The following is a 136,257-nucleotide window of genomic DNA, read 5'->3' on the forward strand; positions in this document are numbered from 1 at the left end:
TACCAGCTATAATTTCTTTATCACAACTACGCCTGGTTGAATACCGTAATGGTTAGTTTTACATGTCAACCTGACTGGGCCACAGGTTGCCAGATATCTGGCCAAACATTTTTCTGGGTGAGGGTGTCTCAGGTTGGGGTTAACATTTCCATTGGTAGACTAAGTAAAGAAAGTTGCCCTCCCTTATGTGGGTGGGCCTCATCCAATCAGCTGAAGGCCTGAACAGAACAAAATGCTGACCTGCACGCAAGTAAGGGAGAATTCCTTGTGCCTGACTGCCTTTGAACTGGGACATCAGCTTCTTCCGGCATTTAGACTCAAACTGAAACAATGGCTTTTCCTGGGTCTTGAGCCTGCCATCCCTCGGAATGGAACTATGCCACTGGCCCTTCTGATTCTCCAGCTGCCCACTTGCCCTGAAGACTTGTCAGCCACTGTAATCAAGTGAGCCAATTCCTTAAAATAAATCTCTCTCTTTATATATATATATCTATAGCAATATCAATATGTATCTATCATATATCTAATATATATATGTATATATAAAATGGAATTTTGGGGTCTGTTTTCTGGAGAACTCTGAGGAATACAAATACCTGGATATCTTCCCCACCAACTTCCCTCTCATTGCCAGGCCAGCAGAGAGCGGACATGAGGAGCGAAGAGTGGGATATTATTGTACCTCTCTTTGGTCTCCTGTTGTTTCTCCCTACTTTGTGGCTCTTTGATGTTAACATGAGGTGGAGGCTGGTGTGAGGTGGAGATATATGTTGGCCAAAAGGTATTGGATAGAGAAATTTAGCAGGGGGAGATGTCTCAAGTTTATCAGTGCCTGTATAGAAAGTTGATTGTCAGATTATCTTTGTGTTTCATTTGTTAATTTCTCAGGTTAAAAAGTTTAACTTGAAGGCTTTGTATAGTTGCTATAAGATTGTTTCATTATTACTTACCATACTTTTTTTATACCAAAATTTAGATGATAGATAAAAATAAAGCCAACACTGTCTTCTGTCTGCCTTTAGGACTTATTTCTTATTAACACTTATTACCCCCTTTTTTTTTTTTTGCAGTACGCGGGCCTCTCACTGTTGTGGCCTCTGCCATTGTGGAGCACAGACTCCGGACGTGCAGGCTCAGTGGCCATGGCTCACGGGCCCAGCTGCTCCACGGCATGTGGGATCTTCCCGGACAAGGGCACGAACCCATGTCCCCTGCATCGGCAGGCAGACTCTCAACCACTGCGCCACCAGGGAAGCCCCTTATTACCCCTTTTTACTGGGAGTGAAGTATTCCTGAGAGAATCCCAGGCAGAGGACAGCCAGCTCTAGCTCTGCTGACCCCGAAACTTGTCTTCTTTCTCCCTCCAAAAGATGACTCAGTCACTCTGACTGGTCCTTGGTCTTCATCCTCTCAGTTTTGTTCAGCTAAATAAATATTTGTGGGGCATCTGCTATTCATTAGGCACAGAGCTAGCTTTTAGAAGTTCACCTCCTAGTGGGGGAGACAAACTCGTGAGCAAGAACAGTTGAGTAAATGTTGGTCAGCACTCTGATAGATGCGTGCACGGACAGGTCTACCCGTGACACTTGTGGGGCCCAGGGCAAGAATGAGACCATGTTCCACATGTCTAAAGATTGGAAATTTGTAAATCTAACTACCAGAGCATTGCCAAATAAGGTATGTGCTATCCTCCTCCCTTGATAAATATACCTATATGACCAGATTTGAATCTAGAAATATGGCTTCTTGGAGTTCTACACAGAAACATGGCATTGAAGGAAAGCCAGTCCCTGACCTATAACCCAACCCCTTCCCTTCCCAGTCCTGGTTACCACTCGCTGTGGGGGGCCTTGCAAACATGCATATGGACACCTTAGCCTAAATGTGCAGAGTGCATCCATGTGGACATTAACAGCTGGCCTTTGGCTACCTCTCAGCCTAAGGGTGCACACCCCAAGGGCTTGGAAGTCGGCTCTGGACCATTTGTACAGAGAATTCTGTGCCCAGGGAACCTAAAGCAAAATCTGAAAGGGATGGGTGGGGCTCTGGGTAAGCATCTCCACTTGACCCTGAAGAGTCCTCAGAGGATCAGAGCCCTGGGAAGCTTGGACCTGTGGTGGGGGGTTCTTGGCATAGAACACAGGTGAGCACAGATACTGTCACAAGGTACAATAGGAGTGTCGAGGAGGACACTTAGCAGAAGAAAAAGAGTCAGGGAAGACTTCTGAGAGGAAATAATATCTGAGCTAAAATATTGAAGGGGAAGGTAGCCAGATAAACAAAGGTGGACAGGCCATGATAAGCTGAGCAATCAGCAGGGGCTCATTTGTAGAGACGTGACAGGGCACAATGTCTCCATGTGAGGAACTAGGAGGGCAGCACATTCGTCTTTGCCAGTGGGAGTCTGTAGGAGCCAACACCTAGCAATCGTGTGGTATTTGAATTTATAAATTTGAAGTCTTTAGACATGGGCTTCATTCTTGCCCCCAAACTCACCTAGAGCTTGAGTTTAATCTGCAGGTTGTAGGGACCCTGACAAGTCTTCACTTCTAGACCTGCCTGTGGTTTATACTGTGATCTCTTCAGCAACTTTGGGCCCCAAAGCATCATCCACTCAGGGTTTCTGCTCTAGGCCACTGTTCTGGCTCCAGAGCACTCGGGAGCTCTCTTGCAGTCAGAGCTCTGGCAGCGAACTTCTGTTGCCAGTCTTGGCAGTAGCCATAGTTTCACTCTTTGGTTCTACCTGAACCTTTTTGCAACATGTTGTGCTATTGTTATATTTCCTCCTCTCTTCTTTCTTTCCAAGACATTTCTGGCACAATCTATCCATCCATCACCTATCCTATCAGGTGTTTAACAGCGATCATATGCTCACATTGCCTTTACCGAAACACCACCAGCATGTAAATTCAAGAATTGTAGGCAAGGGTTTCCCTGGTGGCACAGTGGTTAAGAAACCACCTGCTATTTCAGGGGACATGGGTTCGAGCTCTAGTCTGGGAAGATCCCACATGCCGTGGAGCAGCTAAGCCCGTGCGCCACAACTACTGAGCCTGCACTCTAGAGCCCGCGTGCCACAATTACTGAGCCTGAGTGCCACAACTACTGAAGCCCACATGCCTACAACCTGTGCTCTTCAACAAGAGAAGCCACCGCAATGAGAAGCCCATGCGCACCGCAACGAAGAGTAGCCCCTGCTCGCTGCAATTAGAGAAAACCCTGCGCAGCAATGAAGACCCAATGCAGCCAAAAATAAACAAAACAAAACAAACAAACAAATAAAAGAAGTGTATGCATTTGGATTTTTATCAGTTTTGGTCACTGATATATTCCAAGCCATTAGAGCAAAGCTTTGCACTTGGATGAAGAACAAATGATGAAATGCCCTTTCTTCTTCTTTGCCTGACTTGACAGTTTTTAATTAGGCTTTAAAACCTGTGTGTGGACTTCACATCCAGAAGACTCCCATTCTGCTTTGGCCCAGAACTTTGCACACACCTCAGTCCTTAGCATTTGTCTGCAGGTTGACTTTTTGAATCTTCTGCTGTGTTTTAGGCCCCTAAACTCTGAGTTTTTTTGCTTATCTCTGTACCTTCAGTTCTTATTATCACAGCTCTCAGAACATACTGAGTAAATAACAAATGTTTGTGAATGGATGTCTTACCATGATATCTCCTCTGAACTTCAAGCCAAATACCCAAGTAAAATCAACTATGGGTGTTTCAAAGACATCCCAGTGTCATGTTCTTTCCCTAAATTTTCATGTGGCTCACTCTACCCAATGTCATGTCCTATCACCCTGTCAAAATATAGCACCTCTTCTAATTACTTTCTCTGTTTTATTGCAGTTAGCCTGACATAAAAATTTATTGAATTCTGAGAGTCTAAAAATGACCCTGGCATATAATTGACATTCAGTAAGTATTGGTAAATCAATGAATACAAATCACAGCTCTCTGCAAACCTGGTTATTGCTTCCACTGTTTCCCATCAGAGTGAATGTCACCAGCCTTCACCAAGTTACTCAAATCAGAAAGCCCGCAGTCATTCTCTCTTATGGTTTATTTTTAAAATTTAAGATATAACTAACATTTTATAGAATACACAGCCATTATATGTTCAGTTTTATGAGTTTTGGCAGTTATTTACCCATATAACAATTACCCAAAACAAGATAGAGGACATTTCCATCACTTAGAAATGTCTGTTGTGCTCTTTTCCGGTCAACCCATTCCCCAGAACCGATGAGTTTCTGACTTCTGACACCATAGATTCACTCTGCCTGCGTTTTTTAACTTCATTTACATGAAATCGTAGAGTATATGCACTCTTTTCTGTCTGGATTCTTTTGCTTAACAACACATTGTAGTGAGTGTTACTATATTCGTCAGCAATTTGTTCATTTTTATTGTTGAGCAGTATTCCATTCCATGAATATATCATAATTTGTTTATCCATTCCCTATGACTGGTACTGAGATTGTCTCCAGTTTGGGGTTATTATGAGTAAGACTTCTGTGAACATTCTTGTGCAGTCTTTTGGGAGGGACATGTTTTTATTTCTTTTGGGTACATACCTAAGAATGTGCAGGTTTGGGGGTCCCCGAGACCACCCTCAGGTTCAATAATTCACTAGAAGGACACACAGATCTCAGCAAACTATTATGCACATGGTTATGGTTTATTGTGGTTTAAATATTAAAATTAGCAATGGGAAAAGACTGAGAGAGCAGAGTCCAGGAGAGACCAGGTGTGAGCGTCCAGTTGTTTTTTCCCAGTGGAATCAAATGACAGTGCTTAGGCATTGATGTGTGATAATATGTACAAGGTATTTCCAACCTGGGAAGCTCACCTGATCCTTGGTGTCAGGTTTTTTATTAGTGGTTGGCCATGTAGACACAGATGACTGTTCACATGGTGACTTTGGTTTCCAGCCCCTCCAGAGGGCAAGCTGTGTAACCCCCATAAATCACACTGCCCCACACATAAATCACTATCTGGCATGGTTCAAGGCAAACAAAGACACTCCTACTAGACAGGATATTTCAAAGGCTAAAAGATTACCACCCAGAGTTGGGGGCAAAGAGCCAAACCTGTCTTTGGGCAAGATTAATCCCTTACTGCACAGAGTATAACTGCTAGGTCATAGTAGGTTTGTGTTCAACTTTATAAGAAACTAGAAAATAGTTCTCCCAGTGGCTGTACCTTTTTACATTCCCACCAGTAGTCCAGTTGTTTCACATCTGTACCAACATTCGGTATTGTTGGTCTTTTTTATTTTAGACATTGTTAGTGGTTGTGAATAGACTTTCATTGTGGTTTTCATTTTCATTTTCCCTGATGATTAATAATGCGGGTACCTTTTAATGTTCTTTTAGTACAAATCATTGGACATTTTTGTATATCTTCTCAGAAGTCATTCTTGACACTTCTCTTGCCTTTACAGTCTGTATCCAATCCTTTATCAAGCCTTCTTGATTTTATCTCCTAAATAGCTCTCAAAACTCTGCTTTTTTCCATCTCTACCATCACCACCCTAAACTGAGCCCCTTGGATCTCTATCCTGGGCTCCTGTGGTGGCTCTTTAGTGCTTTACCTACATCCACGGTGACCATCCTCTGATCCATTCTCTATTACAGCTGGAATGATCCATTGAAAAGTTAATTCCTTTTATTTTATAATCCTTCCTAAACACACCAAAATAAGCAAAAACAAACAAACAATACAAACTTCATTGCCTACCCATTTCTCTTAGGACATATCATTTCCTAGCATGATGGATAAAACCTTGCAATCTCAAGCCCTCTTATACTCTCCAGCCTTCTTTTCCACCCTTCTCACCGTTGCTTTCTATACTGCAGTCATATTGGCATTCTTTCTATCCCTTGTTTTAAGCTCTGGCTCTCCCTTACCATAGAGTTTATATTTTTACTGTTACTTAATGCCTGGAGATTCTCCTTCCCTCTCTTTTACAGTAAGTTAACTTCTTCTCATCTCATAGTTCAACTGAAGTCTCACTCACTCAGAGAAGCCTTCCACAACCTCCATGACTAGGTCGAATTTCTCAGTGATAGGTACTCCTGGCTCTCTATGTAGCTCTTCTGAGGAAGATTTATCACAGCTACAATTTTAAATTTATTTGTATGATTTTTTATTAGTCTCTCTCTCTCTCTGAAGTAGAGAAGGACTCTCAGTGGTGTGCTGGAACCAACTCTAAGAACCTGTTATGGGCATCTTTTCCCAACTCCACTATCAGAGGCGGCACATTGATAGCTTGAAGTTAACCAGCGTGCATGTATTTACACCATAGAAATTGGCAAGTGCTATAGACTAAGGTTTTCTTCCCCTTCCTGGAGAGTGGGTAGTTTAAATGTTTACCAGCACACTACTGGAAGAATCAAGTACTTTTTTTCTCCACCACTGTATCCTCACCAGAAGAAAGTCTTTGGCCACAATGATTTATCAATCAATATTTGTTAAATAAGTGAATAATTCAGTACCCTGGGCTCTCCAACCCCCTTGGGATTGCTTTTTTGCTCTTTCTCATCTAACTCTCCTAAATATTTTGAAAGGTGGGGCATTGGACAGTGGTCTGTTTACTATTGAATATTTTTGACTGGGTTGCAGCAATAAAAATATTAATTTTATATTTATAATTGTTAGTTTTTTTCCGGATGGCCTATGGAATACGTTTTCTCTTTTCTCCCATGCCCCAAATTTGCTGGCTCTTCAAAGGCCATCTCGTTTATTCAGGCAGACTAAAAGACCCAGCATGAGACAAATGGGACCTAACAGGAGACAGTGCATATACACCAATAGAGAGAATACATAAAAATTTACATGGAGTGTACCATGTAATAGAAACCACTTAAAATTCCATTTCTGCTCTTCTGATTCAAGCCCTTCTGGAGTATTTTCTTTGGCATGTGTAGAGAACATGGAGAACATTTCAGGGAGAACAGTTCAGGGCTCAGTTTAAGCTGTTAACCAAGTTAATTGCTGCCTGTGGGGATGCAACATGATATCGCGCTAGTTTTTTCACGTTTTAGTCATTCCATTCTACTGTTTTAATTTTTGCCATGACATCATGTGGTAACGAGCCAATTGTATTATTGTTTGTAATATTTCATATTTTTCTTTAAATTGAGCAACTTTTAAACACATAAATTTATTTATTTATTTATTGCGGTACGCGGGCCTCTCACTGTTGTGGCCTCTCCCATTGCAGAGCACAGGCTCCGGACCGCAGGCTCAGAGGCCATGGCTCACGGGCCTAGCCGCTCCACAGCATGTGGGATCTTCCCGGACCGGGGCATGAACCCGTGCCCCCTGAATTGGCAGGTAGACTCTCAACCACTGTGCCACCAGGGAAGCCCCATAAATTTATTTTTAAAGGCATTTTGTATCATGTTTTTAAATGTTTTATTCCCCCCAAGTTCACATTAAACTAACACATAGAAGATGTACACCAAAAAGTCATCTTATATACTGCCAGTAGTATCCCTAGCACACTTTGGTAAAAAAATAGTAACATAGAACATGGATTTTGGAGTTATCTACATTTGTTTTGGTATCTTAGATCTCCCAGAAGGTCAAATTACCTCTCTGGGACTTAGATTATTTATCTGTAAATGCAGCCCCCTGACTTCCAGGGGAGGATAGTAAGTAAGGTGATGTACAGAACCGGATGACCAAGGGGTGGAGCTCATAGGAGATGCTCCATAGATTAATTTATTTTTCCATTTACTACTCGACTTTATTACTGGTTCAATCATCTCTTTCTGGCTCTTACTAAAGCATACTTTTACTGGGATGCAATTTTTACATAATAAAATGCATAAATCTTAGGTGTATACATATCAGCATTTGTTCATTATTGGTTCTAGATTTACTGTTTGAACTGAATGTCTGAACATCTGACCTCTGGTATCAGGTCTGGTATTTACGAAATGTTTGATTTTAGAAGCATCATGAGTTCCTTATTCATACAAAGAATGCTGTATGAATCTGACTTAAGAGTGCTGAATATTTACAATTATGAAGTACAGCTCAAGCATTCTTGTTAGTAATATTCTTTCCGTTATTCTTTTTTTAAAATTTGTAAATTAAATTAAATTTATTTTTTTTATACAGCAGGTCCTTATTAGTCATCAATTTTATACATGTCAGTGTATACATGTCAATCCCAATCGCCCAATTCATCACACCACCCCACCCATCCCCCGCTGCTTCCCCCCTTGGGGTCCATAAGTTTGTTCTCTACATCTGTGTCTCAATTTTGCCCTGCAAACCAGTTCATCTGTACCATTTTTCTAGGTTCCACATATATACGTTAATATACGGTATTTGTTCTTCTCTTTCTGACTTACTTCACTCTGTATGACAGTCTCTAGATCCATCCACATCTCTACAAATGACCCAATTTCGTTCTTTTCTATGGCTGAATAATATTCCATTGTATATATGTAGCACATCTTCTTTATTCATTCCTCTATCGATGGGCATTAAGGTTGCTTCCATAACGTTGCTTCCATAAGGTTGCTTCCACTATTGTAAATAGTGCTGCAATTAACATTGGGGTGCATGTGTCTTTTTGAATTATGGTTTTCTCAGGGTATATGCCCAGTAGTGGGATTGCTGGGTCATATGGTAATTCTATTTTTAGTTCTTTAAGGAACGTCTATACTGTTCTCCATAATGGCTGTATCAATTTACATTCCCACAAAGAGTGCAAGAGTGTTCCCTTTTCTCCACACCCTATCCAGCATTTGTTGTTTGTAGATTTTCTGATGATGCCCATTCTAACTGGTGTGAGATGATACCTCATTGTAGTTTTGATTTGCATTCCTCTAACAATTAGTGATCTTGAGCAGGTTTTCATGTGCTTCTTGGCCATCTGTATGTCTTCGTTGGAGAAATGTCTATTTAGGTCTTCTGCCCATTTTTAGATTAGGTTGTTTGTTTGTTTTTTAATATTGAGCTACATGAGCTGTTTATATATTTTGGAGATTAATCCTTTTTCCATTGACTCATTTGCAAATATTTTCTCCCATACTGAAGGTTGTCTTTTCACCTTGTTTATGGTTTCCTTCGCTGTGCAAAAGCTTTGAAGTTTCATTAGGTCCCATTTGTTTATTTTTGTTTTTATTTCCATTTCTCAAGGAGGTGGGTCAAAAAAGATCTTGCTGTGATTTATGTCAAAGAGTGTTCTTCCTATATTTTCCTCTAGGAGTTTTATAGTGCCTGGTCTTACATTTAGGTCTCTAATCCATTTTCAATTTATTTTTGTGTATGGTGTTAGGGAGTGTTCTAATTTCATTCTTTTACATGGAGCTGTCCAGGTTTCCCAGCACCACTTATTGAAGAGACTGTCTTTCTCCATCATATATCCTTGCCTCCTTTGTCATGGATTAGTTGACCATAGGTGTGTGAGTTTATCTCTGGGCTTTCTATTTTGTTCCATTGATCTATGTTTCTGTTTTTGTGCCAGTACCATATTGTCTTGATTACTGTAGCTTTGTAGTATAGTCTGAAGTCAAGGAGTCTGATTTCTCCAGCTCCGTTTTTATCCCTCAAGAATGCCTTGGCTATTTGGGGTCTTTTGTGTCTACATACAAATTTTAAGATTTTTTGTGTTAGTTCTGTAAAAAATGCCATTGGTAATTTGATAGGGATTGCATTGAATCTGTAGATTGCTTTGGGTAGTATAGTCATTTTTACAATATTGATTCTTCCAATCCAAGAACATGGTATAGCTCTCCACCTGTTGGTATCATCTTTAATTTCTTTCATCAGTGTCTTATAATTTTCTGCATACAGGTCTTTCTCTCCCTAGGTAGGTTTATTCCTAGGTATTTTATTCTCTTTGTTGCAATGGTAAATGGGAGTGTTTCCTTAATTTCTCTTTCAGATTATTCATCGTTAGTGTATAGGAATGCAAGAGATTTCTGTGCATTAATTTTGTATCCTGCAACTTTACCAAATTCATTCATTAGCTCTAGTAGTTTTCTGGTGACATCTTTAGGATTCTCTATGTATGGTATCATGTCATCTGCAAACAGTGACAGTTTTACGTCTTCTTTTCCCATTTGTATTCCTTTTATTTCTTTTTCTTCTCTGATTGCTGTGGCTAGGACTTCCAAAACTATGTGGAATAATAGTGGTGAGACTGGACATCCTTGTCTTGCTGCTGATCTTAGAGGAAATGGTTTCAGTTTTTCACTATTGAGAATGATGTTTGCTGTGGGTTTGTTGTATATGGCCTTTATTATGTTGAGGTAGTTTCCCTGTTTGCCCACCTTCTGGAGAGTTTTATCGTGAATGGCTGTTGAATTTTGTCAAAACTTTTTCTGCATCTATTGAGATGATCATATGGTTTTTATTCTTCAATTTGTTAATATGGTTTATCGTATTGACTGATTTATGTATATTGAAGAATCCTTGCATCACTTGGATAAATCCCACTTGATCATGGTGTATGATGCTTTTAATGTGTTCTTGGATTCTGTTTGCTAGTATTTTGCTGAGGATTTTTGCATCTATGTTCATCAGTGATATTGGTCTGTAATTTTCTTTTTTTTTTGTAGTATCTTTGTCTGGTTTAGGTATCAGGGTGATGGTGGCCTCGTAGAATGAGTTTGGGGGTGTTCTTTCCTCTGCTATTTTTTGGAAGAGTTTGAGAAGGATGGGTGTTAACTCTTTTCTAAATGTTTGATAGAATTCACCTGTGAAGCCATCTGGTCCTGGACTTTTGTTTCTTGGAAGATTTTTCATCACAGTTTCAATTTCATTACTTGTGATGGGTCTCTTCATATTTTCTGTTTCTTCATGGTTCAGTCTAGGAAGGTTATACCTTGCTAAGAATTTCTTCCAGGTTGTCCATTTTATTGGCATAGAGTTGCTTGTAGTAGTCTCTTAGGATGCTTTGTATTTCTGCGGTGTCTGTTGTAACTTCTCTTTTTTCATTTCTAATTTTATTGACTTGAGTCCTCTCTCTATTTTTCTTGATGAGTATGACTAATGGTTTATCAATTTTGTTTATCTTCTCAAAGAACCAGCTTTTAGTTTTATTGATGTTTGCTATTGTTTTCTTTGTTTCTATTTCATTTATTTCTGCTCTGATATTTATGATCTTTCCTTCTACTAATTTTGGGTTTTGTTTCTTCTTCTTTCTCTAGTTCCTTAGGTGTAAGGTTAGATTGTTTATTTGAGATTTTTCTTTTTTCTTGAGGTAGGCTTGTATAGCTATAAACTTCCCTCTTAGAACTGCTTTTCTGCATCCCATAGGATTTGGATCATCATGTTTTCATTGTAATTTGTCTTTAGGTATTTTATTTTTCCTCTTTGATTTCTTCAGTGATATCTTGGTTATTTAGTAACATATTGTTTAGCCTCCACGTGTTTGTGGTTTTTACGTTTTTTTCCCTGTAATTCATTTCTAATCTCATAGTGTTGTGGTTAGAAAAGATGCTTGATTTGATTTCAATTTTCTTAATTTTACTGAGGCTTGATTTGTGACCCAAGATGTGATCTATCCTGGAGAATGTTCCATGTGCACTTGAGAAGAAAGTGTAATCTGCTGTTTTTGGTAGGAATGTCCTATAAATACCAATTAAATCTATCTGGTCTATTGTGTCATTTAAAGCTTCTGTTTCCTTATTTATTTTCATTTTGGATGATCTGTCATTTGGTGTAAGTGAGGTTTTAAAGTCCCACACTATTATTGTGTTACTGTCAATTTCCTCTTTTATAGCTGTTAGCAGGTGCCTTATGTATGGAGGTGCTCCTATGTTGGGTGCATATATATTTATAATTGTTATATCTTCTTCTTGGATTGATCCCTTGATCATTATGTAGTGTCCTTCCTTGTCTCTTGTAACATTCTTTATTTTAAAGTCTGTTTTATCTGATATGAGTATTGCTACTCCAGCTTTTTTAAAATTTCCTTTTGCATGGAATATCTTTTTCCATTCCCTCACTTTCAATCTGTATGTGTCCTTAGGTCTGAAGTGGGTCTCTTGTAGACAGCATATAGATGGGTCTTGTTTTTGTATCCATTCAGTGAGCCTGTGTCTTTTGGTTGGAACATTTAATCCATTCACGTTTAAGATAATTATCGATATGTATGTTATTACCATTTTCTTAATTGTTTTGGGTTTGGTTTTGTACGTCCTTTTCTCCTCTTGTGTTTCCCACTTAGAGAAGTTCCTTTACCATTTGTTGTAGAGCTGGTTTGGTGGTGCTGAATCTTCCTAGCTTTTGATTGTCTGTAAAGCTTTTGATTTCTGCATCAAATCTGAATGAGATCATTGCAAGGTAGAGTAATCTTGGTTGTAGGTTCTTTCCTTTCATCACTTTAAGTATATCATGCCACTCCCTTCTGGCTTGTACAGTTTCTGCTGAGAAATCAGCTGTTAACCTTATGGGAGTTCCCTTGTATGTTATTTATCATTTTTCCCTTGCTGCTTTCAATAATTTTTTTTGTCTTTAATTTTTGCCAGTTCGATTACTATGTGTCTCTGCATGTTTCTCCTTGGGTTTGTCCTCTATGGGACTCTCTGCACTTCCTGGACTTGGGTGGCTATTTCCTTCCCCATGTTAGGGAAGTTTTTGAGTATAATCTCTTCAAATATTTTCTCGGGTCCTTTCTCTCTCTCTTCTCCTTCTGGAACCCCTATAATGCAGATGTTGTTGCATTTAATGTTCTCCCAGAGGTCTCTTAGGCTATCTTCATTTGTTTTCATTCATTTTTCTTTATTCTGTTCCACAGCAGTGAATTCCACCATTTTGTCTTCCCAGTCACTTATCCATTCTTCTGCCTCAGTTATTCTGCTATTGATTCCTTCTAGTGTAGTTTTCATTTCAGTTATTGTATTGTTCATCTCTGTTTGTTTGTTCTTTAATTCTTCTAGGTCTTTGTTAAACATTTCTTGCATCTTCTCCATCTTTGCCTGCATTGTTTTCCCGATGTCCTGGATCATCTTCAGTATCATTCTGAATTCTTTTTCTGAAAGATTGCCTATCTCCACTTCATTTAGTTGTTTTTCTGGGGTTTTATCTTGTTCCTTCATCTGGTATATGGCCCTCTGCCTTTTCATCTTGTCTATCTTTCTGTGAATGTGGTTTTTGTTCCACAGGCTGCAGGATTGTAGTTCTTCTTGCTTCTGCTGTCTGCCCTCTGGTGGATGAAGCTATCTAAGAGGCTTGTGCAAGTTTCCTGATGGGAGGGACTGGTGGTGAGTAGAGCTGACTGTTGCTCTGGTGGGTAGAGCTCAGTAAAACTTTAATCCACTTGACTGCTGATGGGTGGGGCTGTGTTCCCTCCCTGTTTGTTGTTTGGCTTGAGGCAACCTAACACTGGAGCCTACCTGGGCCCTTTGGTGGGGCTAATTTCTGTCTCTGGGAGGGCTCAAGCCAAGCAGTACTTCCCAGAACTTCTGCTGTCAGTGTCTTTGTCCCCACGGTGAGCCACAGCCACCACCCGCCTCTGCAGGATACCCTCCAACACTAGCAGGTAGGTCTGGTTCAGTTTCCCCTGGGGTCACTGCTCCTTCCCCTGGGTCCCAATACACAAACTACTTTGTGTGTGCCCTCCAAGAGTGTAGCCTCTGTTTCCCCCAGTCCTGTCTAAGTCCTGCAATCAAATCCCACTCCCATTAGCCTTCAAAGTCTGATTCTCTAGGAGTTCCTCCTCCCATTGCTGGACCCCCAGGTTGGGAACCTGATGTGGGGCTCAGAACCTTTACTCCAGTGGGTGGACTACTGGGGTATAAGTGGTCTCCAGTCTGTGAGTCACTCACCCAGCAATTATGGGATTTGATTTTACTGTGATTGCGCCCCTCCTACCATCTCACTGTGGCTTGTCCTTTGTCTTTGGATGTGGGGTATCTTTTTGGTGAGTTCCAGTGTCTTCCTTTCAATGATTGTCCAGCAGCTAGTTGTGATTCTGGTGTTCTCACAACAGGGAGTTAGAGCACGTCCTTCTACTCCACCATATTGGTTCCTAATCCTCTTTCTGTTATTCTTATCATCAACATGAAGGCTGGGGCTTTCTAATGTGGACAAATCTGTAAGTTGTTATCCATACTTTGCTCAGAATGCATAGCAGCCTTGCTCCATGTGAAACACTTAACCATCAGCAACTTGCAATTCAGAATCAGCAGCTCTCTGGAGGCAGATTCAGACGTGTAAAATAATCATGCAAGGGTTGTTGATTTGTGTTTCTGCCTCAAACTGCAAGAAATTAGCAATTAGCTGCCTTTGGGATACTTCCACAGCTGCATCTTGATTCATGATCAGTCAAAAGCAGAAATCAAGAATTATGATAAAAGGAGCCATGCTTAGATACCAGGTTGCCTAAAACCAGCTCAATCCATCCATCAACAAAATGCATTGTTTGCCTACTGTGAACTTGGTCATTCTGGTACCGCCTCTGCCAAAACCCTCCCTGACCACACCAGTCCTCACAGACCTCTCTCCTCTTAGTCCTACATTCGTGGACTTGCTTGTCTGTTAACCCCACCACAACGAACTCTTCTCATGGGACCACGTCCTTCATGAGGGCAGTGTGTAACCTTGGGAAACACCGTATCTTTGGTACTATTTTGTGAGGGGGCATGTCTTGTTTTCGTAAGTTTTACCCCTTAATGGCCACAAAGAATCATGATCAATTCAGTGGAAGTTTGGGGGGAAAATATCCTGCTTAACAAAAGGAGAACTTTCTTACAGGCAGAAAAATCTACCAGTTAGATGGCTGCCTCCAAGAGGGTGAGTATCCTCCAAATGGGTATTGTTCAAGCAAATACTACACAATCATCTGACAGTGAGGATGTAGACAGAGAATTGAAAAGTTTGGAAGGGCAGTTAGACTGGTTGAGCTCCAATTCCCTTTGTATATAGATTCTATAATTCTATGCATTCCAAAGTACACTGAATGCTTACCAGCACAAGGGATAAACAGTAGAGCTGGAGAAACAAGATCTACAAACCTAAATAATTAATAAGTACGTTCTTGTAAAAAAACAACATTCTTCACTGACATACTGATAAAGCATAAAGTTAACTATTGTATTAGCTATTCACTTAAAAATACTTCAATATAGAGAGTGGGACATTATGGCTGTCATTATTAGTCAGGTTAAGCCACAACACAAGTCGTCCTGGTATATTCACTGGATCAGCTAGCATTTCCAATCAGGAAGCCCATATTCCAGAGGTAACATCTATAAATGCTTCTTTTATCCAGAGGGGCAGAGGATTTGTGGAGACTGTGAATCCTGGAATCAGACTGCCTCCATTGGAATCCTGGCTCTTTTATTTACTAGTTATAAAATCTCAGGAATTTAACTTACCTGCACTTCAGTTTCTGAATCTGTAAAATGGGAATAATACTAGTGGCTGCCTTATAGGCTGCTAAGAGGATTAAATGAATTAATATGGATATCATTTTTAGAGTAGTATATGCCACGTAGTAAATGCTGTATAAGTGTTAAACAAATAAAATCAGTTGACATCAGATATCTTGCTTAATAACATGCTAAATGTCAGAAATGGGTTCTCACTGGTGAAATTAAAGGTATTCAAATTGTGTAGATTGGTTAGCATAACCTAAAGACACGCTCTGTCCTTCTACCCTTGCATGAACAGGATATAAGAGCAAGGCTAGCAGGCATGACATCCAAGATTTAATCCTTAATTATTCTGGGTCCAGCAATTAAGTTAAAGGATTCTGGTTTCCTGATGCCAACTGTAAAGGAAACAGAATTCTGCCTTGAAATATTATCATTTTGCCTTGATTAGACATTTAATGTATGAAGGTAATTAGAACAGTAAAAACATAAAGAACTGGAATTCATGGAGCTTCCAACAGATTATATGAACATTTGTTTGCCTACGTGCTAATGAATATTTGTGTAATAATTATATTTATATGAGAGAATGTGTTCTGAGACTTGCTTTTATTATAGCCCAGTGGAGAGGTTGTGGGGGAGAAGCTAACTCTCCATATCAAATAAAACTTTGTAGGATTACCTACAGACATGGTCTATCCTAAGAAGTGCATATGGCCAAACTAAATTAGGTTCACGTCACAAGAAAAGGATAATAGACTAGGGTATATGAAGGTGCAGTGGTTCAGTATGATCCACTGAACCCAGTAATTCAGGAGGATCTGAGACACTAGCAGAGAGGGTGAAACTTGAGCCTCTGTAAATGGATGAAACATAGGTAACAGTAGTAATAAAGATAGGAAGGAAAGTGTGAGAGTGACTGAGATTCTGAGTTAATGAGGAGTAGGAATATACAGGTTGGATAAAAGGGGTAATGTCAAAATATGGAGAGATTACAGGTTAGGCAAGTGGTTTTTGGTTGGGTGGTCAATACATAGCTTCCTAATATGGCTTCTCTCAGTGCTTTACAGAAATGCTCTCCTGCACATCATCAATGATCTCCTAGATCCCAAAGTGTTATCTCAGTTCTTCCCTTTGTCCACCTTTCTGCAGTGTTTGACCTGTGACGTACCTTCCCTTCTGGAAGATGACAAGCACAAAGTTGGAAATGCTGGCCTTGGGCCCTTGAGAGAGTTGGGGCTGGAGATCCAGATTTGCAAAAGTGGAAGTGTTGATGCTGTGGCAAGGGGTAAGGGGACGCTGTGCTGGGGTGCCCAGATGCCAAGAACTGTGATGGAACCTTGTAGGGTGATGGCATTGAGAGGGCAGGGAGAGAGATGGGCAGGGGAGCAGCGATCAGAAAACAGGAAGGGTATCAGGGAGCTCAGAGAGAGAAGCCAAAGGATGATGTGGGTGCTCAGTGATGCATTCCTGTTGTGGGTGGCTCTGGGAGTTGCTAGGGCTGAGGGTGTGTCTCCGTGTTTGCAGAGAGGATAGGGAGGACAGTGAATACATCAGAACTGCCTACCAGTTTATTAACTCCATGGATGCATCCACCTAGAAAATATCGATGATTCACTGAGATAATGATTTTCCTTTTTATCTCTTCCTGTAGTTCCTCTTCCCTGCTTCATCGGTAAATTAAATCACAAAATGAGGGAACCTGTGTGTCTCTTCTTGACAAAGCATAGGCCCTGTTGCCATGGGACTCCCTGCAGTTTTCCACTATGAGAATTATTATAAAGATATGTGCACAAGAAGAACAGGTGAAAGGACTCATCAAAATGAATGTGTAATTACATTTTTTACAACACTGTCTTCCAATCAATGGGGAAGTTTGCATTTAAAGCATTTGGAATTAAAAGTAATTGGTTTAATCTATGCTGTGTTTCTTTCTGCAGGCTCTGGACACCCCATATCAATAAACTTCCTTCAATTTTTTTAATAGAATATAAAGGACAATACTCTAGTGAACAGAGTCGTTCATCCATCCAACAGATATTTACCGAAAGCCTCTCATGTGCTGGCGAGTGTCCCAGGCACTAGAGATACAGAAATGAACATAGTAAAAAATTCTCCTGCCCTCAGGGAGCTTGCATTCTGGATATTCTGAAAAGGTCACACAGACAACAAATTTTGTCAGCTGTTTTTTTTTTTTTTTAATTATTAATTAACTTATTTATTTTGGCTGCGTTGGGTCTTCGTTTCTGTGCGAGGGCTTCCTCTAGTTGCGGTGAGCAGAAGCCACTCTTCATCACGGTGCGCGGGCCTCTCACTATCGCAGCCTCTCGTGTTGCGGAGCACAGGCTCCAGACACGCAGGCTCAGTAGTTGTGGCTCACGGGCCTAGTTGCTCCACGGCATGTGGGATCTTCCCAGACCAGGGCTTGAACCTGTGTCCCCTGCATTAGCAGGAGGACTCTCAACCACTGCGCCACCAGGGAAGCCCTTGTCAGCTGTTTTGCTTAAATAAGTTTTTAAATCTGTCTGCTTCACTTTTCTTATCTACTAAAAAAAAACTTAGAACACAAATACTCAACAAATGTGTTAAATTCAGGGGATGATGTATGCAGAAAACTAGAAAGCAACATACCTAATTAATTCAGAAATCATCATGGGTTGGACCTCCTTGGAGGTCAATTGGCCTGTGACTTTTACAGTGCTGCTTGCTCTTGGAGGAGGGACAATCATGTTTGATGGACAAACTCCTCTCTGTTTCTGGTGCCACTGCTGGGTATTCATTGGCATTACAAATCCCACCTCCAGGAGCCTCACCCATTGGGAGCTTATTTGGTTTACTTGGTTTATACTGAGCATAAAGTGTCTGAGTGAACTTGTAAACTCTTGACTGTGCCCTATATAATGCTTATGAAAAGTTAAAATTCCTTTTTAACATTAGTAAAAAGCTTTTGTTATCATTATGTTTCATTCTCTCTGATAGAACAAAATCAATGGAGATTTTCTGCCACCTTGCTCTGCAAAGCTAACCAGGTCCTGGTTAACTTACGACCACTGGAATGTGCATGCTTAGCTGAGGTCCTCAAGATCTATAGAACAATAAGAGGGAGGTCATCATTACATTGTTCTGTTACGAGCTTAGTAAGGGGTAGGAGAGGTAGATATCAAGCCTGCTTTTGGCAGAATGATCACTTAGGGGCAGCAAGGTCTGGGAAAACATTTACATGATTCTTTCCAGTCTCTGTGAATAACATTCACATAAGCTCGAATGAATATGTTGGTTTCTATAGCGAAATTTAGTCCAAACAAATGATAAGGTGAAGCTTGAGTAAGATGTGCAGAAGGTAGTGTAACATTGTAGTCACATGGCCAGTGGAAAACCAGCATCAACATTAGTATCATTGGCCCACATCTTCCTATGGGAAGAAAATATGGGAAGCATATATATCCAAAAGGTATATATTTGAAAAACATAAAAACACTAATTAGGAAAGATACATGTACCCCAATATTCATAGCAGTATTATTTACAATTGCCAAAATATGGTCGCAAACTAAGTGTCCATCAACAGATAAATGGATAAAAAAGATGTGGTACATATATACACAATGGAATATTACTCAGCCATAAAGAAAGAATGAAATTTTGCCATTTGCAGCAACATGGATGGGCTTGGAGGGCATTATGCTAAATGAAATAAGTCAGAGAGAGAAAGACAAATACTGTATGATATCACTTATATGTGGAATTTTAAAAATACAACTAACTAGTGAATACAACAGAAAAGAAGCAGACGCACAGATATAGAGAACAAACTAGTGGTTACCAGTGGGGAGAGGGAAGAGGGGAGGGGCAATATAGGGGTGGGGGGTTAAGAAGTATAAACTGTTAGGTATAAAATGAGGTATAAATATATATTGTACAACACGGGGAATATAGCCAATATTTTATAATAACTGTAAATGGAGTATAACCTTTAAAAATTATTAATTACTATAATGTACACCTGTAACTTATATAATATTGTAAATCAACTATACTTCAATAAAAATAATAGAAAAATAAAATGTGGAAAGCAGCCCAGTATTCAGGACTTTTTTTTTATGAGTCTAGTGTGAGGAATCTGTGGCCTGGTGATTTACTATAAAATTACAAAAAAATTTTTTTGTAATATTAACAGATTTTTAATACTGTAAAGTTGAAAAAAATTCACAGTGTAAGGAAGAAAATGAAAGCCATGTAAATTAAAGTTCCACCACCCTGAGATAACTACCATTAACATTTTATACCTACACAACACATAGCTTAAATTTTTACTTAAATGATATATGAAACATGCTGTTTTTGAATGTGACATCTTAGATCTTTTATTTTTTATGTCCTCTCTCCACCTTGTCATTTTTAACTGCCAAGTGTGCATCTCCCCATACCTTTCCCAGGGCATATAATCATATATAAACACACATTATAGGGAAGTTTTTAAGTCATTGTTTTACAAAAGTAGAATTCATTATATATACATCTCTCCCTATTGCTTTTGTAAGTCAACAATAAGTTGTAGAAGTTCCTTCAGGTTCATTGGTATGGATTGAAATCATTCTTTAAAAAAGCTGCATACTTTTTCATGTCATAGATAAACCACAATATATTCATTCATTCTCCCACTGATGAATATTCCTTTTGTTTACAGGTTTTGCCCCTATAAAAAAGGCTGCAATCCATTTTTCTTGTTCATATATCTTTACATTTGGTGCTTTTCTGTCCAGGGAAAGATTCCCAGAGGTGAGATTGGCTGTGCCACTAAGAATTTGGATGGAGAGGTAACTCAGCAAAATGGAATTTGCTTTCTGGAAGAGGGGTACGACGGATAAAACTAGAGACAAAAAAGGTCAAGCAAATATTAGATGGTCGCTGTCATGCTCTGAATATCAGATGTGCTCTAAAAATGCATGTTGATTAAAGGAATGAATGAGTGAAGGAATAATTGCAGAATTCCTTCTGTCCCCTTATTGTTGTAAATCCTTCAGTGAAGTGATAAAAACAGATTGCTCTTGTTCTTCTGTTGTATAAACCCCATTCCATTTGCCTCTGGAATTTAGTGATCTGGGGATGACCAGCCTGTTACTTCATGGCTATTTCTTGTTACACTGTATGTACCTAAGGTTTATTCATGTTGTGATAACCTACCTGAATTCCTTAGGAGGCCAAGATGTCCAAGTCCCCCCAGACACTGCATCCTCAAGGCATTAGCCTTCTCTCAGTCACTTCTACTCAGGACACCTATCATACCGTGTTAGTGCTGTTTAGTGATACATTTTCCCAAAGGTTCTTTTCCTTTTGCTTCTCTCATGTTCTAGTCCAGTTTTGATTGTAAATTTTCCAGACAGCTATCAGATGTCAGCACATTGAAGGCTTTAGTTATCTGATGGCCACTTTCCACATTTTCACTTCAACTATTTGCATTTTTATATCAATACATAAATCTCTCCCTGGGTATTTATATACCAAATCCAGATTTGGATTAATTAATTTGGATGTATTACTCATACAATGAAAGGACATTCTAGTTCTAGAATGAAACACTTACATTTAGATTATTACAGTTGAGAAAGTCAAGGCTCATTATTTTACTCACTTGCTAATTTCTAATGGCCCCTTGGTGTGTAAACTAGAAAACTTGAACAACTTAATCACCCATGAATTAGTTGACACAAAAGCAGCAGAATTTCATTTCAAAAAATACATCAATATTAGGATACATTTTCCATAATATTTTAAAATATTCATGAATTACATTTTTTAACTGTGACCAAATTTGGTAAATTTGTCTATGCGTTCCGTGAGTGTATGAATAACAGTGTACCAAGATTACAGTGAAAACATTTTTAAGTTTTTCCTGAGGTGTTTTTTAGGGTTTTTTTTTTTTTTTTTGTGCTTCAGGAAATGAGACCACTACCTCTGCATAACCCAAGAGGAGGCCCCTCTTTTGCTCTGTCTTCAGTTAACCCTCAAGCACCCCTCAGAGTCTGTAAGTCACGGATCTCCTGTCTAAAGCTGGAACTGAGAGCCCTTAGGGACATGAAGGAAATAAGGTTTAAACGGCAAAACAGGGGAAGCTTCCTTTTAAATGCTAGAGAGTGCAAAGGAGAAGATGAAAAAGAAAACAGGAGAGCAACTACAATAATGAGAACCACTAATATCTATTGAGTGCTTACTAATTGGTAGCAATTTACATGCCTATTGCATGTATCTGTATAGGAAGTTTACAAAATTTGTTTACGAGTATTACCATTTCCAGGAGGAAACGGAGACTCTGACACATAAATTTCCCAGGTTACTCAATTGGTGAATTAAAGCCGTGGACTGGAACCCGGGTGTGTCTGCCCCAAAAGTCCTTTATACAGTCAGACCTCCACTTGCCGCGGTTCCGCCCAGTCTCGGTTCCGCCTCCCAGGTAGGAAGGCCGACTGTGTTATTCCATTTTATACAACAGACTCGAGAGGGCGCCTGCTCTGGTGTGGACCGGGATCTTGGAACCAGTCCTCAATGGATACTGTATCACCATTTCCCTCTGTGGAAGTACTCCTCAGGGCCTGTGACCTTTGGGAAACTTGAGTGCTGCAGCAGGTAGAAGCCCTCTGTTTCTGTGGCCCATCATCTGCCCTTACTTCTTGCCCGCCACCCCCCCCCTCATTTCTAGTATCCAGATACCTAGCAGGGCTGCCTGCTGGAGCGGCCTCGGTTGGCTCTGGCCAATTCTTATGCTGTTTTTACCCTTGTCATGCCCTGCCTGGCCTCACTTTGCTCCAGTCCTCCCCACACCCTGCCCAGGAGTCACGCCCCTCACCATATCCTCATCTCAAAGACTCATTTGATGGCGGGGTTCCTTAAAGCTTGTTGGCCAGCTTGTGGGATAGAGGAAGTCACAGGGGAAGTGTCAATCAGTGCAGGAGACCCAACCCCTGCAACACTTGGCCCGCCGGTCCAGGTACCTCGGCGGCCTTGCTTCATGCACACAGGGAAGCACTTAACCTGCGGGTATAAGTCAGGACCACAGGCTGGCCTCCCAGCTCCAGAACTGAATATTTATCTTCCTAATCTAATTTAAATATGGGACATAAATACAAGGTTTGATGATTCCTGACTCCTGTATTGTCTGCTGCTTATTTGAAAGTATTGAGGACAAATATCACAGCCTGCCTACTGTTTCAATAAACAAAGGATACTGCCACTGTAAAGCCATCAGCCACTGCAGGCACTGCTGATGGTGCACCCTGAGGGGATTCAGGATGGAGAAAAACTGGATACTGGCCCTAGATAGTTAAGATGTATATGCAAGGAATGATTCAGTAAGCCCAGGCTCTTGCATCTTCCCATGCAGAGAAAAGCACTAAAATAGTTAACTTGAAATGACTGTTTTTTGTGATTAGCAGTAATCTCTTGACTACATTTTTTTTCCCCAGCAAATCTCCTAAGTATCCCAGTTCCTCCCTTCGGTCTTCAGAACAGTCCCTCAGAGCTCTCTGGGGGGCTGCTATCCCGGGCTACAGCTGAGAGCTGTCAGTTAACTGCATTCTGAACTTTCTGCAAATGAGCAAGGAGGTAAGACCAGATTCTGGTGTTACTCTGACAGCATTTTATTTCCCTCCCAGAAGGCCTGTTTTGGAAGCACCAAACCTAAAGACAAATAAACACTACTTTTTTGGGACAATGACCTATAGCTCCTATTCCCTTTACAATTACAGTTTTCAAGTTAAGCTTTGTTCATTGAGTGGCTGTCCTGTTGCTGCCGTTTGCCTATGACTGTGCACTGGACCATCTGCTCCATGTCCTGGTGATGCTCCCTAGTGGCAAACACGGTGAAGGTGCTTCAAGGACTTGTGAATGAGAAACCTTGCCTGCCATATCGGTAAACAAAGGATGTTGCAGCCGTCAAGCCGTCATCCCCGCTGGTGAGCCCTGAGGAAACTCAGGATGGAAACAGGATATCTGCCATCAAGCAGTTAAACACTGCGGCCATCCCCAATGGTGCATTCTGAGGAGACTCAGGATGAAAGAGCACAGGGTACTGGCTTTAGCTAGCTGAACTGCATATCAAAGGAATGATTTTAATGAGCCCAGACTTTTGCATCTTCCCATACACAGAAAAGCACTGAATTCATTAATTGAGATATCTGGTTTTCTTTAATTAACAATAATATTTTTGGCGTTCTGACTTTCCTGGTCTTTGTTGCAAAAACTACATATCCTGGCTCCTCCCCTCCCTCTTGGGAACCATCACTCAGAGTGATCCCCGAGCCTGCCTCCCGGGCTTGAAGTCCTCAGAAAGCCTGCTAAATAAAACGTAATTCTCAACTTTTACATTGTGCTAGATTGAGTTTCTAAATTCAGTCCTAGATTGATTTTCTAAATTATGTGAAATATATTTTATAACTGAAAATAATAAATTTATTTTTTAAATTGAAAAACATGGGTAGGATTTTTTTAATGTTTATTCTAATATTTACTACTTGATGAAAATTATTTTACAGAGGTTTGTCTAAACATGGGAAAATTCACTCACTATAATTTCTAATTATGACCAAACTTGAAAGGCAATGGCCTTTCAACATCCACATCTTCTTATTGTTCAATATTCTTGAAAATAGAAGGCCCCACTAGTCCTTGTGGGCACAGTGCTATCAGCTAACCAACATCTTAATGGCACAGGGAACAAAACGCTTCACCATTACAGAACTCAAAGGATACAAACCAGAGTTGGTTCAAAACGTCTCTTCACTGTTCCAGCTCTATCCCAGCTTGGAGGGTGGGAAATCACAATTTGTGAACCCAGGTTAGTGAAGGACACATTTCCCCATGGACCAAATGTTTGATATTTTGCTTAGGAAGGGTAATGAATACACAAGGGAAAATGGAGAGTTTCATTGTAAAATGCCATACAACTGCTTTCGTTTAGATAATTACTTTTACCTTGTCTTTTCTTAGTAAATGGCTTTCAGAGTTGGTTGTTTCAGAACATCACATCAGAACAAAGTGTTTTTTCTGTTTCTGTTTTATTTTTATTGAATTTAAAATATCTTTGTTGTCAACCATTAGGCTGTCAATTTTTGTTCATCTGTTTTTAAAAATTGTCCAGAGTTCAGTGGGCAGGACCCCCTTTCCAGGAATGGGTGTGCCCTAAGCAAGGACTTGTGACACTCAGTTCCATGTGGCTGGCTTCCTCTCCACCAGGGGCCTCATCTGATGGGTCATTCCTGGTTCTTACATATTTGGAACAGCTCCCCTTCCCTAAATCAGCCCTCAACCTCTCTGGTCCCTGAGGCAGACTGCTCCTTGTTATGGAGATGATGTATCAATTTCTCACAGACAGATGTGCTTAAATATATTTATTAATAATATATTTTGCTATTTTAAGTGTCTGCATTTGGTTCTGACACCTAAGCTTGCATTTTCTCAGAGTTGACAGAAGAAAACAAAGATGACGTTTTCTTAGCTTTCAGGTGTTAAAAGTTGCAGCCTCAGCATAGGACAAACATAATTAGAAAAAGAATTTACTGACTGAGCATAATCCTCCTTCCAGGCATGAATCAAGAAGAGCCTCTGATGGGAAAGGCAGAATTGGCGAGGGAACAAGAGTCAGACCTTTGTAAGGGCTGCTAGACTCGGGCTTGACTGGGTGGGTAGGCGAGGGAGTGGAGGCAGTGTTTGATAGAACTCTCTAGGTGAACTTTGGGAAACCCAGGAGTAGAATAACTTGTGTACTGCTTTCTGCCTGGAGATCTGAGAGATGGTCAGTCCCACCCTGAGCTCCTGTGCCACTAGGACCCCAGAAAGAGAGTGGAGGTGTGTATACGGGGCTGCCAGGAGTAGCAGACCAGGCTGAGGCATCCTCAGAGAGAACCCTGCCCCACAGCAAGCACCCTCCTGTGTGGCTGAGAGAGGGCCCACCGGCCTCCCCTGACAGAGGCCCGCAAGCATGAGCGGGCCTTGCCTGTGTCAGAGAGAGGGATGGATTCAGGGATTTCAGGTTCAGAACAAGAAAGAGTTCTATGACAGACACCCATGGAGATGTGGTCAACCAGCATGCACCAAGGAAGAGAAGTGACACCATCCAGGGACTGAAAGGGACCACATCTCAGCAGATGTCAAGGACCAACCATTTGCCCTGGAGTTAAGTCCACCCTGTGTAATCGAGAGAGGGAAAATACTGAATTTCACTGAGACTATTCCTAAAAACAAGTTTGTACTTAAGACTGGCAATTCCAAATCAACTTAGCTATTTTAGGACTCATACTGGAAAAATACGGTACCAAACAGAGGTTCAGGGAAGCTGTAGGAGTGTAAAGTTATATTTTGCACACCCAAGTTTGTGACCTGAGTACGTCTACTAGTCATTGGATTACAAATTGACTTCCAGGGATGTTTCCCTAAATGTGCCGGCCGGTTGAAGTGTCTGCTTTCTTTGACAGCCATATTTATTGGCATAGCTAAATCCATGGCTGTTTTAGCTTGTCTGACTTTTAATGAGCTTTATTTGTCTAAGTCCAAGCTGGAGAGATGCACCCACTCTCAGGGTACTGGCAACCATGAAAGGCTGAATCTGCAGAGCTGAGGACAGAATCTGACATGGTGACATGTCTCAGATGAGGCTCTCCTGGGGTCACATTAATGTGAGCACTTGGATGGAAGCCCTGAAACCGAGAGCATAGAGGCTCCGTCTTACTTACATTTTCATCAAGTATCCAGATTGGTTCATGAGGACATAAGTTCTCAATAAATGTTGCAAAAACTGAGCCAAACTCAATGTATTTTCCCTCTTTTTGATTCCTAATGTCTTTCCCAACGTTGCTAACTTAGCCCTTTCCTCCCAGACAGCACTTTCCTCTCTGGAGAGGGTGGCACCCCCAAGAGGGCTTGCTGTGCTGCTGCTTCGAGAAGTACAGCATCAGGCACCCAAGTTCTCAAGCCCACTCCCGCCCAGGCCAGAGACTGAGGACACAGGAGGCGAACACTGGAGGAGGGGAGAGTCAGGAAAGACCAAATGGGACCACACAGCCCAACTGCAGAGCAAGTCATTTGGCAGGGGCTTATTTTAAACTTCACATCTCAGTGACTCTCTGTGGAAGAGAAAAAATTCATCTATCTTGCATATAGTTCTCCACAAAGAGGAGTCTGTGTCTCAGTGGCAGAATGCAGGAGGATGTTCTCATTGGATCATCTCAAACCCATCTGCTGTCCCTGAGCATGTGGGCATCAGAGGCTGACTCAGTGGTTCTTAACAGTGGACAAGTTGGCCCTAGGGGACATCTGGCCATGTCTGGAGACATTTTGGCTGTCACAGCTGTGGGGAAAAACGCTACTGGCCTCTAGTGTGTAGAGACAGAGGATACTGCTAAACATGTTTGACCCCAGCAAAGAATAATCTGGTCCAACATGTCAATAGTGTTGCTGTTAAGAAACCCTGGGTTAGCATTTTAATTCAAATTGTATTAAAAATGTAAATATTCAAAAAACAATTTACTGGTATGTGTTAGTTACACCTCAGGCACGACAGCCCTAGCAAGATTACCACACTGAATGGACAATATTTAAAACATCCCTTGATAAGTAATTGACAAAATATGACCCTTGCCTTTGTCAGAAGTTTGTGGAAGTGGTAATAGAGAGGATAAGCAGTGATCTTGGCACCCACCAAGTGCAAACGCCCTGCATATTGCGACTGGCTGCTTTGCTGGTGAAGCCTGTAGAGTCTGTTGCACTGCAAGGGATGCCTTGGTGCATGGGCCACACCTCCTCCTTGGGGAGTGAAACACTCTGAGAGACTGCGCTGAACACTCTCAGCTGAGCCCCTCCCTAAACACTGCCCTCGGCTGGGGTGAGCAGCCTTGCGCAAAGTCACCTCAGGCACCTCCTCAGTCAGCTTGAGGCTAATGACTTGTCTGAGAAGGAATGTAATGGATTCGAGGCTCTGCCGAGGGGCCCTCCTAGCCCCTGAGCTCCCAGTGGAATCACCTGAGGCTTTTGTGTGTGCAGTGCGGTTGCTCCTCCCTCAGCCCAGTCCTCAGCCCTCCCTCCCCCTCACCACCCCTTGGTGCTGAGGGTCCTCCCCAGTGAACCTTCTCAGAGTTTGTTTCCCAGGGAACCCACATTGGGACATGCACAGATATAATAATTTTGGGCAAAGTTAACAGTGCCATGTAAAGATCTCTTTAGGACACATTAAGGTTTCAGAACAGTACAGAACAAACCAGGTGATAATTCATATGAGAACATTTTGTGTTCCTGTAGCTCAAGAGGGTTGGAGGGATAGTGAAAGAGAAAGTACTTTCAATGGATACAAAGCTACTCCTTGAAATGATGTATGATGACTGACTGGAAGTAGAATGTGGGTAAACAATGTGATGTCACTGGGCCAGTCCCTTTCTTATTTAAAAGTTTCAGTTTCTGGGTTTTTTTGCTTGTTTGTTTGTTTGTTTTCCTACAAATATCCACATGCCATTTATTGAAACTGACTAGGTGGGCTATGACATGGGAAGGACTCTGTAGTAAGTACAGCCTGCCCACTCACCTTACAATTCTGTGTTCAAAGAAGCCCGTCGCTTCCCCTTCATTTGATTTATCATCTTTAGTAGCAATATATGCTTAGGGGAAAATAGAGAACATTTTTTTCTGCTTCAATATGTATTTCTAATGGGGGGAAAGAGTTTAGCAAAGGGCTTTCAGCTTTTCCACATAGGAATCTGCATTTTTATGTAAATTATATTTATATAATGGGATCTGTTCTCCAAATTCTCTTATGGTCTGTATGGTCTCTTATGATTCATTTCATTTGCAGACACTACAGAAGATATGAAAACTGTTGCTATGCAAGACTAAGGGCACTGACTTTTTTCTGTTATTGATTATAATAATGATGTAGATGCATATCAATAACATATGCAGAGCAGACAATAGGTGTGTGGGTTGAAAGGGGAATTGGAAATAAAAGTGGAGATTGAATTATATCCCAGTGAGGCTGCTCATCTTTGTAGTGCTTATTCTTTAAGCATTTTAAACCCTTAGGGACTTATTTCATGTTGGCATTCGGTCAGAAGGCATTGCATTACACACCTGTCTCTATTTAAATCTAATTGAAGGTTATTTTATTCCTGATGAGTGCCCATATTGTTATAATGTATGAAATATGATTTATGTTGGAATAACACAGGACTAATTTTTTTTTGCTACCAGTTATCACACTCTTGTATTTATGTCACACTCCTTCCTCCTTTGATAAGGCAAAGTGCTTTCATAAAATCTCATTTATTTTCATAAAATTTCTGAGGGATAGATTGGGCAGGTTTAAACTTCTTTTTCACTATGGATTAGGAAGTTGGGACTTAGAAAGTGTTGCCCTTATACCACATATTGATTTGGGGCACAGTAAGTTGCCATCATACTTGGTGGCAACCAGAAGATTAGGAGAAAAAAACCAAAAGTTTAATTTCTGTGAAGGTCGGAATATACAGCAGAACTCCATCAAAGCCAGCTTTATCAATTGTCTATTTGTCATTATTTGACTTGAGGCTGATTTGAAACTTTTATTTTCATTCTTTGTGGATATTGTTCTTTGGGGTTGTTTTTTTGGTCACGCTGAGTGGCTTGTGGGATCTTAATTCCCCAAACAGGGATCGAACTCACACCCACAGCAATGAAACCACAGAGTCTTAACCACTGGACCAGCAGGGAAGTCCCTGGATATTGTTACATAAACCCTTTCTTGGGGAACGCATTGAACTTGCCAGAGAAGAACAATTGAAATGAATCTTGATAATTGCAAATGAACCTGATCTGTTGCTTAAAAAGGGTCCAACACAAACTCTACTTGAAACTAAATATGAGCAGTGAGTCCTACTATCTGGAGGTTTAGAATACACATGAGCAGGGCTTTAATATTTGTAGTACAAAACATGGTTTTAGCTAAAGGAAAATAAAACGAACAAAAACCAAATTTATCTCTGGGGTCTGTGAATATTTTTAACTCCAATTTCATCTTCCTGTTCTGAGTGGGAGGGAAGGAGTAAGTGTCCAGAGTAATAAAGAACTTCTGGAAAAGTATCAAGAGTTTTGAGACCCTGAAAAGACTATTGTGAAAGGACCAAAGACTCAAATTTTAAATGAAGTCTCCATCCTTTGTTGCTGATGGCATGTATGCAGCAGGCAGATAATAAGGTCAACTTACTGGTCTTGGTGGTGAACCACTCAGTTCACTATGCTTAGGTTCTTCAATTCATGAATGTTCTTTTATGCTTTTATGTGGAACCAGCTTAGTCAGCTGAGCAAGCAGACCAGGCCCTTTTAAAGAAAACTGCTTTACTCTGTATTCAAGGCTCTTCGTTCTTTCTCTTTCTTTTCTTTTTTCCTTTTGTTGCACAAATTGTTCTTTTCCTTTCTCAGTCAACAGGCAGCCTTGGCTATGGCCATCCTCTGTTGAGGGCACTGAGGTGGCTTTGACACAGGAGCAGTGAGTGGGGTCTCCGTCACTCACACGCTAGGACTCAAAGGATGGGGATGATTTCAGTTTGTGGAGGTGCAGCACGGTTATCTGAAAAAGTGTTCTTGTATCTGAAATGAGTATTCCAATGACTCATTAATATTCTCACTTTACTCATATTAAACCCATCCTGACTAAAGGAATTTTTCTTACAACTTTATTCTCTGTTGCACGTAATAAATAATGAAATTTATCAACAAGGCATTTCCAGTTATAATTAGCATATGTGATGCCTATGTGAAGAGGGAATTCAAAGTTTCTCTACCCTGATACCTTTTATAACCCTCTAGAGAGAAGTTAGGGCAAGAGCAATCACTCTCAAAAGCAAATGTGTTGTGCACATGCTAGAACATCCTGGAAGGTTTTTTTTTTTTTTTTCCTAGAGCTGGTGTCCCCTAGGTGGGTTGCATGGATGTGTTTTCTTCTGTGTGTCTGGACTTAAGAATCTGGGCTCAATCAGCCCTAGCCAGCTCTCACTTTCACTTTGCCCACATGCAGCCAAGTTTACTACTACCATATCAGCCTGAAAAACCTAGGGCAGGTGGCCTGGTCCCCTTTAATATAAGATGAGTATTGAGTAATCTGCTCCCTCTTTCCCCTTGTCTCCATCTCCAATATCCCTGGCCCTATGGGATGTGGACTTTCTTTTTCTTTGAGTTTTAAGACTCAAGTTTTGAGTCTGGGTTTGAGGGGAAGAAGGATCCCCAAGTCTCTAACCAAGGCAAAAAATGGAATTTTCCTGTGGTCCAGCCCAATATCCTAGTTCCTACAATGGATTTTGGACCCAAAGCTTAAGCTAAATAATAAAGTATTTTGCATCTCTTTGCACTCTTTATATATAAGTATAGCGTTCTCAGGAAGAAGGCTGTATTTTACTGTGATCTGGTGGAGAGAGAATTAGACAAACTTGGCTCTGCCACTGTAGTAAATGGTTCAAACAAGTTATTTCACTTGAGCCTGAGTCTCCCAACTGTAAACTGGTTGTTAAACACTCTTTGGTTGTGAGGATTTATTACAATTTATTAAGATTTAAAAATTATCTAGTACAGTGCCAGACACAGAACATGTGTCTATAATATGGAAACAAAGATGAAATGAGCACATTCTAGGCTAGGAAAAATGTTTGGCTACTATTAGATTTATTATATAGAAATGTGCTTTCTGCATGTTTGTAAGTGTCTAGCATTCCACTAACAAAGCCCAGGGGTGAGTACTCCTCAGGGCTGCAGGAGCCTGGAGGAATGAGGAATAAAGCAGAGGTCACAGGATAGTGAAGCTCTCTTAAGGCCGAGCAGGCCGCAGTGGCTGGCTTGGATGAGCGCGATAGCTTTGTGAAGCCCCTGAAGATGAAGTGAGGAAGTGAGGGTATTTATCATGTCCAAATGGTGAGGCAAAGTGGAAATGAGAGAGTGAACAGCTTGTGGGGAAACTACCATATTAAGTCATGTTTGCCACCTGCTGGGGGTAGATTTATGGCTTACACCACACAGGACTTGACAGAGTGGGATTCCTGGGGCAGGGTCTGCATGTCTATCTGTTCATAGGATTTGTTTCCAAGGCTGCATCCTGCTTTCTTCCTGAGCATATTCCGCCTCTGTATCTCAGGTATCTGTTTTTCCCCTCTCTGTCTTAAAATCTTCTGACCACCATCACTCTTATCCTCTTTGACTTTCCAAGAGCTGCTGAAACTTAAAAGTCTCTAGTAGGCAGTCCCCACAGAGCGTGCTGTTGGGCTGCTGGCCCCGCAGATGAGGCCTCACTCTTGTTGTGGATGCTGTGAGTCTCCTCAACATCCATTAACATCCTCCCCCATTAGCGTTGACCCTGTCTCCAGCCTGGCTTGGTGTAAACCCAGAGGGCAATCCCCTCCTCCTGGCTACAGTTCTGGTCATTTACAACAAAGCCAGTCAGTGTCTGGCATGCTCCCAGCTACAAGGGTGAGTTTGGGGTGGTTCAGTCACTGAAAATGTGAGGAATTCTGTTCAAAGGTTGTAGAACTCAAGCTCTGTGTCCTACTGGTAAAGTGAGGAAACATCAGTAGCATTCCTAGGGCTTAGGTGAGGCCACTTTGGGTTGGCCCTGACTGCGAAGGAAGGGCGCTGTGTCCTTATGACATCTCTGTATAAACCAACTTCAAGGCTCATCCAGCCTCTGGACTTCCCAATAAGACGGACTAGTAAGTTCTTTTTGGACATTTATTCTTAATTGCTATTGTGAACATCTTAATGGATGTAATTATGGGTATGTGCCTCTGTGTACACCAGATCTCAGGAACTCCTCATTATGGATGAGAGTGCCAGTTTGGACTCAGGTACCATAGGTAAGGCTGCCAGAAAGAGAAAGGAAGATGCACAAAAATGTGTGCTGCACAGGGTTGAAGAAGCTGCACGGAAACAAAATCCTCACTCTTGCAAAGATGACAGGTAGTTCAAAGGCTCAGAAAGGAACTTGTTTTTGGTTAATGCACTAAAGCAAAAATCTACCAAAATATAACTTTTGGGGAGAAAAAGAATTATTTTAAGATCTGACTTTACAGTTTCAATTGTAAACCTCCCTGTCTCACCAAAGCTTTCAGCCGATGCTTTTAACACTAAAACCTTGTGCAAGTGGATTCTGGTGGCAAACAGGAAAGAGTTTTCAGTTTTACATCTGGGTTGACATGGTACAGAATAAGAGTAAAACAATTCATAAGCTAAAACAGGAGCTCAGAGTCAGAGGTTAATCTGAATCCATGACTTCATCCCTCTCAATGTTTGGAGTAGCTAGAGGAATGATCTCCTCTCGTGGAGTGTGATTCAAGCTTATTTTATTTGACCGGCCAGAAAGGATTTTTTTTTTTTTGGTAAAACCATTTGAGTTACATATAGGAGGGAAAAATTACAATATACATACTTTTGAATTTGTACAGATGCCACACAAAATAATCTCAATCTAGCATGAGATAGATTAAGGGTGGTGCTATTTCCAATTCCAAATTGAAGTCAGCAGGAAATAAATTATTACAATTGAACAATTTTGAGTTTCAATACTTTCATCAGTCATGTTGTTGTTTTAAGCCACCTCTCGTGTCACTTTAGGGATGGACACCATTGGTTGTGTTTTCCTGGTTCAAATTCTAGAGGATGCACATTTGTCTATGCTCTCACATCGGCTGCAGCCCATTCCTTGCGTTTCATATTTAGGAAAGTGGATATCTCTTTGTGAACCTAACACTTTGAGCCTGGGTTTACTATGTACCAGAAGTAACTGAATTTATTCTGTAAGTATAAAAGACTAAGTCTTAACTAGAACAAAAACTTCAGAAAATGTCAGAGTTGTAAGGTGTAGCTTTTCAAGTTTATTTTCAGATTTGATACAGAAAAGAGAAACAGCTATAGTATGTCTGCATTACTGGCATCATACGATTTACTTTTCATAGGAAAATAAAAATGAAATGGACCTTGAAATGAAAGTTGTTTGTTAACCAAATTTAAATTTAGACCTTATGGCAAGAAATATGGAAAAAAGGAAGAGCTGTCTCCAGCCATACTTAGCCACGTGCTGGCTGAGCTCCCCCCGCCGCACCACTTCCCTCAGGCCTCTCTGGAAAACACTCCCTTTACACATCTCTTTCATAAAAATCCCCACCCAAATCTCCCACCAGGCACAGTAATATGTACAAATAATATATTAAAAATACATATACACACAACTATTCTTATTCCCAAGTGGAGATTTGGGGGTGTATATTTCAGATATGTAAAAACAGTGCTTTTCTGTTACTCTTGTTTTTGTCTAACTTGAATATTTGCAGCTGAGAATTCAGCCCAGGTATTATTTGTGCTGAGAGGGTACTCAACTATGGAATCATAGTTTATCTGCTGTCTGTGAATCTATCCCATAGAGGTGGATTTCAATTAGATTGAGAAGTACTGAGAGATGAGTTTTTTCATTCTGGAAAGGGTTGATTTTGGCACTGCTCGCTGGAGTTTCAGTCTCCTCTCGCATGGTAGATGTATGTCTCTAACCTACTCGAATAGTTTCTTGATCAATAGTTTCTTGTCTTTCAGGCATTCTCTAGTTGGGGGTCTTGGGAACTGACGAAGCAGCTTCTGGCGAAGACAACAGGAGCACACACCCAGAAGCCAGAGTCTTCTCTCTGCCCCTGTGGGTTATTAGGCTACATTTTGCTGATTTTCTTTACTGCCCCCTATACGTGGAAAAACCTCTCTCTTCATTATAAGATATTTCACCTCCTTCCCTCCTTCCTTTTTCCACTTGTGGAGAAGCAGGGAAGAATGCCAGCTCTGAGGTCTGACTACCTGGGCTGAATGCTTCTTCCAACACTCTGGCCCTTATAGCAAGTCCCTGGATCACTCTGAATTGGTTTCCTTATCCGTAAAAACATTTGCTGCTGTGAGGATTCAATGAGTTCATATGTGTAAGGCATTTAGAATAGTGTCTGGCACTTTGCAATTGCTCATAAATGTTAGTCAGTAGTTATTAATAGCTAGTAGTTATTCTGACTCTACACAAGGCATTCTGAGGGCCACAGAGATGGGAAAGGGACAACTCTTGGTTCCAGATGGGAGAAAAGATAGCTCCTCAGGAACCCAGAGGCCCCACATTTGGAGGGGACCTCACTTTCCCATCCTTCTTCTTTGCCCCCATGTTTCATGCTGTCCTATCCCTGCCTTTGTCTGAGGAAGAGTCTTCCAAAGCTCATGCCTTGACTCCCAGGTGCTGTGACTGACATGTTCTATGAGGTGTGTCCTTCACAACCCCCCACCCCACCCCTCAAGCCCTTGACACTTTGGCTCTCTAAATGGCTGCAGAGACCCCTTAGCTCTGGACAAATCTTCCTTCCTTGTCTACACCAACTAAGTCAAATAACTAGTGATATTTACTAAACTCTTAAGGTACCAAATTATTTTCAGGTTGAATGTTTCCCTTCTATCCTTAATTTCAGTCTAAATTTAAGCACGATTTACCTCGATTTTTCTTAAAACTGAGAAAATTGTTTTAAGAAATAGAAAATATCATGAAATGGGAAAGAACTGGAACACTTATGCAGATAAGCATTTCAATTAATATATTCTATATAAAAAAGAATGCTTCATAGTTGATACACAAAATAGGTTATTTTCCCTTCCCCTTTCTTTATAAACAAACTCATTTTCTTTTTCTGATAATAGAAGCTACACATGGACATTGAAGGTAATTTAGAAAACAGAATAAAGAAAAAGTATGAATTACCCACAATCCCATATGAAGTGGGGCACTTTTAATATTTTCATAACCTCCGTGAATTAGAAAAAAATGCTATTACTGCATTTCTTTTTTGAACATCTATTGCCTATAATTTAATTCCCATTATTTTTATTGCTGTAAATATATCTCTTCCACTTAAATTGTAAGTGTGCAAAAAACTTAAAGTTTAAAATTTTTGCATAGATGAGGGCAATTATTAAATACAAACCTAGATGCTTTCAAGGATTTTTAAAATCAATGTTGTGGAAAGAAGAAAAAAAGGAAGGGACAATGGACAATTCCTCTTGTAATCCTTCTGGTCAAAATTATAATTAATTTTGGAGTCAGATCCACTCATTCCAATCATCTTATTATTTCAATAATGAGGAAACAGAGGCCCAGGGAGCTTATATGCCTTGTTCAATGTTCATTTTCCTGTCAATGATCCCTGCATTGGCTCCTCCATTTTTCTGGGTAAGTTACACAGATTCTGCTTTTCTGACAGTGCATGTGAGTAGGTTTTCCTGGAAATGTGATGTGAATCTTCTATCTTCTGTATTTATAATAGTTTTTTTTTTTTAGGTTAACTTATTCAATATCCATTCTATCTTGATGATTTCATTTTCTGAGAATTTGGCATTGCCTAGTATGATCTAAAGCTGGTGGGTGCATTTAGAACCATAATTTCAAGAACTATCCTGGGACATTTATATTCAAGCAGTTTCTTTGTGAAATGCTTTCCCATCATTCCTGGCTCCCAGCCAGGAATAGATGGCTTACTATGCCTCAGAATTTAACAAATTCCCAGTTGAAGAGTCAGCATCTAATTGAATTAATGAAACAGCATAGATGGATGAGAAATATATTGGCCACACCAAAAAATGTCAGCATAATTTCTGAACAGAATTCAGGGAAGCTCAAAATACTCCACAATTTCCAAAATCATTCAGAGAAAGCCCATTAGTCTTGGGTTCAGCACTGTACTGCAGAAGTCAATTATTATTATTAAAACATTCTAATCTGTGCAATTCCTGCATTTCAGCTCTCATATTACTGTTGTCTTGTCTTTTTATTGCTAAAACCAATCTTGAAAGAAAAGAAGTTGTTACCTATACTATAGTTCTGTTTACCATAGCCTGTTGGTGATTGTTTTCTGGCTCTTTTATGATTCCTTTTTGATGTGGACTATTTTTAAAGTCTTTACTGAATTTGTTACAGTATTGCTTCTGTTTTATGTTTTGGTATTTTTGCCGCGAGGCATGGAGGATCTTAGTTCCCCGACCAGGGATGGAACCCCCACCCCCTGCACTGGAAGGAGAAGTCTTAACCACTGGACCTCCAGAGAAGTCCCTGTCTTCTGGCCCTTTAGAAATAGATATTTTTCTTTTTCTTTTTTTATTGAAGTATAATTTACATACAATGTTATGTCAGTTTCAGGTGTACAAAATAGTGATTCAACATTTATATATATTATGAATTGATCACCATGATAAGTCTAGTAATCTGTCACTGTGCCAAGTTATTACAATATTATTGACTACATTCCCTATGCTGTACATGACATTCCCATGAATTATTTATCTTATAACTGGAAGTGTGTATCTCTTAATTCCCTTCACCTATTTTGCCCAGCCCTGTACCCCCTGCCCTCCAGTGACCACCATTTTATTCTCTGTATTTATGAGTCTGCTTCTGTTTTATTTGTCCATTGTTGGTAATTTCTTTCCAGTGTAATATTGCTATTTCTGTGCATCTGTACAGAATGGATTATTTCTAGGACTTATGAATTAAAGAGACACATCTAGATTTCAGAAGAAACAGATTATCCCTGAAAATTCAAATCAAAGGGATATCAATAGGCCTTGAAGCAAAAGTCAGAAGTAGTTTGGAGGAATGTGAAAAGAGGTGGCTGAGTGAACGTTGCTGGTGAGTTCCTAGAGGTACCCAGGCATAAGTAGGACCTGAAGATCAGAAGAAAGTAGCTTTGGTGGGTATCTAGGAAATTCATTTGGGGGAGCTAAGCCTGGGGTGCAAGCAGGGTAGCTTTAAAATGGGAATACAAATTTCTTGGGAGCAGAGGGAGAGAAGGATTTGGTTGGAAAGAGGCTGAAGTTTTGAAAGGCCTGAGTGAAATTCTTCCTGCTGGCCAAGGAATTTTGTTTTTCCCTACGATTGTAATGCAAAAACAAAACAGAAACAAACCACACTTAACAATACAGAAAATTAACAATTATATCATTTTTTTTCTTCTGGGGTTTTTACCTTTAAATACACTAAAATATAATGATTTTTCTGAGCAAATTATAGATGACCCATTTCAAAAATGATGAAATGACAAAAATTGCAAAGCACACTAAAATTTCAAGTTTTATATTTTAATTTTTTCTCAGAAAAACCCTAAGGTTTTTCCTAAAGTATGAAAATATCTAGCAACTTTATATCTCTCTATGAGGTAGAAATTCTTAGAACCCAAGAATTTCTCTATTTTCTTTATTCAAATATCTAGTGTGTGGGGTGGCAAGCACTAAATGGGGTATACCTCTAGATAACACCTTGTAGAACAAATCTGGTCAGGGTAGTCTGTGGAACTAGGCACCAATTAATTTAGTGGAAACTTTGGAAACCATTGTCAAGTAGACATCTGATAGTGCCCTATTTTTCCATTGTTCTGTTCCCCACCAGTTCTCCTCCTCAGACTTAATAATGTTCTCCTTGGGCACCAGATGATCTGTCTCTTCACTACTTCCACCCCACCTCACCCCAATCTAATTTGTGCTCACTCACTATAATTTAAGAGACAACCATGATGGAGAAGGATCTAAAAACCATGTCATAAAAGGAAACCATAACCTTATTTTATGATGCAGAGATTTAGGAGACACAGGGGAATGGGCTTCAAATGACTGAGGGGATGATATATAGCTTAGGGAGCAGATTCATTTTCCTTTTGACAGAAGGCAGAACCAAAATAATTTGATAGAAAACTTAGTGAGGTGGACTTTTATCAGTTTATATACATTGTGTAAAACTTTAGGGAAATTATTTCAGGGAAAATTATTGACCTATTGCTAAGTGAGTTTAGTCATAAATTGGATTTCTAAGGGATATTGTAGAGGGCAATTCTGTCTTAAATGGGAACGTTGAACTGAGTATCACCTGAAGTTTTTCCAACCCTAAGATTATCTGAGAACTGAATATCAGTAAGGACGCAGGTAAGATTAAGCTGCAATTTCCGTCATCCCAGTAAACAGTGTGGTAGCCCTAGGAATGGAACTAGAGAAAACTGATGGTGAGAGTGGCTTTGGGTGAAAATTGTCATGGCTGAGGAGGAAGGGCATGACTTTATGTGACACTATAGGGAGCAGTGGTTAAAGACTGAGTTTGGAGTCAAGGCCTGATGGGAGGTGAGTGAAGCCAGGAGAAGACTGATGGACTAGAAGAGTATTTTGACAATTTCTTCCTCTCAGTTTCAGTAACCTTGAGCTTCTTGGAAAAATGGTGTTACTTGCTTAATCAGTAACTGGTATAAGATTGGTATTGGCAGCACTGTGCTATGTTTCAAGAGCATTTTATTACTATAATGGATATAGTTGCATAGGGGTGTTCAGTGGGGATTTCTGTAGCCAGAGTGGTCTTGATGTGCGTATTGATTACTCCTCCCCATGGTCTGGCTAAGGCAGGGTGACGCATCAAATGATGTCTGTCTATACCAGTGGTTTTCACTCCACCTCTTTGGGTGCAGGCATCTTCTCAAAGCGGTAAAACTCTTTAGGGGAAACTTGCTGAGGTTGCTCCCCAGAATAACCTCTGTGCTTTTCTCTCTAAGGATTGTGGGAACTTTCTGGCTCCCCTCTTGTGCCCTTCCAGAGCCATAGTACAGCCACATATTCTCTGTGTATTAGATATGCTGTACCATAATCCTTAAATTTCCACAGCTCTGGCACTTAACATGAATCACAAGCTGTTTAGTACCTCAGTGGAGAAGGAGGACATCCCCATAGTTATGAGAATTGACCTAAAATAATTTGGCCGCTTACCATAACTAGGGTCTTGTTAATATGTGATGTAGCTGCCAAAGAAAAAGTGGTGAGGGTTGGCTATGATTTCGCTATTATATTATAACAAAAGAAAATTTATGCCTCATATACAGAGATGTATTAAGCTAAAGTTTATTAGCATATGATGTCTTCGATATTTCCTACAACTTATCCTATAGGCTCAATAAAGTCCCAACTCTTCATTCACTTAGGTGCTCTGACCATACCTTGAATGAAAGGTTCACTTGGGACAGACACAACAGCATTACAGAAGTGGGATTATTTTATTCTTATATCAGACATTCAGAAATCCTCTCATTATCAATGACTAGGCAAAGGACAGATTAGGGAATCAAGACTCAAGTTTTATCTCTAAAGGTGAAAGATAGGTAGATTTTTGTAACTTCTTCATCCAAGGATGGGGAGCATATCTCAAGTATTTTAGTCAGCCCACATGTCATAAATGCTTGCCTGTTTCACCAATAAGAGCCAGTTTCTAAGATTTATATTCTAAATACTAAAGCCATAAGTTTCAGTTGTAAAGATCCATGTCTGATACTCAGTATGGTAATTGCCGAAGTGTCAATAGTTGATTTGTACAGGATAAAAGAAGTACTTATAATAGCAATTTCTAGAGTATGGACCTTTTTGATATAATGTTAGTTGACCACTCTGGACTGTGCATTCTTGATTAGGGCAACTGCCTCTAGACTTAAAGTTTTAACCAGCTGCTGGAAATATATTATCGCATGGTCCATGCTGAAGTATTTAGAAGTCCATCATAGTCTGCTATCAACTTCAAACCTTACAAGTGGTTCTCTGGAGACTATTTTCTGAGGTTGAGGATATAGTTCAAGGTGCTCTTTCTGTCTTTTTCCCATCAGTGTAAGAGGAAGGGACCAACTCCAATTTCTAAACTGCAGAGACTCTGTTCTCACCCAGAAGAAGACCCTGCTGTATTCCCCCATCTAACCATTTACCTATAGTTGTTGGGGAGTGTAGGAGTGAGAATTATTGCCATACAGGTTTTGCTGGAATATAATCAGCAAATAAATCACAGAGGGTAGTTGAAACCCACAGCGGGAGTGGAACTTACATAGTAAAGCAATCAGTAAAATTTTGTCTGTAGTTTCAGCCATGCTTTCCTAGGGCAACTGTTTTCTGGCTCAGAATCTGGGTTTACTCTCAGAATTTTGGCTCCCCATGCAGTTGCGCTGTTTGTGCAGTGGCGACTACCCTTAGGATAAAGAAAGAAGAGGGAAATAAAAAAAGAAAGAAATCCTCCCCTCCTCCCAACACTGTGAGAAACACAAGAGTCCAGTTCTCCATTCCTCTTGCTAGAGGGAAGGGTTTTCCCTTAAGATTTTGAGTGCCCACTACATGGCTGCCAGTACTACTGCTGTCACAGCATTGCCATTTTGAGACTGGGGCTGGCCTCAGGGAAGGCCAGGAGATGGAAAAAGAAAAAGAGAAAAAAAGGAGGGAATCTCTGCATACCCATCAGCGTGCAGAGGACCTCTTTTCTGGTTCTCTGGCTAGAGAGAGGGTGTTTTTCCTGGAGTTTCCAACTGTTCATACCAGTTGCACAGTTCTGGGACTTGGCCCACTTTTGGGTGAAAACCTAGAGATAAATGAGAATATATGCTTCTGGCCATTATTCATGTTTTGATTTTTCTTCCTGGTTGTTCTTCTACCTTTTAATTTTCAGAGTTTTCAGGTAGTTGCTTTTGTATTTTCTCAGAGTGTATGGTTGTAATCTGTTAGGAGAGATAGTCCGTACTAGGCTTATTCCATCTTGGTTGGTACTGGAAATCAACAATTTCTTCTAAAATGTTAATTGTTACGGTAGAACCAGTAGTGTAAACCTGACAGTTGTTGTTTTTTCCCCCTTTTTTGTAATGCAAATGACTGACTGAGGCTTTGATTGCTAGGCATCCATTTCAAAGCTGGCTATCTCTCCCATCTATCCCAGGAATGCAGTAAACGCTGGTCACAGGACCTGGCCTCACTGAGGTTTCTTTGTTTTAGAGATTTTGACTGATTTGGATAATTGACATTTGGGCAACTTTTTTTTTTAATCTTCCAGAGCTTTAAATTCCCACTCTTATGTTTTAAATTCACCAATAAAGAATGAGTCCTTGAATTCCTTGGCCCCACCCTTGACCCCAATAAAAACAGAACCCCAGGCTCTTATGCTCTCTCTCACTCTCTACCCATGCCCTCCTCACTGTGTGACCCCAGATGTGCTGTGTAATTTCCTGATCCTGTTAGAAATAAGCCTTTATTTTTTTTCAAGTTTTTCTGATGATTGTTTCTAAAGGGCGTCTTACAATTATAATAAGAAACACAAGATCTGGTCCAGCCACAGCATTGCTTATTGATAGGCTGAGACCAGCATGAAACAATACCATTCTATATTGCTATTGCACTTGTTAGTAATTATTCCTGTTTCAGTGAATGTGGATCAAGAGTATAACTTATCAGAAGCAAAGCGTCACCTTTGGCATTGCAGTTCATAAACAACCAGTCACTAAATCTTACTGACTTCCACAGGGAGCCAGTAGGGTGATGGTTAAGAACACTGGTGATTATACTCAACTGTTTTGACTTGAATCCTGCTTCTTCCATTTGCTAGTTCTTTATCCTGGGAAATTTATTTAACTCTTCTGTGCATCAGTTTCTACAACTCCAAAATGCAAATGATGTTATCAGCGGTAATAAATCTTAAATTTGTTTTGGAATTGAATTAATACATCTAAAGCAGTAAAAATAATGCCTGACATATTGTAAGCTTTGGCTATTACCTCCCTCATCCTAGATATCTCTTGAAAGCATTTCTTTTCCACCGTTATTATCCTAGTTTAAGCAGAAATTTGGAACACTTAAAAACAATATTATCCAAGGCTCTGAGAATTAGAAAGCAAACTTTAAAAACTGTTCAGAGTAAAATGTAGGAAGACTTAAGTGATTTTTGCAGCATTTCAAACTTCTGTTCAGTGACTCAGAAAAGAATTACAGCAGTTAAGGCAGAATTTAGAGGTAAGCAAGAGGTAAGAGCTTTCTTTCAATGGTTCTCAGACTTTATGGTGCTGCACAGAATCAACTAATTCAGAGATCCTGATTCTGTAGGCCTAGGAATCTACAGTTTTAACAAATGTATCCTCATTATTCTGATACAGATAATTCTAGAAGCAAACTGAAATCCATACTGTTTCTCTGGCAGTGTGATAAAAGTTGACAATATGCTGAATTCTCTTTGAAATTGAATTATTTTTTTGTTTTAGAAAACATGACCTGTAACAGCATCCCATCATGTCTCAGGGTACAAGAAATGACCCAAATGGCCCCTGCATTAGTGTTAACCTTTCCCATTAACTCCTGTACTTTGTTTAGTGGGAACTATATCTCCATAAGCAATGATAACCTTTTAGAGCTCACTCTCTTTGATTTGGGGGCAATATACCTTTTTCTCCTAATGGCACATCTGGTGCTGTTATTAGCAATCTCTCAGCTCTTGTTGCTTACCCCTGTCACCAGCTTCACTCCACTGTTCCAAGTGTTTCAGATTCTGATGTGACTTGTCATCTCCTTCTATAAATTCACTGTTCAGCTTTTGTTCTGGTTTAAAGGACAGAGCATAGACCAGGAGTCAGGAGACCTGTCTGATATCTCAGTCACTGTTAGGGTGATTTTGTTCTCTAAGTCAACTGATATGAACTGCCATTCTACAAAATGATGTTATTAATGATTTCTATACTTTTATTATTTTAGTCTAGTCTACTAAATTATTTTCTTTTAGTCTGGTCTACCCTACTTTTCCTCTTTTTTAATCTCTAGCCCTAAAGTGAGAACAAAAAGGTCATAATTATGATAATAAACTGAAAGTACTTCCAGGATGTCACTGTTTTGAGCACATTTGCTATTGGATGGTAAATATAGCCTAATTTCTAGATCTAGGAATTTGTCATTATGTTAGGATTCTTTTAAGGTCCAACAGTCAGATGGCAAGACTGTTAGAAATTTGCCAAGTAAAATTCTATTTGGGGGTCTATTATATTTAGTTTAAATGTTTTTAGGTTAATTAACCCCCTCTGAAGCTCTTTGCTAATACCTCCATAGCCTCCTGGCACCATAAATACAGCTGCTAAGACAGACTACCTAAGCATAGCATATAATAAACTGTTGGAAGGAGGCACTAACTCCCTTACCCTGTCAACCTTAGCAAACAGTGTGTTCTCTGTGGTACTCACCAAACACTTGTAGGAAGGTTGAATCAATAAGCAAAATCCTTGTACCCTGTAAACCTTCATAGATAACTTGCCCCTATGGTGCTCAGCAAGCACTTGGAAGACTGAGTCATCTCTGTTTTGTTGCAGGAACTCATTTTGAGAGCAAGGGATATAAGTATTCCATCCCCATCTCATAAAGCAAGGATTCAGGATAGGGGAATGGAAACTTCATAAGGCAGACAGAAAACAAGTTAACTACTTTTTTCCCCCTTCTTAAGTTGTGCATATGAATTTGAAGCAGCTAACATTACAAAAGCAGTTAAGAAAATAGCTTGTAGGAAATCAGGGGAATTGTAATAATTAGGGGGAAAAAATATCAGTTTTGGTTCATAAATCTCACAAACATTGTGAGATTTCCTTTCCATTTCATTCATTGAATTTTTTAATAGTGACTGTTTTTCTTGAAAAAAATTTTATATTTATCAGGATTCAGCTAAGAATTCATTGGTACTATGCCTAGGCAGTCCAATTTTGGATTATTAAGTTTAGTTTTATAACATTGAATTTCAGTTCTCTCTTGTGGGTGGTGATTCTTTGGCTTGGGTGGTTATTGTTTAATTGCACAAGAAGATAAAAGTTCTAAATTTGAGGAAGCTTCAATGCATTTTAAGAATGACGGATGATTCATTGATTCCAGATAGAGATATTCAGATAGAATTGTTTTACTGGTCAATTAAACTGCCTGCAGTTAACTTGTTTTGCAAAATGAAGGAAAATTTAATAAGTTAGGTGTGAACTAATATTTTAATGAAAAAATATTCCCCAAGATTTCTACATATCCAATGTACTGAAATTAGGATAGCTCAATCTGCTATTAAACAATAATTACCATACATTTCCATGGCACATGGTACCCTTCAAATGTTGAGTTTTACTATTGACATTTCATGAGTGAAGAGCAACATATTATGTTTAAAAGGTAGCACAGGGCTTCTGGTTTCTAGTCCAATGTGTAAGGAGCTTAGAAATCACCACTCTGTCTTAATTGTTCAGCTTGTCCTCAGCAGAACAAACTGAAAAATCAATAATTCTTCTTAGATCCAGAAGAAAAGTGAGGCCACAGGGCAAACTGCTGTCCCTGGAGAGACAGACAGATAATCACAACTTATTGGAGCATAAACACATGAGCAAAAACCTCTGCAGAAACTAGTGCTGGAGTAGGAAAAATTGAACTATAATTGCCAAACTGCTGCAGGCTCAGTTTGGACAAGTCTGAGAGTTAAAAACTCCAGGAGAACACAATCATAACGTTCCCACACTTTTGTGACTTCTACGACCAAGAGTCCAACCTGGTTCTCACAGTAAATTTGGAAGAAAAATCTCCTGGTGTTTCTGGAAGGGAGAGTGGAAAGGAACCATTCAGGAAAATACCAGAACATTTTGCTTTTCTTTACAAGACCTGGTTTCTGGTGAAACTATTTTATCAGAGCTAAAGCTGGTAGGGTTTTAGCAGAGACCAACTTACCTGGGGAAAAGAAATACCCAAATCCAGCTCCCTCTAGCCATCCAGTTCCACCTTAGGGGGGAAAAGCAGACAAGCAATGGTGAAATTCACAATTCAGGGCCACAGATTCACCAAAAGTCTGAGACATAATTATAAGACCATATGACGCTTTCCCTCCCACTTTACCATTATGTTACTAAAGGCCTTTTACCAATTATGTCATGTCTACATTTCAACAGAAAATTATAAGGCATACTAAAGGGAAAACAAAATAAAACAAAACACAGTTTAAAGAGGCTGAACAAGCATCAGAAACAAGAGTTTAAGAGGGCTTCCTGGACAAGATGGTGGAGTAGAAAGACCTTAAACTCACCTTCTCTCATGAGCCCACCAAAATCACAACTAACTGCTGAATAACCATTGATAAAAAAGATTGGAACATACCAAAAAAGATATTCTATATTCAAAGACATAAAGAAGAAACCAAAACAAGATGGCAGGAGGGGCACACTTGTGATATAATCAAATCCCATACCCTCTGGTTGGGCAAGCCACAAACTGGAGAATAGTTATATCACAGAAGTTCTTCCGCAGGAGTGAGAGTTCTGAGCCCCTTGTCAGGCTTCCCAGCCTGGGAGTTTGCACTGGGAAGAGGAGCCCCCAGAGCATTTGGCTCTGAAAGCCAGCAGGTCTTGATCAAAGGAGCTCCACAGGACTGAGGGAAACAGAGACTCCACTCTTGGAAGACACACACAAGGACTCGTGCATACCAGGACCCAGACCAAAAACAGTGACTTCATAGGAGACTGGGCCATACCTACCTATTGACCTTGGAAGGTATCAGGGGGAGGGGCCAGCTGTGGCTCACTCCGGGGACAAGGACACCGGTGGCAGAAGTATCAGGGAGTATTCATTAGCATGAGCTCTCCTGGAGGCTGACATTTTGGCACCAAGACCTGGCCACATCCAACAGCCTGTAGGCTCCAGGACTCAGGCCAAACAACGAACAGGGTGGAACACAGCCCTACCCATCAACAGACAGGCTGGACAGACCACCTTTCCTGAGCCCGCAGCCACCTATAGACATGACTCTCAACACAGCTCTACCCACCAGAAGGTCAAGACACAGCTCCACCCACCATTGGGCAGGCACCGGGCCCTCCCACCAGGAAGCCTGTATGAGTCTCTAGACCAGCCTTACCCACCAGGGGACAGACAACAGATGCAAGAAAATGATAATCCTGCAGCCTGTGGAACTGAGTCCACAAACACCAGAATTTAGACAAAATGAGACAGCAGAGGAATATGTTCCAGGTAAAGGAACAAGATAAAACCCCAGAAGAACAACTAAGGGAAGTGGAGATAGGCAACCTACTTGAGAAAGAATTCAAAGTAATGATCGTGAAGATGATCCAAGAACTCGGGAAAAGAATGAATTCACAGAGTGAGAAGTTACAAGAAGTTTTTAACAAAGAGTTAGAAAATATAAAGAAACCAGAGTTAAAGAATACAGTAACTGAAATGAAAAAATACACTGGGAAGAATCAATAATAGAATAAATGAGGCAGAAGAACAGATAAGTCAGCTGGAAGAGAATGGTGGAAATCACTGTCACAGAAGAGAATAAAGAAAAAAGAATGAAAAGAAATGAGGGCAGTTTAGAGACCTCCGGGACAACCTCAAACACACCAACATTCACATTATAGTGTTCCTGGAAGAGAAGAGAGAGACAAAGGGCCTGAGAAAATACTTGAAAAGATAACATTAGCTGAGTAACAATAGCTGAAAACTTTCCTAACATGGGAAAGGAAACAGTCAACCAAGTCCAGGAAGCACAGAGAGTCCCACACAGGATTAGCCCCAGGAGGAACACACTGAGACACATAGTAATCAAACTGACAACAATTAAAGATAAAGAGAAAATATTAAAAGCAACAAGGGAAAAGCAACAAATAACATACCTGGGAATCCCCCTAAGCTTATCAGCTGACATTTTAGCAGAAACTTTGCAGGCCAGAGGGAGTGGCACAAAGGATGAATCCAAGAAGAAGATAGAACAATTGTAAATATATATGTACCCAGCATAGGAGCACTGCAAAATATAAGGCAAATGTTAAAAGACATAAAAGGAGAAACTGACAGTAGCACAATAATAATGGGGGACTTTAATACCCCACTTACATCAATGAACAGATCATCCAGACAGAAAATCAATAACGAAACACAGGTTTTAAATGACACATTAGACCCAGTGGATTTAATCAATATTTATAGAGTATTCCGTCTGAAAGCAGCTGAATGCATCAAGTGCACATGGAACATTCTCCAGGATAGATCACATTCTGGGCCACAAAGCAAGCCTTGGCAAACCAAAAAAAAAATCAAAAAACAAAAAACTGCAATCCTATCAAGCATCTTTTCAGACCACAATGCTAAAAATCAACTACAAGAAAAAAAGACTGCAAAAAAACACAAACACTAGGATACTAAACAATATGCTACTAAACAACAAATGGATCACTGAAGAAATCAAAGAGGAAATTGAAAAATACCTAGAGACAAATGAAAATGAAAACACAATGATCCAAAACCTATGGGATGCAGCAAAAGCAATTCTAAGAAGAAAGTTTATAGCAATACAAGCTTACATCAGAAAAGAAGAAAAGTCTCAAATAAACAATGTAACATTACACCTAAAGCAACTACAGAAAGAAGAACAGACAGAATCCAAAGTTAGTAAAAGGAAAGATATCATAAAAATGAGAGCAGAAATAAATGAAAAAGAGACTAAGAAAACAACAGAAAAGATCAATGAAACTAAAAGCTGATTCTTTGAAAAGATAAACAAAATTGATAAACTTTTAGCCAGACTCAACAAGAAAAAAGAGATAGGTCCCAAATCAATAAAATTAGAAATGAAAAAGAAGTTACAAAGAACACCACAGAAATACAAGGGACCATAAGAGATTGCTACAAGCAACCATATGCCAATAAAATGGACAATCTAGAAGAAACAAACAAATTCTTAGAAAGGTACAGTCTTCCAAGACTGAACCAGGAAGTAATAGAAAATTTGAATAGACCAATTACCAGTACTGAAATTGAATCTGTGATTAAAAAACTCCCAAGAAACAAAAGTGCAGGACCAGATGGCTTCACAGGTAAAATCTACCAAACAGAGAAGAAAAAATTGCAGAGAAAGGAGCACTTTCAAACTGGTTCTATTAGGCCACCATCACCCTGATACCAAAACCAGACAAAGATCCACAAAATAGAAAATTACAGCCAAATATCACTAATGAACATAGACACAAAAATCCTCAGCAAAACAGTCACAAATCAAATCCAGTGATACATTAAAATGACCATACACCATGCTTAAGTGGGATTTATCCCAGGGATGCAAGGATTTTTTAGTATCCACAAATCAATCAATGTGGTACACCATATTAACAAGTTGAGGAGTAAAACCCATATGATCATCTCAATAGATGCAGGAAAGCTTTTGATAAAATTCAACATCCATTTATGATAAAAACACTCCAGAAAGTGGACATATAGGGAACCTATCTCAACATAATAAAGGCCATATATGACAAACCCACAGCTAACATCATATTCAAAGGTGAAAGGATTTCCTCTAAGATCAGAAACAAGAGAAGGATGTCCTTCTCACCACTTTTATTCAACATAGGTTTGGAAGTCCTAGCCATAGCAATCAGAGAAGAAAAAGAAATAAAAGGAATCCAAAGTGAAAAAGAAGAAGTAATGCTGTCACTATTTAGATGACAAAAAATGATACATAGAAAATCTGAAAGATGCTACCAGAAAACTACTAGAACTCATCAACGAATTCAGTAAATTTGCAGAATACAAAATTAATCTGTTGCATTCCTATACACTAACAATGAAGTATCAAAAAGAGAAATTAAGGAAACAATCTCATTTACCATCATAACAAAAATAATAAAATAACTAGGAATAAACTACTTAAGGAGGCAAAAAACCTGTACTCTGAAAACTGTAAGACACTGATGAAAGAAATCAAAGATGACACAAACAGATAGAAGTGTTCTTGGATTGGAAAAATCAATATTGTCAAAATGACTATACTACCCAAGGCAATTTACAGATTTAATGCAATCCTTATCAAATTACTAATGGCATTTTTCACAGAACCAGAACAAAACCTTTTAAAGTTTGTATTGAAACACAAAAGAATAGCCAAAACAATCTTGAGAAAGATGAACAGAGCTGGAGGAATCAGGCTTCCTGACTTCAGATGATATTACAAAGCTATAGTAATCAAAACAGTCTGGTACTAACACAAAAACATACATATAGATCAGTGGAACAGGATAGAGAGCCCAGAGATAAACCCATGCACCCATGGTCAATTAATCTATGGCAAAGGAGGCAAGAATATACAATAGAAAAGACAGCCTCTTCAATAAGTGCTGGGAAAACTGGACAGTTACATGTAAAAGAATGAAATTAGAACATTCTCTAACACCATACACAAAAATAAACTAAAAATGGATTAAAGACCTAAATATAAGACTGGAAACTATAAAACTCCTAGAGGACAACATAGGCAGAACACTCTTTGACATAAATTTCAGCAATATCTTTTTGGATCCATCTCCTAGAGTAATGGAAATAAAACCAAAAATAAACAAGTGGGACCTAGCTAAACTTAAAAGCTTTTGTATAGCAAAGAAAACCATCAACAAAATGAAAATGCCACCTACCAAATGGGAGAAAATATTTGCAAATCATATGTTTGATAAGGGGTTAATATCCAAAATATGTAAAGAACTCACACAATTCAGTAGTATAAACAAAACAAAACAGGCTGATTAAAAAATGGGCAGAGCACCTGAATAGACATTTTTCCAAAGAAGACATACAAATGGCCAACAGGTGCATGAAAAGGTATTTAACATCACTAATGATCAGGGAAATGAAAATCAAAACCATAATAAGGTGTCACCTCTCACCTGTTAGAATGGGTATCATGAAAAGACAAGAGGTAAAAAGTGTTGGTGAGGATGTGGAGAAAAGGTAACCATTGTGAACTATTGGTGGGAATGTAAATTGGTGCAGCCACTATGGAAAACAGCATGGAGGCTCCTCAAAAAATTAAAAATAGAACTACTATATGATCCAGCCATTCCACTGCTGGATATTTATCTGAAGGAAGTAAAATCACTATCTTGAAAAAATGTCTGCATACCCATGTTCATTGCAGCATTATTTAAAAAGCCAAGTCATGGAAATAACTTGTGTCCAATGAAGGATGAATGGATGAATAAAATATGTATAAACAATTGAATATTATTTAGCATTAAAAAAGGAGGAAATCTTGCCATTTATGATAACATGGATGGACCTTGAGGGCATTATGCTAAGTGAAATAAGTCAGATGAGAAAGACAAGTACTGTATGATTTTGCTTATATGTGAAATATAAACTCAAAAACAATGCAAAAACCAAACCAAACTAATCAAAAAAGAACAGATGATTAGTTGTTGCTGGAGGTGGGGATTGGGGTTGGGTAGGTGGGTGAAAGTGGTCAGATGGTACAAACTTCCAGTTATAAGAAAAATAAGTCTTAGAGATGTAATGTACAGCATGGTGACTATAGTTCATAACACTGTACTGAGTATTTTAAAGCTGCTAAGAGATAGATCTTAAAAGTTTTCATCACAGGGAAAAAATTTGTAACTATGAGTGTTGATGGATGTTAGGTAAAATTACTATGGAAAACATTTCACAAAATATATGTAAATTAAATCATTTTGTTGTACATCTAAAACTAATACAATATTATATGTCAATTTAAAAAATTAAAGTTGCCTCTGTGTAGTTGCACATATATAACTTTTGTGATGAAAAAAGTGGATATAAGAACCAAAGGCATGCATATAAGTAGATATTGATGATAATTATTTGCATTTCCCTGATAACATATTATGTGGAGCATCATTTCATATGCTTATTTGTTATCTGTATATCTTCTTTGGTGAGGTGTCTATTAAGGTCTTTTATCCATTTTTAATTGAAATTTTTGTTTTCTTATTGTTGAGTTTTAAGAGTTCTTTGTATAGTTTGGATAAGTTCTTTTACAGATGTTTATTTTGCAAATATTTTTGCCCAGCCTGTAACTTGTCTTCTAAGTCTCTTGCAGAGCAAAAGTTTTATATTTTAATAAAGTCTAGCTTATTAATTATTTTTTTCATGAATTTTGCTTTTGGTGTCATTATTGTATTTTAAAAGACTATATATTTGCACTATGCTTTATTATGTTTTTTTGCATATCTTCAACTATAAATTAAAAAAAAAAACACAGAATAAAGATTTTCTAGTATTCCATTTACCCTTAAGAAAAAGGATATTGATTTTGACTGTTTTTTCTGAAAAAAAAGTATTCTTGTGGTTTGACAACATGGTCATTTTATTTCATGCATCATTCTAATAAAAACAGAAAAAAATTTGAAAGGGTGCTGAAATTGTTATGCATTATTTAACTATATTAAAAAATATAGTACAAAAATTATGCTAAAAGTATACAAATAACTGGTAATATTCTAGGTTTGTGATAATCACCTATAGAGTCTTTTAAAAAAATATAAGTAACCATAAAGATAAAGATATTTGTCATATGTCATATAATCATATATATTGTATAGCTTGGTTTCTAGTGTGTTTTCTTGAAATAGGCAAAAACCTTAATTGAATTGCTTCACACATTTTTAAAATTTGTCATTCTGACAAGTCCAAAAACCTTAATTGAATTGCTTCACACACTTTTAAAATGTCATTCTGACAAGTCTTTCTGAAAAATTATCTTGTAGTTTAAATATTTATTTCTCTTCTCATTCTCATGGTTGAGATAATACTTTTTGGTAATAAATTAGGAGACAATAGGAAAATAAAATTTGACTGTGCTTTGTAAATTTTTAGCATCTTGTGAGAAGAATTATTACAGAATTCTGGCAACTTGAAACTGGTTACTGGCTGTGATCAAGGTTTGTCTTGTGGAATTTAAATGTTATTTGAAGGCTTTGCCTCCTAAATAAACATTAAAATATATAGTTTAGAATATATCATACTAAACATTACAATTCTCTATAGAGTTTTGGAATTGCAACCAAAGCAAAGATGAGAGTAATACTTGGGACAAAAACCATATTTTGTACCACTCCAGTGAACTGCTCTTGTTAAGATAACTGATGACCTTCACACTGGTAGACCCAGCAGTTAGTCTATAGTCTTCACCTCTCTAGAGAGCTTCACAGTGTTTATATCCTTTATTCTTGACACACTCTCTTCATGTGAAACATACTATTCTCCTGGTTTATCTCTGTCACAATCTCCAGATCTTTTCAGTATTTTCATTTTTTTTCTCTTTTACTCTACATCTATCACCTATCTATCTATCTATCATCTGCTTTATTCAAAACCTACTGATTTAAATTTAACCTCATCTGAAAAATACCTTCACAGTGACATTTAGACTGATGTTTGACAAAAATCTGGGTTATTTGGTCTAGCCAAGTTGACATATAACATATGTCACTCTATACCCATGTACCTACCTCAGAATCTCTATCTCTGTCCCTGATAAGGCTTTCATTTCATAAATATTGGAGTCTTTCTTGAATCCTCTATTTCTCTCACACTCAACATCCAGATAGTACTTTGACTCTACTTTTACAATATATCCTGCACAAAATGTTATATATGTTGCCATGAGTAGCATCTGGACCACCATCGTCCCTTGCCTGGAGACTGTTAATAGCCTCTTAATTAGTCTCCTTGTTGCCTCTAAAACCTGTTTTGCAAACAGCAGCCACTGTGATTCTAAAGAAATGAAAAGTTTCATCTTCTTTTCAATCCTCTAAAATAAAATTGAAAATTTTGCTATAAGCATATCCTTACTAGTCTGATCTCTAATAGCCACTCTAACCTTTCAAATTCTCCATCCCTGCGGGCCCCGTCAATATTCTCTGTAAACACAAAGATATTTCTTGAAGGTGCAAAGGTGCACCCACCAGGGCCTTGGTACCTGCTGTTGCCGGAGACTTGAATTCTTCTCCTCAGATTCTCACATGATCCACCCCCTCACCCCACTCAGGTCTTTGATGAACTGACCACACCAACTATTTATTTATTTTCTTTTTTAGGGGGTCTGCCTTGGGTCTTATCTGCGGCATGCGGGGGCTCTGTTGAGACGTGTGGGGTCTTTCATTGTGGCAGGGGCTCTTTGTTGTGGTGCATGGGCTCCAGAGCACGTGGGCTCTGTAGTTTGCAGCACGTGGGCTCTCTTGGTTGTGGTGTGCAAGCTCAGGTTGTGGCGCACAGGCTTAGTTGCTCCGCAGCATGTGGGATCCCAGTTCCCAGACCAGGGATCAAACCCATGTGCCCTACATTGGAAGGCAGATTCTTTACCGCTGGACCACCAGGAAACTCCCTGACCAACCCATTTAAAGCAGTTCTCCCTGATGGTCACTATCTCTTGACCTTCCTCACCTTTTTTATTTTTGCATCCCGTCCTTTCATGCCTTTTCCTTAGAGGAATTCTCCTGCTATCACGGACCTGACTGATCTCTCCAGCCTCTGAAATGCCTTTTAAAGTGAATGTTATACATAATGGAGTAGTGTTAACCCTAAAACCATATAAGATTTTACTTTTTTACCCCCCCGACTCTTATTTCTATCTGATGTTATTTGATGTAATTCTGTATTTATTTATCGTTGTCTTTCTTCCTCACTAGAATGCAAGCTCAGTGAAGTCAGACTTAATCTGCCTTTACTTCCCGGAGCCTAGAATAGTGTCTGCACATAGTAGGTGTTCAATAGTGAATCAGAGCCATGTCCCAAGTCATGTCTTGTGGCAGTAAATATACATTGATCAGCTGCTGATCAGTCCACAGAGTAACAACATCCCTCAAAAAATCAAAACCAGGCTTCCCTGGTGGCGCAGTGATTGAGAGTCCTCCTGCCGATGCAGGGGACACGGGTTCGTGCCCCGGTCCGGGAAGATCCCACATGCCGCGGAGCGGCTGGGCCCGTGAGCCATGGCCACTGAGCCTGCGCGTGCAGAGCCTGTGCTCTGCAACGGGAGAGGCCACAACAGTGAGAGGCCCACGTATAGCAAAAAAAAAAAAAAAAAATTATAAAATCAAAACCAAATTTCCCAAGGGAAAGAGACACTCCAAGGGGAATAAAAATCTGTAAATAGTCCTGCTTATTCATTTGTGGAGCACATCTGTTCTGTACACTCCTTATCTGCAAAGCCCTATTGTGGATGTTGCATAAAGAAGGGAGAACAGAGTTAAATAAGGAATTTATTGTGAATAAAATGTCTATGTATATAATTTTGGATAATGGCAAAATTTATGATCCAAAATAGTCTTAAGACTTTTATTTTTGTCTTTACTAAGGCTTTAAACCAAGGATGTTTTCTTTTCTAGCCAAATATACTCTTTCCACAAACTCCAGTTAATATGGTGTCCATCAGCTTGTAATTATGGTGGAGGCTCTATTTCATACAGTTTGCTGTCATGGGGAGCTGAGAAAAAGTGTCAGTAGATAGAGGAAGATATAGGGTCAAGGCATTAAAAAAATTAGTTTTAGCATATTTAATGCTGGTGGGAATGATAGAGAGGAAGTCTACCTTCCGAGCACCCCAAGCTGTCATTTCCTGTTTTGGGGATGTGTCCTGGACTATAAGATAGCCTTCTCCAATCACAGCATCTCCTTTTGTGTCTGCTCTTAAGCTGAAAGCGTCCTTAGGGATTGTTCTGTCCCACTCCCTGTGTTTTACAGATAAGAAAGGCAAGATGCAACGATGCCCATACCGTCATCTCTTTCCTTAGACTGACACTGTTGCTTCCTAGCTGGGCTCCACATCTCTGCCCCTCCCAGTCATCCTCCACACTGAAGCCAGCAATCTTCACAAACCACAGATCTTGTACTGTTCTGCTCCTACCACCATCTAGGGGCCCAGGATTTTAGACTCCAAGTTCCAATGACCATATATTCCATTACACTTAATTAACATGTGATTTGTGGGATTTTTGTTTATAAAAATAAAGTTATAGATTAAGTTGATACATGCTAACTTGGTTGAAAATAAAAAAAGTACGGTCTAATATGGTATGGCTCTCACTGGTTCTAGAAATGTGCTGTGCATTCGAATAACCCAGGAAGCTCTTAAAAGTCCCAATGCCTGGGCTTCCCTGGTGGCGCAGTGATTGAGAATCTGCCTGCTAATGCAGGGGACACGGGTTCGAGCCCTGGTCTGGGAAGATCCCACATGCCGCAGAGCAACTAGGCCCGTGAGCCACAACTACTGAGCCTGCGCGTCTGGAGCCTGTGCTCCACAACAAGAGAGGCCACGACAGTGAGAGGCCCATGCACCGCGATGAAGAGTGGCCCCCGCTTGCCACAACTAGAGAAAGCCCTTGCACAGAAACGAAGACCCAACACAGCCAAAAATAAAAATAAATTAATTAAAAGAAGGCTCAACATTAAAAAAAAAAAAAAATGGTCCCAATGCCTGATCAAAGTTCCCATCTGATCTGGCCTCTGCCTAATCTCTTCCTGGCTCCCTGCTCTGGAACACACCAGGTTTCCTCCTGCCTCAGGGCCTTTGCATTGGCTGCTTACCTCTGCCAGGATATTTTCCCTCCTGGATTGTATACTTAGACCTGAGTTTCTCTTCAAAGAGATCTCATCACTCTTTAGTTATCTTTCTTTGACCCAAGAGATTACCTGAGGATGATTTGTTATATGCTGTCCTACTGTCTTACCGACTTTCACTGCAGTTACGTCAGTGTGTAATTATGTGCTCACTCTTTTGGGTGATTAATGTTCCTCCTCCTTACCAGACTGAGAGGTGCATGAGTGTCATTGTTTGCACTTGTAACCTCAGTGCTTACTTAACAGAATTGCTTTTTAGGCATTCCATAAATTTTTGTCAGGTGAATGAATGAATAATGAATTGCCATGAAGAGGTCTGAGTAGTTTCTGTGAGACAGATTAGACATAAAGGAAATAATGCATTTACCTGATGATTATTTCCCAGTGTACCCTTTATTTTTCTGTACCCTCCTATAAGTTTCACCAGTTCCCTACAAGGTTCACAAGGAATTGACTATCTATTATTAGGCAGAAGTGTTTAATGATGTTGGTAGTTACTTAAAATGAGATTCAGCATGAAAAGTATATCTATTTTTACTTTGCTTTGTTAAAAACCTTTTATACTCAGATCTTAGACCAAATATTTTGGTTTGTGTTCCCTTTGAGAAAAATGATCTATCCAATATGTATAATGAAAATATTATAACTGTTTATTATGATGCTCAGATAATTCCCATGGTCTTCTATTTTCTAGTCATCTTTCTAATATATTTTTCTCTTATATTAATTAAATATAATTAATTAATTATAATTAATTAGGTTCTCTTATATTAATTAAATTTCTCTAAGAAAATTTTTTCTCTCATATTAATTAGTTTTATATCAGTATTTCAGAAAATATAAAATTACGAAATTTTCATTGAAGATAAGTTTTGCACATTAGTGGATCTCACTAGCTTTTTATCTTAGGCATCTTTCAGGATTGTTATCTCTTCTTATTTCTTTTGACCTGGATTTTGTTATTAATTTGTTTGGTGGCTTTTCTTGCTGAGTCACATTGTGCAATTGGCTCTCATGCATTTTTTAAGCCCTTGGGTATAAGGAGAGGTTAAATCCCGTTAAGAAGAACAATTTTTTGGTAGTATTTAACACTTGGTAGTTTTAACACTTATCCTTCTTGAAAAACAATAAAATGTGCCACTGCTTTCTATCCTTTACCCCAGTATGATACATTCCTTGAGCAACTGGTAGTGTTGATCATATTTGTAGCTGATAGTCCTACAGAATTTTAAGGCTCTTGGGGCCTCTTGAGAGCATCAAGATTTTAGTGGGATGAATCTGACTGTCCCACCTGGGGGCAGCAAGGCCAGGTTTCAAGCCCTCATTTTCACACTTAGTAGTTATGTGAGCTGGAATATTCTGAGTTTGTCTTCTCATCTGTAATAAACAGTAAACAGCCACAAAACTGAGTGTAGTTTAAATGAGACAATACTTCACAGTGCTAGGAGAACAAATCTGTTGGTCGTGAATCTTCTTTTCATATTATAGCTGATGAAGCCCAGATCCAGACAAATCTGGGAGATTTAAGCCTGTGTAAATACACTGGCAGAGCTGCGGGCTCAGGTCTTCTACACTGCAAGTTACCATTCCACTATATTTAACTGATAAGTGATTGTAATTTTTGCTTTTAATGAAAATATAATTATAGAATGGGTTGGTAAATGCTATGTTGGTTGAATAGACACAAAACCCTGTATGGTCTAATATAATGATTTCCACTGGTGGTTGAACCTTAGTGCACATTAGAATCATTTGGGAAACTTTAAAAAAATCCTAATGTCCAGGCTATACCCCATTCCAATTACATCACAGTATCTGAGGGTGGGACCCAAGAATGATTTTTTTTTTAATGACTTCCTATGCAATTTTGTACACATAATTTGCCAAAATGCAGCTGAGAATACTCCAAACCATCTCTAGGACAGTTTTTAAAGGTCTGTTCTTCTGTTAATAGATCATATATCTTGGGGACTGTGTTAAGTCCCTCTTTATGGGTTTGTTTTCTGATATATTTTCCCTTCTTCCTATTGAAATACACCACAGACCTCACATCTTTTGGTCACTTCATCCGTGTCACTAACCTGAATGCTGCTGCATCCAAGAGAGGTCAATGCCTTATTTGCGAGCATCTCCAGATGTCTCTTAACAATGCATCCTGCAAAGATAACAGAGAAGGCTCTTCTTTCAATAGCACCTGGTGTCCACATTTAATTCAGCAGGCATTAATGACTTTTATTTTAATCCTTTAATTAAATTTTTCCCTCTGGTATAAATCTAGGCTTTCTGGAACGAGGGGTGGGAGTCTTCGAGGAGACAGTACTGCCCCTTACAGATTTAGCCAGAGATTTGTGTGGGAACACGCCTGGGTAGTTTATATACGATAGGGTGATGATATGGAAGAGTATACTTCAGCCTTCTTCGTTATTTAAAATTTGAACTAGACCATTGATTTTTCAGTTGTTTTCTTTCCATACCTCAGAATTTCCTATAAGGGACTGAAAGATGCCAGGGTTGCTTATGTGTTACTGTTTCATCTCTGACAGTTTCTATTTCTCACAGAGGATCAGAGCAGGGCTGGAAACAGCTAACTTTATTTTTATTATCTACTGTAAAATGAGAATGTGATGTAAATGTGCAGACAGTGTTTACCAGTTGAGGTCCTGAGGGAACGATCCATATATTTTCTTTTTTAACACCTTTATTGGAGTATAACACCTTTATTGGAGTACAATTGCTTTACAATAATGGTGTGTTAGTTTCTGCTTTATAACAAAGTGAATCAGTTATACATATACATATGTTCCCATATTTCTTCCCTCTTGCCTCTCCCTCCCTCCCACCCTCCCTATCCCACCCCTCTAGGTGGTCACAAAGCACCGAGCTGATCTACCTGTGCTATGCGGCCGCTTTCCACTAGCCATTTTACATTTGGTAGTGTATGTATGTCAATGGCACTCTCTCACTTCGTCCCAGCTTACCCTTCCCCCTTCCCCGTGTTCTCAAGTCCACTCTCTGTCTACGTCTTTATTCCTGCCCTGCCACTAGGTTCACCAATACCATTTTTTTTTAATATTCCATATATATGTGTTAGCATGCGGTATTTGTTTTTCTCTTTCTGACTTACTTCACTTTGTATGACAGACTCTAGGTCCATCCACCTCACTACAAATAACTTAATTTTGTTTGTTTTTTATGGCTGAGTAATATTCCATTGTATATATGTGCCACATCTTCTTTATCCATTCATCTGTCGATGGACACTTAGGTTGCTTCCATGTCCTGTCTATTGTAAATAGTGCTGCAATGAACATTGTGGTACATGACTTTTTTTGAATTATGGTTTTCTCAGGGTATATGCCCAGTAGTGGGATTGCTGGGTAGTTCTATTTTTAGTTTTTTAAGGAACCTCCATACTGTTCTCCATAGTGATTGTATCAATTTACATTCCCACAATTTATTTTTAATGAATGGAAAAGCTTTCCGTATAGAAAAGCAAAGTAGATACATGTGATTTTATGTAAGTTTTGTATCATCTGACTCCGGGAAAATCTTTTGCCTGACTGAAAGACTGATGGCTCCAGGTGGTACTGGGTGACCATGGCTATAATCCTCGTGGCAGACAAGAGAGAGCAACAAGGAGAAAGGAGGTCAGGGAATGAGGAGAGGAAGCCTTGTGAGGCAGAAACTATGAGAGTGAGAGTGCAAGCTCCCACCTGCACCTAAACAGGCAGAGTGCCTAGGGCCAAGGGCAGAATTCTATTTTTTTTTTTTTTTTTTTTTTTGCGGTACACGGACCTCTCACTGTTGTGGCCTCTCCCGTTGCGGAGCACAGGCTCCGGACGCGCAGGCTCAGCGGCCATGGCTCATAGGCCCAGCCGCTCCGCGGCATGTGGGATCTTCCCGGACCGGGGCACGAACCCATGTCCCCTGCATCGGCAGGCGGGCTCTCAACCACTGCGTCACCAGGGAAGCCCCAGAGGCAGAATTCTTTAACAGCAGAAACTCTCCCACCCACCCTACAAACATACTCAATAATATTCTGTGTGTTACTTCTTCCCTTCCTTGAAATCCCTTCAATGGAATGTCTGTTTGCATTCTCATGCCGGGGGTCGTAGATGGACGGACAAGCAGGCCATGGAGAGTAAGCACATAAAAGAGGAGCCACCTTTGATTATCTTTTTTACCAGTTTCTTGGTTTCATTTTAAAACTGCTTTCTCTGGTAAAATAAACAAAAAAACTTACATGCTATCTAATATATATGTATATATATATTCAGATCAACCAAATCACCCCTGGCCATTAAAGGAGAGACAGCTGTTGTGGTCAGATCGTCCTCACATCCTCAGTGCCTGTTTTCTGTAGGAACCTTCCATGAATTCTCTGCTCTTCATTTATGACCATGTTTTCCAAATGTATAGTGTCTACAAAAGGTATGAAAAGTTTAGGACTTATGATAATAATATTCAGTATTGGCAGTACCCACACTGAGCCCTTCATTGCTCATTGCTTTTCTCACTGACCGTGGAGTTTGAGAGTGACAGGGGAGGACCTTCAAGAGACAGAGGAGGACTTCCCTGGTGGCACAGTGGTTGAGAGTCTGCCTGCTGATGCAGGGGACACGGGTTCGTGCCCCGGTCTGGGAGGATCCCACATGCCGCGAAGTGGCTAGGCCCGTGAGCCAAGGCCACTGAGCCTGCGCGTCTGGAGCCTGTGCTCTGCAATGGGAGAGGCCACAACAGTGAGAGGCCTGCGTACCACAAAAAAAAAAAAAAAAAGATGACAGAGGAGTGAGACATGGAGATCACCTTTCTCCCCCAAAATACATCAAAGATACATCTACATGTGGAACAACTCCTACAGAACACCGACTTAACACTGGTAGAAGACCTCAGACTTCCCAAAAGGCAAGAAACTCCCTACGTCCGTGGCCATGTGGCTGACAGGGTCTTGGTGCTCCGGCCGGGTGTCAGGCCTGAACTTCTGAGGTGGGAGAGCCAAATTCAGGACATTAAGCCACCAGAGCCAACCTGGCCCTATGTAATTTCAATTGGCGAGAGGTCTCCCAGAGATCTCCGTCTCAATGCTAAGACCCAGCTCCACTCAATGACCAGCAAGCTCCCATGCTGGACACCCCATGCCAAACAACCAGCAAGACAGGAACACATTCTCACCCATTAGCAGAGTGGCTGCCTAAAATCATAAGGTCACAGACATCCCAAAATACACCACCGGACATGGTCCTGCCCACCAGAAAGACAAGATCCAGCCTCATCCACCAGAACACAGGCACCAGTCCCCTCCACCAGGAAGCCTACACAACCCATTGAACCAACCTTACCCACTGGGGGGCAGACACCAAAAACAATGGGAACTACGAACCTGCAGCCGGCAAAAAGGAGACCCCCAAACACAGTAAGTTAAGCAAAATGAGAAGACAGGTGTCCGAGTGCCAGTGGAAGCTGATGGGGCTGGAGGTGGCCAAGGGTGAGGGCAGCTGTAACGGTTGCAGGCTAAGGCACAGCAGCTGCGCAAGGAGGAGTGAAGCTGGGAGCAGAAGCTAGAGGAGATGCGCAAGAAGGAGAAGAGCATGGCCTGGAACATGGACACGCTCAGCAAGGACGGCTTCAGCAAGAGCATGGTCAATACCAAGCCTGAGCAGGCGGAGGTGGATTTGGAGGAGGTGAGGGAACAGAAACAAAAAACTTTCATGGAAAAGTATGAGAAACAGATCAAGCACTTCAGCATGCTCCGCTGCTGGGATGACAGCCAGAAGTACCTGTTGGACAACATCCACCTGGTGTGCGAGGAGACCGCCAACTACCTGGTTATTTGGTGCTTTGACCTAAAGGCGGAGGAGAAATGTGTACTGATGGAGCAGGTGGCCCACCAGACCATTGTCATGCAGTTCATCCTGGAGCTGGCCAAGAGCCTGAAGGTGGACCCTCGTGCCTGCTTCTGGCAGTTCTTCACCAAGATCAAGACTGCCGACGGTCAGTACATGGAGGGCTTCAATGACGAGCTGGAGGCCTTCAAAGACTGCGTGCAGGGCCGGGCCAAGCTGCGCATCAAGAAGGTCATGAAGGAGTACGAGGAGGAGGAGTGCAAGCAGCAGCTTGTCCGAGCAGCCTGGACCCCATTGAGGTATACGAGTCCCTCCCTGAAGAACTCCAGAAATGCTTTGAGGTGAATGATGTGCAGATTCTACAAGATGCTGTCAGCAAGATGGATCCCACCGACATGAAGTACCACATGCATCATTGCATCAACTCCAGCCTCTGGGTCCCCAACTCCAAGTCCAACGAGGCCAAGGAGGAGGAGGAGACGAGTCCCAGGGACCCTTTGCTGGAAGCCTCCAAGCCAGGTGATGAGAAAGATGTCAGCGCATGACCCACCTCAGCTGCTGCCTGACTGCCTGCAGGTCCCTGTGTGCCCCTTTTCAGAAAACAAAAATAGACAACATCTCCCTAGCTCCTGGCTTCCTCCACTTTTGCTGCTCCCCCACCTAGCCTGTAGGGGCCTGCCCAACCACTCCACCACCGCCATACCCCCAGTGCTCATCCAAGTCTTTACTTTGAGTCAAGGGACTTCACTGCCTGCAGCTCGCCCCACTTCAGCATTATGCAAAAGGCTCGGGGATCCAGGGACGGGTAGATGTTGCCAGCCTGGTCCACGGGGTAGGGATGGGGTCCCCAGCAGAGGGGCTTGCTCCAGTCACTGTGGGCTATGTTTTCACTGTTCATCCACACTGAGTATTCTATATAGTAAACAGCAATTATCTTCGAATATACAACAGATGAAGGAGCAAAGTAAAAACTCACCAGACCAAACAAATTAAGAGGAAATAGGCAGTCTACCTGAAAAAGAACTCAGAGTACTGTTATTAAAGATATGCAAAATCATGGAAATGGAATAGAGAAAATAAAATAAACATTTAACAAGGACCTAGAAGAACTAAAGAGCAAACAATAAAGAACAACAGAAAAATGAAATTAAAAATACTCTAGAAGGAATCAATAGAAGAATAACTGAAGCAGAAGAATGGATAAGTGACCTGGAAGATAAAATAGTGGAAATAATTGCCACAGAGCAGAATAAAGAAAAAAGAATGAAAAGAATTGAGGACAGTCTCAGAGACCTCTGGGACAACATTAAACACACCAACATTCGAATTATAGGGACCCCAGAATAAGAAGAGAAAAAGAAAGGGACTGAAAAAATATTTGAAGAGATTATAGTTGAAATTTTCTCTAATATGGGAAAGGAAATAGTCAATCAAGTCCAGGAAGTGCAGAGAGTCCCATACAGGATAAATCCAAGGAGAAACACACCAAGACACATATTAATCAAACTAACAAAAATTAAATTCAAAGAAAAAAATTAAAATCAGCAAGGGAAAAACAACAAATAACACACAAGGGAATCCCAATAAGGTTAACAGCTGATCTTTCAGCAGAAACTCTGCAAGCCAGAAGGGAGTGGCAGGACATATTTAAAGTGATGAAAGGGAAATACCTACAACTAAAGTTACTCTACCCAGCAAGGATCTCATTCAGATTCAAGGGAGAAATTAAAACCTTTACAGACAAGCAAAAGGTAAGAGAATTCAGCACCACCAAACCAGCTTTACAACAAATGTAAAGGAACTTCTCTGGGTAGGAAACACAAGAGAAGGAAAAGACCTACAATAAAAAACCCAAAACAATTAAGAAAATGGTAATGGGAACATACATATGGATAATTACCTTAAATGTAAATGGGTTAAATGCTCCAACCAAAAGACGTAGACTGTCTGAATGGATACAAAAACAAGACCCATATATATGCTGCATATAAGAGACTCACTTCAGACCTAGGGACACATACAGACTGAAAGTGAGGGAATAGAAAAAGATAGTCCATGCAACTGGAAATCAAAAGAAAGCTAGAGTAGCAATTCTCATATCAGACAAAATAGACTTAAAAATAAAGACTCTTACAAGAGGCAAAGAAGGACTCTACATAATGATCAAGGGATCAGTCCAAGAAGAAGATATAACAATTGTAAATATTTATGCACCCAACATAGGAGCACCTCAATACATAAGGCAAATGCTAACAGGCATAAAAGGGGAGATTGACAGTAACATAATCATAGGGGACTTTAACAACCCACTTTAACCAATGGACAGATCATCCAAAATGAATATAAATAAGGAAACACAAGCTTTAAATGATACATTAAACAAGATGGACTTAATTGATATTTATAGGACATTCCATCCAAAAACAACAGAATACATATTTTTCTCAAGTGCTCATGGAACATTCTCCAGGATAGATCATATCTCGGGTCACAAATCAAGCCTTGGTAAATTTAAGAAAAATAAAATCATATCAAGTATCTTTTCCAACCACAGCGCTATGAGACTAGATATCAATTACAGGAAAAAATCTGTAAAACATATAAACACATGTAGGTTAAACAATACACTACATAATAACCAAGGGAACATGGAAGAAATCAAAGAGGAAATCAAAAAATACCTAGAAACAAATGACAATGAAAACATGATGAACTAAAACTTATGGGATGCAGCAAAAGCAGTTTTAAGAGGGAAATTTATAGCAATACAATCCTACGTCATGAAGCAAGAAACATCTCAAATAAACAATCTAAGCTTACACCTAAAGCAATTAGATAAAGAAAAACAAAAAATACCTCAAAGTTAGCAGAAGGAAAGAAATCATAAAGCTTAGATCAGAAATAAATGAAAAAGAAATGAAGGGAACAATAGCAAAGATCAATAAAACTAAAAGCTAGTTCTTTGAGAAGATAAACAAAATTGATAAACCATTAGCCAGACTCATCAAGAAAAAAAGAGAGAAGATTCAAATCAATAGAATTGGAAATGAAAAAGGAGAAGCAATAACTGACACCGCAGAATTACAAAGGATCATGAGAAATTACTACAAGCAACAACATGCCAATAAAATGGACAATCTGGAGGAAATGGGCAAATTCTTAGAAAAGCACAACCTTCCACAACTGAACCAGGAAGAAACAGAAAATATAAACATACCAATCACAAGCACTGAACCTGAGACTGTGATTAAAAATCTTCCAACAAATGAAAGCCCAGGACCAAATGGCTTCACAGGCGAATTCTATCAAACATTTAGAGAAGAGCTAAGACCTATCCTTCTCAAACTACTCCAAAATATAGCAGAGGGAGGAACATTCCCAAACTCGTTCTATGAGGCCAGCATCACCCTGATACCAAAACCAGACAAAGATGTCACAAAGAAAGAAAACTATAGGCCAATATCACTGATGAACATAGATGCAAAAGTCCTCAGCAAAATACTAGCAAACAGAATCCAACAGCACATTAAAAGGATCATACACCATGATCAAGTGAGGTTTTCCCCAGGAATGCAAGGATTCTTCAGTACATGCAAATCAATCAATGTGATACACCATATTAACAAACTGAAGGATAAAAACCATATGATCATCTCAATAGATGCAGAGAAAGCTTTTGACAAAATTCAACACCTATTTATGATAAAAACACTCCAGAATGTAGGCTTAGAGGGAACTTACCTCAACATAATAAAGACCATATATGACAAACTCACAGCCAACCTCATGCTTAATTGTGAAAAATTGAAAGCCTTTCCACTAAGATCAGGAACAAGACAAGGTTGTCTACTCTCACCACTATTATTCAACATAGCCTTGGAGGTTTTAGCCACAGCTAAATCAGAGAAGAAAAAGAAATAAAAGGAATCCAAATCAGAAAAGAAGAAGTAAAGGTGTCACTGTTTGCAGATGACATGATACTATACATAGGGAATCCTAAAGACTGTATGAGAAACTAGAGCTAATCAATGAATTTGGTAAAGTTGCAGGATACAAAGTTAATGCACAGAAATCTCTTGAATTCTTATACACTAATGATGAAAAATCTGACAGAGAAATTAAGGAAACACTCCCATTTACCATTGCAACAAAAAGAATAAAATACCTAGGAATAAACCTACCTAAGGAGACAAAAGACCTGTATGCAGCAAACTATAAGATACTTATGAAAGAAATTAAAGATGATACAAACAGAAGGAGAGATATACCATGTTCTTGGATTGGAAGAATCAACATTGTGAAAATGACTGTACTACCCAAGGCCATCTACAGATTCAATGCAATCCCTCTCAAACTTCCACTGGCATTTTTCACAGAACTAGAACAAAAAATTTCACAATTTGTATGGAAACACAAAAGACCCTGAATAGCAAAAGCAATGTTGAGAAAGAAAAATGGAGTCAGAGGAATCAAGCTCCCAGACTTCAGACCCTACTATAAAGCAACAGTAATCAAGACAGTATGGTACTGGCACAAAAACAGAAATATAGATCAATGGAATAGGATAGAAAGCCCAGAGATAAACCCACACATGTATGGTCACCTTATTTTTGAAAAAGGAGGCAAGAATATACAATTGAGAAAAAGCAGCCTCTTCAATAAGTGGTGCTAGGAAAACTGTACATTTACAAGTAAAAGAATGAAGTTAGAACACTCCCTAACACCATAAACAAAAATAAACTCAAAATGGATTAAAGACCTAAATGGAAGGCCAGATACTATCAAACTCTTAAAGGAAAACATAGAACACTCTATGACATAATCACAGCAAGACCCTTTTTGACACACCTCCTAGAGAAATGGAAATAAAAACAAAAATAAACAAATGGGACCTAATGAAGCTTAAAAGCTTTTGCACTGCAAAGGAAACCATAAACAAGACAAAAAGACAACCGTCAGAATGGGAGAATATATTTGCAAATGAAGCAACTGACAAAGTATTAATCTCCAAAATATACAAGCAGCTCATGCAGCTCAATAACAAAAAAACAAACAACCCAATCCAAAAATGGGCCACAGATCTAAATAGAGATTTCTCCAAAGAAGATATACAGATTGCCAACAAACACATGAAAGGTTGCTCAACATTAATCATTAGAGAAATGCAAATCAAAACTACAATGAGGTATCACCTCACACTGGTCAGAATGACCATGATCAAAAAATCTACAAACTATAAATGTGGGAGAGGGTGTGGAGAAAAGGGAACCTTCTTGCACTGTTGGTGGGAATGTTAGTTGATACAGCCACTATGAAGAACAGTATGGAGGTTCCTTAAAAATCTAAAAATAGAACTACCGTATGACCCAGCAATCCCACTGCTGAGCATATACCCTGAGAAAACCATAATTTAAAAAGAGTCATGTACCACAATGTTCATTGCAGCTGTATTTACAATAGCCAGGACATGGAAACAACCTAAGTGTTCATTGACAGATGAATTGATAAAGAAGATGTGGCACATATATACAATAGAATATTACTCAGCCATGAAAAGGAATGAAACTTAGTTTTTTGTAGTGAAGTGAATGCACTTAGAGTTTGTCATACAGAGTGAAGTAAGTCAGAAAGAGAAAAACAAACACTGTATGCTAACACACATATATGGAATCTAAAAAAAAAAAAAAAGGTTCTGAAGAACCTAGGGGCAGGAGAGGAATAAAGAAACAGACGTAGAGAATGGACTTGAGGACACGGGGAAGGGGAAGGGGAAGCTGGGACAAAGTGAGCGAGTGGCATGGACATATGTACACTACCAAATATAAAACAGATAGCTAGTGGGAAGCAGCCGCGTAGCACAGGGAGATCAGCTCGGTGCTTTGTGTCCACCTAGAGCTGTGGGATAGGGAGGGTGGGAGGGAGACCCAAGAGGGAGGGGATATGGGGATATATGTGTATATATATATATATCGGAATCACTTTGTTATACAGCAATGTAAAGCAATTATACTCCACTAAAGATGTTTTAAAAAAATACTCAGTATTTATTGATCAGTGTAATCAACCCAAGTCCTGACAGGAAACAGATGGCACGCTTAGCTAGGATTTTTGAAGGCATTTTTTATGAAGGAACTATTTACAGATGGGCGGGCAGGATAAAGGGAACCAAGAAGGGTGAATCTTGTGGGTTCATCCTGGGACTAGCACCGTAGAAAGTCATCAGCCCCTGACATAAAGGGGCACAGAAGGTACAGTATTCCTTGGTGACCCAGAGCCAGAGGAGGGTTGTTCAGCCTGAGCTGTAGTCAGGGAAGTTCCCTGCAAAGTCAGGGGGCAGGAGGGAGACTTCCCCTGAATTCTCACTCCTCCTTCCTTCCCATCTCCTGACAGTGCTTCCCCTTGTCCAGAATACAGGCTTGGGAGCCAAGCTGATGTGGTCTTTACAGGTCAGCAGAGAAATGGGACACAGAAGTACAGAAAAAGAGTTGAGGCCAATGGAAAGTATGTCAGACATTATGTGAAGTAGGTATTATCACAAATTTACAGAGGAGGAAAGTGAGACACAGAGAAGTGAGACACATACAGATGGTAGGTCACTGACATGGGTCTATAGGCCCCTGAAGGAAAAGCTCTTCCAGCTCAGTCAGCTGCTTCATGTGGCACATAGCCCCTGCTCTTAACCAGACTGTGTTTTCCTGAGGGTGGCACTTACTGACAAACATGACAAATGCAGATTTTATGATTTGATTTTATGTCATAATTCCAAAGAACAGTCTTCTTATTTTTAGTGCTTAAGTTATTATCTTAAAAAATTTATTGAGGTATAATTGACATAAAACATTATATTAATTTCAGATATACAACACAATGATATAATATTTGTATATATTTCAAAATGATTGCCATAATAAGTCTAGTCAATATCTGTCACCACACAGTTACAATTTTTTTCTTGAGATGAGAAATATTAAGGTGTACTCTCTTAGCAGCCTTCAAATATGCTACACAGGATTATTATTATTTTTCTATATTGTAGGGATCTGTGGTCTTTTATAACATTATGGTTTATTTAATTTTGTTTTTTTAATTGAAGTATATTTGATTTACAATGTTGTGTTAGTTTCAGATGTACAGCACAGTGATTCAGTCATATATATATACTCTTTTTCAGATTATTTTCGATTATATGTTGTTACAAGATATTGAATCTCATTCCCTGTACTATATAGTAGGTCCTTGTTGTTTATTTCATATATAGTAGTGTGTATATGCTATCCCAAATCCTAATTTGTCTCCCCACCCACCCCACCACTAACTGCTTTGGTAACCTTAAGTCTGTTTTCTATGTCTGTGAGTCTATTTCTGTTTTTTAATTTGCATCATTGGCCAGTAATCAAGACAGTTTTTTTTTTGTTTGTTTGTTTTTTTATTAAAGATGGTAGACTGGACACATATATTTATAGGCATTTTCTACTGAAAGCTCATTAAAATATCAAAAAGCAGTACTTTTATTTTGTTTTGGTAAATATATAAGGACAAGGAGAGCAGGAGAGAAGTTTATAGAAAGAACATTTTGGAATCTGGAAAGTGAAAAGAAGCATGTATGGTATAACTTTCTGGATTAGATTTAGCTCAAAAGGCAGAACACCCAACTCAAAAATGATTTAAACACATGAGGTCCATTTCTTCCACATAAGTATGGAATTTGGGGAGTAAAGAGTAAACATGAGAGTTCCATAAAGTTGGCAGGGACCTAGCCTCTTTGTAGCTTTTTTTTCACTTCCCTGAGCATGACCCTCGTCTCGTGGTCCAATGAGGCTGCTTGAGCTCCATGCATCACGTGATTTTTCCAGCTGGCAGTAAGGAGGAAAGGTGGGTGGAACAGTTATGTGCCTCAATTTAAAGATACTTCTTTTAGGTTGTTATCATGTCTTTCACCCACAATACCAATCTCTGTTAGAGATAGATTTTATCTAGGTTTAGAAAGCTATTTTAATATCTATCTTTATGATTAACCAAAGTCTAATGAACTGACATTTATTAAACAAATACTGTACTTGAGTACAACTTTGGAGTATGAAACACCCTGTGCTGAGGAGTTGTTAGGAATGAGGGATCCAGGAGTAGCTGTGTGCAGGACCAAGTGATTTTATTTCCTTAGTCTTGGTCACTAATTTTATGCTCCTTAATCAGCATAATAGAGGAGGGAGAGCCTTCGCTTCTCAGTGGCTCCTGGTCGTCAATCTCTTTTCATTCTATCACCCTCTGAAGGGGTCCCTAGGAGTACAGCATGTTGGTCTGTGTCATTTGTATCATTTTTTAAGATTCCACATATAAGTATTATCAGGTGACATTTGTCTTTCCATCTGACTTACTTCACTTAATATGACAGTCTCTAGGTCCATTTATGGTGCTGCACACGGCACTATATCATTCTTTTTGATAGCTGAGTAATATTCCACTACATATATATATATATATATATATATATATATATATATATATATATCACATCTTATTTATCCATTCATCTTTCTATGAACATTTAAGTTGCTTCCATGTCTTGGCTATTGTAAGTACTGCGGCTATGAACATTGGAGTGCATCTATCTTTTCAAGTTAGAGTTTTCTCCAGATATATGCCCAGGAGTGGGATTGCTGGATCATACAGCAATGTTAAAAAAAAAATACTCAGTATTTATTGATCAGTGTAATCAATCCAAGTCCTGACAGGAAACAGATAGCACGCTTAGCTAGGATTTTTGAAGACATTTTTTATGAAGGAAATATTTACAGAGGGGCGGGCAGGATAAAGGAAACCAAGAAGGACGAATCTTGTGGAACCTCCATACTGTTCTCCATAGTGGCTGTACCAATTTACATTCCCATCAACAGTGTAGGAGGGTACTTTTTCCTCCACATCCTCTCTAATATTTATTATTTGTAGACTTTTTGATGATGACCATTCTGATCAGAGTGAGGAGATACCTCATTGTGGTTTTGATTTGCATTTCTCTAAAAATTAGCAATGTTGAACAATTTTTCATGGCCTGTTGGCCATCTGCATGCTTTTTTGGTATACAGGATTATTATTTTTTTAATAAATTTATTTATTCATTTATTTATTTATTTTTGGCTGTGTTGGGTCTTTGTTGCTGCTTGCAGGCTTTCTCTAGTTGTGGCAAACGAGGGCTACTTTTCATTGTGGTGTGCGGGTTTCTCATTGTGGCTCGCGGGCTCCAGAGCACAGGCCCAGCAGCCGTGACACACAGGCTTAGTTGCTCCGTGGCACATGGGATCTTCCCGGACCAGGGCTCGAACTCATGTCCCCTGCATTGGCAGGTGGATTCCAAACCACTGCACCACCAGGGAAGTCCCAGGATTATTAACCATAGTCACTATGCTGTACATTACATCCCCAGGACTTATTTATTTTATAAGTGGAAATTTGTAACTTTTGACCTCCTTCACCCAAAGAAGAGTCTTTAATCCAAGTCTTTCTAAATCTAAAAAAAAAAGTTTAATTTTCAGTTTCAACATTTTCTGTCACATTTTGTTGCTGTATTCCTATAATCATTTGCTGTTGGATTTTGGAACAAGATAGAACAAAGCCTTCCTTTAAAGGAGAGCACAGAGTTATTTTCTGCAGGTATATACAAGTGTAATGTTTAAGGAAAATAATAATGACTATTTACAATGACGATGAATACCTAACCACTTAATGGGATAAAGCTCTAGCTTTCTAGAAAATTCGTTTAGCTAAATAACAAATTCCTTAGTAGGCGTCAGTTAGTGGAGTGACAGCATGATACTTTAGAAGAAGCACTGAGCTGTGATTTGGAGGTCAGGTCCCACTTTTTAACTCTGAGATCTAGAAAAGTATGTAAAAGTCTCTGGGCTCAGTCTCAACCATCAGTTGAGACTCAGACTCAGTATCAACTCAACACTTGGATAAATACTTCATAGAACTGCTGTGAGAATCAGAGGAAATTATGGGATTGTTTTAGTAATTTTAAGATTCCCTTCTAGCTCTCAGAGTACATAACATGGATCTAAAGGTGCTTTATAATCTGTAAAGAACTATTCAAATGTAAAGGTTTATGGGATAAAATGAGACACTGCAGTATTTAAACCATTACAATGTTCTGTGTGGGATTTTAATGAACAAAACTTTATTTTAATTTTAAGATAGGGAGATTAATTGTATGAGAACAAGTATTTAGATGGGTGTTAGAATTTATTCAACAGGAATTTTTGTCATAGCATGTTTTCCATCTCTCCTATATTAACTTAATATGAAGTTATTCTTTCGATTTTGTACACTTGACACATTGAAGAATCTGAGAAAGGCAGGAAGGATGCCTTGTACCTTTCAGGCAGGCGATGACAAACTAGCACACGATGTCCTTGGGAAGGCACTCGTAATGCTGCAGTCAGTCTACACTCCACTCAGGGGGTGGAAAAGTGGTTCTTCAGTTGCCAGAGGAAGCAAAAATGATGCTGATACTGCTGTATTAGGTAGTAAAATAAAGGAAGAAGAGGGATTTCAAAAGACTGATTTCTAATGTTATAGTCTTATTTTAAAAAATGGTTTATTTTTGGCCATAGCTTTACCTAGAGTATGAGACACTGAAGAGTCTGGAAGATGACAAGGGAGAGGACCCAGTCTCCTGCTCTGTGTTGTCTGTTGATTTTGTCATCAGGAAGAAAGCTGGAGATGGAAGACAAACAATGGTAATGTGGGACCTTTCAGAAATCTCCCAAGTAAAGAGGATCCTAAAGACTAAACTCTTATAGATTGGAGGCTTGACCTATGAGTGTGTTCACTATTTGACTTCATTCAATATGTCAAGTGTACTTAGTTCAAAATCCTTTACAGTGGGAATCCGTTTCAGCAGACATGGACAGTTTGTCAGGTATGGAGGAGACAATAAGATTAAAGGAACCACAGTGTGTGCAAAGAAATGGGAAGTAGTGGGAACTGTGAAGGGAAGAGGTTATAGACCAATTGGGGAAGAGAAAATCACAATTTCAACTATTTGTGAGGCTTTAATCAGGAAGAAGAGACCCACCCTAGAGAGAGGAGCAGGGGCACCAGTGGTGGACTCGGACTTACAGGAGTTTATATCCAGCACCAAGTGGCTGTGCAGTCCTGGCAAAGTTACCTCCTTTCTGACGTTCAACATCCCTGTGTGTAAATGGGAATCATTATGAGATGAGGTGATTTAATGAAATAACATATGTAAAGCTTTCATAGATCATCCTCAATAAAAGGTAAAATAGTTGCACTTATTGCTTTTTTTCACAATGGAGGGCATAATTAGGTCAACAGAATTTACAAGGAGTTTTGGTTCAATATAAAAACCACTGTAATGATTATTAGCTCTATATAAATAAGAATTTCTAACTGCATCTGCAACTTTCTCAAATGAAATAAAAAAGCAAAAAACATGTGCATATTTGCTTCTCTCTATATTTGCAAATGTCAGTCAAAATATTTATCAATGTCCTACTATGTCAAAGAACTATAGAGTATATAATACTAAACATTAAAATTTATGGTTCATTCTCTCAAAATTTTGCTAGTCTCAAAACATCCTGAAAATATTAGTTGGTAAAACAGTATTTCAGTAGGATCATAGTAGCATCTATCCAAAGATTCAGCAAGTTAAAATGCTATTATGAACATGTATTATCTAGGAAACTGAGGCTGGGGTTGAGCCACCAGGATCAATAATATTTTAATTTATACAAGAAAAATCACAAGAGTTCAAATTTCAACCACAAAATCCTAAAACCACCTTTCTGTATTTTGTATATTCCAGGGTTCTCACCAGCTGGGATTCTAAAGCTTAATTCTCTATTCCATCTGATCAATCATTAAAAAATAAAAAGAAATCTATAAAAAAAATTTTTGCAATCAAAATTATTTTGAATAACGTATACCAGAGTTTATTTATTTTCTCTTTTCTTAGATATATTACATTTAGGATAGACTTAAATGTCAATAACACTCTCAAAAGAGAAATTTATACTTTTTCTAAATTATTTATCCATTAGTCTCTGGCTATCACATCAAAACTCTATATCATCTCTCTTTTTTTTTTTTTTCATCTTTTTCAAGTGTTTTCTCAAATGTCTACATATCAATGAGGATTACTTTGGCCAGGCTATTTAAAGTTCCTGGCCCTCCTGATCACTCTTACTTAGCTTTCCTTTTTCTTTCCATTGTTATTAATTTCCAACATGTGGTATATTTTTCTTATTTATTATATTTATTGATTCTTGTTCATCTCCCTCTGGAGAATTTAAACATCTTGGCATTGGTCAGGGCAATGATTTTTTTGAATACGACAACAAAAGCACAGGCAACAAAAGCAAAAATAAACAAATGGGATTGCATCAAACTAATAAGCTTCTTCACTGCAAAGGGAACAATCAACAAGCAACAGAGTGAAAAGGCAACCTATGGAATGGAAGAAAATATTTGCAAACCATATATCTGAAAAGAAGTTAATATCCAAAAAATATGAGTTCATACAACTCAATAGAAAACAACAAACAAAACCAAAACCAAAAAAACCCCAAAACCACCCTAAATAAACTGATTGAAAAATGGACAAAGAACCTGAATATACATTTTCAAAAGGAGATATACAAACGGCCAACAGGTATATGAAAAAGTGCTCAACATCACTAATCACCAGGGAAACATAAATTAAAACCACAATATCACCTCATATCTGTTAGACTGGCTACTGTCAAAAAGACAAGAGATTACAAGTATTTGTGAGAATGTGGAAAATAGGAAATCCTGTGTACTGTTGGTGAGAATGTAAATTGGTAAAACTATTATGGAAAACAGTATGGAGATCTTCAAAAAATAAAAAACTAAAACTCCCACCTGATCTAGCAATCTCACTTCCAGTTATATATCAAAAGGAAATGAAATCAGGAACTTGGAGAGATATCTGTACCCCCATGTTTATTGCAGCATTATTCACAATAGCCAAGATATGAAAACAATCTAACTGTCCATGAATGAATGGAAACATACATATACAGAATGGAATATTATTCAGCCTTAAAAACAATGAAATCCTGACATTTGAGACAACTTGGATGAACCTGGAAAACATTATGCTAAGTGAAATAAGCCAGACCCAGAAAGATAAATGCTGCATGATCTCACTTATGTGTGGAATCTAAAATAGCCAAACTCATAAAAGCAGAGACTAGAATGGAGGTTGTCAGGGGCTGGAGGGAGGGGGAAGTGGGGAGATGTTGATCAAAGGGTACCAAGTTTCAGTTATGCAAGATGAATAAGTTCTGGAGCTCTAATGTATCAATATGACTGTGATTAACAGTACTATATTGTATATAGTCATCCCTTAGTATTCATGGGGAATTGGTTTCAGGATCCCCAGCAGATACCAAAATCTGTGGATGCTCAAGTCCCTTTTATAAAATGGCATAGTACAGCTGACCTCTGGACAACATGGGTCTGAACTACGCAGGCCCACATATGTGTGGATTTTTTTCAACAAATATGTACAATGATACTACGTAATCCGCAGTTGGTTGAGTCTGTGGATTGGAATCATGGATATGGAGAACCAATTATAAAGTTATACACAGATTTTTGACTGTATACGTGTGGGGGTATTCAGTATCCCCTAACCCCCTCATCGTTCAAGGATCAACTGTATTTGTGTATAACCTAGGCACCTCCTCTTGGATACTTTAAATCATCTCTAGAGTACTTATAATAACTAATACAATGTAAATGCTATGTAAATAGTTGTAAATAAAATGTAAATATTTTGGAAATTTCTAGTTTCTTTTTTTTTTTAGTATTTTTGATCTGTAGTTGGTTGAGTCACAGATATGAAACCCTCAGATTTGGAGGGCTGATTGTACTTGAAATTTCTTAAGAGGGTAGACCTTAAGTGTTCTCATCACAGAAAAAGCAAAGAAGAAAGAAAATAGTAACCATGTGAGGAGATAGATCTGTTAATTAGTTTGTGATAATTATTTCACAATGTATAAATATATCAAAATATCAAGTTTATACCTAAATATATATATACAACTTTTACTTGTCAAAAAATAGAATTAAAAACCTGGTTGAAAATCTAGTTAGTCCAGCTGAGTTTCCACTGTGTAGCCTGACATGATGCTAATCACATGGAATGTTGGCTGAATACCTTTCTCCAGAGGTATCCTCTTGGCTAAAATTCTGACCCTTTTAGAGATCAGAATTTTCTAAAGGTTTAGGGCAATGAAAAACCCATTCCTGGGAGACAGAGTTAGGAATACTTTCTTTGTGCTCTCATGCTTTCTGATTTTATGTCCTAATGTACTGAATTAACATTTCTGCTTTACTTGTTTTCTCTACTACTTTTTAGACTCCTTGAAGAAAAGAACTGTTTTTCTTTCTTGTACCTGCAGTGGTTAGCACAAATAAGTATTGATAACTATTTCTGCATATGTTAATATTTTATAGACCGTTCTGATGAAGGTATTAAAATTTTATATTGAGTAATGATTTTTCTTTAAAGCTACCAACAAATACTTGCTGGCTAATAACTATTTGAGCAGTACTGGCTTAAATCAGCGGCTTTTAAATTTTTCTAACTGTAACCCACAGTAAGAATTACTTTGTATGTGTGATCCAGTTCACACAATCATACACAGACGTATAAAAATAAAAAATTTCTATAAAAGGCTATAGTTAGTAACAATGTATTGTATATGTGAAAGTAGCTAAAAGAGTAGATATTAAAAATTCTCATCATGAGAAACAAAAATTTTTATCTGTATGTGGTGATGGATATTAACTAGATTTATAGTGATCATTTTGAAATATACACAGATATGGAATCATTATGTTGTACACCTGAAACTATGTCAATAAAAAAAGTTCCATGAAATAATTTATATACTTACTACTTGTTTTGCACTCTGGTATTTCCTATTTTATTTAATTAAAAAAAAAAATCTTGGCTGGATCCACTATATCAGTATCATTCTTCACAATGGGCACCATGACCAGCAGTTTGAAAAATACCACACCCTGGTGGTGTATGTACATTACTATCCTGCAGAACCTGATGACTAGAAAACAAAGCATATAATCAGAAAGCAGGAACATATAAAGTCACAGGCCAATGAAATTCAGAGCAAAAGAGTGCAAGGAGAGGTCTGTGAAAACACTTGAGAAAGTGAGTTTTAGACTGAGTTTTGAGAAAGCAGAGGATACTGAATTGGCAGAAATAGAAGAGAACTGGGCCTGGGCAAAAATTTAGGACCCTGTTATCTCCCAGTCTTCAACTGCATTCAAATAGATATCACTGAAAAAAAAACTGCAATACGTTTAGGAGAAAAAATATATTCTGTCCTCAGATTGTTTCATCTCCATCTTTAAGTTTTCACTACTATTTTTTTTTTTTTAATGAAGCTTGACATGGTAGACTATGTGTTACTGGTGTGAAAACAATAAGCTTGGCCTAATGTCAAAAGACTGGTGAGTGTATATTTATATGTATACAGTGATTTTTATAAAGAATTTCCACTTTAACAGACTTATTGTTTTGAATGAAAGGCTATCTCTCTAATGGTCAAGAGTCCCAAGAGAGATGAAATAAAGAGCACCTTTAAATATGAACTTTAATGAAAACCTCATGGGCAGATTTTTGGATTGCGGACATGTTTTTTGCAACTGAGTTTCTTTTCACACAGGCACTTCTGTGTAGTAGGGTCCTGGTTGTGTACCATGGAAGATGGATTCATTGATGTAAAGATGGTTAATGATTCTCTCAAGGTCTATTGGGGATGGTGGAGAGTGAGAACACCCTCAAGGATGCCTCTGAACTGGCGAATGGAGGAAAGACAGTATAAGGCCCTCAGTCTGAGTATATTAAGAAATAGAAGCAGACAAAAGGAGCTTTGCTAAGGCAGTATTTTGTAGAGTGTTTCTTGCCTTCATTTACTCTGGAGAACACACCTTTACAATTGTCAATTTGTTTCATCAGTGCCCAGAAAGACTCCTGATTTGTATTTTATAAAGAAAGCCTGAAGATTAATTTGAAAATATAAATCCTTATTTTTGAGTCATAATTTTGAACAGTTAATGGGATGGCTAAATGGACTATGATGACTACATCAATCTTTTATGATTCTGATATTCATTTATACTTTCATTTTATTGGGAAATTGATAAGTCTTTACCAGGTGAAATTGATAAGAATCTCTCTTTCCTGGTCGGTTCTCTATTCTATTCTGCTTTTGTTTTCTATTTCTCTGATGATTTTCTTCTTTGTGCTGCACAGTCCTTGTTCCACGCCTGTTTGCACTGGGAATGGTTACTGCCTGGCATTAGGGTTTGTAATACCTATTTCAGAGAATTTGAGTTCTCAGTATCTATCCACAACAGTTTAAAGCATAGGGTTTGGAGTAGAGTTCTTGTAGCTACTTGTTCTTATTGAGCAGTTTTGGAGGTGGTTTCAGGGCTGTTTTATCCATTTGGTTAAAATATTTGAAACCTTAAAAAATATTTGACTTAGAAAGAAAATCAGTTAAAAATATGAAACAAAAATTCCAATATTAAAATAGTACTTTTAAAAACAAAATTATAAAAATCTCTTCCCATTTTAAGGCACACAGTACCATTTTATGTGGGATATGGGTATATTATAACATGTTTGATGTAATCAAATTAGTCAAGATTCTTGTTTCTTTGCCTCAGAGCTTTCTCCAAACTAAGGGAGGCAGGTTAGCTCTTGCCTGCAAGTGGGACTTCGAATAGTAGAGAAGTCAGGGCAACTCTGGGCCAATGGGGAGTGAGCACCAATGGACAGATGCTTGGCCTCCTGTCCTCAGGTAGAGAATGTGGGAAGCATTCTGTGTGCTTCTCTGAGGTCTTGTGGAAGCAAGCCCTTTGCCACAGCACACCTTGATCACACACCTTTATATTGGCTTTTCCTCCTTCTCTGTCACTCTCCCGACTCCCTCAGCACTACTTCCTCAGGCCACTCCCCAAGTAAATGCTTGAGGCTAAGTTCTTGTCTCAAACTCCACTTCTAGAGAAACCCAAATGATGATACCTAGGACACCATCTTTCTATTTATTCAAAGAGTTATTGCCCTTTTCTTCTTCTCTTCCTGAAGTTTCAAATATCTGTGCAGGTAGAGGTTTTGGAATCTATTTTGACTTCCTCTTTCCTGTAAAGAGAGATCAGTTTTCATGTTGATATCCAGATGGAGACCTAAATGTGCATCTGGGCCAAGGTCCTTGGATTCCAAGATCTTTCCTGGGTGTCATTCCCTTGCATTCCCTTGTGCTGTCTGCATCTTCCTGAGGTTTTATTGAATGACCAATCACCTCCACTGTAGGGGAATTTCAAATAACTTGGGAATATAAGGCATGAAAAAATACCAGAGTGGTAATACTACTGACTAATGGACTTTGACGAAATAGGAAAATAGGTAGTGTATATTCTTTAGTTACATTTAAAATAATACACAGCCCGGGGAAGCCTGGTTTGCTGCATGAAGACTGGAGGTAAAAGGAGCTGTTCAGACATTGCTTTCAGAATCCATGTCATAAGTGAGGGAGGCTCATCCCAGAGTGCTGATGGCGGGCGAGCACTGAGTCTGGGAGGCATAGCAGGTCAAAATACTTCAGTATTTAATATATGATGAAATATGTAATGCAAGTAAGAAAGAAAGCATGCGAAGTAACTTAAGGAAAATGGTGATAATACTAATGGCAGTGGAGAAGCTGGTGGCAGGGATGGTAATTTTCACTTCTAATGTGATGATTTTTCATGGCTTTGAGACAGTCTAATGTGCTGTTAAGAGCATAGGTTTGTGTTTTATTTCCAGTTCGATTCTACTGTTAAGTGATGACTTTCAATTAAGTCATTAACCTCTCTGACCCTCAGTTAAAAGAGTGAGTAACAATTACTCCAGAACAGCTTTAAGGATTAAAGGAGCTAATTCTTGCTAGATAAAAGCTCCAAAATTAGAGCCATTGCTAGCATCCAGATGGAAACATTGGGAGGCAGTTGGGGGATGAGGCATTGGTAAGGGAGAGATGCCATATCTGGTTAGGTAGATTTTATATTTTCCTGCTTGTAGGTGCAGGAGAGAAGCATTAACTGAAACTCAGGAGAAAACTACGGCACAGTTTTGACACACTTTAAGTAAATAAAAAAATGGGAGATTAAGTGAGATGGGTGGTGGGTGGAAGAAGAAGAAGAGCCATAAAAGTGAGAGAAAAACCTTCTTTAGAGAGAACTAGGAAAGATCTTTCTCTGAAAGTTAAATATTTGGTGTAAAATAATAATAGTGGCTAAGGCTTACTGCACACCAGACTTCACAAATGTTAACTTATCTATACCCTATGACATAAGTATTACCTTACACAGGAGGAAACTGAAGTACAGAAAATTTATGCAGCTGGTAAGTTTGCTCTTAACCACCATACTGTCTAGTCTAGCTAGCAAATATAATTGATAAATATTTAGATGATTTCCCTGCTATTTTATATCCTTTAGGACAAAAACAGTATCTGTCCATTTGAGACAGAAAACAGAACATTAATATTATTAATATTTTTCCATATAGTGATTACTCTATCATCATTCATTTTATCTTAAGTGACTGTTGAAATAATGTGAGGGAGAAGAGCATGGAGTGTCTGTTTCAAAATCAAATTTGACTATTGACTTGATTCTTAATGCAACACCACTGTTTGTTAAACGCTGTTAGGCATACTATACAGACCAGCCACACATAAGCACAAGGCTTTGTGTCTGCTTTTGTAAAAGACACTTCAACTAATTTGGATGGAGGTACAACTTACACGCACATGGACCAAGAAGCTACAATATTAAGTTGTACGATTAAGATGTAGATTCTGGATAGACCTAGAGTCTGTCATACAGAGTGAAGTAAGTCAGAAAGAGAAAGACAAATACTGTATGCTAACACATATATATGGAATTTAAGAAAAAAAAATGTCATGAGGAACCTAGGGGTAAGACAGGAATAAAGACACAGACCTACTAGAGAATGGACTTGAGGATATGGGGCGGGCGAAGGGTAAGCTGGAACAAAGCAAGAGAGAGGCATGGGCGTATATACACTACCAAGCATAAGATAGATAGCTAGTGGGAAGCAGCCGCATAGCATAGGGAGATCAGCTCAGTGCTTTGTGACCACCTAGAGGGGTGGGATAGGGAGGGTGGGAGGGAGGGAGACGCAAGAGGGAAGAGATATGGGAACATATGTATATGTATAACTGATTCACTTTGTTATAAAGCAGAAACTAACACACCATTGTAAAGCAATTATACTCCAATAAAGATGTAAAAAAACAACAACAAAATGTAGATTCTGATCCAGGAGGGGTCTGGGGTGGGACCCAGATTCTGCCTTTCTAACAAGTACCAGGTGACACCAATGTTCCTGGTCAATGGACCACATTTTGAAGCTCCAGGTCATGAGGCAACATTTACAGTGTGAACTGGTTTTTGCTAGGGTGCAAATTGTAAAAGGTCTTTGAAACTTTTATTGTAGTTTCCCTGAAAGGTATAAGAATGGATTGGCAGAACCATAAATCATCATTGTGTTAGACAAAGTTGTGCTCAATCAATTAAGACAAAGCATTTTCCTTTTTTCCCCCCTTTACAGATTATTTGTTGTGCATTCATTTGTTACATTCACTAGATAAATTTATAGAACCTGGGCAAAATTTGGGTGGTAGGTGTCACTAATGCTGACAGATAATATGGTTTTGGAAAAAAGCAATGATAAGTAGAAGAGCATGCATTTTTTAATTGAATTATATTCTGACTTTGGAAAGTATTAATATTAATGTGGAACTCATGATGGTGATTTTTGTTTAGGAGGAGATGTTTATCAAAATTTAAATATGTAAATTACTCTTTATATGGAGGTAGGCAGAATTTTTACGGAGTTAGAGAAAGTGAGGATTATAGTATGATAAGAGAATGGAAACTCTATGGAAATAGTACAAAACCATTTTGTTTCTGAGTAACTTGAAGGAATATGGGACTAACATCTAAGCAAGACTATTTAGAAAGTAATTTTCTTGATTTCAGTTTAATATTTTATTCTTAGACTATTTAAATTTTAGCTTGACCTGTTGAGAGTAGGGAATGTATTGTTTTTCCCTCTCATAGATTTAGGTAGTGAATTCAATTCAATTTGACTAAAGAATTTTCAGAGTTACTATGAGTAAGACATGAGGGTACAATAAAGTATAAGACATAAGAGAACATGTCACTTATTGTGACAAGTGTATGCATGTGTGGCAAAAATCTAAAACATACAAGAGAAGCAGACATTGACTTCAGACCTGTCCTTATTCTTAGAAAGAGGAGGGAAACGAAATGAGGAAAGTGGACTAACTATAGCCATATTTGTAATATTAAGTATTTTAAAAAGATCTGAAATAAAGGTTGTAGTTATATATAATTAAATGTTAATATCATTAATGTAATATTTTAAAAACATAAGTTGTGGGTACACAGGTGATTATTATTGTCTGTATGTTTGAAATATTTCATATTGAAATAAAAATGATCCCTACTTTTCAAGGAATTTACCATTATGTAGTAATAATCCACAAAAAGTGATTACAGTCAAGTAACTCTTTGCTTTCTGAAGTGGAGGCAAATCCAGAGTTAAGATCCCTGTGTTTCAGGTTTGGGGATTCACTTTTTAAGCAGATATAAGTACTTTTGATAAGGCCTAATACTTTCTATATGAGACAAGTTAGGTTTGGTGTTGGGAGATAAAGCATAGATAGTTTGTTATGGATTTTAGATTATTCCAAGCTTATGACAAAGTCATGGATCCAAGAAAACACTGTTAAGTAGACATTTTCTCATGTCACGTTGTTACCAAGTTTAGAACATCTATTCATTTGTGTTGCAGGTTGCCCTGGACTGAAGGATTAATCAGAACAAGGACATTTCAGTGCTAAAATTGGGACAGTTACAGGCAAACTGGGAAGGTTGGTCACTCTACTAATAAGTACCATTTTAGAGTGGTGAAAGGAAACCTGATATTTTGCTTTTGAGAACTATTTATTGATGTTAATTAACCCCATTTGTGTCTCCCAGGCTTGGGTAAGGGTAGTTTGTCCAGTTATGCAACTACATAAGAAAGAGAGCATAGGTGAGGAAATGGTGTGCCATGATTCATTAAAAAAAAGTCAGGAAAGCATCAAAGATGAGTCAGATTTTGAGGTATGTCTACATAACCTCCCAGTAGGCAAGGTGCGATGAACTGGCTAGCCTTCACCAGCAAAGTTGTTGTAATTAGCCTTTGGTGCATCTTCTACTAACAATTAAATTCTTGGTGTGAACCAAGAAAAGTAACAGCCTGAAGAAAAGCAGAAAAACTGATGAGAAAGTGGAATAAAAAGTATTTTTTGTTGAGAAATATACCTAAGAGCATTGAAATCAGAAGGGAGGACTGTCAAGTACTAAAAAACCAGATACTTTTTTGTCTTTAAAAGCAAATAAAGGTCAAGCAATTTAATTAGACTTGTTTGAACGTATACTCATGAGTATTTTGCCAGGGTGGAGAAGAAATCAGGAAAAGGCTTCATGATATAGAGTGTGCTAAAGTAGGGCTTAAATTTAGTTTGCTTTGTTTTATCAACTTGCAAAATAAGGAAATGTAAGCACTAAGTTTTTAATATTATGTTTTGACTTATTAGAATACATTCTTGTGTATTCTACACAAGGTGCCAAGAACAAAATAAACTTTGATACATGCATTCAAAATGCTGTCAGTTTTCCCAGCCAGTGATTTTGGTAAGGTAGTATTTATAACTAAACTGGGGACCTGCTAAATTCTTGTGATTAATTGCACTCAAGCTTATTTTTCCTCAAGGATAGAGAAACAAAGAGAGAGGGAGTACATTTTAAAGAGAACGACTATTTTCCCAGGAAATGATATAGTATAAACCTTTGGAAATATAGAAATTTGAGGAACAACTGCTCCACATTCTTATTATTAGTATAGTATTTTGTTTAAATAAATAATTTGGTTTATTATAGAGAATATTTTTGGCTAAAATAATGAACCATTGCTCATCATAAAAAGAAATGACATCTGGATTCCTGTTGGAACTAGTTATTAACTTGGATCTATTTAGGTAAAACAAAGATTCTAGGGTCTAACCTTTGAAGTTTGAAGACAGCTTCCTTCCCCCAACACACCCTCCATCTCAGCAGCCAATCATCACCTGGAGGTCGTGTCAGGAAGCCCTAAGTCATTTAGTTATGCCTATCTTGTGGTAATGAGCTTAAACCAAAGAATACATGGGCTGCCAGCCAGCAGCTGGAGGTTAGGAATTTGCCCCTTGAGCTGGAATGAAATTTGGGCCATGATTCTTCAGCTCATCCTCATTTTTGGGGGGCTCAGGGGGGAGAGCCACGACAGGGGAAAGCCTCAGCAAGCAGTCAAGGAGACCCCATCTTCCATGGGCTTCTGTCAATCATGTGCAGCTCAACCTTAAACAGCTAAGTTGTCCTAAAGAGGGTGGCATTTCTGACCTCATCATGCCTATTGGAAAGGGCAGAGGTTATTACTGAAAGACCAGAGGGAGTGGGAGATTCCTGGTCCTGTCAACATAGAATAATGGCTGGACCCAAACCCCGACAAGCTGAGTGGTGACCTGATCTGCAGAGGGTGGTGCAGCAGACATTTTGGTTGTGAGGGACTTGGGTCCAGAAGAAAATTCCTCATCAAGGGACATTTGGTAATACTTGAACAATTGAAGGGCTGTGACACCTTGTGAGACTATAGGTTGCTGCTACTTTACTCTGTTGTGTGGCAGGATAAGGTACTCTGTTCCCTTTCAATTTTTTGTTCTCTTCCTCATTTTTGATGGAAAGGGGGTAATTTTAGCATAATTATGTATTGGAGTTATAAAAGATATCGGTAAGAAAAGCTTTTTACTTGTTAATTGAGACTGTGGAGCATGATTCTCCGTGGACTGGACTGTGACACTGTAAAAATGGCAAAAATAGTATTTTGCATCAGGTGTATTGATGATTAACTACCATTTTCATCTGGTAATGTGGTGCACCTGTCTGCCTTTCAGATATTGCAGTTCATTAGGGAAAGTTACAGAAAGTTTTCCCCTTTCCGTCCCCTCTCATGAAGCTCTCCTCTGCTACTCTGTGCTTTGCGTTCCAAGGAAAGGGTATCTGCGTCCTGTGATGTTTAATAAGGAATTTTCCTGTGTTTTGGAATGGAAGTGGTAATAAAAAGAATCATGATGTCCATGAATAACCCAGGCCTTTTGTGAGATAAGTATTTCTGGCACAAGGGCTACAGAAATTCTAGTGAAGATTTGTTTTAACACTAGTGTTTGAACATAGAAGGAAAGGAGTTACAGCACATAAAAAGCAGCACAAATATAGTGTATTTCAATTTAATAAACCATCACATCTTCAATGTCATATTTTCACAAGTCCTTTAGTCAGTTGAATTTTTACCCAATCCCTAATTAGGACTGGTCTGACACACATTTTTCAAATAGAATCACTTTATCTTCCTAGATAAATCCATTCCCTCCTACCGAGCCTAAAGAATCACTTGAGTGTCTTCCTCAGGTATCTGCTTGTAATGAATTATTATGTTGCTTACTGTCCTTTCAGTGGTAAGAGGGCTCGAGAGAAGCAGCAGAGCGCTCTCAACAGGCACACAGTGTCTTCAGAGAGAAGGCTCTGAAATCACATCTGCTGAGGGTTGGCTGGTATTTATTGCTACTCAGGTCCATCCACTTGCAGTGATTCCCTGGAAACAGAGACACTGGAAGCGTCCTGTTGTACATTAGTCTTATGGCACCAGAGGTCATTCCATATTCTAGGGTTTTTAAAAAATGTCCTTGACAAATGGCAGCAGATCTGCACTGCCACTTGCCAGACTGAGATTTGGAAGAGGGGCTCATTAGGGGGTCTGATACTCCCTCCCGCATCCTGTTTCCACGATTTTTGAAGATGCCCCAGCCCCAGTCCTTCTGCTTCTGCATGCTTCATGGGAAACATGGTGACTCTCTTTGTTCCTCCAGCTCACATCAAACACAAAATGTCCTGTTTTGTGGAGCTAGAGCTTTGTGGTTAAGCATGCGAATTCAGACTGCCTGGGTCTGTTTTCTAGTTTTACAACTCAAATAGCTGTTTAACTCTGTGATGTATTGAATATCTCTTGCCCCAGAGTTTAATCAGGTGGATGATAATAGGTGACCTCTTTATTGTTGTGAGGATTAAATAGAATATATTTGCAAAGTACCTGATCCACATGATAAAAAATGTTTCTATTTTTCTGTTTGTTTGTTGTTGTTTTTTTTCGGTACGCGGGCCTCTCACTGTTGTGGCCTCTCCCGTTGTGGAGCACAGGCTCCGGACACGCAGGCTCAGCGGCCATGGCTCACGGGCCCAGCCACTCTGTGGCACGTGGGATCCTCCCGGACCGGGGCACGAACCTGTGTCCCCTGCATCGGCAGGCGGACTCTCAACCACTGCGCCACCAGGGAAGCCCTTCTGTTTGTTTTTGATACTCCTTGTGGATGTATGTTCTGTTGTTCCTGCATCCTCCTTCCTATAATCTGTTCAGGCAGTTGTGGGATCATTACAATAAAGTCTCAGGCAGCCCTAAGCAAAGCGGACATAGGCAGGATGAAGAAGAATGGGTACAGTATGTGTTGAGAGTAGAAGTTCTATCTAAATGAGATCTGGAATCTCTTGATGGTCCTCCATTATACTTGTGTGGACACCTGGAAGGTGCTCCTGGAGGGAAAGTTGCCACAGTGTATGACATGTGGTTCCCAAATCTGTGTGAGGTTCAGAATCACCTGGGAAAATTTAAAAACTATTCCCTGAGACTGATTCAGTAGTAAAACTGAGAGGACCAGCAGAGTCTTCCCAGGGACAGACACCCTCCCCCTGCACCAAGCCATATCCCTCGCCTCTTCTTTGCAGAAAACCTTTAGCCTCCTAGGCCTTCCCCAAGTTCCAAAGAGCAAATTTAATCAGAGAAGTGAGAAAATGCAGAAACAAAGGAAAGCAGTCAAACAAGACAAACTAATAATAGTTCAGCCATAAAACAAAGTCAAGGACTTTTATTTCCTCCTAAAGGGCCATAGATAATATCCTGAGCCATGTCCTTGAGCTGTTATGCAGATACTAAAACCCCCACCAGGTGGAGGAAGTTAACTGCATCCTGACCACCAGCAAGTAGAACTCAGGCTGGTTGGAACCATAAGGTTGATGATTGAGATTCCTGTAACATCACCCTGTTACCTCACCATCAACAAATCAGAGAATTGTGCACAAGCTGATCATGTACCCTGTAACCCTCTCCCTCACACTTTCTTTAAAAATCCTTCCCTGGAAGCCACGGGAGATTTCAGTGTTTTGAGCACAAGCTGCCCATTCTCCTTGCTTGGTACCTGTAATAAATGCTGTACTTTTTTTCACCACAACCAGGTGTCAGTAGTTTGGCTTTGCTGTGCATCAGGTGAGGGGACCCAAGTTCAGTTTGGTAACAGATAGGGGATGGTTATGGGAATTTCTATTTCTAAAATATTTCCCACTTGATCTTGTATAGAAATCTTTGCCTGGCAGTATTAATAGCATAAATGGGGAATGGATATAAGAGTGAAGGTGAAAACTGCATGGTATTTATGCACAAAAAAGATGCTGAATGATGTTTCCTATTACCATTCTTTTACAGAGAACAGTCTAATTATGGTCTTAAATAAACTTGACTTTGGCATCAGTTTGTAGAGCCATGTCTAAGAATAGTCTCTTATACTGGGGACCAAAGAGTGGGAGGTGAAGACAGGGATTAGATATATAGCATTATCTATTTTATTTCTGAAACTTGAGTGTCGAATTTACATTACTTGATTGGCATGATGCACTTTGGGGAGGAAGTACAAATCAGAATGAACACTGAAAGGTTTGTGTTCTTGAAACATGCTCAAATACAATTGAGGCCATCATTATCCACCAGCAGCTTACTGCCCTGCAAATATTGTTTGCACCTGCCTGCCTTCTGGGTAAAAGAGTGGAAGCAGAGGCTTTGAACACCAGCTAACACAGAATTATAGTTGTTTTCATTGATAAGGTTCCCAAATAATTGCTCCAGTCTTTATCAATTCTGCCAGCCCAGATAATAATGAAAGCAGCAGTATATGACCTAAATAATTCTTGACTACCTTGAAGGCTATTTCTGCCTGTCCACTCATCACCAACTCATCAGTTTGGTTAGTTTAGTGACAGTGGGACCTCTTGCCACTCCTTTCCCTGGAGGAGTGGCACAACAGAGAGTGTGGCTCAGCCTCCTCCAAGTTCTCTTAGACATTTGTCTCCACAAAGCCCCAGGGTAATTGTTAGAATCTCTCTTCTCTTCCTCTGCAAGTCTTCCATTGCCACATTGCTCTTTGCTCACCTCTCCTTTCTCTTTCTTCCAAACTCTGGATCCCCTACACGTGAGAGTTGCTGTTGCACAGCCCCCAGTAAAGGGTCTTTGATCTCCAACTTTACTTTTTTCCTTTATCTCAGCAAATGAATAGAAGTGTCTATCCCATCTTTATTAAACTACTATAACTATTATTACCATTGCCACTTGTTTACTATTACTTCTGCTATTATCATTCTCACCATTGATGTCGAGGATAGGAAAATAATTCTAACTAGCTTTTGTTGAGCACTTACTACTAGAAAAGCACTTTCCATGCAGGTAGAAAAACAAACTCAGCAATTCACTGACAGTAGCCTGTTACTAAGCAGAGGCAAATTTTAGTGCATGTGACTTTGTAGCTTATACAGTAAGCTGCCTACATAGGAACCTTCAAGTTGCAAACTTTCAAAGATGTGAATGTGTGTTCTATCAACATCAGGTGTGAGTAAAATTGCAGCTTGCCCTCCATCTCCTATTGCTGATAATCCTTCAGCTCTACCATCTCCCACCTCCTCTCCCTCCTCCAGCCAGTAACTCTTCTTGGCTGTTCACTCGATGCCAGCCCCTGGATGCCAGCTAGTGTACTATACTACTGTACTTTTCAAGGTACTGTACTGTATGATTAAAAATGTTTTCTTTATTTTGGGGGTTTGTGTTTTATGTATTATTTGTGTGAAAAGTATTATAAACCTATTACAGTACAGTACTATATAGCCAATTGTGTTAGTTGGGTACCTAGACTAACTTTGTTGGCCTTACGAAAAACTCGGACTTACAAACGTGCTCTCAGTACGGAACTCATTTGTATGTAGCGGGCTTACTGTACTTTTTATATTATAATGTCATTTAAATTCATCAGTAGGGTGCATTTGTTTGAGTTTTATGAAAATGCCAGCTTTCTTTTAATGTACTAATTAGAGTAAAATTGTAGTCAATTATATTGACTTTTTCTGGGTGACTTTGACATAAGGGAGTACACAGCATACCTCCTTTCATTGTCTCTGGCAGAAAGAAATGAAATGAAATGAAAGCAAGTAAAAAATTAGAGGGGAATTGAAAAAAATGCATCTGTATCCATGGCCAACAGCATAGTGAAACCAGGCTTGTACCAGCTCAGGATGACCAACTGTGTGCATCCCTTCCCAACTTTGATCAGTGACTACATGTTGGTAGCTGAAAATCAGACAAAATGGGATTATTTATGCCACACAAATTAGCAAATGTTACTGTGTTAGTTTTCTGTAGTTGCTGTGACAGGGTTCGATAATCAAGGTGTTAGCAGGGCTGTGCTCCCTCTGAAGGCTCTAGGTGAGAATCCATTCCTTGCCTCATCCAGCTTCTAGTGGCTTCTGGTATTCCTTGTCCTGTGTCCACATGACTCCAGTCTCTCTGCCTCTGTGGTCACATTATGTTCATGTTTTCTCTCAAAACTCCTACTGTCTCTCTTATAAGGATACATGTAATTACATTTAGGGCCCATCTGGCTAATCCAGGATAAGCCTCTCCAGATCCTTAATTTATTCACATCACTTGCCATATAAAGTAACATTCATTCTTTTGCAAGATAAGGTAAAATTCACAGGTTCTAGGGATGAGGACATCGACTTTTGGGGGTCATCATTTAACCCACTACAGATATAAAGCAATTTTTGTTTTATTTTGTGGAGTGCCGTTTTTCCTGCATAACGCTGATCGCATGTTGAATAAAAATGTTTGACTGATGTGACACAGAAAAAAATCCTTCAGAGTCAATGCCACCAGATTACTGGTGCCATAAGTGCAATGTGTACTAGTTGAATGTCAGTCTTGTCTAGAAAATAACTTTATCATTTCATAAGGTAAGTACAATTGATTAAATTATTAATACATTAAACTAGAAGTTTTTCTTACTGTTCATTATGATGGATGACACTGATACTTTTAAAATTGTAAGATGATGTAACTGGATATCATAAGAGGGGCTTCATTTAACAATGTCCCTGATTCATGACTGGATTGCTTTTGTAGCCTCCTTAGACTTTTTTTATTTCCAAGTTTCCCTTTACATCACACATCTGGTCTTTTGTCTTTTAAAAGTATCCCAAGGATAAGTTTTGATGACAGTAATTTTATTCTTAGATGTAAAATTCATTTTTAGAATGGGGATCAAAAATGTTTATTGACACTTGGGGTAGGTAATTAAAGAAATAAAATTCAGGGGATGACACCCAGTCACTTAGTTAGATACATTAAAAAGATAGCAGAGGATATGTGACAACTGATCTTGGGCTGCCAAGAGAGTCTGGAACTGAAATTTGTTTTTGTTCATTATTTTTGTACTTTTTAGTGAATTTAAAAAAAGTATGACTGCATTTATCCATGTTATTATCATCTGTAATTTCCAGTAGAACTGGAATGCCACCAAGTTCCATCAATTTTGTGGCTGTTTTCAATTAGATAGTTATTTGGAGAACACAAGTTGTTGCCTTGAAGATGGATTGACTGTTGAATGCAGATTTCCTCGGCATGGAGTCTATACTGATTCAGGAAAGTGACCGAGCTCTAAATTGCTTTTCAGACATAGCTGGTCATAGGGCATGCCATTAAACATTTGTTTCCTCTAGGAGAGTGGTTCTCAATCTTGGCCGTACATTAGGATCACCTGAGAGCTGATAAAAATACTTATGTGAGGGCAAAGTACAAAAGAATCTCTAAAGATGGTGCTTAGTCTTCAATACTTTTAAAACTGTCCAAGAGATTGCATTAGATCCCTAGAACTTAGTAATCTTATAACTAAATGTTTGGATGCTTTGACAAACATCACCCATTTTCCTAATCCCCCAGCCCCTGGGAACCACCATTCGACTGTCTGCTTCTATGAATTCGACATTTTAGATTCCATGTATAAGTGAGATCATGCAGTATCTGTTTTTCTGTGTCTGGCTTATTTCACGTAGCAAAATGTTCTCCAGATTTAATCATGTTGTCACAAATGACAGGCTTTCCTTTTTTTTTTTTTACAGCTGAATAATGTTTCATTATGCATTATGTCTTCTTTATCTGTTCATTGGTGGATGGGGGTCCTGTTACCAGCTGCTCAGGTGTGTGTGGATTCTGCCTCTAGGGCCCTTGTTGGTAGGGCTGGTGCTGGGACAGGGGACTGCTTCAAGGTCCATGGTTGGATCCGTACATGGCAGACCTGTTACCGGGTATGCAGACAGGTGTGACTCCAGCCAGGTTCCTGGGAGGGTACCCACCAGGCCACTGGGTGGGATCCTGTGTAGGCAAGTCTGACCTTAGATGACAGCTGAGAGGGGCTGGAACTGAGTCACAGGACTGTTTCAGGGTCCACGGTCAGGACTGAGGTCTGCAGTCCTGCGTCTGGGAGCATGGACAGGCATGTCTCTTACCAGGCCTCTTGCTGGGCAGGACAGCTCCTGAAGTCAAGCTACAGGGATGTTTCAAGATCTGCAGTTGGACTGAGGTTGGTGGGCCTGTTACCCGAGGCATGGGTGGGTGTAGCTCCTCCTGGGCCACTGGGCAGATGGTGCTGGTGGTGGGATGAAGGTCAAACAGGGCCATAGCCAAGTTCACAGGAAGGTGGGACTATGGGATGGTCTGTTGTTGGGACTATGGGATGGTCTGTTGTTGGTGTTGGGACCATGGTTGGCAAGCCTGCCACCTGGGCAGGGACCTGCCTTCTCAAATTGGCTCTCCCTAGTCTTGGGCTCCACTGGGACTTTGCAGCTGCCTACTTGGATCCCCAGACTCCCACGAGTTCACTTTTGTCTGTGGATGGCTGCTGAATGATGGTTGCTGCTGGGCAATATGAGCCAGGGGCCTCCTATTCTATCATCTTGTTGACATTAGTCTCAGGTATACAATCATTAAGTACAGTCAGCCCTCCATATCTGCAGGTTCCACATCTGTGGATTCAACCAACCATGGATCAAAAGTATTTTTTAAAATTCCATAAAGTTCCAAAAAGCAAAACTTGAATATGCTGCACACTGACAACTATATACATAGCATTTACATTGTATTTACAACTATTTACATAGCATTTACATTGTGTTAGGTATTATAAGTTATCTAGAGATGATTTAAAGTATACAGGAGGATGTGTGTAGGTTATATACAAATACTAGCCATAGTATTAGGACTTGAGCATCCACGTATTTTGTTACCTGTCGGGGGTTCTGGAATCAGTCCCCTGTAGATACCAAGGGACGACTGTATAACTTTTCAGAACTTTGTTCATATATGTTTGTGTGTGTGTGTGTGTGTGTGTATATATATATCCTGATGTATGTGTGTATGTACATATATACTGTGTGAAAGTGTGTGTGTGTGTATATACATATAAACAAAAGCATAAATATGCTCATCCTCTGTGTACTATTCAACTAAGTTTAGAATGGAGTCTCATGGAAAAGGGAGAGTCTCAGACCTTGTTTTAGCTTAAACGGGTCATGGAGAAGGTAGTGTGTTAATGGAGTTGGCGGCTGTAGCATGGCTTCCCAGTCATAGCTTCTTGCTCATTGAAGGGGCAGCAGCACATTGGCAGTCTGGCTCTACAGTGTGGCTTCCTGGGCATCCCCTAGCATTCTTTCATCAGCCCTAATGATGATTCTATAAACTTACTGTCCTGTAACTACTCTTCCTCGTTAAACTAACTAGATTGTTTTCTATTTTTCTGCTGCTGAACTTAGACTTACACACTCCACTTCTTGCAGACCTCCCCAATGTGAGCGATTTTCTTGGACCCACCATTGCTTTACTTTGGAGCGTGGGGGAAAAGGAGTCCTCTTCTCTTCTCTGGTAGAGAGAAGAGGGACAAGCCATGCTGCTTCCCTAGAGGTTCACCATCTATTGAATGATTCTCTTCTCTCCTGCTTCCCTAGTCTTTTCCTTAAAAGGATGAGGGCAATGTTTATGTGTAACAGAATCAGTTTAGTTATCACTTAATAACTGGAGGGGTTCTCTGGCCTTCAATTATTTGTTACTGTTTCTACCATAAGGAGTACTTTACATGTTGAAGTCCTCATGTTTGGGGCCCAGCTGCCAATGAACAAAGCCACGAAGAGGTTCCACGCAACATCTGTTCCACAATATGTTGAAAAAATACTGATCAGGCGATATCAGTAGCTTGGGCTCCATTTTTAGCAGTAGAGATGGAGAGAGTGAACTGATTGGAGCTATATTCAGAAGGTAGAATGCACAACAGTGGGTGAGTGTCTGAAGGTGGAAGGGTGAAAAGAGAAGGCTGCCTCAAAAATACTTTTCAGGCTTCTGACTTGAATAAATAGGTGGCATCATTTTCTGAGATAGTGAACATGGGAGGGATGATAGTGGAACAAAGATTACAAGTTCAATTTTGAACAAGCTTGAGATATTTTGTGGGACGTGCAAGCAGACATTGACAATAGGATAGTCAAGGTGGGAAGAGAGGCTGGGCTGGAGCTATAATCTTGTAAGTTGTAGGTATTTCAACTGGGTGGATGAGACTGTCTTGAGAAAGCATGAAGAGAGTGAAAGGGGAAGGAGGCTGCTTTTATTGTTGTTTTTATTTTAAGTAGAGCAAATTTATTATGTCAGTATATTGATGGGGAGCAATTGGTATGCGGAAGAGGTTGAAGATACAGAGGCCAAAGTGAGATCTCTGGGAAGGAAGAAGAAATAACTTTTGGAATATGTGAGGAAGGACTGGCTTTTGGTTGGCTGACAGCTTTTCTTTTTTTTAATTATAAGAGGAAGGAAAGAGGAAAGTTTGGCTATAGATACAGATATACTTGTAGCCACAGTTGTAGGAAGTTGAAGGAGTTCCCATCTTATGGCTGAAAGTCAGTAAGGACTCAAGAGCCAAATGTCTCTTTGGTGCCTGTGAATCATCTGTGTCACGGTTTTCTGAAGCTGTGAAACAAGTGTGATTTATATTTACAGGATTTTTTTGAGCAGAAACGTTATCAATAGTTCTCCTTTCTAAATTATCCCTTAGAAATTTGTGTTTCTTGCAGTGGGTGGTAGGGCTAATATAAACATTTACATATACCAAGAATCAAAGGGAAAAAAAAATCAAAGGTTGAAAAGCTTCATAGTATACAACACTTTGAAACTAAACTTTAAGGATCAAAAAGCATCCATTTAAAAAAAAAATCCATTTTCTGAAGACAAAATGATATACCTAATAATAATTACCAGCAGATCTTATTTTAAATCAGAGCTAATATTCACTGAGAAAAGGCTCAACCTTTCATACCCCCTTATTAATTTTTTTTTCAGAAGCCACCCACTCTGAGAATACTGACAAATAACTAATGAACTTCTCATGCTTAAGATTGAGATATGAAAGACACACTACTATGAAATTGTTAGAAACACACAGCAAAAGAATTGGGACATTGACCAAAGAAGATGAGTCAGCTGAAGGGAAGCATTTTTCTCAGCGATGCAGGGTCCAGAGGTAGAAGGCACACAGGCAAGACTGGTGATGCACTTGGAAAATAACAGCATGAAAGCCTCGGCCACTGTCCTCATTCCCAGCACGTTCAGAGCCACCCAGCGGAGCAGCGTTTCACCACTGATAAAGGATTTGCTACCATTTGGGCCACTTAGCATTAGCATTAAAAGGATAAGGCATTTACTATTAACGGTAAAGAGAAGGGGAGGGGTGGGGGAGGAAATAAGGACGATTACTTTTCATTTCAGCACTTGTTTCCAAAGTGCATTTCCTCTGAAAAGATTCTTGATCATTTTCTTATCTAGTTCACAGCCAAGTGCTGGGCCTGCTGGGCCTGATCAAAACACTTGAGATTGTCTGGCTGTGGGGATCTAACCCTGTTGAGTTTATGATGCTTCGGGGAAAAGACTTATATGAATGAAAGAACTAAAGGAAAGTTGAAGGCCGTAGCTGAGTAAGTATTAAGTTGTGAGGAACTGAATAAATGCTTTAAGAATTCAGTAAAAAGACTAAGCAGGGTGGCTTTGGATACAAAGGAGATTTTGTGGAAAGAATAAGTTGAAGAAAGGGGCAGGGGTGAGATGATTACAAAGGAGGGGAGAAGCATCCCAAACAGGAGGAATGTTGTGAGTAGGGTTCCCTAGAATAGGCATAAGGAAGCACCTGGAGATCAGCTCCCTGCTGGGAGCTGAGGTAGCAGGGTGTGGGGAAAGACAAGAAGACTAGAAGGAACTCACTATCACTTGACCTCCAGCCCAGGCAAGCCCAATTCCTGCTTCTCTCCTGCCCTTTATGATGGATTCATTCAGAAATTAACAAGTCTAGAATCAGTTTCTTCTTACTGATTCATTGTTCATTCATTCCCTTTATTAATAAAAAATAACGGGATTCTCGAATACTGTTTGCTCAATTTGCCTGAGTTTTAAGGCAGGCCGTTGATCAGAGCCTCTCTCTAAAAGATCAAGCAGAGAGGAAAACAGGTGAACCAATAAACCAAAAGGTGGGCACTATGACCACACTGGCTGGCCGCTCGTGGCCTGGGCTGACTGTGCTGGGAAGTGACAGTCATGTCAGGCCCTGGGAATGTCTGGGTTTATTTATTAGTTCTTAGATCAAACAGGACAACTGTGTCTAGGCATCTTGATAAGTCATGTTCTTCTGGAGCACTGTAGTTCTGAGTATTTAATCCATGACAGGTGGGCAGTGAGGAATTGCTCTCAAGAGTACTGCAGACCGTTTGCCAAAGTCGACTAATTTCTCAGGCACACTCCACTCCAATGAACTTACCACCACAAACTGACCAGCTACAGCTGTTGGCACAATCTACTCTCCTAACAGAACAAAGACCAACCGGTCTATTTCCTTACTTTTTTATTGTTTTAACTTTATCTTACAATGCTGCTTGACTCTTCCTTTTGCCATAGTTCCTTTGTATTCTTATAGTTTTCCTATAAGCCACTGCAGAAGGAAGTAAAATATAAATACTTTTTATTTTGGTTTAAATAAGGAATTATGAGGGAAAAAACCTAGCAGAAACCATCTAGGATATTTATCTGCTAAAGGTAGAATTAAACTAACCCCTATAGTCTGTTTTAAAGACTTTACAAGACCAGTAATTTGCATCTTTGTGAGGCACTTTAGTGTTTGTGCTGTGTCAGGAATTTCTTTATGTTTAGCCTAAGTTCACAGGTTACCTTTACACAGGAGTTCCTCTTTCACTCTGTCTCAGGGGCGTTCTCTTCCCCTTGTTTCCAGCTCTCAGTGTCCTAGTCCAACTTCAAAGATACATATGGGAGATGCTCCCACCCCATTTGGTAAGTCCCTCCCATCGCCCTGGGGTGTGGTGGGCATGAGACCTCAAGGGGAGGCTAAATTCTTGCTGTGTGAGGACTCAAACCTGAGGACCACCATTCCCACTCACCTGATGGTTAGCAGCTTGCCAGGAGGGATCCTGAGTTTTGGGCAAGTAGTCAGTTCCAGGAATGTGGGGCTCTGCTGAACTGTCACCATGCCACCACAGTGCTAGACTTAGTTGTGTGGGGATTCTGGACCTTTCCAGGGTGTCCCTTTCAGTCCTGGGATCTGCTGTGAGATTGGTTGGGGATGGTATCAGGTATGCCCCCATCTCCTAATCTCTTCTCCAGCCCCTTCATGTTTTCACACTCTTCCGCTTCAGATTTCTATCCTCAAGGGTGCAAAGCACACAAAACACAGTCACCCTCTCTCTGTAGTAAAGCAGGATTACTTAGAAACACAGGACCAATTTCTTAGAAACTCTCCAGTAGGTGAGATGAGAAGCTCTCATTACATCTTGGTGAGTCACTCTTTTCCAAGGAAGGAGAGAATAGTTTTCCTGAGGAAGCAAATCAACAACAGACCTACACTACAAGTGATGCTGTTATGAAGTTCTGACTCCCAAGGAAAAGAAGCAGGATTGAATATCATTCTCATTTTATTATAATTGCACATCATAAACTTAGAGATGATTGTTAAAATCATACCATGGCCTTCCTCTTTTCTCGAGGCACAATAGACACAACTCTTTTACCCTTTAAAAAAATTAGATATTCTATAAACCTGGTCATCTTTATTGTTTTTTCTGTATCTGCTTCCAAATCCTTATATCTTTCTTTAAGATTAGGCCCACTGCTTGGTGCTCCATGAAGGCTCTGTTTGATGCAAGGTCATATCAGGGTTTTAAATGCCATTTTGGTAAACACTTATCCTTTGCAGAAATTTAGTTTCATAATTTTATAATGGTACTGCTTTGCTAAGTCATGATCGGCTTTACTCCATGGCATCTAGATAGCCAGCCCTTCTTCAAGTCACCAGCATTTCAGATTGTTTTATTCCTTTCCTATAATAAGTACTCCCCGGGGTACACTTGCCTGAGCATATGTTTGGGGACAAGTTGTTGAAAGGATACATCACAGGCTGATCCTATCACTTATCCTTAATCCACTCTTCCCTTCCAGATCAGCCTGGAGTGACTGCCAAGGCATTTTGCAAGCTCTCTCCGTCTCTTAGCTTTTTACAGGTCACACACAGTGCTTTCAGTGACTCTGCACTTCCAGCACCAACACAGCCCCCAGGACTGCTGGGCGTGGATCCCGTTGCTTTTTTTCTGGGTCACAAGGGCTATCGTTCTTTGGGCAGCAGCTTTGGGCTGAAGGCTGATATGGAGGTGGTGGACTAGCTCACAACCCAGGGAAACCACCTCTCAGGGTGCTTCACCCTTGTGCTGCTGCCTTGGGTCAGTTTGACGGTTTTTTAGTTTCTATATGGGGACTCCACCTGTTTTAGTTGTAGTGCCTGTTTGGTTGTAAGTTACCTTAACTCTGCCTTAAAGATGGCTTAGTTGAATAGGGTTTCGTTTGCCTCTCATAACAAGAAGTCTGAGGGTGATTGGTTTGTTGGTAACGTTGGTTCAGCTACTCATCAGTACCACCAGGGACGTAGCTTTGCCCTTCTTACTTCTGCTGCCCTTAAGTCACACACTTTTCTTTCTCATGGTGCCAAAATGGGATCTGTAGCTCCAGATGGAATGTCAGCAATGCATGTGGACAAGATAGAAGAAGAGCTGAAGGTCAGAAGCTCCCTCTCCTCTCTTTCCTAGAAACCTGAAGCTATGCTTCATTGGCTACATCTTTGGCCACAATTGCCTACATGAGAAACTAGGAAAGAGATGAATTTTTCCAGTCTCAATTGTGGAGAGGAGCACAAGAGAAAACGGTTGGAAGTGGATGTTTGATCACCCAACCAACAGTGCTGCAAAAGGGAGGCATTCCAAATGCATTATTTATGGTAGCCCCTATACACCAGCTTATGCTGACTTGTCCTTGTTGTTGAGGAGTCTCTCAGTTATGAGGCAGGTCTGTCTCCACTACGGAAGATGAAAATGCTGGATACCCACTGTCCCAGGTTTCCTTGTAGCTAAGGTGGGGAAATCTCTGAGAGAGAGAGAGAGAGAGGAGAAATTGAACCTGTATCCAGCTGTACTTGAAGCCAGCATTGTGCCCTACCACTCACCAAAACTGTTCAGTTACATGGGTCAGTATACATAAGTCACCCCCCTTTTTTCCTTAAGACCATTTGGATTGAATTTTCTTATACTTGTAACCAAAATCACCCTAATTAATACATACTTACAGTACAATTTTTTCTGGTATAAAATAACAAAATTACTTTCAATGGTATTCTTTTTTTTTTTTTTTTTTTTTTTTTTTGCGGTATGCGGGCCTCTCACTGTTGTGGCCTCTCCCGTTGCGAAGCACAGGCTCTGGACGCGCAGGCTTAGCGGCCACGGCTCACGGGCCCATCCGCTCCGCGGCATGTGGGATCCTCCCGGACCGGGGCATGAACCTGTGTCCCCTGCATCTCAACCACTGCGCCACCAGGGAAGCCCCCAAAAGGTAGTCTTTTCATTACCCCCCCACACACCTCACCTATGTATAATGTCTCTGTTGCCTTAAAGACCTTTAGTCCATAAGATAAATCATGAAGGGACATAAAATTACATTTAAAATAAAGTTATCCAAAGTTTCTCTATCCTCCAACCCCCATATTTGATACTTTCATATGTTTACATTGTTTCAGAGAATATTTAAAGGATAAGGTACCCGCTTCCTGATGTTCATATCTCTCTGTACTTCTTTCTCACACTGATCTGGTACAGTACACATAGAAGATCACATGTCATTTCCAAGACAGGGTTATAAAAGACTGGAACTTCTGTCTTAGGCATTTCCTCCCTCCCTTCCTCTTCCTCTGGGGAAATCCAACTGCCATTTTGTAAGCAGCCCAGGAAGATGTCCATGTGGTGAGGAGTTGAGGCCTCCAGCCAACAGTGAGCTTGGATGTGGAACCTCCAGCCCCAGCTGAATCTCAGCTCTTTGCAGTCTTAGTTGACACGTGGACACTGAGCCAGAATCATCAGCAGGTCCCAGATTCTTGACCCACAGGAACTGTAAGAAAATAGTTTGTTTGCTCTGAGCTACTAAGTTTTGGGATGATTTGCTGCATAATGACAGATAACTAATATAGGTGGCTTAACTTTGCTGACAATACAAAATCAAAAAATTAAATAACTGCCTGAAGGAAAAGAGAGGGACAGAGGAAAATCAGAACAGAGAAGACATAATGGAGACAGGAGTGAAGTATGAATACAAAATGCATGCTGCAAGTTCCTGTTACTTAGCTAGAAGCGGACCACTGATTTGTCCCAAAGATTTTGGCAGTCAGTGCAAAAAGAGAGAGATATAATTAATACAATCCAGAAAGAAATTTCTCCAATAGGTCTTTATACAGAGAACATTGTGCAGTATCACAAACAAATATTTCAAAACAATTTTGCCAAAGAAGCAAAATTATTTACTCATGTTTATGTAGTGTCTAATAATCCTCTAATTTGTAAGAAATAAAAAGGTTCCCTTCAAAAATGGTATAGACTTAATTCTAGACCTAGCAAAGATGAGTCTGAGTATACAAAGCTCACGATATAAAGACATTGGTGGGAGTCAGAGCTTATAATTCAGATTGTTCTTCCAAAGGCACTTTTTAAAAAATTGAATTTTAAAATAATTGTTTAATGTGGGAATGCATTTGTAAGACCCAGTGAGAAGTGGGATCTGTGATTATGGAACAGTTGGATTTGGTTTATAAAGCCCTGGAAAATAAACTTCCCAAATGTTCCAGAAAATGTTTCAGATCTGCCTCCATTTATACATAAGACAGCTAGAATAATACAAGACAAAAACCAACTAACTAATCATTTCCCAAATGGATTTGTGAGATCTGAGCTTTTTTGAGGATAATATACATTGGCACGTAAAATTAAATACAGTAAAATTTGGAGCATTGTAATCATGAGAATGAACTTGCAGCAATATGGACCAGTTCAGAGTTGTGCTGAAGTTGCCTGCTGCCAGCAAACTTCCCAACTCTGTGATCAGTGACTTCAAGCTGATAGCTTGAAATCATTCAGTTGTTAAAACTCTACTAGCACACCACTGGATGAGTTTCTCAAATAGAATGTTGAGCAAATAAAGCAGAGGAATATTATTCCATTTATATATAAATCACAATAAAAGGCCAAAGTGACCTATATTTGTAGAGATGAGTATAAATGGTTACCCTTGGGGAGAAGGATGGCGAATGGGAGGAGCATGAGGTGGGATTTGAGGGTGTTGGTAAGATTCTATTTTTTGATCTGAGTGCCGGCATGATGGATGTGTCTACTTTTTGAAAATTCATAAATATGTACCTTTCTGTAATACACACAGAACATGTACATGCTTCAATAAAAAGTCAAAAATAGCAAAAAGTAACAAGCAAACTTTTAAATTAAAAATGAGTCAACAGGACAGATGAAAGGTTACAAAACAAAAACAAAGAAGAAAGAAGTATAATAGAAGGCGATGAAATCCATTAAAAGCAAAAGTTTTTGCAGGAATTGGGTGTCACAGTGTTTGACGTATTATAGGGGTCATTAAATATTTGTGTAAACAACGAACAAGTGAACATTTCTTTTAAAATCTTCCTTCAGTCACTCTTCAAATACATTATTTCAAACACTTCCGTATGCGCTTTTTAAAATTGTTTTAGCAACATAAAACATTTTCTAGTTTAGTATTAAAAGTTGATCAATTCTCTTGTTATACATATTTTCTGCAATCACACTTACCTTTCTAGCATACAATATGAGACAGACAACTGGAATAATGGGAAATAATTTGACACATAATGTTTCAAAGAATGAGATAGCAATTCCCCTATTTACAAATAAAAAAAGTTCAGAGAGCCTCTTTATATTTACTTAGTCCACTGTGATACATACACAAATTGGTTATGGGCAGATTTGACTATTTTTTATCCCCATGACCCCTCTAGAATTCATCAGTTAATGTGGGTAGAAGCTTTTATTTTATTAGGCAAACAAAATAAAATTATTTATTCATATATAAATATGGTATAATGTAACACAAGACAATAAGATCTTACCTTACTGAGGAAGATGTAGTTAATAAGGAATGGGTTGCACTCTATTATATATCTTTTAGGAAACCCTCCCTAAATATTATTTCTCTCAACTAAGCTTCTGAGAAATACTCAGTGACTGTGAGTTTGGGGTTATCCTCTCCGATAAATCTCTCGAGTGTAGCTCATTTCTGTTGCTGTTTCTGTTAGAAAACATATGATTTAACAGCCAGAAACCCTGGAGGTCAGATAGACATCTCAGTAGGAATGTTAAGGAGAATGACAAAGCTCTTAAAATCTAATCTTAATATGAAAAGTGGCCCCGTAAATGCTGTGGTAATGTAGCTAAGTACATATTCTCCCCATTTGAGAGTTCTAATATTTTTTCTCTATTGCTTGACTGATTTAAATTATACCTGAAGAATCTACAGTATGAAAAATATCCTTTATCAGGCAAGATTTAATTTCTTTCTTGGTTCAGTATCCGTAAAGTGGAGCTAATAATGATAGTTAGGGAAAATTATGAGCTTGAATTAAAATATATTAGTAAAGTGTCTCTGTATTTTGCAAGGGAGAAATTCTCACCTCAGGGAGATGTAGTTGTATTTCCATTGTTCATGACTGGAATTTGTTTGAATTTGATTCAATTAAAAATAGTTTGGAGTCTACTGTAGTAAGTCCTCACATAGTGAGGAGGGTACAAGAATAGTTCAGGATGGTCAATAAGCTTCTAACAATCTTGGGGGAGACAATACACACATGTGAAATTGACATATATACCATGTAATGGATCTCCTGAGTGCCATTGGAATGTAACGTACTATAAAGAAGGAATGAGGGGAGGTTTCTGGTCAGATATATGTAGGAAACACATTGGGTTAATTAAGTTCAAGTTAACTAGGGTTGTTTGCATCAAGAATTTTCATAACACATAATATGCTACTGTTAATCATGAATTTCCAAGAGGAGGGAGAGAATATTGTATTTTAGAGACTTTTTTATCTTAAAAATCTTTAGAGAACATCTTGGTGCAGAAACTACACTGATAACAGTTGCAACTCAGAATGTAGCAGCAAACTGCAGAGGAGATAACAATTTGATTCAGAGGACCTGGGTTTGAATTTTGGCTTTTCTACTTCTAACTACCAGAATTTGAGAAACATTATAGTTGTGCTTTAGTAAAAGGATAAAGGAAGATATTCAGGTTTTTCCTTTTTCAGTGGTACATTGGAGCTGAGCTCCAGAATTTTCAAGAATTTTTTCATCTAGTTGTTAAACACAGACATTATTAAAATATATATATTTACTCACCACTTCCTGATTACTTGATTATATTTCACTATTATTTATGCTCCTGAGGCTATTTACTTTATTATTGTATTACTAGGATAGAAATCCTATAAATTGCCTGCTACCACACATCTGTTCCCAACTCTATGTTCACTGATGTCATAGCTTGAAATTGGCCATTATGGGATATTTATATCATGGAAAGTGACAAATGCTACAGATCAGTACCCCTCCCCCCTTTCCAGCCCTCCTGTCTTCTCCAGTTGTTGACCATTTACCAGCCCATCACTGGTTTTAGTGCCAGTTAAATGTGACGATGTGTCTTAACCATTTTGAACAATGCTTAGCTGTGGAATAAGTGGAAATAGTGTAACAAGATGCTGTGAGGTACCTGTTGAGATTTTTCTTGCTTGCTCCCAGAGGTAACAAGATGAAAAGGGAATACTGCAGAAGTAGGGCCCTGTTGAGAACAAAGTTATGAACTTTCCAAGCTCAGCTTGGAAAAGAGCCAGATCTTGTCTAAGGTGTGCTTGGAAAAGAGCCAGATCTTGACTAAGATGCCAGTCCTGCACCAGATGCTAAGGAGGCTCTGACTGAGAAATAAGAAGGTACCTGGGAATTAACGGAGATCATTTTTTTGTGAAGAGGGAAGTGTTCTTAAAGAGAAGTTATCTGCCCCTCTCACCACCCCTTGGGACAAGAGGGTACTTGGTTGGTAGGCATCTTAAATTGACTTGTAAACTTTGTGGATGCCAGAGGAAGGGACTGCTGATGTCTGTATTAGCTTCCTGTCGCTGCTGTAGCAGGGACCACAAGCTCTGTGGCTTAAGGCAACACACATTACATGTGTTTTTATTTAACTAATTATTTATTATCTGACACTCCTGGAGATCACAAGTCCAAGATGGGTCTTTGGGACTAAAAGCAAGGTGGTGGTAGAACTACATTCCTTCTGGAGAATCTAGAGGAGAATGCATTTCCTTCCCTTTCCTTCCTGCTCCAGAATGTAGAGGCCATCTGCATTTTTTGGCCCCTGGCCCCTTCTTTCATCCTCAAAGTGCATAACTCCGCTCTGCTGTCATCGTCTGTCACATCTCCTATCACGACTTTGACCCTCTTGTCTCCATTTTATAAGGGTCCTTGTGATCTTACTGGACTTTTTCAGATAATCCAAGATAATCTTCTCATCTCAAAATCTTTAAATTAATCACATGGGCTAAATCCCTTTTGCCTTGTAAAGTACCATATTCACAGGTTCAGGAATAAGGACGTGAATATCTTTGGGGAGCCGTTATTCTCACTACCCAATGTTATATTATCCAACTGGATGTCCACTTAGCTGTCAGCCTTGTTGCCTTGATCATGGACTCCCAGAACTGCAGGAAGAGCAGTGTGGTCAGGCAGAGACTACCCTCTCGAATTTCGCAAATAGTACGGACTATGGAACTCCTCCCACAGCCTGAGAATTAGGATAATAAGGAATGCATGAGATCAAGATATAGGTTCACTGGGACCAACACAGTGTGGGGCAGTGGGTTCAAATGCTGGAGGAATAGGGCATAGGGAGTCTGGTTGGGCCAGCTTGAAAGTGTAGCTGAATCTTGCAAGGGACCACTGATTCTAAGGGAACAGTTTCTGTGGGATTCAGTACCATGTCAACAAAATCTTCTGGGGCGTCCACTCATCCATGTGGGCCTGGAAACCATAACCCAGGTCAGTGTGATTATCAACAGAACAAGAGCCACCACCATTAACATAAGATTGTTTACGACCAACAACGAAAAAATAGTCAATCCAAAGAATTAAACTTACCATGAGAGAAAATGGCTTTTTCCCCTCCTCTCCCCAACACCAGAGCAATACACGTGAGAAAGAAAGGAGCTCTTTCATAAGAGCAAGAATTTCTACGCCTCCCCCTCTCTACTCTAATTCAATCCTCCAAAGGTGAGGTGAAGGGGAAGGGGATTTTGGAGACTGATTGATTCAGGTATGTGGTTGAAGTTTAAAAATGATCAGGACTAAGTCTTAGTAACTAAAATGCAATAGTTAGTAATAAAAAGAAAGTGAAGAGTTTAAGAAACAGTCTCCTATGTGGCAAGAGGCTGGGGGGTGGGCAGAGCACAGCTGCTCTTTGAAAAAAAAAATTCATGCCTATCCCGTGATGTGGTGAGACTCCTCAATAAAACTGGTCACAGAAGAAATCACTGTTATTACTGTGATCAAGTGCCAATGGGGAGAGGTAGTCAGTAAGTGCTGCTGGAGTGGAAGGCGATAGGCTGATGGGGGGGCGGGACTTGGGGAAACAACACTGAAAGGGGAGACCAGCTGGCCGAAAGCAATGGGCAGGATTTGGTTGGGCAGAAAGTTTGTTTTACTCTCCTAAAATGTGAAACATTTGAAAGGAGAGAGGGAAAATAGAAGAAAATATAAAATTTTTTGAACTTAAATGGGTTCATTTTCAAAACAGACTCATTATCCCACAGCGTAGGAAGAAAACAAAGAACAGCCTTCCAAACATTCCGTGACTGATGACAGCTGGGCTCTTCACCCTTTTGCTAACTTAGGCATGTAGGATTTTTGATAGCAGGCAGGCTGAGCTCCAGGCATCTCTCATCCCTCATGTCAAAACCTGTCGGAGTTGCAGCTCTATTTACAATAGCCCGGAGATGGAAACAACCTAAGTGCCCATCATCGGATGAATGGATAAAGAAGATGTGGCAATATATACAATGGAATATTACTCAGCCTTAAAAAGAAACGAAACTGAGCTATTTGTAATGAGGTGGATAGACCTAGAGTCTGTCATACAAAGTGAAGTAAGTCAGAAAGAGAAAGACAAATACCGTACGCTAACACATATATATGGAATTTAAGAAAAAAAAATGTCATGAAGAACCTAGGGGTAAGACAGGAATAAAGACACAGACCTACTAGAGAATGGACTTGAGGATATGGGGCGGGCGAAGGGTAAGCTGTAACAAAGCAAGAGAGAGGCATGGACATATATACACTACCAAATGTAAGGTAGATAGGTAGTGGGAAGCAGCCGCATAGCACAGGGAGATCAGCACAGGGAGATCACCCCTCCTGGAGGGGTGGGTTAGGGAGGGTGGGAGGGAGGGAGACACAAGAGGGAAGAGATATGGGAACATATGTATATGTATAACTGATTCACTTTGTTATAAAGCAGAAACTAACACACCATTGTAAAGCAATTATACCCCAATAAAGATGATAAAAAAAAAAAAAAAACCTGTCGCAGTGAGGGGACAAGCAGACAGACAGTCCACAAGGAAAGACGCATATTACAGCTGTAAAGGTCCAAGCTAAGAGCAAGGAATAGCTAGGGTTCACGAAGATAAATAAAGAAATGAGTCCTACAAAGTCATACGTCAATATTTCATCGTAGTAGTCATAGTAGTCTACTTTTCTAAGTCTGTTCTCCCGCACAATGTAACTCACTTCAACTCAGGTGCTTTCCTTTCAGAGTAGGCTGGAGTGGCAAGAGAACGTGACTGCCGCCACAGAAATTAGAAGTTTCCTCCTTCTGAGTCCCTGCAGGAATGTGGAGAGGAGAGGAGGCTTGCCCTTTACAAATAGGACAAGGTATTTGGAAGTATTTAGAGCGCTGACAGACATGGTTTGTGTAATGGAAGTTTTTATTAATAAGTTTTGTACAGCAGTTCTTCACAGAATATGGACAGTATAGATTTGACATTTTTAATTCAAATATGGGTTATTAAGAAATGGTTGGGATGTAAAAGCAAAAGTAATAGCAAATTATTATCTATTATTATCTAATACAAATTATTATTTGAAATTCAGCTTTGCATTTTATTTTTGCTTTTTAGCCTTCATTCTTTCAATAATATGCCAAAAGTTTCTTTTGCTCTTTTACACATACTTTAGGGCAAGCATCGTATTTTGGGAACTAATTAAGAGAAATGTTATTAGAAATCAAGATCCAATGAGAGCTGCTGTGCCAAGTAGTGAGGGTCTGTAAGGCAAGGCTGTGGGGTTCTTGTGTTTGACAGACCTCGGTTAAGGTGTAGTCAGGAAAATATGAGAGGTCAAATAGCTCTGGGAGAGATAGAGTGGGGACATGAATGTCCATTTCTGTAAGCTTGGGCTACCTTAACATCATGTTACCTTGGATTAGATGAAATCTGGCCAACTACTCAACAAAACACCCTCAGTTATGCTCTGCCTGCTTATCAAGCTTTTGACTTTAGCTTTCCCCTTCCTAATTAATAATATATTTCCATAGAAACACAAATAGGAAGAGCATCACAAAAGCAATTTGTTTGCTTCTGCTTCCATGTAAATGGAAAGGGAATTTACAGCAGGCAAAGAAAAACAGCTTTAATAAGTAATATTTTCAAATGCATCCCTCAAATTTATCCCTCTCAACTTATAAATTAGTTACCAGTAGCTAAAAATTTGAATCATAAGAAGGCAATTTCATACGTGGAGCAAATTATAAGGCCTGCACTTAAGCTAAAATAGGCTCGTGACCTTGAAACGCAGGCTCATCTCAGCTACTGTTCCAAAATATAATGTGTACCTTCTCCATCTCAGGGACAGCTCCCATCTCTTCCGTCCTAGAGAGATCACCATTGTGGTGTGAGGGAGTGACTTGAGGTTCTGAGGTATACTTTTTGTCTGTTTCCAAGTATCCTATGGAACTTTTCTACTCTTTCTGCTTTGGGCACACTCTGCTATATACTTTAAATATTAACTGAGCATAAATCATAGGCAAGACACATGGTGAAAGTATAAGAATTTCACATTTTATGAGGAAGTTTTCACATCCTGGCATGCACAGTGCTGAATAAACAAAATGTTTGTTATTCAACAATAAAGTAAAAAATTGATTTGCAATATGAACTAAAATTAAAACTCAGTTCATTTCTCATTCTGAAAAAGATACTTTGCTGAGCATTTAAAAATTATCTTCCAGGTGTTTATTTCAAAAGCACTTCTTGAATGTTTTTAAGTTACAGAAATAAAAGAATCTAATTTATCAAAACATTAGGCAAAAATCAGTATTAAACATGACATATCAGCAGTTCTTTTACTTTAGTTGGAGAAATCAAAGAGTCACTTGAAGTGTTAGCGTTTCTAAGAAGCTGGAATCATGTTTTATGGATGATGAGTGTGATGGGGGAGAAATGACAGTTTGGGGGGAAAAAGTAGAATTTATACCTTTCTAATGTAAGGGAGAAATCTATTTGAGGAATAGTCGGTTAAGAAAGACATTTTTTTTTTCAAAAGGCAAAGTGAAACCCTTTTGCCTCCCTCTTCCCTGCACAATACTCAAGGCTCACCTCTGAGGCAGAGGAGAGGGCATGTGAAGGGAAGCGGTCACCAGGCATTTTGCAGAGCGCAGGCGCAGAAGGGTGAGGGAGAGCGGCCTCGCCTCTGCACCCCACGCTGCCCTCAGCTGGGCTGTGGCTGGAAATGAGACCCGAGTTCCATTCCCTGTGTGTGGTTGTAAAGTTGCCACCTTAAGTTATTATAGCCCGCAACTGAGGGGGTTTCGAGATTTGGATTTCTGTCCTAACCCAAATGAAGTGTCAGATCGCATGTGCCTCGGAAATAGATCGTTAAAGGATGTAGAAGACAAGAAGAGGCTTAGACAAGAAAAGGATATTTCTGTTTGCTAATGCCACATTTTACTAAAACCTTAGAAATTAAAATGATTATTTAACGTATGACCATACTATATGTGCAGCTGTGTTTTATTTGTAGTTTGCTATATTTATTTATGCTTACATTAGCATTTTTATCTTGGCATGACAAAATTTAAATGTATGTAATTGCTCATGGTACATTATGAAATGTGCCAACAAATTGCTTCCAAAATTTCCCCCAGCATTCATTTATTCCACATGAGAATGTCGTGTACTTTCTCCCCTTCCCCCGAGGTGGGCAGAAGCACAGCATTGGTCAGGGGTCTGCCCTAGTGCCGACAGCAGTGCCTGGTACAGAGCAAGCACTTCCTGTTCGTGAAAGGGATGAATAAAGTAACAGGGTGCTTTTAGGTATTGCTAAGGAGAAATTCTCAAACTAGGCGGCCCTAACTGATATTTAAGGGAACTATGCTGGTGTCCAGAGTGGGCATAATTGGACGAGTGTGAATCCCTTTTCTGTGGTCTGGACGAGGATTATTCAAGTTTACCTCTGTTGCGCCTAGATGGCCCAGAGTGTGAAGGACATGGGCTTCAGGGTAACATAGTCCTGCCCACTAACTGTGTGATTTTGGTAAAATTTCTTAATCTTGCTGGGCTACATGTTCTTAATTCAAAAATAGGGAAGGAACTTCAGTGGCACCAGGACTGTCCCAGACTGGCAGCTGATAGCCAACACAGCAAAAAATGGCTAAACTATCATCTTATCTTTAGGTTGTGTTGGAGTCTGACGTCACTATTGGAGCAGTCCTGGGACTGCCTTATTATCAAGAGATCCCGTAACCTGGCTCCACTTTTCCTCCGCATCAGCTCCCAACACTCCCCATGAAAAGCTTTCTTTGACTTGACTGATTGCCTCTGCAAACCCACAATCCTAGTCTGTGCCCACTTCCACGCCCTGCTCAGGCCACTTCTCTAGCTCTAATGCTCTCCCCCTCAGTATCTGATGGTTAATTTATGTGAACAACTTGACTGGCCATGGGGTGACCAGATTAAACATTATTTCTGGGTGTGTCTCTGAGGGTATTTCTGGATGAGATTAGCATTTGAATCCGTGAACTCAGTAAAGTAGGTTGCCTTCTCCAATGTGGATGGGCATCATTCATTACATTGGGGGTCTGAGTAGAACAAAAAGGTAGAGGAAGAAGGAATTTGGCCCTTGTTTGCCTGCCTTATTGCTTGAGCTGGGATATCTCATATCTTTTCTGGCTTTGAGACTAGCATTTACACCATCAGCTACTCTGGTTCTCAGACCTTTGGATTCTGACTGATTATACCATCACCTCTCCTGGGGCTCCACTTGGAGCCAGATCATGGGACTTCTCAGCCTTCATAAATGTGAACCAATTCCTCATAATGAGCTTCCTTTTGATAGGGACAGAGTAAAGGGACAAGGGTAATTAAAGAGTAATTAAATAGTTAATCCCACTAGAGAATCGTAAGTAAAAAAAAAGTATGGGAGACCCCTGCAAGTTGATGATTACTCAACAAAGCAGGTTTGCTTAACTACAAACCCAAGCAAGCTTGTTTAGTAACAGAACCATGCAATAGAAGCATGAGACATGCCCCCAAAACAATAAAACAATGGTGACATGAGACCTACATCCTGCCCAGTGAGCTCAGTAAGTTAATGACCCCTAGGACATGCTCTCTGCACACATAAAAAAACAGTCATTTATGGAAAGGTGATATGTCAAAGTGAAAGACCGTCACTGTAGTGAGACCTGAAATAATTTTTCCGTAGTGCCATGACAGTCTTGGCTCGACTACGTAGGGACAAGAAAACTCCCCCACCGGATGTGGAGGAGGAACTGATGATGGAAACGTGACATATACTCAAAAATGAGGAAGAAGTGGTCGCTTCCCCCTCCCCTCTTTTCCTTTGATTATAAAACTGTAGCCCAGTTGTCGGGGTGCAGCATCCTCTCGCCCGCCCACTTGTAAGCCTCACAAGCATCCTATACTAATAAATCACTGCTTATCTATCACTTTGCCTCTGGCTGAATTCTTTCTGTGCTGAGACATAAAGAACTGGAGCTCCTCGGAGACCCCCTGAAATGCCACTTAGCAGTTTCACTTTTATATACGTAATATATATAATAATTATATATTTATTAAATTTATATATATATATATGTATATATATATAAAGTCAGGATTTCCCAGAGAATATATATATGTGTGTGTGTGTGTGTGTGTGTGTGTGTGTGTGTGTGTGTATCTCCTACTGGTTCTGGTCTATGCAGAACCCTGATTAATACACTATCTTTAATATCCACCTCATCCATGAAGCGTCTCTAGCTACGTGTTTCACGTGGATCTCTTCTGACTCTGACTTCCTATGTAGCCTTTCCCTTTTCCCGGCCCTTAGACTTCTGCTCTTTTTTATTGTTCTCTAATTATTTACTCTTTGGGTGCAAGAACAATGACTAACATTTAGCACAGTGTCTGGCATATAGTAGGTGCTTAATAGATGAATATCTGAATTGAATGCCTTGAATATATTAGGGATTTCCTCTCTCAGTATCAAGAATTGTTCAGGTCCCTCAGCAGGTATTCAGCTGGCTAAGAACAGACAAGAACCTGACCCAGGTTGGCCCAATTGTACCAGTTTCCTGGAGCAGGTCATATGTTTGTGACCTCTCAGACAAATACTCCGTTTTCCTTTATACTGGAATTGAATTGCAATGTGATTTTCCTCTACCATTTCCAGTAGATTTAGGAGGGCCTTATGTCAGCAAATAGATGAATTGCTCCACTTCCAAAGAGAGCTGAGGCCCCCAGTAGTAGTCATTTTTCTTCCAAAGCATTTTTCTGCTTTTGGTGATCATGGGATTAGCAGAACATATTGAAAAGATTATCTTTTTTTAACACCCCGTTGTGTCTCTGATGAGACTACCCCATAGAGTTTGAGATATGACAATGGAAACTGAAATGCTGGCTCTTCAGGGCAGTCTTTTCACCAAAAAGACATTGTGAGGATTTGAAAACAGTGACAGCTCAATGAAAGCTGCTGGTTTCCCCCAAGTGAGAGTGCACCAAAACAGGGAGGCAGCCATCCAGACAGGCTAAAGCCATCATCTTCGAAAAAAAGTTTCTTTTTCTATGGGTAGTTTTTATCTGGAGACAGATTGTAGCACTGCAGTTTGATCCCATCACATTCCACTGTGCTCTGTGCCACCTGTTTTTTAATTTCTTGTCTTCATCTAGACCAGTTTCTCTAGTTTTTAACTTGGATTCATTAGTGTTCAGTTGCAATTCAAAGAGGGCTGTCAATACATTTAATTATTCAATCAGAAGATGGTGTCAAGGTTTCATATCACAGGTGAACTCCGCTCAGTTCATGAGAGCTGCCTGGTATGCTGGGTTGAAAAAGACTTATAGGTAAGCTCTGGACCCAGCAGGAAAGAATGTCATGATTAATTAGAAGTATCTATCTTGGAAGAGTGGGGGCTGTGGTGACCCTCTGGAGAAGCATTTCCCTCTCACACTGCAGACCTTATTCGTTAACTTTTCTGACTGAAACCCTCAAAACCTATTACTTTTTCTTTGCATCTTACAACACAGATAGAGTGTACCAAGTGAATAAAACTGAAAGTGAGCATCTTGTTATAAAAACATTGATATATCCATGTGGCAAAAATTCTGACAGTGTATAAAATATAAAATGAAAAGTAAAATTCTCTCTTCTTTCTTCCTCCAGATACGACTCCTGGAACCTCTCTTCAAAGCGGATGTTAACCAGTTTTTGGATACCCTTCCAGAAAAATGTTGAAATAGGAATCAACTAAAAAATTACTCTTTGAGCATCTTGCAAGCTTCTAGGAGCTATGGGAATGAATAATATTTCTCCTGTCCTCAGGAAGCACACAATCTAGTTGATCAAAATAACATGGTGAGGGGTGTGGAGGGCAGCTAAGAGGGAGCAGGGAAGCAACATTTGAGCTGGGATGAGTTTGAAATCACTCCAGTGACCATGTTGCTATGGCAACTCTGTCTTCACCCTCAGATGTATTGACTTCAATGCAGAAAGCTAAATCCTTCTCCCCTCTGCTTTCTGCCAGAGATGAACTAAGGACAGCCAAGGCCATCTGGCACAGGAGGCTCCAAGCTTGAGAACACAGGACAGCTGGGCTGTGGTGGGTGGGAGGGAGGGCAGAAGCCATCTTGCTGTGCTCCTGGGCTGGAGGGGAAGACACCCTTGATCCCTCAGAGGCTATTTAGCCCTCTGTTTGGAAAGAACTGCCTGAGATATGAGGCCTTCAGATTTGAGATACACTTGTGGAGTCTCTGGAATATTCCTGGAAAGCATTCCTTTACAGAAACCCCTCCTCCCATCATGTGGAATTGGCCTCCTGTTTCCAGACCCCAACTGCCAAGATTTCTGCCAGCTCCTGTTGGTGACAGTTTTGCTTAGATTCTGGGTTTTCTGAGAGGACTTTAGGCCTTGGCACACCCAACTTTGTTCCTCTTCTAGATCAAGGAGTTTCCAAACTTCACTGCCTCAGAGCAGCTGAGAGGAGGAGAGTTAGCTGTAAGCCAGTTCACACACTGTCACCATGAGGATGTTCATGGCTTTGTAAAGCTCAGAGGGATCATCACACATGAGTACTAGAAATTACAGATTACTGATCTCAGCCCACTTTAGGGGATTTTTCCTCTTTCTTCTTCTTTCTGTTTAACCACTTGGCATGTCTGAAGCTCTACCATCTAAGAGCAGTCTCTTTGGATTTAAGGAAGAGAAGACCCCCTCTGTAAGTACTTGTACAAGCCTGGTGTTGGCACATCTTGTGGTTCTGAAAAGGTCCACATTTAATGCCATCTCAGTAAAGCTCAGGAGAGGAGTTTAACCTGTAGCTGGACTGGAAGAAATGTTTCTCTGTAGAGCATTTGGCTCATTGATTCATTAGGAAGAAGTACCACACAGGTTCAAAGTTTCTCCACCTCTTTTCTATCAAAACAAGCAAAATCCTCAGTAGATTCTCAATAGTGGTTTAGTATAAATAAAATTTACAGTGTCCTCATGTTAAGTTCTGTTTGCTTAGGGATTTTGTTAGTTCACATACGTTGAAGTCCTACTATGAGAATTAGTCAATATTGAGACAGAGATATTTGTCTTACAGATACTCCACTCTGAAACATCCTCCTAAAGCCCCCATCATAAGGGAGATCCAGCTCTGCTCATCTTTTTTCCTAGATGGATGCTTCCAACATGGAATACCTACTGTCCCTCCAGAGTGGAGCTGGGATCCTATGAAGGTGAAGAAGAGGGAAGTTTGCAAAATCAGAGTCCTGGGTACCCGTTAGAGGACACTTTATGCACAAAAAGGTGACTATAGGGATAAAGCTTAAAAGATGTTTCACGTTCTCTTCTGGCTCTCTGTTTTCACAATCATCTAAGAGGAAGATTGTGTTGCTTATGTTAGTGAGGCATTCCAGAGGGACTGGGCATAAATAAGGTTATAGGATCATGACCCAAACTTGTATTCAACTGCCTTCTTATCTTACAGGCATCTGTATTTCAAATATTCAAAACTGAACTAAGGATCTTTTCCTACACCCTCAAATATGCTGTTCCCTCCTGCCTTAGGGCCTTTGCATATAATGGTTTTAACCTCCCTGTTTCTCCCTTAGTTCTGAGAAGCCTCTTCGATCTCAGATCAAAGGTCAGTTGCTAAGTGGGGTTCTCTGACGGTGCTAAGTCAGATCATCTTGCTGAAGTTCTCAGAGCTCCATGTACATTTCCTATATACTCCTTATCACAGTTTTTAATATATATTGTGATATTATTTAATTAATGTCTGTTTGCCTAAAAAAATTGACAGTAAATGCTTTGAAGGCAGGAGCACATCTGCTTAATTTAACGAGCAATATTGGTTATACAACTCATTAATTGCTACGGTTCTTTCAGATTGTGGCCTCTCTATAGGGTTGACCCTATGATATGCCTCTTTCTGCTGACCCCTAGGTGGGAGCTCCTGCAGGGGATGATATATGGAGTTGAATGAAATGAATTGCTATGCAAATAAATAGATCTTAATTATTTCTTGCAAACTTATAAAAACTAAACTAACTAAACTATACTGTGCGTGGATGGATTGAAAACTGTTGGCTTTTCTATAATCTTCCCCATGAGCTCCATATGCTCGTAGTCACTTCCCCTGATCTAGTCACATGTATGCGTCTCATCCCATGATGAACCAAATAGTTCTGTATCACATTATCATCCACTGCCTCATTTAGCCATCCTGCAAGCATGAAACACTGTTCAAAACTGCAGCAGGGGGAAAATACATCTGTGGATCCATGAAAATTTACAACCATGACTACAACATGGTTCAAACTGAGTATATTACTATCAGAAGATCACTGTATTATTTTGTTCAATGTCATTTCTATGACATTCTGTCTTTTCCAGCATTACAAATTTCATAAGGGAATAAACTGCTTAGTTTTTGTAGGCTAAGAGCAAGAAGAAATAATCCTGAGCCTTCAGCTTACTTGAAATATTATTACTTCTGAGTCTACCAAAAAAGACTGTCAATTCTTATATACTTCATCTTGATTATATTGCTGGAGATTTTGCTTACCTAGGTCCATGCCATTTTAAAAAAAAATTACACTTTAGCCACCTATGTAATGAGGGAGATAAACACTTAGCATTTTTCAGGCTTGTCTGATTATTATTTGTTGAATATTTGCACTTGCTCCCTCTCTTTGAGGTAGTAGGACTTCTGGTAGGATTGTTCACCTAATTTATGACATGCACTCCCTGATGCTGATAATAGGTTGATTATCAAGTCAGAGTATAATGCTTGGGTTATCTGTGAAGTAATTTTAGAAGCCATTTCAGTGGAACAATTCTACAGATAAAGAAGGATCCTGACAGAGGCATAAGTTGTCAGAAGCAGACATGGAACAGCCCTAGTGATTATTCATGTGCAACTTCTGAGCAGCATTTATTAAATTAGTTTTTATGTGGTTCAAAGCAGCTTGGCATTTTGACCTCTCATTCTTGTTTTGGTTTATATTCCCAGAGTATATCTGTGTGCAAGGAAGTCATAATGCTGGGTTATCTGTGAGGGTAATTGCATGCACCAGAAGAACAAAACACTGGATTGATAGGACTCCTGATAATGCTAATTATCACTCCATCCCCTCCCCAGAGTTAGGCAACTCTTTTGATAATGTACCAGGCAAAGTATATAATCTTTTTCAGGCCCCTTGGAGATGGCTTCATAGTGTGAAGCTGTAATGAACTAAGAAGTAATGGAACAATTGGATTCCATGACTTTAAAATTCTGACATTGGGAAGAAGTAAGTAAAATAAAGGGCAGTTTACTTAATCTTCCAGACCTGATTTTAGCCTCACCTGGAAATATAGGGTCCATTTGGAGAAAATTATTTAAAGGGCTCCTTGGTGGAGAATAGTTCTTGAATACTTGACCCACAACATCTGCTTTGGTGATGAATGATACGAATTGTTCCTGAGACCTAGCCAGTCCAAAGGGCCACAGAATCCTGGGCAGGTTGATTTTATGGAGGGCTAGCTGCAGAGGGATGATTGTATTTCAGACTTGACTCTGAACTCGGCCTCTTCAGTCCAGAGACAGCAAACCCGAGCATACCACTATCATACCAGCACCCTGAATGGGCTGAGGAGCAAGGCTCAGTGGGAAACTTTGAGAGGTCTTCCAGAGCCAGTGTTGTGGCTCCAAGGCAACTTCCCCTCTCACCAACACCCCCACCCCCCACCACCCCCAAGCTCCTGCAGGCACCACAGGCCTCCCCCAGGCAAGCCCTCCTGGGCTGGCACTGCTCTGAGAAAACTGCCCCGCATTTGGTGTGGTCGTTTCTTAACCCTCAGGCCACAGACAAAGACAAAGGTGTCAGGCTCATCTCTGGCAAATAATCAAACTCATTTTTTATTTTAGTTGATAGGAGTGAAGAATTTTGTCTATTAGTTTAAAGAGAAAAATCAAAGCCTTAGACACTTGGTTGTAAAGCTGATGACAATGCCAGTTGGAAGTTATGTCTGGTGAAATTACACTGAGAAACATTATATACCACCTTTAGCTTCTGAAATTTGGAATATTAGCCCAACCACATGTAAATGATGGCAAATCAGAGTTTTCTCACTTAGGTTCCTTTTGCTTTAATTTAATTATGCAAAGAAGTAACACAAAATTTAATAAAAGTTTTGCCATATTTACTTCTGATTTTGTTAAACAATAAGAAAATACACATTAAAGATAAAGTTGAAATCCTGTTTTCCTTCCTCAAATTCTCCATTATAATCATTTTCTTCTCTGAGCTAATCACTATCAGGAATTTATAGTGTGTTTTTCCACTCCAATTTAAAGTGTCTTAAATACTTGTATGTAGTATTGTTTTGAATGGATTTAAAGTTTTACTTAAGCTGTATCATATTATTCATTCTATTTTTCAACTTGCTTTTTACATTCTGCATTATTCATTCATCCAACAAATAAGTATTTTGTGTCTACAATGTTCTGTGTACTATCTTAGGTGCTAAGGTTAGAGATTAATAAAAATTAACCTGCTCTTATGGAGTTTTATATTAATTGGAAAGAGTCAAACAAATAAAGAAGTAAAATATGTATTATGCCAGATGGTGATAATATTACAGAAAAAAATAGGCAAGGAGAATGCAGAGGGATAGGGCTAGGAGTCTGGATAAATGAGACGAGTCCTGGGGATGTCAAGGGTGATAGGAGTGGCCAGGTTGAGTGTTGCTTGGAAGTGAAAGGCAGGGAAGGAGACTCAGCCGGAGCACACGAGGTTCTGGGGCTTCCTTCTGACTAAACCAGGTGGAGGTGTTATTAAGATCTATCTGTTGATATGTATGAACCTTGTTCATAGATGTAGACTCCTGTAGAGCATTCCATCTTATAGGTAAACTACATTTTATTTATTTATTTCTTAATGGGTAACCATTTGGCTGCTTCCATGTCTTTGTTTCTATTACAGCACTGCTCTGAAAATTCTTGTTCACTTATCCTTGTACTCATGTGCAAAACTTTCCTTGGGCCTAGAAGTGACATGCCTGGCATTTTTGTCATGCTCACTTTCAATTTGATCTTCACTGCTAAATCGTTCCCCAAGGTGCTTGTTCACATTCTCGCAGCAATGCACGAGCTAACATATACAATCACAAGCCATAGTTTCCTTACAGCCTTGCCATTACTAGACATTATTAGACTGTTAATTTTTGAGCCTCTAATGGGTGCAAATAGGGGTTTATTGCTTTAATTTATCTCTCCATACTGATGAAGTTAAGCATTTTTTTCTCATTTATTGGACATTACATTAACTGTTGTATAAATTAGCTTTCATATATTTTGCCTATTTTTACTCTCATGTAGTTTGCCTTCTGAATGATTTACATCAGTTTCTTATATATCCTGGATACGAAGACTTTTAATACACTCTGCACATTTTTCCTCTTTGTTATTTATATTTGTTTATTTTCTCCTAAATTATACCCAGGTTTTAATTTTTGATATAGTTCAGTCCACTAATCTTTTATTTTATACTTGGAAATTTCAATGTCTTAAGAAATTCTTGGGGGAGACCTTCAACATGGCGGAGAGTAAGATGTGGAGATCAACTTCCGCCCCACAAATACATCAGAAATACATCTACATGTGGAACAACTCCTACAGAACACCTACTGAATGCTGGCAGAAGACCTGAGACTTCCTAAAAGGCAAGAAACTCCCCACGTACCTGGGTAGGGCAAAGGAAAAAAGAAAAAAACAGAGAGAAAAGAACGTGGACGGGACCTGCACCACTGGGAGGGAGCTGTGAAGGAGGAAAAGTTTCCACACACTAGAAGCCCTTTCACTGGCGGAGACGGAGTAAGGGGGTGTGGGGAGGTAAGTGGTGGTGGGGGGAAGCTTCTAAGCCACGGAGGAGAGCACAGCAGCAGGGTTCAGAGGGCAAAGAAGGGAGATTCCCGCACAGAGGATCAGTGCTGACCAGCACTCACCAGCCTGAGAGGCTTGTCTGCTCACCTGCCGGGGCGGGTGGGGGCTGGGAACTGAGGCTCGGGCTTCAGAGGTCAGATCCCAGGGAGAGGACTGAGGTTAGCTGCGTGAACACAGCCTGAAGGGCGCTAGTGCACCACAGCTAGCAGGCAGGGAGTCCAGGAGAAAGTCTAGAACTGCCTAAGAAGCAAGAGACCATTGTTTTGGGGTGCGTGAAGAGAGGGGATTCAGAACACCACCTAAACGAGCTCCAGAGATAGGCATGAGCCGTGGCTATCAGCACGGACACCATGGACAGGCACGAAACGCTAAGGCTGCTGCTGCAGCGGCCAAGAAGCTTGTGTGCAAGCACAGATCACTCTCCACACCTCCCTTCCCAGGAGCTTGTGCAGCCCGCCCCTGCCAAGGTCCCGTGATGCAGGGACAACTTCCCCAGGAGAAGGCACAACGCACATCAGGCTGGTGCAACGTCCCGCCGGCCTCTGCCGCCACAGGCTTGCCCTGCATTCCGTACCCCTCCGTCCCCCCAGCCAGAGTGAGCCAGAGCCCCCTAATCAGCTTTTACTTTAGCCCCACCCTGTCTGAGTGAAGAACAGACACCCTCAGGTGACCTACAAGCAGAGGCAGGGCCAAATCCAAAGTTGAACCCCAGGAACTGTGCGAACAAGGAAGAGAAAGGGAAATCTCTCCAAGCAGCCTCAGGAGCAGTGAATTAAATCTCCACAATCAACTTGATGTACCCTGCATATGTGGAATACCTGAATACACAAGGAATCATCCCCAAATTGAGGGGGTGGATTTGGGGACCAACGATATACGTATTTTTTTTTCCTTTTTCTCATTTTGTGACTGTGTTTGTTTCTTTGTGTGATTTTGTCTGTATAGTTTTGTTTTCACCATTTGTCCTGGGTTCTGTCTATCCATTTTTTTTTATTATTATACTTTTTAGCACTTGTTATCATTGGTGGATTTGTTTTTTGGTTTCATTGTTTTCTTCTTTCATTTTTCTTTTATTACTTTTGAATTTTTAATAATTATTTTTAATTTCTTATTTTAATAACTTTATTTTATTTTACTTTATTATTTTCTTCCCATCTTTCTTTCTTTTTCCCTTTTCTTCTGAGCCGTGTAGCTAACAGAGTCTTGGAGCTCTGGCCGGGTGTCAGGCCTGTGCCTCTGAGGTGGGAGAGCCGAGTTCAGGACATTGATCCACCAGAGACCTCCTGGTGCCACATAATATCAAATGGCTAAAGCTGTCCCAGAGATATCCATCTCAACACAAAGACCCAGCTCCACTCAATGACCAGCAAGATACAGTACTGCACACCCTATGCCAAAACACTAGCAAGACTGAAACACAACCCCACCCATTAGCAGGGAGGCTGCCTAAAATCATAATAAGGTCACAGACACCCCAAAACACAACACCGGATGTGGACCTGCCAAACAGAAAGACAAGATCCAGCCTCATCCACCACAGCACAGGCACTAGTCCCCTGCACCAGGAAGCCTACACAACCCACTGAACCAACCTTACCCACTGGGGACAGACACAAAAAGCAAAGGGAAAGATGAACATGCAGCCTGTGAAAAGGAGATGCCAAACACAGTAAGTTAAGCAAAATGAGAAGACAGAGAAACACACAGCAGATGAAGGAGCAAGGAAAAAACCCACCAGACCAAACAAATGAAGAGGAAATCGGCAGTCTACCTGAAAAAGAGTTCAGAGTAATGATAGTAAAGATGATCCAACATCTTGGAAATAGAATGGAGAAAATAAAAGAAAAGTTTAACAAGGATCTAGAAGAACTAAAGAGCAAACAAACAATGATGAACAACAAAATAAATGAAATTAAAAATTCTCTAGAAGTGAGCAATAGCAGAATAACTGAGGCAGAAGAACAGATAAGTGACCTGGAATATAAAATAGTGGAAATACCTACTGCAGAGCAGAATAAAGAAAAAAAGGATGAAAATAAATGAGGACAATCTCAGAGACCACTGGGACAATATTAAATGCATGAACATTACAATTATAGGGGTCCCAGAAGAAGAAGAGAAAAAGAAAGGGACTGAGAATATATTTGAAGAGATTATAGTTGAAAACTTCCCTAATGAGGGAAAAGAAATAATTAATCAAGTCCAGGAAGCACAGAGAGTTCCACACAGGATAAATTCAAGGAGAAACACACCAAGACACATATTAATCAAACTATCAAAAATTAAGTACAAAGAAAAAATATTAAAAGCAGCAAGGGAAAAACAACAAATAACACACAAGGGAATCCCCATAAGGTAAACAGCTGATCTTTCAGCAGAAACTCTGCAAGCCAGAAGGGAAAGACAGGACATACTTAAAGTGAGGAAAGGGAAAAACCTACAACCAAGATCACTCTACCCAGAAAGGATCTCATTCAGATTCGATGGAGAAATTAAAATCTTTACAGACAAGCAAAAGGTAAGAGAATTCAGCACCACCAAACCAGCTTTACAACAAATGCAAAAGGAACTTCTCCAGTCAGGAAACACAAGAGAAGGAAAAGATCTGTAATAGCGAACCCCCCAAAATTAAGAAAATGGTAATAGGAACAAACATATCATTAATTACCTTAAATGTAAATGGATTAAATGCTCCAACCAAAAGACATACACTGGCTGACTGGATACAACAACAAGACCCATATATATGCTGTGTACAAGAGACCAACTTCAGACCTAGGGACACATAAAGACTGAAAGTGAGGGGATGGAAAAAGATATTCCATGCAAATGGAAAACAAAAGAAAGTTGCAGTAGCAATTCTCATATCAGACAAAATAGACTTTGACATAAAGACTATTACAAGAGACAAAGAAGGACACTACATAATGATCAAGGGATCAATCCAAGAGGAAGATATAACACTTGTAAATATTTATGCACCCAACATAGGAGTACCTCAATACATAAGGCAAATGCTTACAGACATAAAAGGGGAAACCAACAGTAACACAATCATAGTAGGGGACTTTAACACCACACTTTAACCAATTGACAGATCATCCAAAGTGAAAATAAATAAGGAAACACAAGCTTTAAATGTTACATTAAACAAGATGGACTTATTTGATATTTATAGGACACTCCATCCAAAAACTACAGGACACACTTTCTTCTCAAGTGCTAATGGAACATTCTCCAGGATAGATTATATCTTGGTTCAAAAATCAAGCCTTGGTAAATTTAAGAAAAATGAAATCATATCAAGTATCTTTTCCGACGACAATGCTATGAGACTAGGTATCAATTACAGGAAAAAAATCTGTAAAAAATGCAAACACATGGAGGCTAAAAATACACTACATAATAACCAAGAGATCACTGAGGAAATCAAAGAGGAAATCAAAAAATACCTAGAAACAAATTACAATGAAAACAAGAGGACCCAAAACCTATAGGATGCAGCAAAAGTAGTTCTAAGAGGGAAATTTATAGCAATACAATCCTATCTCAAGAAACAAGAAACACCTCAGATTAACAACCTAAACTTATACCTAAAGCAATGAGAGAAAGAAGAACAAAATACCCCAAAGTTAGCAGAGGGAAAGAAATCATAAAGATCAGATCAGAAATAAATGATAAAGAAATGAAGGAAACAATAGCAAAGATCAATAAAACTAAAAGTTTGTTCTTTGAGAAGATAAGCAAAATTGATAAACCATTAGTCAGAATCTTCAAGAAAAAAAGGGAGAGGATTCAAATCAATACAATTAGAAATGAAAAAGAAGAAGCAACAACTGACACTGCAGAAACGCAAAGGATCATGAGAAATTACTACAAGCAACAACATGCCAATAAAATGGACAATCTGGAAGAAATGGACAAATTCTTTGACAAGCACAACCTTTCAAGATTGAACCAGGAAGACATAGAAAATATAAACAGACAAATCACAAGCACTGAAATTGAAACTGTGATTAAAAATCTTCCAACAAAAAAAAAAAAAAAAAAAAAATCTTCCAACAAACAAAAGCCCAGGTCCAGATGGCTTCACAGGTGAATTCTATCAAACATTTACAGAAGAGCTAACACCTATCCTTCTCAAACTCTTCCAAAATATAGCAGAGGGAGGAGCACTCCCAAACTCATTCTATGAGGCCCCCATCACCCTGATACCAAAAGCAGACAAAGATGTCATAAAGAAAGAAAACTACAGGCCAATATCACTGATGAACATAGATGTAAAAGTCCTCAACAAAATACTAGCAAACAGAATCCAACAGCACATTAAAAGGATCATACACCATGATTAAGTGGGATTTATCTCAGGAAGGCAAGACTTCTTCAATATACGCAGATCCATCAATGTGATACACTATATTAACAAATTGAAGGATAAAAACCATATTATTGTCTCTATAGATGCAGAAAAATGTTTCCACAAAATTCAACACCCATTTATGGTAAAAACCCTCCAGATAGTAGGCATAGAGGGAACATACCTCAACATAATAAAGGCCATATATTGACAAACCCACAGCCAACATTGTTCTCAACTGTGAAATATTGAAAGCCTTTACACTAAGATCAGGAGCAAGACAAGGTTGTCCACTCTCACCACAATTATTCAACGTAGTTTTGGAAGTTTTAGCCACAGCTAAATCATAGAAGAAAAAGAAATGAAAGGAATCCAAATTGGAAAAGAAGAAGTAAAGCTGTCACTCTTTGCAGATGACATGATACTATACATAGAGACTCCAAAAGATGGCACCAGAAAACTACTAGCACTAATCAATGAATTTGGTAAAGTTGCAGGGTACAAAATTAATGCACAGAAACCTCTTGCATTCCTATACACTAATGATAAGAAATCTGAAAGAAAAATTAAGGAAACACTCCCATTTACCATTGCAACAAAAAGAATAAAATACCTAGGAATAAACCTACCTAAGGAGACAAAAGACCTGTATGCAGAAAAATATAAGACACTGATGAAAGAAATGAAAGATGATACAAACAGTTGGAGAGATATAGCATGTTCTTGGATTGGAAGAATCAACATTGTGCAAATGACTCTACTACCCAAAGCAATCTACAGATTCAATGCAATCCCTCTCAAACTACCAATGACATTTTTCACACAGCTAGAACAAAAAATTTCACCATCTGTATGGAAACATAAAAGACCCCGAATACCATAAGAAATTTTGAGAAAGAAAAACAGAGCTGGAAGAATCAGGCTCCCTGGCTTCAGACCATACTACAAAGCTACAGCAATCAAGATGATATGGTACTGACACAAAAACAGAAATATAGATCAATGGAACAAGATAGAAAGCCCAGAGATAAACCCACACATGTATGGTCACCTTATTTTTGATAAAGGAGGCAAGAATATACAATTGAGAAAAGACAGCCTCTTCAATAAGTGGTGCTGGGAAAACTGGACAGCTATATGTAAAAGAATGAAATTATAATGCTCCCTACCACCATACACAAAAATAAACTCAAAATGGATTAAAGACCTAAATGTAAGGCCAGACACTATAAAACTCTTAGAGGAAAACTTTGGCAGAACACTCTATGACATAAATCACAGCAAGATCCTTTTTGACACACCTCCTAGAGAAATGGAAATAAAACCAAAAATAAACAAATGGGACCTAGTGAAGCTTAAAAGCTTTTGCACAGCAAAAGAAACCATAAACAAGATGAAAAGAGAACCCTCAGAATGGGAGAAAATATTTGCAAATGAAGCAACTGACAAAGGATTAATCTCCAAAATATCCAAGCAGCTCATGCAGCTTAATATCATAAAAACAAATAACCCAGTACAAAAATGGGAGGAAGAACTAAATAGGCATTTCTCCAAAGAAGATATACAGATTGCCAGCACACACATGAAAGAATGCTCAACATCACTAATCATTAGAGAAATGCAAATCAAAACTACACTGAGGTATGACCTCACACCAGTCAGAATGGCCATCATCAAAAAATCTACCAACAATCGGGCTTCCCTGGCGGCACGGTGGTTGAGGGTCCACCTGCCGATGCAGGGGACACGGGTTGGTCCAGGAAGATCCCACATGCCATGGAGTGGCTAGGCCCATGAGCCATGGCCGCTGAGCCTGTGCGTCCGGAGCCTGTGCTCCGCAACGGGAGAGGCCACAACAGTGAGAGGCCCGCGTACCGCAAAAAAAAAAAAAAAAAAAAAAATCTACCAACAATCAATGCTGGAGAGGGTGTGGAGAAAAGGGAACCCTCTTGCACTGTTGGTGGGAATGTTAACTGATACAGCTACTATGGAAAACAGTATGGAGGTTCCTTAAAAAACTAAAAATAGAACCATCATACGACCCAGCAATCCCACCACTGGGCATATACCCTGAGAAAACCATAATTCAAACAGAGTCATGGGGCGTCCCTCATGGCACAGTGGTTGAGAGTCCACCTGTCGATGCAGGGGACACGGGTTCGTGCCCCGGTCCGGGAAGATCCCACATGCCACAGAGTGGCTAGGCCCATGAGCCATGGCCACTAAGCCTGCATGTCCGGAGCCTGTGCTCTGCAATGGGAGAGGCCACAGCAGTGAGAGGCCTGAGTACCGAAAAAAAAAAAAAAAGAGTCATGAACCTAAGTGTCCATTGACAGATGAATGGATAAAGAAGATATTGCACATATATACAATGGAATATTACTCAGCCATAAAAAGAAATGAAATTGAGTTATTTGTATTGATGTGGTGGACCTACAGTCTGTCATACAGAGTGAAGTAAGTCAGAAAGAAAAACAAAAACCATATGCTAACACATATATATGGAATCTAGACAAAAAATTGTTATGAAGAACCTAGGGGCAGGACAGGAATAAAGATACAGACGTAGAGAATGGACTTGAGGACACAGGAGGGGGAAGGGTAAGCTGGGACGAAGTGTGAGAGTGGCATGGACTTATATATACTACCAACTGTAAAATAGATAGTGGGAAGCAGCCACATGGCACAGGGAGATCAGCTCGGTGCTTTGTGACTACCTAGAGAGTTGGGATAGGGAGGCTGAGAGGGAGACGCAAGAAGGAGGAGATATGGGGATATATGTATACGTATAGCTGATTCACTTTGTTATAAAGCAGAAACTAACACACCATTGTAAAACAATTATACTTCAATAATGATGTTAAAAAATATATATCCCCTAAAAAATAAAAAAATTTAACTTTTTTAAAAGAATTTCTTTTATATTCCTATGTCACAAAGATATTCTTATCTCTCTATCATTCAAGGTTTGATTTATGTATTTGGGATGGTAGTGGATGTTGTGGTGCAGAGCCCAGATTCTATCTTAAGGGCATTCTCCAATCTGCCAGAAGCCTTGTCTTCTGACAGCTCAGTCTGTCTCCCCAAATTATCCTCAGCCAAAGGGACTTGTCTTGCTCAAGATTCAGGTCCCTCTTCAGAGATAGCCATGTATTCTATTACTAGTTCATACAGAAGGACAAAAATCTGGCTACTGGACTCAATTTGGGACTTCTCTAAAGCACTGGTCCAACTTCCAAGTTCTCTGTGGAGTGGATTTAGGCCTTTGCTGCAACTTCTCTTTCTGCCCAATTTTGTTTCCTTACCTCCTTTATCCAAATTACTCACCAATAAACCAGCTGTTTGCTAATTTCCATTTCAGAATCTGTTTTCCAGAGAACCTGATCTGTGACAATTGGCACAAGAAGTGGTCTTAGGAAACAGATATTAAAATGGATTTTGGAGTTGAATTACCCACTCCTGGCTGACAGTGATGTCATATGTCATAGATGAAATAATGATATACCTTGGCACGTGGTAGCCTAGTGACTCTTAAAATATATGACTCCTCTAATGGCCTTTGTTACATGCATTCTCTCCTTATGCCCAGGGCCTTCTCCTTGTACCACCCTTAGATAATACCCTTGGGAAGCTTACCAAAACCCCCACTCTTTTTGTTTTGAATTGGCAGTATATAAAGAGATTCTCAGCTTTTGCAGTTGGAAGGCAGTTCCACAGTTTAAAAATAAGAATAGTGGAGCTCCAAAGAAAGTTGAATTCTTAACCCTGTAAGGTCTGCTACACCAAATTCAGGGCAGAGTTTGGGAAGGTGGGACTCTAAGACTTGGGTTAATGCACTCAAAAATTTTGAATCCTTATATTCTCCTGAATGAAAATCCTAGGCCTGAATAAGCCACCCATTCCTTGCTGTTAGTCTAGTGATTCTTGTTTATATTAAGGTTATACAGAGGCCTTTGCATCGCAAGACAAAAATTGCCTCCTTACAAGCGCATCCTTTGACTATCATATCAGCTACTAGGGTTTAGTCATAACATGATGTGGCCAGGGAAGTACTGAGCATGCTGAGGGAAGGACAGGATCACACCTAAGAGCTACAGCATCTATTCAGCATGTTCCAGCAGGAGATGGGGATGTGGTTTTGGACTATAACATCGTGAGGATTCTAGGTTAAAGAAGATGGAGTATAAAGTCAGATAAGGGAGACTTTAGTGATATGGGAACAGCTACCCATGATCAAAGCTCTTTTTTTTCTTTTTAACATCTTTATTGGAGTATAATTTGTTTACAATGGTGTGTTAGTTTCTGCTTTATAACAATGTGAATCAGCTATGCATACACATATATCCCCATATTTCCTCCCTCTTGCGTCTCCCTCCTACCCTCCCTATCCCACCCCTGTAGGTGGTCACAAAGCACCGAGCTGATCAAAGCTTTAACACCCTGATGAGGACCCAAGAGTCAGCGTTAACACGTGGTTCAGATAACTCCTGAAAACTTGGAGAAAGTGAAATGCCAGCATCATTGCAGGTGGTGGAAGACTGGAGTAAAAGGTGTGAGCAGGCTAGAGAGGAGATCCTACATACAGTGGAAAAATATCACAGAAGGCTGGACACTCCACCAGCAATTATGTTCCATGGGAGGGTCCAGAATATACTTTATTTATCAAAGTAATAAGGAATGCACTTGTAAGAGAGGCCAAAATAATGTTGAAAAGCTTAGTGGTGGCTGTCCTCTGTAGACCAAGTCTGATGGTAGGACCAGGCTCCTTGATAGCAAAGGAGATTATATGACCCCCAAATAATTAGAGGTCAGGTGGGAGTGCTCAAGAATCAGAAGCAAGATGGAAGCAATTGTAATGTGTGAGAATGTTACAATATTTGTGTCACATGCAGGACTTTATTCAGCACCGTTATAAAGGCTTATAGACTGTTTCAACCATTTGGCAGGGATTCTGCATACAACTGTGTCAAACTAAGGAGGTGCAACAATAGGCATGTGACCACAAGATCCACAGGTCCTATTACATACTACACCACTCAGCAGCTTCCAGAGCACTTAGAAATGAGGGTCTAAGTTACTCCCCTAGGTGGTGCTGGCTCAGAGCAGAGGGAATGAAGAATGAGTAGTAGAGGAGGGAGGGGATGAGTATTTGTGTGGCCACTAGACAAGGTGAAGCAGTGGAGGGCCTCCTTATAAGTATCCCCAAGAGAAGAGACCCATAAGAATCCTGGAGGAGTTCTTCCCAACGGGGTGAACTTATCCAGAGCAATCCTATCTGAGCAGCATGAGGGATGGACTGAAGTGACTACTACAGTACACTTCCCAGATCTCCCTTAAACCACAAGGCACACGCTTCTGGGAGTTTTGCCTGATGAAGTTGCAAAGCTGGATCCTTCCACAGGAATTGTCCTCAGTCAGAGGGTGCTTCTCCCTAGAAGACTCCTCCCCTTCCTGGGGGCAGCCTGCTTCTCAGTTGAGAATGTCTCTGCAGAGCCCTCAAAGTTTCCTGTGAGATTAGCTGAAACCTGTTGCAACTGAATCACAGTTTAATTTCTATCTCTGTCCAATTCTTATTCTCTCACTCCCGTGAGCACTCCCCAGTAAACCTCCTGCATACAAACTTGAGAGCTGTTTTCTGGGAAAACTGATCTACAAGATCTTAATTTAGCATTTATTTTTGTGTGGTGGGTTAAAAGGATCTAATATTATTTTATTCCATACAGAAAGTTTAGTGCTCCAAAGGTATTTACTGGTAAATCTATTGAAAGATGGAAAGGCCCATTGATATGTAATATCAGCACTATTATATATCGTTCTTATATATATGTTTTCCCCCCTGCCTTTCTTTTTTTTATTGATCTATTTATTTACTCCTGTATTGATGCCATGTTGTTTTAATTACTACATATTTATAATAAATATTATTGTCAGGGCACATCACCTCTCTTTGTTCATTCATTTTGGATTTATCTTGGCTCTTCTTAGACCATTATCATGCCATATGAATTTTAAAATCCTGATTTCAAGTTCATAAAAATATTGTCTGGATTTAAACTATGAATGAATGGAATTTATACCAAATTTGATATGGTAAAAATTGACAGCTTTTAATATGAGTCTTCTGATCCATTAACATGTTATAAATATAGTTTCCTTTTATGTTCTCCATTTGGTTTTCATATTTTTCTTTTTTGATATCCCTACTTATTTTAATATCACTATTAGTTAGTAGTGCCATTTCTTCTCCTTTCTTTCTGGATTTATTTCCTACTTTGAGGATTCTATCCAAGATCTTCACCCTGGATGTCTACCTTCTGAAGGTATACACAGTGGACTCACCAGCCAGCTCTGTATTTTTCAGATATCTTGTTTCTTTTCCTAGTGAAGAGAAGTCAAATTCTAGGGAAGAGTAAAGTCCAAGTCAGGCTGGTAGGATGATGGGATATAAAAGGCAACATAACAAATGAACCTAACATAAGTTAGGTTTATAGATGATGAAATGCCAGATCACTCAGTATTTTTCAGCAGCTGTACTGAATGTAAAAATGTTATATTACCTTGCATCCATCTTGGTTCTCGAATGCTTTGCTGTATTGATTTGATAGCAGCCCATTTTTTATTTTGCAAAAAGTATTTACTGAGCAAACAAAAATTGCATAAAACCAAATAGGTGTCACCTGCAGTAAAATAAAAGATTTCTTCAGAGATCTTAGCTTCTCTAAAATTACATGGAACCTAATATTGTTTAAAATTGCTACATGTGGAGAAAACCACTCCTACCACTCTTTTTGATTTGGTATTAAAATCCTTCAAAGGAATGAGCATTGGCACGTAAGACAGCTGGGCCAGAATTTGGTGGTGGAAGTGGCAGGGAGTAAAAGATTTTTTGTTTCGTACACTGTCATAGAATTAACACACATGGTTTTAGATACAGATTTACAGTATCATATGCTGAAGTAAATCTTGAGTCATTACTGACATGATGACTCAGAAAATATTTTATTATTGTCTTCCTTGAGGTAAGGATAAAGTCTAGTTGTTTTTTTTTTTGTTTTTTTTTTTTTTGCGGTACGTGGGCCTCTCACTGCCGTGGCCTCTCCTGCCACGAAGCACAGGCTCCAGACGCGCAGGCTCAGTGGCCATGGCCCACGGGCCCAGCCGCTCCGCTACATGTGGTATCCTCTTGGAACGGGGCACGAACCCATATCCCCTGCACCGGCAGGCAGACTCTCAACAACTGCGCCACCAGGGAAGCCCAAGTCTAGGGTTTTGAAATACATTCATGGCTGTGTAAATCTGGTCTTAGTTATTTGGACTTCCATTTCTGGTTATGATGGAGTAAAAGCATTTGTACTTATCTTCCCACCAAAAAAAAAAAAAAACCTAAAATATCTGGGTACTATATGTAGCAATTTTTTCAGACATCAGACAAATAGCAGTTCAAACTGTGATCTCTGAGAAAAGGGGAATAAAAGATGAATCCTATCATTTTATTGTCCTAGATTTCTTCATGGAAGAAAATACTGGACAGTAGCACAAAAAGGGAAACCAGTAATCTTGCTAAGTTGAAGGGACAGAAGTAGGAATCCAAGGACTTTGAGGTAGCTAGAATTTTCAGGAAAGAATACTGCAGAGGAGCGAGCTATGGAGAAAGGACTCTGGACATGTGCATGGGCATCCCATTAAATCATAGGATTGATAGCATTTTGCACAAGCATCCAGCATAAGGCCAGGGAGAGAAAGACTCCTAAGGAAAGAATAATTACTGGGGAGTATGAGGTCTGCATGTGTGGATGACATGGCTACACAACACTGGCTAATTTACTCTGGCAATCATAATTATGGAAATGCAAGAGAGTGAGACCCTTTGTTGAGTTATAGCATACAATTAATTATTAATCAATGAATTTTGGGGGGAAGTAAGAGGATGTTATGAAAACTGAAAGGATTAACAGATTTCCAGGGACTTTCATTTTTTTATATTAAGTACATGAGTATGATTTTTTTTAATCTGAAAAGTACACAGTCATTGAAACATATTTTGTTAGCATATTTTACTTGTAATTAAACTGGGAAAGCTGAACTTCTCTTTTAATTTTCAGATTAGTTTTCATCCTAAATTTGGTAAACAAGAAATGTCTCACAATAGAGTAGAGGTAATTAAAATTTGGAGAGGTCAAGCAAGCCTGATTATTCCTATTGTGTACTTTCTATAAAATGAAAAAACAAATTTTTGTGTTATTAATGGTCATTTAGGAAAACCAAAGATATTTTATATATTTTAACAATCTGGGACTTCCCTGGTGGTGCAGTGGTTAAGAATCTGCCTGCCAGTGCAGGAGACACGGTTTTCATCCCTGGTTCAGGAAGATCCCACATGCTGTGGAGCAACTAAGCCCGCAAGCCACAACTATTGAGCCCGCGTGCCAAAACTACTGAAGCCCATGTGCCCTAGAGCCCATGTGCTGCAACTATTGAGCCCGTGTGCTGGAACTACTGAAGCCCGTGTGCCTAGAGCCTGTGCTCCACAACAAGAGAAGCCACGACAATGAGAGGCACGTGCACCACAATGAAGAGTAGCCCCAACTCACTGTAACTAGAGAAAGCCCGCGCACAACAATGAAGACAAAATGCAGCCAAAATAATTTTTAAAATAATATGAAATAATTTAAAAAGTAAAATATCTTTGCTCTTTGTTTTAATTTAAATCAGGGTATAAATTAGATAATAGCAAAATCAATGAGTATTTAGAGGAATCAAGACATGCACATATTTCACTAGAATCTGAAGGCAAGAAATAGTTATAGGAAATACATTTTTAAAAGTAAGTTACATGGAGATTCCCTGGGGGCGCAGTGGTTAAGAATCCACCTGCCAGGGGTACCTTGAAGATGGCGGAAGAGTAAGACGCTGAGATCGCCTTCCTCCCCACGGATACACCAGAAATACATCTACACGTGGAACAACTCCTACAGAACACCTACTGAAGGCTGGCAGAAGACCTCAGACCTCCCAAAAGGCAAGAAACTCCCCACGTACCTGGGTAGGGCAAAAGAAAAAAGAATAAACAGAGACAAAAGAATACGGACGGAACCTGCACCAGTGGGAGGGAGCTGTGAAGGAGGAAAAGTTTCCACACACTAGGAAGCCCCTCCGCGGGCGGAGGCTGCGGGAGGCGGAGGGGGGAGCTTCGGCACCGCGGAGTAGTGCACAGCGACGGGTGCAGAGGGCAAAGCGGGGAGATTCCCGCACAGAGGATCGGTGCCAACCGGCACTCACCAGCCCGAGAGGCTTGTCTGCTCACCCGCCGGGGCGGGCGGGGCTGCGAGCTGAGGTTCGGGTTTCGGTTTTGGACGGAGCGCAGGGAGAGGACTGGGGTTGGCGGCTTGAACATAGCCTGAAGGGGTTAGTGCACCACGACTAGCCGGGAGGGAGTTCGGGGAAAAGCCTGCACCTGCCGAAGAGGCAAGAGACTTTTTCTTCCCTCTTTGTTTCCTGGTGCGCGAGGAGAGGGGTTTAAGAGCGCTGCTTAAAGGAACTCCAGAGACGGGCGCGAGCCGCGGCTAAAAGCGCGAATCCCAGAGACGGGCGCGAGCCGCGGCTAAAAGCGCGGACCCCAGAGACGGGCGGGAGATGCTAAGGCTGCTGCTGCCGCCACCAAGGGGCCTGTGTGCGAGCACAGGTCGCTCTCCACACCCCTCTTCCGCGGAGCCTGTGCAGCCCGCCACTGCCAGGTTCCCGGGACCCAGGGACAACTTCCCCGGGAGAACGCACGGCGGGCCTCAGGCTGGTGCAACGTCTCGCCGGCCTCTGCTGCAACGTCACGCCGCCTCTGACGCCGCAGGCCCGCCCCGCACGCAGTGCCCCTCCTTCCCCCCCCCCACCCCCGGCCTGAGTGAGCCGGAGCCCCCGAATCAGCGGCTCCTTTAACCCCGTCCTGTCTGAGCAAAAAACAGACGCCCTCCAGCGACCTACACGCAGAGACAGGGCCAAATCCAAAGCTGAGCTCCTGTGAGCTGTGAGAACAAAGAAGAGAAAGGGAAATCTCTCCCAGCAGCCTCAGAAGCAGCGGATTAAAGCTCCACAATCAACTTGATATACCCTGCATCTGTGGAATACCTGAATAGACAAGGAATGATCCCAAATTGAAGAGGTGGAATTTAGGAGCGAGATCTATGATTTTTTTCCCTTTTCCTCTTTTTGTGAATGTGTACGTGTATGCTTCTGTGTGCGATCTTGTCTGTATACTCTTGCTTCCACCATTTGTCCTAGGGCTCTATCCGTCCATGGTTTTTTTTTAAAATTTTTTTCTTAATAATTAATTTTAATTGTAATAACTTTATTATACTTTACCTTCGTTCTTTCTTTCCTTCCTTCCTTCCCTCCTTTAGACAACGAATCACCCCAAATTGAGGAGGTGGTCTCTGAGAGCAAGATTTATGATCTTTCCCCCTTTACCTCTTTTTGTGAAGGTGTATGTGTATGCTCCTGTGTAAGATTTTCCCTGTATAGCTTTGCTTCCAACATTTGTCCTAAGGTTCTATCCGTCCCTTTTTTTTTTTTCTAAATATTTTTTTATTCAATAACTATATTATACTTTATTTTATTTTTACTGTATCTTCTTTCTTTCTGTCTTTTTTCCTTCTTTCCCTCCTTCCTTCCTTCCTTCCTTCCTCCCTCCCTCCCTCCTTTCTTTCCTTCTTTGCTTCTTTCTTCCTTCCTTCCTTTCCTCCTTTCCTTCTTTCTTTCCTCATACTTCTACTAATTCTCTCTACTTTTTCTCCCTTTTATTCTGAGCCGTGTGGATGAAAGGCTCTTGGTGCTCCAGCCAGGAGTCAGGGCTCTGCCTCTGAGGTAGGAGAGCCAACTTCAGGACACTGGTCAACAAGAGACCTCCCAGCTCCACATAATATTAAATGGCGGAAATCTCCCAGAGACCTCCATCTTAACACCAGCACCCAGCTTCACTCAACAACCAGCAAGCCACAGTGCTGGACAACCTATGCCAAACAACTAGCAAAACAGGAACACAACCCCACCCATTAGCAGAGAGGCTGCCTAAAATCATAATAAGGCCACAGACACCCCAAAACACACCACCAGACGTGAACCTGCCCACTAGAGAGACAAGATCCAGCCTCATCCACCGCAACACAGGCACTAGTCCCCTCTACCAGGAAGCCTACACAACCCACTGAAACAACCTTAGCCACTGGAGACAGACATCAAAAACAACGGGAACTACGAACGTGCAGCCTGCAAAAACGAGACCCCAAACACAGTAAGATAAGCAAAATGAGAAGACAGAAAAACACACAGCAGATGAAGGAGCAAGATAAAAATGCACCAGACCTAACAAATGAAGAGGAAATAGGCAGTCTACCTGAAAAAGAATTCAGAATAATGATAGTAAGGATGATCTGAAATCTTGGAAGTAGAATGGACAAAATGCAAGAAACAGTTAACAAGGACCTAGAAGAAATAAAGATGAAACAAGCAATGATGAACAACGCAATAAATGAAATTAAAAGTACTCTAGAAGGGATCAATAGCAGAATAACTGAGGCAGAAGAATGGATAAGTGACCTGGAAGATAAAATAGTGGAAATAACTACTGCAGAGCAGAATAAAGAAAAAAGAATGAAAAGAACTGAGGACAGTCTCAGAGACCTCTGGGACAACATTAAATGCACCAACATTCGAATTATAGGGGTTCCAGAAGAAGAAGAGAAAAAGAAAGGGACTGAGAAAATATTTGAAGAGATTATAGTTGAAAACTTCCCTAATATGGGAAAGGAAATAGTTAATCAAGTCCAGGAAGCACAGAGAGTCCCATACAGGATAAATCCAAGGAGAAATACGCCAAGACACATATTAATCAAACTGTCAAAAATTAAATACAAAGAAAGCATATTAAAAGCAGCAAGGGAAAAACAACAAATAACACACAAGGGGATCCCCATAAGGTTAACAGCTGATCTCTCAGCAGAAACCCTACAAGCCAGAAGGGAGTGGCAGGACATACTGAAAGTGATGAAGGAGAAAAACCTGCAACCAAGACTACTCTACCCAGCAAGGATGTCATTCAGATTTGATGGAGAAATTAAAACCTTTACAGACAAGCAAAAGCTGAGAGAGTTCAGCACCACCAAACCAGCTTTACAACAAATGCTAAAGGAACTTCTCTAGACAAGAAACACAAGAGAAGGAAAAGACCTATAATAACGAACCCAAAACAATATAGAAAATGGTAATAGGAACATACATATCGATAATTACCTTAAATGTAAATGGACTAAATGCTCCCACCAAAAGACACAGATTGGCTGAATGGATACAAAAACAAGACCCTTATATATGCTGTCTACAAGAGACCCACTTCAGACCTAGAGACACATACAGACTGAAAGTAAGGGGATGGAAAAAGATATTCCATGCAAATGGAAACCAAAAGAAAGCTGGAGTAGCAATTCTCATATCAGACAAAATAGACTTTAAAATAAGGACTATTAAAAGAGACAAAGAAGGACACTACATAATGATCAAGGGATCAATCCAAGAAGAAGATATAACAATTGTAAATATTTATGCACCCAACATAGGAGCACCTCAATACATAAGGCAAATACTAACAGCCATAAAAGGGGAGATAGTAACACATTCATATTAGGGGACTTTAACACCCCACTTTCACCCATGGACAGATCATCCAAAATGAAAATAAATAAGGAAACACAAGCTTTAAATGATACATTAAACAAGATGGACTTAATTGATATTTATAGGACACTCCATCCAAAAACAACAGAATACACATTTTTCTCAAGTGCTCATGGAACATTCTCCAGGATAGATCATATCTTGGGTCACAAATCAAGCCTTGGTAAATTTAAGAAAATTGAAATTGTATCAAGTATCTTTTCTGACCACAACGCCATGAGACTAGATATCAATTACAGGAAAAGATCTGTAAAAAATACAAACACATGGAGGCTAAACAATACACTACTTAATAATGAAGTGATCACTGAAGAAATCAAGGAGGAAATAAAAAAATACCTAGAAACAAATGACAATGGAGACACAACGACCCAAAACCTATGGGATGCAGCAAAAGCAGTTCTAAGGTGGAAGTTTATAGCAATACAAGCCCACATTAAGAAGCAGGAAACATCTCGAATAAACAACCTAACCTTGCACCTCAAGCAATTAGAGAAAGAAGAACAAAAAAACCCCAAAGCTAGCAGAAGGAAAGAAATCATAAAAATCAGATCAGAAATAAATGAAAAAGAAATGAAGGAAACGATAGCAAAGATCAATAAAACTAAAAGCTGGTTCTTTGAGAAGATAAACAAAATAGATAAACCACTAGCCAGACTCATCAAGAAAAAAAGGGAGAAGACTCAAATCAATAGAATTAGAAATGAAAAAGGAGAAGTAACAACTGACACTGCAGAAATAAAAAAAATCATGAGAGATTACTACAAGCAACTCTATGCCAATAACATGGACAATCTGGAAGAAATGGACAAATTCTTAGAAATGCACAACCTGCCAAGACTGAATCAGGAAGAAATAGAAAATATGAACAGACCAATCACAAGCACTGAAAT

General features: G+C 39.7%; 1 protein-coding gene across 1 annotated transcript; it reads left to right on the forward strand.

Moving 5' to 3' along the window:
• The first annotated feature begins 1,533 nt into the window (after positions 1-1,533).
• On the forward strand, positions 1,534-61,973 carry LOC114902365 (hsp90 co-chaperone Cdc37-like). Its single transcript, XM_029234690.1, is given in 9 exon segments — positions 1,534-1,677; positions 16,499-16,634; positions 21,677-21,797; positions 32,141-32,299; positions 57,864-57,951; positions 60,350-60,373; positions 61,004-61,082; positions 61,085-61,699; positions 61,702-61,973. Coding segments are annotated over 9 exon segments (1,638 nt in total).
• Positions 61,974-136,257: the final 74,284 nt, after the last annotated feature.

This window comes from Monodon monoceros, unplaced genomic scaffold (assembly GCF_005190385.1).
Source record: "Monodon monoceros isolate NGI ecotype Baffin Bay Population unplaced genomic scaffold, NGI_Narwhal_1 Super_Scaffold_20, whole genome shotgun sequence".
In the NCBI taxonomy this organism is placed as follows: domain Eukaryota; kingdom Metazoa; phylum Chordata; class Mammalia; order Artiodactyla; family Monodontidae; genus Monodon; species Monodon monoceros.